The 140296-nt window shown below is 53.0% G+C and overlaps 4 protein-coding genes across 4 annotated transcripts; 2 read left to right on the top strand and 2 right to left on the bottom strand.

Annotated features, from left to right (window-relative positions):
• The first annotated feature begins 7033 nt into the window (after window positions 1-7033).
• On the top strand, window positions 7034-36121 carry POLE (DNA polymerase epsilon, catalytic subunit). The gene is made up of 48 exons (XM_086623703.1): window positions 7034-7303; window positions 7513-7593; window positions 7673-7717; window positions 7867-7959; window positions 8546-8700; window positions 9609-9750; window positions 10072-10152; window positions 10426-10533; window positions 10957-11067; window positions 11330-11415; window positions 11976-12095; window positions 12810-12942; window positions 13594-13707; window positions 14642-14854; window positions 15640-15747; window positions 16518-16646; window positions 17016-17118; window positions 17207-17353; window positions 17977-18122; window positions 19215-19363; window positions 19758-19850; window positions 20119-20263; window positions 20771-20928; window positions 22428-22623; window positions 23311-23525; window positions 23816-23918; window positions 24115-24195; window positions 24268-24390; window positions 24475-24693; window positions 25017-25226; window positions 26469-26612; window positions 26950-27090; window positions 29011-29164; window positions 29252-29358; window positions 30201-30377; window positions 30784-31007; window positions 31157-31377; window positions 31996-32200; window positions 32674-32847; window positions 33114-33239; window positions 33780-33912; window positions 34022-34211; window positions 34329-34460; window positions 34568-34761; window positions 34987-35187; window positions 35481-35606; window positions 35707-35796; window positions 36008-36121. Exons 1-48 carry the CDS (start codon window positions 7034-7036, stop codon window positions 36119-36121), a joined length of 6930 nt encoding a protein of 2309 aa, XP_086479829.1.
• A 6357-nt stretch (window positions 36122-42478) lies between these two features.
• Window positions 42479-59165, bottom strand: LOC147527379 (uncharacterized). Its single transcript, XM_086623702.1, has 13 exons — window positions 59065-59165; window positions 54691-54736; window positions 53381-53456; window positions 52664-52789; window positions 51570-51601; window positions 50303-50412; window positions 48448-48502; window positions 46905-46971; window positions 45846-45990; window positions 44926-44997; window positions 43557-43626; window positions 43247-43392; window positions 42479-42671 (listed from the first exon to the last, which is right to left on the bottom strand). The coding sequence occupies exons 1-13, from the start codon at window positions 59163-59165 to the stop codon at window positions 42479-42481; spliced, it is 1239 nt and encodes a 412-aa protein (XP_086479828.1).
• A 5620-nt stretch (window positions 59166-64785) lies between these two features.
• Window positions 64786-65841, top strand: APLNR (apelin receptor). Its single transcript, XM_086623592.1, has one exon. It carries the CDS (start codon window positions 64786-64788, stop codon window positions 65839-65841), a length of 1056 nt encoding a protein of 351 aa, XP_086479718.1.
• A 9473-nt stretch (window positions 65842-75314) lies between these two features.
• Window positions 75315-125059, bottom strand: MORC2 (MORC family CW-type zinc finger 2). The gene is given in 26 exon segments (XM_086623465.1): window positions 75315-75383; window positions 76299-76487; window positions 77732-77825; window positions 77917-78108; window positions 78348-78489; window positions 79285-79339; window positions 79445-79552; window positions 79949-80332; window positions 80454-80528; window positions 80880-81012; window positions 86201-86306; window positions 87642-87770; window positions 87906-88060; window positions 88591-88731; window positions 91953-92038; window positions 92888-92970; window positions 100487-100566; window positions 107385-107510; window positions 109933-110044; window positions 110125-110284; window positions 111579-111599; window positions 111601-111635; window positions 111638-111687; window positions 113888-113978; window positions 118652-118658; window positions 125012-125059. Coding segments are annotated over 26 exon segments (2856 nt in total). The 5' UTR covers window positions 125045-125059.
• Between the last annotated feature and the right edge of the window lie 15237 nt (window positions 125060-140296).

The raw sequence follows: 140296 nt of genomic DNA, 5'->3' as shown, positions 1-140296 counted from the left end.
GTGCCTGGCAGGTGGATGCAAGTGGGCACAAACCAGCAGGAAGAAGTTTCATAGCAAAGGCATGAAGAAGAGGGAGAGGATGAGCAGAGATGGGATACTCCTCTGGACATGACCTGGCTCCTGAGCTCTCCTCTGCTCGGTGTTGCTGTCGCAGTGAAGGTGATGATGAAGCTGTCAAACCTGAATTTTTGGGTAAGGTCATGCCCTGGTCCTCACGGACAACCTGGTGCGGTGGGGCTGGTGGAGCTGCAGGGTGGTGGGCGTAGGACCTCAACTCACTGCATGGTAGTGAGCATGTCCCTGCCATGGTTCACGGAGGAGGAGGTGGAAGTCGTGGTAGATGTGGGAGCATGAGGTGGTACACAGGGAACCAGTGAGGCTAATAGGATTGGGGAGGTTGGGTGAAGGCTGCTGGAGGATGGCTTCTTCTCCCAAACATGAGGCAAAAATGATAAGGTCTTCCTGTTGTTCCAGTCACAGACTCAGCCCTAAGGGAGCTGGTGGCACGATCTCACAAACGTCTGTTGGACGAGGCCTTGGGGAGCGCAGCGGTGAGGTCTCGCAGGACACGATGCCAGAGGCTGGGGTGCCTGAGCGAGGAGTACTGCAGGGCTGGGGAGGAAGGCACAGCCACAGCGTGCAAACTTACAGCTGGGCCTGCGGATGGAGTGTCCAGCGCTGCCCATCACCACCGCGGCACCGCGACGGGTGGCAGGAGCTGGTGGGTGCTGCTCACCCTGCCGTCAGGCCAGGCGGGCACAACGCCTGCACCAGCCTCTTTCCTCTCGCGGGAACAGGGAGCAGGGCCAGTGCTACGCCTGACGCGGGGTTGTTGCTCATGCTCTCAGAAGACCTCTGCTCCTGCCACCAGCAGGCAAGCACGGCTGGAGGGGAGAAATACAGGTTGTGAGTGCTTTCCCCTCTGTTCCCCGTCACAGGAGAGCTATCACTGGGCACCCACAGCTTCTCTGGGCAACCTGGGCTAGTGCCTCAACACCTCATTGTAAAAAATTTCATCCTTACATCTGATCTAAATGTCCCCTCTTCCAGTTTAAAGCCATCGCCCCGTGTCCTGTCACTACACGCCCGTGTCCAAAGCCCCTCTCCAGCTTTCCTGTAGCCCCTTTAGGCACTGGAAGGTGCTGGAAGGTCTCCCCGGAGCCTTTTCTTCTCCAGGCTGAACAGCCCCAACTCTCTCAGCCTGTCTCCAGAGCAGAGGTGCTCCAGCCCTCCCATCATCTTTGTGGCCTCCTCTGGACCCGCTCCAACAGCTCCGTGTCCTTCTGATGTTGGGGACCCCAGAGCTGAACACAGCACTGCAGGGGGGTCTCACAGAGCAGAGCAGAGGGGCAGAATCCCCTCCCTGGACCTGCTGCCCACGCTGCTTTGGATGCAGCCCAGGACACGGTTGGCTTTCTGGGCTGCCAGCGCACGGTGCCGGCTCATGTTGATCTTCTCACCAACCAATATCCCCAAGGCCTTCTTCTCCGTGCAGAGGAGTCCCAGTCCACTGTGCTGGGGGGCCCTGACACTGGCACTGAGTCTGCTGGCCAAGGGACTCTTCCTGGCAAATTGGTGTCCTCTTCCAAAACAGAGCACGCTGCAGACGGAGTTTCTTGTTGCATGGCTCCATCTCCCACCCAGGGCCTGACACGCACAACTGTGTTGGTCAGAAAGTGGCTCAACGGACTCTTCACTGACACAGCTGTGCCGAGCAAAATGCTGTAATTATGAGTCAGGTTAATAGCCAAGTGTGCTCCAGAGACAATCCGAGTGACGGGGCACCAGCAGAGCTCTCTGACCCAGTCACAGAATCACAGAATCGTTTAGGTTGGAAAAGGCCTTTAAGATGATCAATTCCAACCATTCACCTGGCACTGCCAAGTCCACCACTAAACCATGTCTCTAAGTACCACATCTACACATCTTTTAAATACTTTCAGGGATGGTGACTCCACCACTTCCCTGGGCAGCCTGTTCCAATGCTTGACAACCATTTTGGAGAAGGAATTTTTCCTAATATTCAATCTAAACCTCCCCTGGTGCAACTTGAAGCCATTTCCTTTTGTCCTATTGCTTGTTACTTGAGAGGAGACCAACACCCACCTCGCTCCAACCTCCTTGCAGGTAGTTGTAGAGAACGAGAAGGTCTCCCCTCAGCTTCCTTCTCTCCAGGCTGAACAACCCCAGTTTCCCCAGCTGCTCCTCATAAGACTTGTGCTTCAGACCCTTCGCCAGCTTCGTGACCCTTCTCGGGACACACTCCAGCACCTCAGTGTCTTTCTTGTAGGCAGGGTTCCAAAACTGAACACGGTATTCGAGGTGCAGCCCCACCAGTGCTGAGTACAGGGGGACGATCGCTGCCCCAGGCCTGCTGGCCACGCTATCGCTGAGACAGGCCAGGATGCCGTTGCCCACCTTGGCCACCTGGGCACACTGCTGGCTCATGTTCAGCCGGCTGTCAGCCAACACCTTTTCCACCGGGCAGGTTCCAGCCACTCTCCCCCAAGCCTGTAGCGTTGCATGGGGTTGTTGTGACCCAAGCGCAGGACCCCGCAGTCAGCCTTGGTGAAAACCTCATACAATTGGCCTCAGCCCATCAATCCAACCTGTCCAGATCCTTCTGTAGATTCTTCCTACCCTCGAGAAGATCAACACTCCCAGCCAACTTGACGTCATCTGAGGGTACATTTGATCCCCTCGTCCAGATCATTGATAAAGATATTAAACAGAACTGGCCCCAGTACTGAGCCCTGGGGAACACCACTAGTGACCAGCCACCAACTGGAACTTCACTCACCACAACTCTTTGGGATTGGCCATCTAGCTGTTTTTTTACCCAGTGAAGCGTATGCCCCTCGAAGCCATGCACAGCCAGTTTCCCCAGGAGAATGTTGAGGTAAATGGTGTCTAAAGCTTTGCTAAAGTCTAGGCAGACAACATCCACAGTCTTTCCCTCATCCACTAAGCGGGTCACCTTGTCATGGAATGAGATCAGGTTTGTGAAGCAGGACCTGTCTTTCATAAAGCCATGCTGACTGGGCCTGATCACCTGGTTGTCCTGTACGTGCTGTGTGGTGGCACGCAAGATGATCTGCTCCATAACGTTCCCTGGCACTGAGGTCTGACTGACAGGCTTGTAGTTCCCTGAATCCTCCTTCCGGCCCGTCTTGTAGATGGGGGTCACATTGCCAACCTCCAGTCAACCGGGACCTCCCCGGGTAGCCAGAACTGCTGATACATGATGAAGGTGGCTTGGTGGACACTTCCACTGGCTCCCTCAGTGCCCTTGGGTGGATCCCCTCTGGCCCCATAGACTTGTGTGTGTCTAAGTGGTGCAGCAGGTCACTAACCATTTCCCCTTGGATTAAGGGGGCTTCATTCTGCTCCGCGTCCCTGTCTTCCAGCTCAGGGGGCTGGGTGCTCTGAGAACAACTGGTCTTACTGCTGTTGAGTAAAAGGCTGAGGAGAAGAAGGCATCAGCCTTTTTCTCGTCCTTTGTCACTATGTTTTCCCCACACACCAAATAAAGGATGAAGATTCTCCTTAGCCCTCCTTTTGTTGCTAATGTATTTATAGAAACACTTTTTACTGTCTTTTGCAGCAGTATCCACATGAAGTTCTAGCTGGGCTTTGGCCTTTCTCATTTTCTGCCTGCAAAACCTCACAACATCCTTGTAGTCCTCCTGAGTTGCCTGCCCTTTCTCCCAAAGATTACAAACTCTTTTTTTTTTTCCGAGTTCCATCCGAAGCTCTCTGTTCAGCCAGGTTGGTCTTCTTCCCCACCGGCTGGTCTTTCAGCACATAGGGATGGCCTGCTCCTGCACCTCAAAGATTTTCTTCTTGACGAATGTCCAGCCTTCTTGGACTCCTCTGCCCTTCAGGACTGTTCCCAAAGGGACTCTGCCACGCAGGTTCCTAAACAGGCCAAAGTCTGCCCTCTGCTGTCCAAGGCAGCAGTTCCGCTGACCCTTCTCCAAGAATTGAAAACTCCATCGATTCATGATCTCTGTGCCCAAGAAGGCCTTCAAACATCGCATCAGCCACAAGTCCTTCTCTGTTCACCAACAACAGGTCCAGCAGGCACTCTCACCAGATGTGTCAGGAAGGTCTCCTCCACACACTCCAGGAACATCCTAGACTGTTTCCTCTCTGCCGTGTTGCATTTCCTGCAGACATCTGGTACGTTGAAGTCCCCCATGAAAACAAGGGCTGCTAGCGATTGTGAGATTTCTCCCAGCTGCATCTGCATTTCATCTGCCTCTTCATCCTGGTTGAGTGGTCTGTAACAGACTCCCACCATCAGATGTCACCTCAGGATGTTCAGGCTGCTCTGGTGGTGAAACGCTCAAGTGACTCATCAAGCAGTGACCGCCTTCCTCCCCGGTACGTGGCGGTGCAGCACTGGTACGCAGGATGCAGCACGAGAGCAGTCCGACTATTTTCATGGTCCCAGGCTGCCACCTTCAGATTTTCAGTTTTCTGAGCCCACAGGAAGACTGCCAAAGGCCCACAACTCCCTGCCAAACCCCGAGAGCCCAGGGCACACATGGGACCTAAAGCAGAGCATGTCATCGTGTGTGGGCACGTCTCCTTTCTGGAGCTAAAGCCTCAAAAAGAAGGAGGCAGCCTGAGAGGGTGCCAGGACGACTAAACAGAATCTCGTTGCCCTTGCTATCTCTTGCAGAAGACGTAAATACCAGCCTGTGCTCCATTGCCCGTTTTAAATCTGGGAAGATGGCTCCGGAGAGACCGATCAGACTGATGGCTTTCTCTGCTGTCCTGGAGAATCCTCTCACTGCTGGGGTGCTTTGGAGGACGTTGTGTTCAACCTTAAATTCACTCCCTCAGCACTCCTTGGTGCTCATCTTCCATCAGCTGCAAACACAGCTCTTCCCCTCTACCTGATTGGACATAATAAGTCTGTGAAGAAGGTAAGATGGAGGGAGCTTGACCAGGTTAAAAAAGGATAACAACTGGGGTGGCTGCAGTAGCAGGGACTGGATTTGATAAGCTGAGATGTCTCCCGGTTTTTCTGCCACCAGCCTCTGATTCACACATGGTGCTGGGCCCTCATTTGCACGTGGGTCGGGGCAATCCCAAGCACAAGGACAGGCTGGGCGGACAATGGATGGAGAGCAGCCCGGAGGAGGACTTGGGGTGCTGCTTGATGAGAAGCTCACCATGAGCTGGCACCGTGTGCTGGCAGCCCAGAAAGCCAACCATGTCCTGGGCTGCATCCAAAGCAGCGTGGGCAGCAGGTCCAGGGAGGGGATTCTGCCCCTCTGCTCTGCTCTCCTGAGACCCCCCTGCAGTGCTGCGTTCAGCTCTGGGGTCCCCAACATCAGAAGGACACGGAGGTGTTGGAGCAGGGCCAGAGGAGGCCACGGAGATGATTCGAGGGCTGGAGCACCTCTGCACCAGGGCTTTGCAACTGCTGAGTGTGTGCGGCAGGGGGACCTCGGCCACAGGCTGGGAGGGGTGCAGGAATGGACCTGTTGGGTCGGGACGGGGAACCAGGAGAAACAAAGTGAGGGGAGGCAGGAAGGGGTATGAAAGGGACCACTCAGGTACAAACCAGGGCTGGCTTGGCTGAGCTCTGTGCCTGGTCACCACGCTCTGTCCTGTCTTTTTTTATATATTTTCTTATTAAATATTTTTTTTAACTGTGTCTCTGCATCACCTCACTCTCTATCCCGTGGGAGCGTGTGCTGCAAGGACCAAGTGCCAACTACTGGTGGGCACCTCTGTGCATCAGAGGATTCAGTGTCACCTACCGGAGTGCGTGGGGTCCCAGTGCAGCTACTGGAGCGAGTGGGGGTCTTTAACCTCCAGCTACAGGGTGGGAATGGTGTCCCCGAAACTAGCTACAGGAGGGGGCTGGTGTGAGACAAATGAGGGGCTGGTGTGAGACGAATGAGGGGCTCCGTGCAGCTGGAGCTGGATCGTGTTGTAGCTGCCCCATCCCTGGCAGTGTTCCAGGCCAGGCTGGATGGGGCTTTGGGCAACCTGGTGTAGTGGCAGGTGTCCCTGCCCATGGCAGGGGGGTTGGAACTAGATGATCTTTGAGGTCCCCTCCAACCCAAACCGTTCCACGATTCCATGTGTTTCACAGCCTGTGTGCCTGGCGGGGGGCGTGCTGGGTGGCCCCCAGCTAAAAGCTGGACCAGCTGGCGGATGAGGGACCCACGGGCCGGGGCTGAGGGCTGGGGTCCAGGCAGAGGCGCTGGGGGGGCAGAGGGGCCATGCCCGTGCTCGGTGGTCCCAGCAGCGTGTGCGCGTGCCTGCACTCGTGACCGCCCGCCCCTGCCACCCCAGGGGAGGGGACGGGGCTGGTGAGCGATGCGGGTCCTGGGCGCGCGGCCGTCCGCGTGTCCCGTGTCTGCGCGTCCACGCGTGCGGCTCGGGGACACGCGCGCGGCTCCGCGGCGGGTTAAATCCACAACGGGGAAAGCGGCAGCCCCCGGCCCAGCCTGGGCACGGCCCCCGGCTCCCCGGGCACGGCCCCCGGCCCAGCCTGGGCACGGCCCCCGGCTCCCCGGGCACGGCCCCCGGCCCAGCCTGGGCACGGCCCCCGGCTCCCCGGGCCGGGCGACGGCGGCGGGGGGTGCCGGAGGCGGCCGCGCCGTTCTGTCTCCGCGCACACGCGCGCACGGTGCGCGAGTCTCCTCCTCCTCCTCCTCCTCTCGGGCTGTGGGAGGAATCCTCACCGACCGTTCAGGTCTGCCTGACGTCAGGCTGACGTCACCGCAGCCCCTCCCGCCCGGGCCGCCGGCCGGGTCCGTAACGGGCCGCCCCGGGGATGGCGGCTGGGCGGGCGGGGCCTGGCGGGAGAGGGGCGCGCCGGGGGCGGGGCGGGGCGGGGCGCGCCGGCGCGCGCCGCTCGGCATTGGCGGGAGGTGCCCGCGGGGGAGGCGGGAGCGCTCTCTGATTGGTGGGCCCGCCGCGGGGCGGGGCGTGGGGGGGCTCGCTCTCGCGGGAACCGGGCGCAGCGCGGGAAATTCCTTCGCGGCGGCGGCGGGCCGGGCCGGGGATGGTGCTGCGGGGCGGCGGGCGGCGCGCCGAGCCGGTCGGCGGGGCAGGAGAGCCCGAGGGAGCGCGGAGGGGGCGGCGGGCGGGCGGGTCCCGGGAGCCGGCGGCGGGGGCTGAGGGCGCGGCGTCCGGTCGGGACGATGGCCCCGCGCTGTCCGCTCTCAAGCGCCTGGAGCGATCGCAGCGCACGGACCGGCTGGATGCGCTGTTCGGCTTCGAGCGGCCAGCGGAGCCCGGCGAGCGGACGGGCTGGCTCATCAACATGCACCCGGTACCGACCGGCGGGGCGGGGGGCGAGCGGCCAAGCGCTGCGGCACCGGGGGATCCCACGGGCGGGCAGGCCCGGGCGGGAGTGGGTGAGCGACGGGGAGGCCCCCGGTAGGACCCGGGGTAGGGGGTCGGTGTCGCACAGGGAGACCCCTGGTAGGGCCGGAGCGGCTCCCAGAGGGACCCTGCTGAGTCCGTGGTGCCCGTGGGCAGACGGAGGTGCTGGACGAGGACCGGCGGTCGGTGAGCGCTGTGGACTACTACTTCATCCAAGAGGACGGGAGCCGCTTCAAGGTGGGTCCCCGAGGGTGCCGGGAGGGGTTCAGGGTCCCAGGAAGGGACCTGCCACCATCAACTGTCTGCTGTCTCCTAGGTGGCCCTGCCCTACAAGCCCTACTTCTACATCGCCACCCAGAAGGTGAGGAGGGGACCCTGGGAGGGCTGAGGTCCCCCAGGGAAGGGGACAGCAGGTCCTTCGGGGCTTGAGGCCTCCTGGGCATCCTGCTTTGGGATGGTCTTGTCCCAAGGGACAGAGCCATGCTGCTCAGCCCCCGCTTCTCTCGGCAGGGCTGCGAGCGAGAAGTGTCCTCATTCCTCTCCAAGAAGTTCCAAGGGAAGATTGCAAAACTGGAAACTGTCCCCAAAGAAGACTTGGACCTGGTGTGTATTCCTCTGCCCTCTGTGCTCATGAGTAGCACTTTTTTGGGGCCTGCACAGCTCTAGTGAGGTAGGAAGGGACAGAGTAGTGGAGGGAAGCAGCACACTTGGCTTCAGTCTCCTAGTGCTGCTTGTGGTGCCTGGCAGAAGTGGGTTAGTTATGGCTAATTCCTTACCCGTGGTACTTGCACTCCTCTCCTTGGGCACAGCAGGTGTTTCACAGCGTGTTCAAGATGTTTAATTGCAGGAGTTAAAGAATGATTGGAGGAGGAGAGGGTGCTGTGGGAGGGGGATGCAGCTCATGCTTGACCTGCTCCTTCTCCTGGCTGAATCCTGCTCATGGTCCTGCCTGCGTGGGCAGCAGGGCTGGCCAGGCCCTTGCTGTGGACCAGCGCAGCTCTTGTGCTCTTCCCTGACGTGCCCACCAGAGCCTCTTCTGGGTGCTTGATTCTCCCCCCACATTGGCACCTCTTTTTTGGCCAATTCTCCCGCCTGCATCAGTCTAGTCTGCCTTCCCCACCCTCTCTTACGGTGGCCGTCCCTCAGCACTCGTCCCCCCCTGAGCTGACGTTGTCTTGCTACTTTGCAGCCAAACCACTTGGTGGGCCTCAAGAGGAACTACATCAAGCTGTCCTTCAACACGGTGGATGACTTGGTGAAGGTGCGGAAGGAGATCTCTCCTGCCGTGAGGAAAAACAGAGAGCGAGACCAGGCGAGCGATGTCTACACAGCCATGCTGTCAAGGTGGGAGCTCTCCTTCGGGCGGTCCCGCACACTAAGAATTCGGCTGCCCCAGTTGCTTCTGAGCTGACCTCAGAGAGGGGTTGTCCTGCCTGGGATCTGAGCTCAGCTATGCTTCTCTGCCACCCACCTCCATGGTGGTTCTTGCAGCTCGGTGCTGCACATCAAGAGGCCTCAGAGCCTCTGGGACATGACGTGCTGTGATGGTACCTCTGCCTGCGGGTCAGATAGGTTCCCTGTGACCTGAGGAAGGATGCTGGGAGGCACTGGGCAACCTTACTTTTAGCTGTGACTGAAGGGAAAAAAAAAAAACCAACAAACATTTTCTGCCTGAATAAAAAGCCAGGCACTTGTTTACAAGATTGGAAACACATTTGCAGACAGGAAAAAAATAAAGAAACTTTGTTTTTAAAGTCAATCAGAATATAGACGAGAAAAATTCCCCCCTCCCTGGTTTCCTGGCCCTGAAGTCTGATTTCAGTTGAAACTTGAGGACAAAGAATCGAGCAAGACGAGTGCTCGCTGCGCACCTGGAAGACGTACTGTCCCTGTTCAAAGTGCGTCCCAGGTTGCCTCGTTATGCGTAGGCTCGTTACCATACTGATAAACCCAGTGCCACTGGTCGTGCAGGCGCGTGCGGGTTCTGCCTGCCTGTCCCTCTGAGCAGACAGCTCACAAACGTGACAAAAGGCAAATCAGACAGGGGCAACAGGACTGGATGTGCTGTCCATCCCGGGGACACCTCTGCAGCAGAGGGTGGTTGTGTGGCGGGGAAGCGTTTCCCATTCTCTCCTCTCCCGTCACTGACTCCTGCTGCCGGGTGTCACCGGCGCGGCGGGGCTGTCCCTCGCAGCCGAGCTCGTGGAGACGTGCGCTCGGCTAAGGCGGGTGCTTCCCTCTGCTCCTCGCAGCGCTCTGAGCGGAGGCAGCCTGAGCATGGATGAGGAAGGGGCCTCCAGAAAACTTGCCAACCAGATGGACAACATTGTGGACATGCGGGAGTACGACGTGCCCTACCACATTCGCCTCTCCATTGACCTGAAGATCCACGTGGTAAGGAACAGGGAAGCTGGAAGAGCATCACTTTCCTGCTGCTGCACTCCTGAAGTGCAGGCAGGGTGGAAACGTTTTCTCTCCAGGACCTTTGCAGAGGCGTCAGTGATGATGTGTTCACCTGTAAAGCTTAGTCCTGTGCTGCTGAGCCTTCTCCTCAGTTAATGACACGCAGAAAATTACATGATTGATGCACGGCCACAGTTTGAGCCTTTCTTCTGGGCTGCGTTTAATTCGCGCGGCTCCGTCCCCAGCAGCCAAACACGCGATGCCGGGAGCTGGCGCTGCACTAGGGCACTGCTCACCCTCCTCTCTCCGCAGGCTCACTGGTACAACGTGCGGTACCGGGGCAGCACCTACCCCCCCGAAATCACCCGGCGAGACGACCTGGTGGAGCGGCCGGTGAGCGTTGGTGGGGCAGGCGTCCGTCTGTCCCGGCGCACGGGTGGCGCGGCCGCCCCAAGGGGCTGGTTTCCAGCACGCTGGTTTCCAGTGCACAGGGGGAGAGCTCTGTTTCTGGGTTTGGGTAGTGATTTTGGGGTTGATAATAGCAGTAAAATGATTGTTGGGGAGGGTCTGGTTCACTTGCTGGGCTAGCACTGGGCTCAATGGGAATCGCTCGTTAACTTCAAGGCAGCTTTAGAATATTTTCCTAATGGATTTGTTCCTGCTCAGGACCCTGTTGTTCTCGCCTTTGACATTGAAACTACCAAACTCCCTTTAAAGTTTCCTGATGCGGAGACAGACCAGATCATGATGATCTCCTACATGATTGATGGGCAGGTAAGGGACAGCAGAGTGGTTTCCCCCAGGAATCAGGGAGCAGGCCAGCGTTACGCCTCCCACTCAGCTTGCTCCAGGCTGGCCTGGCCGCTGGCCGCTTGGTGCGTGGCTGTGGAAGTGAAATCAAAGTCCGAATGATGCCTAAGATGTTTAGTTCTGTGGTACCCAGCTCAGGTTCCTGGTCCTCCTCTGAGGGAGCAGTAATAACCTGGAGAGCACAGGGACAACTCTGCTGTCCCGTGTTGTCTCCCTGTGGCCTCTTTAGCCAATGGCCAGTGATGGTTCAGCAGATGACTCCCAAACAGTTGTTCCCCCTTGAGAGAAGCTCTGGCTTTCAAGAGGAAGATGTCCCATCATTTGGGCAGCGTTTTTGGGTCACCTGCAAGCCAAGTCCTCCTAACCGCCTCCTTGTCACCTCCCTAGGGCTACCTGATCACCAACAGGGAGATCGTCTCGGAGGATATTGAAGACTTTGAGTTTACCCCCAAGCCGGAGTACGAGGGTCCGTTTTGTGTCTTTAACGAACCAGATGAAGTAAGTCAGTTCTGCCCAGCAGACCTTGTACCTGCCTGGGGCTCTTGTTGGCCAAAGAGAGCAAATCACTGGGTAGCTGCCTCGCTGGGGAATGTGGTGTGTCCAGCTTTCGTTTCTTGGTAATAACGATAAAGTGGTCAGGTTTGGGCTAAATGGGGAGGAGAGGGGAAGAGCGGATACCCACTACCTCTCTGTGGAGGAGATGAAGTTAATTTATATTACTTTATATATGTATCTTTTCTATTCTTCTGTTTCATCGTAGGCTCATTTAATCCAGAGGTGGTTTGAACACGTCCAGGAGACCAAACCCACCATCATTGTCACATACAATGGAGATTTCTTTGACTGGTAAGATTGGGAATGAAAGCTAAGCTGGCAAGGTGTCACCTGAGCTGTGGGGCAGGGTCAGGTACCAGCGTCGACGTCCTTCCGTAGCTCACGCAGCGGTGATAGTGTGTGATCTCTGCTGACTGCCTGGCCACTTTGAGCACCTCACCAAATCCTGTGGTCATTGGCTGGGAAGTGTGAGCTTCCAGAGTCCCGTCGCTTGGCTGAGCTGCTTTAAACCCCTGTCAGTGCGGCAGTGCTGGTGTATGGATGAGCCAAGGCTTGGGAGAGAGTCAAAAGAGACCTGGAGGATGTTGAGGAGAGGGGCACAGAGAAGCCTTCGGGAAGGAAGGGGCGAGGGACCATGTACCTCCTGGTGCAGGATGTCAGCAAGCAGCTTTGCCTCTTGGGTCATGCTGCAGTTCTGTCCTGCAGGAAGTTTTCCCCATGGCCAGATATAACAGATAAATTGCAAGAAGAATTTTTTAGGAAGTTTGTAACAAAGCAGTTGTGAAACTGTTGTTTGGGATGAAGGGAAATGGCTGTTCTGTTCCTTCTCTTCACGTTGCCTCTTTCCCCAGGCCCTTTGTCGAAGCAAGAGCAGCAGCTCATGGAATTAATATGTATCAGGAAATTGGGTTTCAGAAGGACAGCCAGGGAGAGTACAAAGCATCCCAGTGCATCCACATGGACTGTCTAAGGTACCAAATACTGCCCCTCGACCATATAACTTTATCTCTTGAATTTAAATATCTGTAGTTGTGTTTGAATACTGTCTTCCTTCTGTCTGCTGGACGCAGAAGCTGCCAAGCCTGCCCCATGAAGGGCTGTCAGGGCCTTCTCTCTCCCTGCAGCCTGCTGGCGGCTGCCCTCAGGTGTTTGAGGTCTGATCTGGGGGAGCAGAGAAAGGGTTGGGATAAGATCAGGCCATTGGAGTGAGAAAAGGACCATATCCCAACCCAGCAGCCTGCTGGCACAGCCCGAAGGGGAAAGGACACGTTGTGCATGCGTGGGGGAGAGAGAGAAGTTGAGGTTTTTACATGGGTTTCCTCCACTGGAGCAGTGTCTGGACTTTGGAGAGCGGCTGGCTGTCCTTGCAGTCCTGGTGGTGTCACCTCCAGTGGTTAAATGTTGATCTTTAGGCCACTGAGGGAGTTGGAAGGTGGCAATTCTGAGCAGCAGAGATGGTATGGATAGTGGAGGCTGTCCTGGTTGGGATTTAAGTGCCCCGGTAGAGATGCAGGATATGTAAAGCTGGACAGCCTCTTACTCGGCTGCGCTTGGCTGCCAGCTCTCGGCTGTCCTCGCTGAGAGGTCCCCTTTGCAATCGAGGTCCCATGTGCAAGCCTGAGCCCCTTTTTGAAGGGCAGGGCTGGTTTCTCTGCACAAACTGGTGTTTTTGTGATTCCCTCCAGGTGGGTGAAGAGAGACAGTTACCTCCCAGTGGGAAGTCACAACCTGAAAGCAGCAGCTAAAGCAAAACTGGGTTACGATCCAGTGGAGCTGGACCCTGAGGACATGTGCCGGATGGCTACGGAGGAGCCTCAGGTATTCCTTCCCTGTGCTGTATCTCCTCTGAGCAACTGGAACGCAAGCCTAGAGCAGCTGCAGTATGATTGAATCCTTAAGTTAAAGTGTTGCAAAATGTTTTTGCTTAATGCAGTGGGTTTTGAGAAATTAACTCCATTTGTCCCCTTCAATTGCCGATGCCTTAGAAGCACTTGAGCTTGTGGGGAGAAAGAACAGGATTTCTCTGAAGTGGTTCCAGCAGTGGCACTGCGCTGTGTGTTTTCTGTATTTATTTACATCAGTGCAAGGTGGCAGGCACCACCCAAATCAGAGACACCCCAAAGAGCCATGACTTGCTGGAGGGACAAGAAATAGGCTTGGTGCTCCAGGTGTCACAGGCAGAGGATTTCTGCCGAAGCCCTGGACCAGCCTCCTGATTCCCAAACGGGGCAGCGTCCGTGCCATGAGCTCATCCTCCCCGTTTCTTCCCGTTCACAGCTGGCCTATCGCTGTGTCAGTAGAGCTAGAGCAGGATGTCCTCGGAAGCGAACGTGTTATTCTTTACGACCTAGGATATGGAGAAATACACCTTGCCCTTCTTCCCTGCGTGTCCAGCAGAAAGATTATTGTCGTTGAGCTGCTCTGCCGCGTGTGACTGGGATTAATTTGCCTCTCGCCCTCCCCTGACAGACCCTGGCCACCTACTCAGTGTCCGACGCCGTTGCTACCTATTACATGTACATGAAGTACGTCCATCCTTTCATTTTTGCCCTGTGCACCATCATTCCCATGGAGCCCGACGAGGTGGGTGCACTCCTGAAACGATGATTTCTTTGCCAGGTGAAGAGCCACGTCTCCCACGCCGCAGGGACGCTGTGGCCACAGAACTGATTCTTGCTGCCCGGGTACTTTCCCGTCTGTGTCAGGGAGGGATGGAGGGTGGGTTTGGAGGCTACTCCTTTCTCTCCACAGCCCTGGGGTGTTTTGAGAGAGGTGCCTAAGAACAAGAGACCTGAGGTTGGCAGTACAGGGCTGGAGCAAGAAAGTACGGTTCATGCTCCATGCTTAGCCAAGTTTACTTGCAGTCGTGGTCATGCAAAGCTGGATCTCCTGATGGCTGTTGTCAGCTGTAGGGAGAATGGTTAGGAAGGTGTCTGTGTTAACCATGTAAGAAACATCCCTCTGTCCCCACCTGGTTTCGCTTACAAAGGCGCTTGGCAGTGGAGTAGTGTCAGGAGTTGTTGGCAACAGAGGTCTGGAGGTCTTTGCACTGTCCGTAGCCTGCTCTCATGGCCAACACGAAGGTGTCAGTGTTGGTTTCTCACTTGCTCCCATCATCCTTGCGGTGGGCTGCAGCACTGTCCGCTGCACCATTGCATGTGTGTCACCAGCTGGGGCCATCCGGCTCACTGATGTGCCCGTAAAGCCACTCCAGTCCCACCAGCACCGGTACAGGATTTCTTGCTGAATCACAGGATGGTTTGGGTTGGAAGGGACCTTCAGAAATCATGTAGTTCCAACCCCCTTGCCATGGGCAGGGACACCCTCCACTACACCAGGTTGCTCAAAGCCCCATCCAGCCTGGCCTTGAACACTCCCAGGGTTGGGGCAGCCACAACTTCTCTGGGCAACCTGGTCCAGTGCCTCACCACCCTCAGTGTGAAAAATTTCTTCCTTATATCTAATCTAAATCTACTTTTTTTTGAGTTTAAAACTGGCTTTGATGTCTCTCCTGCAGGTGTTAAGAAAAGGATCTGGGACACTGTGCGAGGCACTGCTGATGGTTCAAGCCTATCATGCCAACATCATCTTCCCCAACAAGCAGGAGCAGGAATTCAACAAACTTACAGAAGATGGCCATGTGCTGGACTCAGAGACTTACGTGGGAGGCCACGTGGAAGCACTGGAATCTGGGGTCTTCCGCAGTGACATCCCCTGCCGCTTCAAAATGGTAAGGGGCCGTGCAGCCAGCCTCTGTCCTCGCAGAGCATGGTGGTGAGGAACAGCCCTCCGCTGATGGTAACATCTCCTGTGTGTCCCTGCTGGGCTCGGACAGCCCCTGTCATACTTCAGGAGATGTTGAGCACCTGGAGCTGGGCTGGGAAGGGATGGGGGGAGCCCTTCAAGTGGCCAGCTGTGCTTCACGGGGGGCGCACGTGCCACATGTGTCACATACCAGAAGCAAGCCAGACCTTGTTGACAGTGAGGGAGAGTGGCGAAGTGGGGACTGGGGTTTGGTTTTGAGCCAGTGGTTCTTGGAAGATATGCCTCTGTCCCCTTTGGGTCTTGTCCTCCCCCTCTGTCCTTCCCCCACCCAAAGTAAGCTTCTTCTGAACCCTTCCTGGGCGTCTTTCACCTGTCTCTGGGTCACGCTGCTGCCTCCATCACCCTCCCCTTGCCCTGCTTCACCCCTGTGCTGTGCTCATGGACTCTTGAGTTTCACTCTGCCGTGCGACGCATCGCACCCCGTGCGCCACGTTTTGGTGGATGTCGCCTGGTGAACGATCGTGGGGAGCAGCAGCTGCTGGGTGTGGAAAAGGGTCCAGACTAAGTCTAACTCTTTGGACCCTTGCACCAGCCAGCATGTGACCGTGAGAGGTCCTGCAGGGACCTGCTGCAGGGCTGTGCTTAGAGCTCCCCGAGTCAGGCAGGGCCACGGGCAGCAGGGCAGGAGCTGCCAGCCTGCAGCCGCCGGCGGCTGCCCGCAGTCCCAGCGCCGTCCCCACGCCCCCGCAGAATCCCGCCGCCTTCGCCTTCCTGGTGCAGCACGTGGAGAAGACGCTGCAGCATGCCATTGAGGAGGAGGAGGGTTTGCCATTGGATCAGGTCACCAACTTCCAGGAGGTACGTTGCCCGCGGCAGGCCTGGGCTTGGCAGGGAGGGCTGAGCTGCCAGGCTGGGGCTGCAGCTTTAAAGTGCCCATTTAGGCTCATTTTGTGCTCTACAGGGAGAGACCAAGAAGCCCACCCATGGGCACCTGCAGAGTTAGTGGTGTTAAGGGGTGTTACAAGCAGCCCCTGCCTCCAGGAGCCCCAGCCAGGACCCCCTGTGCAGCCACTGGATCCCAGCCTGGGGATCCGGGGTCTCTGACCTGGCTGAGGGACACGGTTCCTGCTTTCCCCTTAGCAGGTTGAACCAGGAGCAAAGCTCTGAGGGAGCTGGGAAGGGATTTAGTGAAAAGACAGACCCCTCAGGTATCCCAAATACTCATGTTCCTCTTGTTCCCTGCCTCTTATTGACTACAAAGTGCAGGTCACCCCTCTCCAAAGCTGAGTGTGGAGCTTCTTGGAGGGCATCATCAGTTAGTGACTGGGGACTTCTGGTCTTTGCTGTTGTCTCCATTAACCCATTTGCACTGAAAAGGTCCTTGATCGAGTAACCTTTAGGAAGTAGCTGCTCTCAGTTTCCACATACCCCTACAGGTAAAGTCTACCTTGGAGGTCCAAAACAAAACCCAAAGTACCAGTGGTTGAGGAGTCCCTTATGCTGCTCCTTTGGTCCTTTAAATCCTTCCCCAGAGTCGGTGGCAGGTGGCCCTGTGCAGGGGCAAAGGACTGAATTCAACAAGCTCACTCCTTCCTGTCTGAGGTTCACTTCTTTTTGTCTCCCCACAGGTCTGCGATGAAATCAAGGTCAAGCTGAATTCCCTGAAGGACGTTCCGAACAGAATTGAGTGTCCCCTTATCTACCATCTAGACGTGGGGGCCATGTACCCCAACATCATTCTGACCAACAGGTTGCAGGTGGGTCACATCAGCCTTGTCTCTCCTCATTTGTCTTTCAGATGACCTTGAGGGTCCCTCTAATTGGATCCCCTTAACACCAGGGGCTGAACTTTCAGCTCAGGGCAGGGCGTTCAGATAAGGCCGGGTGTGAAATTCGATCAAGCTGCTGTAGATGCCAGAGGCTGAGCTACAACTTGAGCTAGGACTTCCCAAAACCCCAGTTATTGTTTTGGGGGGTTTTGTGTTCCTGAAAGGCTCTGGAAAGAAGAACTCCTTGAGTACCCTCTCTGATGCTCACACGCTTGTGCCAGCCTGCGCCCGTTCCGGCGCGAGCCGTCGCCCGCGGAGCCGTCCCCTCTAACGCCCGCGTGTCTCGCTTGTGCGCAGCCCTCGGCCATGGTGGACGAGGCCACGTGTGCCGCCTGTGACTTCAACAAGCCCGGTGCCAACTGCCAGCGCCGCATGACTTGGCAGTGGCGAGGCGAGTTCAGTAAGTGCCGTAAGGACCGTGCAGTCCAACCCACGGAGACGAACTCCGGCTTCTCCCCCGGGAAACTGATAGCTGCCCTCCTCCGCAGTGCCCGCCAGCCGCAGTGAGTATCACCGCATCCAGCAGCAGCTGGAGTCGGAGAAGTTCCCTCCCCTGTCCCCCGAGGGAGCACCTCGCGCCTTCCACGAGCTCTCCCGGGAAGAACAGGCCAAGTACGAGAAAAAGCGGCTGGCAGGTAAAAAAAAAATTCGTAAAAAAATGAACGGCACCATCTGGAGCGGCAGTTGCAGCCTCGGCCGTGAGCGGGGCTCCCCGTGAATTACCTGTCAGGGCCGGGGGTTGGTTCAGACTGGGTCTGGTCTCACACCACGCTGTGGCAGACCTTCTCCAGGGTCCCAGCAGGCTCCTGTGTGCTTCCTGAAGAAGGGCCGGGCACCGGTGGTTTCTCCTTTAGTCTGTTGAGAGCCATGGATTCAAGCTGAAACAGGAATGGTTCCATTTTTTGGAAGGCTGCTAATTAAAGCCTGTTAATGAAAGAGAACCATAACGTTATCCCATCACCTGGAGTGATGTTGTTCAGCAGAACCATCCAGCTGGCCAGGGTCAGAGCCTGGGTTTGTGGATGGGCCATATGTGCATCATGATGAGTTTATTTCCCCCACCTGTCCATGCATCTCCTTAATGAGGTGCTGCTTCTCTCTGTGCTGGTGTCATCCTTCCCTGCCCTTCGCAGTAGGACTGTCTCCCTGCTCACCTGTGCCTGATCTTAGATGTCTCCCTGTCCACACTGTGTCCATCCCTCTGTCTGTAGCAGGGCACCCATCTCTGTGAAGCTCCCTCTGCTTCTTCCCTTGCTAGATTACTGCCGCAAGGCGTACAAGAAGATCCACGTCACCAAGGTGGAGGAACGAGTCACCACCATCTGCCAGCGAGAGAACTCTTTCTATGTGGACACGGTGCGAGCTTTCAGGGACCGCCGCTACGAGTTCAAGGGGCTGCACAAGGTACTGAGCTCAGCTGCTGGTCTAACTCGCCGGGCCAAGGCTGGGGACCTCTCGTCTCTCGCGGAGAACCTGAGCCCTAAAGGATTGCTCCATTCAGCCTTTGTATTGGAGAAGGACGCGGCGGAGCTCCTGACAGCTGTGGCTGCTCGCTGCTGAATCTTCCACGGCTGCTGCCACCGCATTTGCTGCCTCTGTGGTGCTGTGGGAAACAAAGCTGCATCTCCACTTCTCCCTGGGTTTAGCAAATCCGCAGCTAGTCCCTGTTGGGATGTATCTGATCTGGCCGGGTTCAGCCTGGCCATGCGTTCTTCCTGCATGGAAGAAAAAGAGACAGGCTGAGAAGCAAGGTCTAGACCTCGGGTTAAGGAACGGTTGATTCCAGGAGGATGTTCTCGTCCTAGGTTCATGCTAGAGGAGACCAGGGCACGTTATTCTTGGAGTGTGTTGAAGGCAATGACGAGGCCCTGGGGCTCTACCTCTGGCAGAGTTAATTAATGAGCTGTTTGCTTTACGATTACTCCTGGGTGCCTCTTCTGCCATGAATCACAGAGCTGGCCAAGAGGCTTTTTCTGCGCAGACGGTTCTGCTCTTTGTCCAGACATCGCGGACTGCTGCACGAGTGGTGCAGCACAGCTGCTGCAGACAGGCAGCGCTGCCAGCACTGGTTGGATTCTGATCGTCAACCATCAGAGTTATGGTTGGTGCTGCAGGTCCCTCCTGCCGTGTGGCAAAGTGCCTCTGGCCAACTCCTCCTTTGCTGCAAAAGAAAAGCAATGTTTAGCTCATGCTACTGATCTTTGGCAAATATAGAATCATGGAGTCATGGAATGGTTTGGGTTGGAAGGGACCTTGAAGATCATCCAGTTCCAACTTCCCTGCTGTGGGCAGGGAAACTCTCCCCTACACCAGGTTCATCAAAGCCCCATCCAACCTGGCCTTGAACACTGCCAGGGATGGGGCAGTCACAACTTCTCTGGGCAACCTGGTCCACGGTTTTAGAGTCGTAATGCTATACTGGGACTGAGAGGGAACCAGCTGGATGCCACCAGTAGTGATGTGTGGGATCCTCCTGACTCTGCCTGTGGCTTGCAGGTGTGGAAGAAGAAGCTGTCTGCAGCGGTGGAGACAGGAGACGCCTCTGAAGTGAAGCGCTGCAAGAACATGGAAATCCTGTACGACTCCCTGCAGCTGGCCCACAAGTGCATCCTCAACTCCTTCTACGGCTACGTCATGCGGAAAGGGTGAGTCTTCTCCCTGGGCGATGCCAGGGTCCTCTGGAGAGGACCCTTGGAAACCAGGATTGTCCTAGGGGGCTGTCACTTGCTTCACCTGCTTTTGAAGCACCAGGATGAAGGTAGGTGCTGCCGATAACACTCTCCTCTTGCTTCCACCAATGACTTCTCATCCTGGAGACTCCTGCCAGACATTAAGTGTTGGGCAAAAGTGACTGGAATCTTGTCTGTTAGTGGGTTTCCAGCTCTTCTGAAGCATCATAACTGGGGCAAGGAGAACAATCTACCAAGCACCAGTGTTGATATGTTTCTTGCCCTTCTTCCTCTGGAGGTCCTGCACTTTCCAGAGCTGGGTTTGGGAGGGGGCACTTCATGCTCTTCACTTTTCCTCCTGTGCTCACAGAGCTCGCTGGTACTCCATGGAAATGGCCGGCATCGTCTGCTTCACGGGAGCGAATATCATCACCCAGGCCAGGGAACTGATCGAGCAGATCGGGTGAGTGTGTGCTGAGCTGGGGAAGAAAGGTCTGTCTGCGTCTGGGACAGATGTGGGGCACGTGGAACACCTGAGCTTTCAGCTGTTCATGTGGAAGATTCAGATTCTGACACTGCTGTGGTTGTTCTCTGGTGTTATAAGGGTTTGCTTTGCAGAAGGGACCGGAGGGTGGAGGCAGCAGACTGCCTCTACCTCTATGGGGGACACAGAGCTGATCTTCACCTATCATCCGCTCTCCTCCTGACATGGACCTTCCTTCCTTCCTTAGGAGACCTCTGGAACTGGATACAGATGGGATTTGGTGTGTCCTCCCCAACAGCTTCCCAGAGAACTTTGTCATCAAGTCAACCAATGCCAAGAAGCCAAAGGTGACAATCTCCTACCCAGGTGCCATGCTGAACATCCTGGTGAAGGTGAGTCTTGCACCCATCCAGGCCAGCTCTGCACTCTGGGAAAAAGGAGGTGGAGGACTGGCAAGGGAGGAGGGCCTCTCTTCCATCTCTGCTCTCTGTGTCGCGAGCGGGATGTTGGCCCTGTGTGCTGCACAGCTGCTCGCTGCCCAGAGAGCGTCTGAGCGGAGGGAGAGGCTCCGATGTCCTGCAGCAGAGAGGGTGGCGCGTAAGAGGCCAGGGTTGGTCCACGTTCACCTGTGCAGGCTGGGAGGCCAGAGCAGAGCAAGGTCCAAACCTGTCCTCTGCTTCATGCAGCTTCTGTAAGACCCAAGACTATAATTTCAGGGTCCAAAGCATTTTTCTTCTCAACAGGCAGGTCGGATGTTTTTTGCGTTTTGCGTCCTGAATTGTGCCATAGCTTTCAGAGGGGCGGTCAGCGATCCCTTAGGGCAGGGTGTGCCTGAGGGCCACCTCCTGGTGTAACCAGCCTGGCTGTTGAGTGGAGCTGTTCTGGGGCTGTGCCCATAGGAAGGCTTCACGAATGATCAGTACCAGGAGCTGCAGGACCCAGCCTCTCTCACCTACGTCACGCGCTCGGAGAACAGCATCTTTTTTGAAGTGGATGGACCATACCTGGCCATGATCCTCCCAGCTTCCAAGGAGGAGGGCAAGAAGCTGAAGAAAAGGTGAGATTTCAAAGCTTGAAATATTATCGCTTCCCCCGGGTAACAGATTGAGGGTCTCTTTTCCGTGGTGCACGTGAGGCACGTTGGTCTGTGCCTCTGGAGCTGGCGGCACACACGATTCACTGGCCTTAAATGGCAAGTTCATTACACCAGGTCGTCTCTGAATCCAGCTACACACTTGCCTCCAGTGCCATACTACCGCAATAAATTTCAGAAGGTAACAGCAAAACAACATTTCTCCAACGTGGTGATCAGACACGATCTCCCTGTTTGGCTCTGAGGTGTGCAGGAGGACTTTGACTTTCCTTCTGAGAACTTCTATTACTGCTTATATGCAACCTAATCTCTTTAAACTCACCAGTTCCTGCCTTCCCGTCTCTCAAGAGTTCATAGACCTCCAGTAATGCTTCTCCTAGATGTTTCCCCTTCCTTCTCCATCTGGAAGAAGGAACAGGTCCTGCCATTACTGTCACGTTACAGGATAGTTGTACTCAAACTTCACTGATTTCTCTGCAGCCTCCTAAATAGGAACACGAGCCAGAGCAGTAGCAACCACTTGTCAGAGGGGCACCCACAGACCTGGGTCTGCTTCCAAGAGATGCTGTTGCTGCTCTGCAGCACCCTCCATCCTTACAGCTCTCTGCTGCCTCGTGCTTAGTGCCCCATCGGACAAGCTCCAGCACCCACCGTCCCCTGCCAGTGCCCTTCTGCAGGCAGTGAGCCCCCGCCAGAGTCGAGGTGGTGCCAAGCTCCGAGTGGGCTCTGCCTGTAGGACTCTTGCCTCAGGCCTCTTGGCTTCTCGTCATTTGGGAACGTTAGCGAGTGAATTTAGTTCGTGGTCACTCTCCGACCCAAGCAGCCTGGAGGTGACTGGCAGGCACCATCGTGGAGGAGAGAAGGCCGTGCCCGCAGCAGTGTGGTCGGGTGGGAGAAGGGCTGGCCAAGTGATGTAGGTTTGAGTATCCCCTCTCTTCTCTTAGCTGATGTTCCCATAAGTTTGTTTGTTTGTTTTCTTGAGAGATACAAGTAATTGGCAGGGCTGTGAAATGCAAAAAAGTGCAAGAGAAAAGGAGAGGGGGAGGAGTGTTCCTACCGTCGTGTCATGGCCATGTCCAGTTTTCTCTGAACCCCTTTGCCAGCGTCTGAGCTGACAGTTTCCTTCTTCTCTCTGAACCTCTTCCTAACGTCCTCCTCCATCGGCCCACCTGGGCGCTCGCCTCCTGCCCTTCACCTGTGTGCAATTGAGATCATTGTCCCAGTGGCTGTGGATGAGCTGGGGTACGTGCTGACCTGCTTTTGCAGGCCACGCTGCAACGGTTGGTAGAGCAGCTGTAGATATTCCGAGATCATCGTAGTGCCGAGCACCGCGGCTCCGCTGAATGCGCCGGATGGCGGCGTGGTGGCCTGGGGAGAAGCACCCTGGCAGGAGGGACAAGAGCAGGATCCTGGAGGACGTGTCCCGTGGCACAGGCCAGGTTTGCCCACGCTGTGTCTCCCAGGTACGCGGTATTCAACGAGGACGGGTCCCTGGCTGAGCTGAAGGGATTCGAGGTGAAGCGCCGGGGCGAGCTGCAGCTGGTGAAGATATTCCAGTCTTCTGTGTTTGAAGCCTTTCTGAAAGGCAGCACACTGGAGGAGGTCTACGCTTCCGTGGCCAAGGTGGCCGACTACTGGCTGGACGTACTCTACAGCAAGGTGAGCGCAGCTCAGCACATCTGTGCTCCTGAGGTGGAGCTGGAGAAGTGTCAGAGCTGGTTTGGCACTGTGGGGAGGGTAGACCTCGCTTGAACAGACTAGGTGGTCTGATGGGCCTCTGATGGGCACTTCCATCTTACTTCTGCTACTTCGGTTCTCTAGAGCTGCTCTTTAGCATCTTAGCGCAAGGGCTCTTCGTTCAGCTGTTGACTGTGGGTGAGTGGTGTCCTTCTCCAGTCACCTCCTTCATGGAGCTGGCCTGGTGGCCTTCATCCTCCAAGGACACTGGCTAAGGGCGTTTGCTGAGGCAGAGAATGACAAAGCCACTTGCCTGTGGAGTGTTTTGTGAGGAGCACAGAGACATCAGCTGTACAGTAACTGCAGAGAGCCGAGAAAACTCAAGAAAGTGGGGGGTGAGAGGGACCGAGAGCCCGGTTGGGTCCTTGTACAAGAAGTTCTTGGTGAGCTCAACTACTTGCTGCCCCAGCCCAGCCATGGCATAAACCGATGCAAGCCTCAAACCCATGTGCTCTCCTTCTAGTAGGTCACAGCAGCTGCAGCAGGGAGCAATTCCCAGGCTCCCCGTAAAGGGCCACACCAACTGGTGTAGGCACTCCCTGCCTCTGACAGCAGCAAGGTTTGCTCATGATGTTCTTGCTAGTTTGGGGTTTTTTTCCTCCCTTTCAGGCTGCCAACATGCCTGATTCGGAGCTGTTTGAGCTGATCTCGGAGAACCGGTCCATGTCACGCAAGCTGGAGGACTACGGAGAGCAGAAGTCCACCTCCATCAGCACTGCCAAGCGCCTGGCAGAGTTCCTGGGGGACCAGATGGTGAAGGATGCCGGGCTCAGCTGCCGGTTCATCATTTCCAAGAAACCAGAAGGGTCTCCGGTCACCGAGAGGTAACCCCATCTTGAGGGCACAGGGGTTTTGACAGTGTAGGGGCAACCAAGAGGGGAAGGGAGGAGGTGAGCAGGAGGTGGGCGAGCTGGTGTGGTGTGGCCCAGTTATCACCTGTCTGCTGGCTCAGACCGTGAGCAAGCCTAGCGATGGGTAACACCGTGCACCCGCTGCACGGTGGCCTTGCGGGGTGGGAGGAGAAGCCTGGAGGGTCTCCACAGGCTGGGAGAGGCAATCGTGCAGCTGGGACCTTGCTCTGGGTGGGGGACAAATGCTCCCCTGCCTTCCCCAGGGCCATCCCCCTCGCCATCTTCCAAGCCGAGCCCAGCGTGCGCAAACACTACCTCCGAAAATGGCTGAAGAGCCCCTCGCTGCAGGACTTCAACATCCGCGCGGTGAGTGGGGCATCCCTGCGGATGGCCCCGGCTCCGGGACAGGGGCTCGTCCCTTCGGAGGCGCGACCTGCACCGCAGCCGCCTGCGCTCGCAAAGTGGGGTGCTGGGGCCGGGGGTCCTGGGAGACGCTTGACCCTGCGTCTGGTGGCCTTCTGCTCAGTGTTCTTCGCTACCTGCTGCTCTGCTCTTTTCACAGATCCTGGACTGGGACTACTACATCGAGAGACTGGGCAGCACCATCCAGAAAATCATCACCATCCCCGCAGCCCTGCAGCAGGTACGAGGCGGTGGCGGGGCAGGAGGACTGCTTTGGTTAAGGGACTCGGTGTGATCCAGAGATGCTCTCCAGGTAAAGAACCCGGTGCCGCGGGTCCGGCACCCAGACTGGCTCCACAAGAAACTCCTGGAGAAGAACGATGTGTACAAACAGAAAAAAATCAATGAGCTCTTCGCTTCCGAAGGGAAGAGACAGGTAAAGAGAGTGAGGGAAAGGTGCCGGCTGTGCTGGTGGGGCTCTTCTCCAACCCACGTCCTCCTGCTGTCCTTGCTCCCTCAGGTCCTCGCCAACCAGCCCCCGGAGGGGACACCCAGCTCACAGATTGGTGACATAGAGGACTTTGGGGCTACCAAGACCCTTCAGCTGCCAGTTCCCATCGCAAATAAGCGGAAGCGGGTCCCTGCGGCAGAGGAAAGCCAACAGATGTCCCAGTACCTGGAGCTATCCCAGTCCTGGCGAGAGATCCTGGGTCCACCTCCACCCCTGGGGACCACCAAAGTAGGTGAAGCAGGCTGGGCAGGAGATGCCCTGGGGCTGTGCTCGTCCACCCAAGCAGCTTGGGTGCTGCCAGGAGTGAGCTGTGGGTCTCCTGAAACCCTCTGCCTGCCCATGGCTCAGGGCTACAAGGAGAAGTATGACCAGGAGATGGAGAAATATAACCACCAATGGAGAAAAGGGGGGTGGTGGTGGCTTCACAGCTGGGGCAGGAACATGATGTGCAGCTGTAGGACAGAGGGCTCCATTGTATGGCGCAGTGCTGGGGGACTGGGAATCCTCTGCTGGTTTCTGGCTCGACTCACACATGGTGTCACCCCACTCAGGAGGAGCGGCTGATCTGGCTGCGCTACCACCAGAAGAAGTGGGAGCTGCAGGCTCGGCAGCGGCGGGAGCGGCGGAAGAGGCGGCGCCTGGAGGACGGCGAGGTGACAGCGGGTGGAGGAGTGGTCCGCGATGCTCTCTCCAAAGGGCTGGGCAGCTACCTGCGCCGGACAGCACGCAGCATCCTGGACTTGCCCTGGCAGATCGTGCAGGTACCAAGGAGGGGACCTGCCATGGAGGGCAGCATGGGGCACGTTGTCACTGTCTGTGGTCCGATGATGAAGTTGATGGCCTGCTGACCCCAGCACTGCACTGGTGCCAACCCTGGGGGGGCCAGGGCGGGCTGTGGAGCCTTGGGCTCACGCACATCTGTATGGAAACAGGAGGCCATGTGGTTATCCTTGGTGGTGAATCTGGGAGGCATATGTAGATCTGCCAGCGGGGCAGCTCCAGTTCAGCCCGTTGGCAGCACTGTGCAGCAGACACAACCACAAAACCCCAGTTGAGTTTGGAGGCAGCTCTGGGGTCCATCTGGTCCCAACCCCCTGCTCAAGCAGAGCCGCCCGGAGCCAGCTGCCCAGGACAGCATCCAGATGGCTTTTGAGAATGTCCAAGGTGGGAGACTCCACAATTTCCCTGGGCAACATATGCAAGGGCTCTGTCACCCTCACAGGGAAAAAGTGTCTCCTGATGTGCAGAGCGAAACTCCTGCGTTCCAGTTTGTGCCCATGGCCTCTGGTCCTGCCACTGGGCACCACTGGGAGGAGCCAGGCTCCATCGTTTTTGCACTTCCCTTCAGATGTTTATATACACTGATGAGATCCTTCTGAACTTCCTCTGCTCCAGACTGGACAGTCCCAGCTCTCCCAGCCTTTCCTCATATGAAAAATGCTCCAGTCTCTTCTTCGTCCTCGTGACCCTTTGTTGGACTCTCTCCAGTATTTCCATGTCTCTCCTGTACTGGGGAGCCCAGCACTGTGCCTGTGATGGACACAGGATTCCAGTGATGCCTGGAAGCAACCAGCCTACAAACGTGGAAGTGGGGTGGTGCTATCCAGGCGTTTTCACAAATACTCGTTACTCATGGCCATCTGAGCCACATCACCCACTTCATCTTCCAGAAAGGCCTCCAGAGCTGCAGGCAGCCCTTGTGCACAAGCGAGCTTGGGGTGGGATGGCTGGTCCAGGATGTCAGAGTGACTTGGCTGACATCGAGGGTCAGCTTGAGTTGGTTGGCCAGCCTTAGCCAGAAAGTTTTCTCCATGGTGCTCTGGGACAGTAGCAGGATATAGGGACTCCAGCACTGGGAGCAACGACTCTTTAAGCCCCCTGCTCTCTTTGTGGTCACCAACTTGCCGTATAGATCCAGAGGGTGCTCCACAGCTTAGACATAAGCACTGATAACGTGCTGGATCTCCCTGCTCACACTACCTTTGTACCCCCGTGTCCTGCAGATCGCCGAGACCAGCCAGCCTGGGCTGTTCAGGCTGTGGGCGGTGATCGGGAGCGACCTGCACTGCATCAGGCTGAGCATCCCCCGCGTCTTCTATGTCAACCAGCGTGTCCCAAAGCCAGAGGAGGGAGCAACTTACAGGAAGGTGAGGACCTGCTCTTTCTGGCAGGGCAAACAGCAGCTTGCCTTGAGATAAGGCTCTTCACCTCCACTGCAGGCAACTATTACAAGCATCTGCCTTGCGGGGTGTCACTGTCCCACTCCATGGGTGTATCTCATCCAGTCCCCGGTCCCTCTGCTAATCCCAGCCTGCCCAGAAAGCAGGTTCTCTGTTACGTGAATTTGTAACGTGCACGAGCAAAACCCACTGATTTCCTTGGGAGAGAGGAGCACCAGGAGCTGGGCTGGCTCAGAGCCCAGTGCCTGGCAGCAGTGCCGCGTGGTGGGACGTGCCCCGCTAAGCGTGTCCCTTGCCTCGGCAGGTGAACAGGATCCTGCCGCGCTCAAACTTAGTTTACAACCTGTATGAATACTCCGTCCCTGAGGACATGTACCAAGACCACATCAATGAAATCAATGCAGACCTCTCTGCTCCGGACATCGAGGGAGTGTATGAGACGCAGGTAACTCCTCTGGACGCTCGTTTTTAATGATTGCTGAGCGGTAGCTCGTTAGTCGGAGTGCCAGGGGCACAGGAGGACACCTGGCACTTAATTCAACAGCTTGGTGAGACACCAAAAATCAAAGACCCTGCACAGCAGAGTCCTGGGGAATATACCCGCAGTCGTGTGGGCAGGGACACTGAGTGTCAGCACGGGGTTTAAGGCACGTCAGGGAAAGGGGCTTATCTGAAGTTAGGAAACTTTGGGGAAGGAAGTGTTTAAGCAGAAAAGGTGATCTTCCTCAGAACTGAACCAGAACCCGCCTGCCGGTGTTCGAACCAGAAAAGATAAGGGGTATTTAGAGTAAAGATGGGGAAAACCCAACACACGTGGAATTGTACATAGGTCAGGGTGCCCTGTCCTCTAAGACAAGGTGGTAAAAGCTTTAGAAAGAAGAATAGGATCCAACTTGAAAGTTCAGGAAAAGCGAGAACAACCTGAATGAAGTTCAGTACAAAGCAATCAAGGCAAAATTTAAGTTTGCCAGTGCTATTAATGCTGAAAGTCTGAAAATTCAGATGGGAAATGGGGATGCCTGCTTCTAATGAGGACACTGGTGTGTTCAGCAGCTCAGAACTCGGTGACAGGAATTTAATCAAGAAGACATTGTAGTGTCTGGACCTGACCTCTATGGAAGGGGCAGAGTAGGTTGCACTGTTGTAAGAGGGGAGCTATGCGTTAAAGAAAGCACAAAGGCAAATGAATTTGCTACTCAAATGCAACGTAGAATTATTGTGGATCGAAAGTCTTTGCCTAAGTAGGACAAGCTGGGTGTGAGCAGGGGTGCTGTTAGCCACAAAATGCTTTGTGAGATGTAGGAGGCTGCAAGGGCGAAGGAGCATCATAAAGTTCAGAGACTTCAGCTACGGAAGTTATTGGAATAGCCTGGAAAGGGTTACAGTGAGATGTGTATCTAATCCCAGAGCGAGCTGGGACTGTTCAACCTGGAGGAGAAGGGGCTCAGGGGACCTTCTTGGTGGGAGGAGGAAAGGAGAGGAGCCAGGCTTTTCTCAGGGGTGCCCAGGGAGAGGATGGGAGGCGGCGAGCACAAACTGAAGCATGGGAAATTCTGTGTAAACACCAGAAAAAACTTCTGCAAGAGCAGTTGAGCGAGTCGTCCAAAGGGTTGTGGAGTTTCCATCCTTGGAGATACAGAGAACCCAGCTGGACACAGTCCTGGGCAAGGAAAGGTCTGTCTTGATCTTTAAACATCTGCAGTGCGATTCTGAGCACGGACTCCAAAAAACGTAGCAGGACTAACACAGGAGGATGATGAGGAAGATGTGATGGAGGGAACGGCTTCCTTGCAGGGACAGGGTTTAAGGACACGGGAATGCTTCGGCTTGCTAAAGACATCTGAAAATGGGATGTACTAGGGGGCTGTAAAGTCAACACGGGCATGAGGGAAGTGTGATTAGGCAAGGAACGTGTATCGCTTCTCACTGGTTTGGGACTGGGTCCCACAGCAAGTCATTCAGGAGTCTTCTGCAGCTGTGGAGTTTACAGCTGTAGGGTTAACGAAACGGGGCAAATCGGTGGTGGGTCTCCCACTGTGCCCATTATCTGGTGGTTCAGATGACCAACCACAAGCTGCAGAGCTGCAAGATTGCCCATGTACTGCTCCACGTCCGCCAAAGTACCTGCTGCTTCCCTTGACGGTGGGACCCGGGGCTGGATAGGAGCACGTGTGAATTAAGAATTAAGATACCTGTTGTGTGTCTCCAGCGCTGGCAAGGGTGATGATACCAAACTCATGCTGGAGGCACCTCAGGTATGTCCTACCTGTGGTTTTTAAGGCAGGTTGTTCTAGGTCTGAAACCCCCAAGAAGAGCTTGGCAGCAGCACGTCATTCCACCACATCTCTTCTCACCATCGTTCCAGGTGCCGCTCCTCCTCCGTGCCCTGATCCAGCTGGGCTGCGTGTGCATGGTCAGCAGGCAGCTCGTCAGGCACCTCGTGGGGCGAGAGGCCGAAACCTTTGACATCGAGCACCTGGAGATGCGCTCGCTCGCCCAGTTCGCTTACCTGGAGCCAGGTGAGGCATCCCGAGAGAGAGGGGCTTGTGGGGCACCCGGGACCCGGCACGCGCGAGAACCACTGACGCTGCGCGCTGTGTCCCTAGGAAGTATTCGCCATATCTACCTCTACCACAGCTCCCAGGGCAGCAAGGCACTCCTGGGCCTCTTCATCCCCTCGCAGCGCAAAGCTGCCGTCTTCGTGCTGGACAAGGTGAGGTGGAACTTGGGAGGTGGGTGGTGCTGGTGGATCAAAAGCTGGACAGAAGCCGGCAATGTGCACTCACGGCCACCCGTGCCCTGGGCTGCACCCAGAGCAGCGTGGGCAGCAGGTCAGGGAGGGGATTCTGCCCCTCTGCTCTGCTCTCCTGAGACCCCCCTGCAGTGCTGCCTTCAGCTCTGGGGTCCCCAACAGCAGAAGGACATGGAGCTGCTGGAGCGGGTCCAGAGGAGGCCACGAAGATGATCTGAGGGCTGGAGCACCTCTGCTCTGGAGACAGGCTGAGAGAGCTGGGGCTGTTCAGCCTGGAGAAGAGAAGGCTCCGGGGAGACTTCCTTGTGGCCTTTCAGTACTTCGAGGGGGCTTCGAAGAAAGATGGGGACAGGCTTTTTAGTAGGGCCTGTAGCAACAGCACACAGGGTGATGGCTCTAAACTAAAAGAGCCGATTCAGAGCAGATTGAAGGAAGATGTTTTTTACAGTGAAGGTGGTGAAGCACTGGCACAGGTTGCCCAGAGAGGTGGTAGATGCCCCATCCCTGGAAACATTCATGGTCAGGCTGGACGGGGCTCTGAGCAAGCTGCTTTAGTTGAAGATGTCCCTGCTCATGGCAGGGGGGTTGGACTAGATGACCTTTAAAGGTCCCTTCCAACCCAAACCATTCTATGACCCTGTGATGGGAGTCAAGCAGCAGGAGGTTTCTCCACACATCCCTGCCATGTCTCAGCAGGGCTTGGTGGGAGGCATCTCATGATGCATGGAGGGGAGAGCCCCCCGAGACCACCCAGCCCAGGGTCCTTCTCCCCCCACCTCTGACCTGGTCCCCCGTGGGTGCAGGTTCGCAGCAACCAGATGCCAAATCTCACCACCCTCTTCTCGGCGGAGCGCAGCGCGCTGCTGGAGAAGGCGGGTGAAGAGCTGCTGCCCCCGGACAAGCACACCTTCGAAGTGCGTGCCGAGACCGACCCCAAGGCCGTCTACAGGGCCGTCCAGCGGCTGCTGCTGGGCTACAAGGTGAGACAAAGGCACGAGGAAGGTCCTTGCGGGACCTCGTCCGTGCAGGCAGGTGGGAAGGGGTGGGTGCTGTGGAAGGCACTGGCACAAGTTCCAACAGCGCCTGCACGTAGCTGCTGGCCCGAAGGTCAAGGGTAGAAGTGGGTGTTGCTCAAGGGCTTTGCCTTGCTTGGGGTGGCTTGCCTAGGGCAGTGCCAGCAGCGAGGCCACCTCAGTATCTGCCCCCATCCCTGCGCTCAGCTGGAGAGCTGGTCGCGTGGAGGTGGGTGCTTCAGGAGCACTGGGTGTTCGGTGTCCGCCGTGGGGACCTGCTGCGAGGACGGGGCATCCGGCACTGCCGGTTTCCTGCTGAGCAGAGGCACTTGGCTGGAGAGGTGCACCAGGACTTGTCCTCTCCATCGCGCAGGACGAGCGCCGGGGCCCCACGCTGATCGCTGTGCAGTCTAACTGGGACCTGAAACGGCTGGCGAGCGGGATCCCCATCATTGAGGAGTTCCCCTTGGTCCCCATCCAGCTGGTAGATGACATCAGCTACTCGGTCCTGGACTGGCAGCGCCATGCCGCCCGCCGCATGATCCGCCACTACCTCAACCTGGACACCTGCCTCTCCCAAGCTTTCGAGATGAGCAGGTGCCCGTGGCAGCCACGTTCCCCTGGAGCTGCTATGCCCTCGATGGGACCACGGGGGGCTGTCTCGTCCCTTGAGGGGACAGGCAGGGGTCCCTGTCTTCTCTGCAGCGGTGCTCACCCTGATGACTGTCCCTCTCCCCGTGCCCCAGGTACTACCACATCCCCATTGGGAACCTCCCCGATGACATCTCCACCTTCGGCTCTGACCTGTTCTACTCGCGCCACCTCCGTCGTCACAACCACTTGCTGTGGCTCTCGCCCACGGCCCGCCCAGACCTGGGGGGAAAGGAGGCTGATGACAACCGCCTGGTCATGGAGTTTGATGAGAGAGCCTCTGTGGAGATAAACAACCCCGGCTGCTACTCCACAGGTGAGGAGGGAGTAGGGTGGGAGCGCTGGGCAGGTGCAGAGCTGGATCCTGCTCTGCAAGCCCTGTAGAGGGATGGATGCAGTCTCCAAAGAGTCTCCGCGTTGACAGTAGTCAACAGCAGTGTTGGTGTTTCAGCAGCAGTCTGGGCAAGGTGTGTGCAAGGGACGTGTCCTGGGGCAGGGAGGTCTCACCTGCAATGTGTGCAGGCATCCAAACGCGGATTCTTTCCCAATTCATGACCACTGACAGCAGCACTCAGAAGACCACCTGTAAGTGTCAGCTCAAGGACAGGCTAGCTCAACTGGTCATCTCTGGTGACCCTAGGACAGGTCTTTCTCAGAGGCAGCAGCAGCTTGAGTGGTGGTCAGTTCTTCTGAGCTCCTCGGCTGCAGCTTCCAGAAAAACCTAGTGGTCTCCGGAGGGTTAGTAGGTCCAAGTCTTGTTGGAAGACAAGTGCTGGTCAAGACAGTCACACCTGTGAAAGCATCTCCCCGCTCGGTGCAGCAACACTCTTGTAACTGTGAAAAGCCCTCCTGGCAGAGGGTCAGAGAGGGTGTCCTGGTGTCCTTGTTGGTCCTTCACCCTGCCTGCCTGCTGAGAGGTTGTGTCTGCTGTTAGTGTGTCTGGAGCTGGACATCCAGAGCCTGGCTGTGAACACGGTGCTGCAGTCCCACCACATAAACGACATGGAAGGAGGCTCCAGCATGAGCATCAGCTTTGACGTGATTCAGCAGGCGTCCCTGGAAGACATGGTGACAGGGAACCAAGCTGCCAACATCCCAGCCAGCTACGATGAAACTGCCCTCTGCTCCAACGCTTTCAGGTATGGCTCTAGGAGCCAGCATGAGGTGGAGCATCTGGTCTCCATCCTGGCCGGTCCCCTCAGGGGTCTTACTGCCCATTCCCTCCTGGCTTTAGCCTTTCCCAGACTCGTGCCAGCAATGAGGGGCTTTTGGGGTGCTATAAATATAAATTCACGTCTCAAGAGCAGGGTAGGCACCTTCTCCTACAGACTCTTGAAGATCCTGGGCTCAGAACTGCCTGGTGGCTCAGCCAGCAGATGTATGGGATGTCAATGAAGACTTTGCCCTTTCCCGTTCTCCTTTCTTTGTGCTCCACCAGGTTATAGAGGCACGTATTTGCCCTGTGTCTTGTGCGCTGAGGGCTCGGGGGTCTCTGCTCTGGCACAGTTCCTGCTCTGAATCCTCCAGCATTTCCAAAAACATGTCCCTGTCTGGAAAGGGGAAGGGATTGCTCGTGGCTGGTGGAGTGACACTGGTCTCTGCTCCCTGGCAGGATCCTGAAGAGCATGGTGGTGAGCTGGGTGAAGGAGATCACGCAGTATCACAACGTCTACGCAGACAACCAGGTCATTCACTTTTACCGCTGGCTCCGCTCTCCTTCCTCCCTGCTCTACGACCCGGCCCTGCACCGCACGCTCCACAACATGATGAAGAAGCTTTTCCTGCAGTAAGTGGGACCTGGAGCACACCACGCTGGTAAATGGGGAAGGGACAGGCGTGGTATTAGTGACCAGGATGCTGTTGGCACCCACAGTCACTCCTCTCTGCCACAGCCTCCAGAGAGGTGGGCAGTAGGTTGGACCTGCCATATGTTTGGGTGAGCTCCCTTGCATGGCATCTCCTGGCTGTGCTGGAGCAGCACGTCCCCCGTGGGTTGCATGTGCTCCTCGGGCTTTGCCTTGCTGCCTGCTGACTCCTGCGCCCTGCCTGCAGGCTGGTGGCTGAGTTCAAGCGTCTGGGCTCCTCGGTGGTCTACGCCAACTTCAACCGGATCATTCTGTGCACCAAGAAGCGGCGCATCGAGGACGCCATCAGCTACATGGAGTACATCATCAACAGGTGGGGTGCGCTGGCCAAGCCAGGCCTGGAGATGAGGCTCCCAGATGATGGAGCTGAGGCAGGGCTTGGGGCCAGGAAGGAGGGTGCTGGTTTTTTGCCTTTTGACAAAGCCTCAGCTCTGAATTTCGGGGTTGGGGTTTTTTTTTGGCAAAGCTACTTGAAAGGACAAGGTTGCCCAGTTCTCTTGCTGTCGTGCCTGGAGTAGGGATCTGTCCCTTAGCTGTCCTCTATAGGCAATATTCCAAGAATACTTACAGGATTCAATCTAGAAGAGACCTTCAGGAGAACTTGAGGTGCCCGACACCTCATCTCCTGCCTGGCTCTCAGTATCCCAGCCATGGTACAGGCACCTTGACACAAGCATAGGGGGCCAAGACTCCTCGGTACGGCTTCTCCTGGGGTCCCACCAGTGGTTGGCTGGGAGAGGGGAACCCCCTCTCTCCTTGCCAGCAGCAGCTCCTCCCCGTGGTGTCCTATGGAGAAGGCTCTGAACTAGGGACGATGCCAATGCTGTGGGTGACTGCAGTCTCTTCCCTCCAGCATTCACTCCAAGGAAATCTTCCACTCTCTGACCATCTCCTTCTCCCGCTGCTGGGAGTTTTTGCTCTGGATGGATCCAGCAAATTATGGAGGTATCAAGGGAAAAGTGGATCCTCGCGTCCACTACGGGGAGGTAAGAGATGAGAAACGCTCAGTACCCCAGGAGCAGGTGCTGGGGGTCGAGCTGAGCAGAGGTGCTGGCTGGGCACAAGGAACCACTGTGGTATCACTCGCCCCTCCAGAAGGACACCAGCAACGTGCAAGCGTCGGAGGAGGACAACAGCGAGGAAGAGGAGGAGGCGGCAGTGGGGGAAGAAGAGGAGGAGGAAGGGGAGCCGAACATGGAGGAGCTGCTGGAGAACAGCTGGAATATCGCACAGTTCCTGCCCCAGGCCGCCTCCTGCCAGAGCTACTTCCTGATGATCGTGTCGGGTGAGTTGTCCCAGGGAGTGAACGAGTTCGCTTGTGCCTCCCTGGTGCCGGGGAGAGCCTGCAGCGGGGCGGCTGCTGGTGCCAGCTGGAGCTAGAGCCTTGCCCATGTCTCCCCAGCCTACATTGTGGCCGTGTACCACAGCATGAAGGAGGAGCTGCGGCGCAATGCCCCTGGGAGCACCCCCGTCAAGAGGAGGAGCACCAGCCAGGTGTCCCAGGAGGCGCTGGGGGAGATGGGCTCCATGCCCGGTGAGTGCCAAGCCATGGGGCAGCCCTGGTGCAGGCAGAGAGCCACCCACCTTGCTGTCCCCCTGTGCCACCATACAGCTCAAGTGCTCTCCGCTCCGCCTCTCTAGGCATGATCACCTTCTCGCAGGATTACGTGGCCAATGAGCTCACCCAGAGCTTCTTCACCATCACCCAGAAGATCCAGAAGAAGATGGCCGGTTCTCGTAACGCCACTGAGCCTTCAGACATGTTCCCAGTGCTGCCTGGCTCCTACTTGCCACTCAACAACCCGGCTCTGGAGTTTATCAAATACGTTTGCAAGGTCAGCGAGGTGGGCCACGGCCCTTTTCTGAAGGTTTGTGATTAGGGTTCAAATTCTGGTCCTTGTCTATGGCTCAGATTTGCTGCAGCTTTCCTCCAGGGGTGATCGACAACCACCAGCTTGTCTTGCCCTGCACCCACATGAGGTCGCGAGGATATGAGCTGTCCTGGTGAGGAAGCTCTCTTCTCCTCTGCTGGTAGGCTCATCTGGCTCTTATTCTTGTAGGTCCTCTCCCTGGATGCCAACGTAACCAACCAGGTGAACAAACTGCGCCGGGACCTGCTGCGCCTCATCGAGGTGGGCGAGTTCTCAGAAGCAGCCCAGTTTCGGGACCCTTGCCGCTCCTACGTGCTTCCTGAAGTCATCTGCAGGAACTGCAACTTCTGCAGGGACCTGGACCTGTGCAAGGACCCTGCCCTCTCTCAGGTGCAGCCTCTCTCCTGGGGACACCAGCGGCACCAGCACGGCACTGCTGGAGGCTGCTCTGTCGCGTTACCCACCTTTTCTCTCAACCCCTTTGCTTTGCAGCTGTGCTCGCTGCCGGTGCTCAGCCTCACCTAAAGGCCACTTTCCCCAAAGGTTCACCTCCCTTTCTAGCTGCTTGTGACAGGTCTGGGCATCCCTTGGCTTTGGCTGATGGTCCATCATCTCCAGAAACTGGTTACACCATCCCAGTGCTTGGGACTCTTGGTGCTCACCTCCCTCCTCTTTGCCCCTAGGATGGGTCGGTGCTTCCCAGCTGGGTCTGCTCCAACTGCCAGACGCAGTATGACTCCGACGCCATCGAAACAGCGCTGGTGGAAGCCCTGCAGAAGAAGCTGATGGCCTTTGTACTGCAGGACCTGGTGGGTGTGGGGATCCCCTGCCTGTCCCCAGGGCTGGCTGAGGCTGGGCACATTCACTTGGCCTCAGCTCCTGGCCCCCCTAAAACTCCTTGGCCTCCAGGTGTGCAAGAAGTGTTGTGGTGTGAAGGAGACGCACATGCCCGTGTACTGCAGCTGTGCTGGAGACTTTGCCCTCACCATCTCTGCCCAGGTATGCCTGTACCCTGCTGCCTAGCCCAGCCCCATGCCGGCAGCTCCTAGAGGGACAGCCCTGTTCCTCCTCTGCCTCTTCTCTAATGGCTTGTCCCCTGGGACCTGCTGTGCTGCCCACTGCCCCATGAGCCCTGCCCGGCCACCCCCTGGAGCCGCCTGCCACCCAGGGGTGCTGGCCCACCTCCTTTCCTCACTGCTTTTATCCCCAGACCTTCATGGAGCACATCACTGTCTTCCGGAACATCGCCCGGCACTATGGCATGACCTACCTGCTGGAAACTATCGAGTGGCTGCTGCGCACCAACCCCCAGCTCCGGCAGTGAGGTGGTGGGCAGCTCCTCCTGCCTGCACCACGCCGGTCGGGGCACCGGAGCTGTGCTCTCACACCCGCGGGAGAGCAGTCATGGACCCCCTTGGCCATGCGCTGGACCCTGGAGAAGCTGCACACCCCTCCTGCGGCGAGGGAGGGAAGGCAGGAGCCGTGCTGGGGACTGGGCTTTCATGCCCCCAGCTGCCAGGTGTTGGGGGTCTGGGGGCACCAGGGGCTGGAGCTGTGCTCTATAGGTCTGTGCTGGCCCCCAGGTGTGGTTTTAAGGTTGAATTTCTTTAAATAAATGGATTGTAGAAAGCAGATGTAGTTTTTGGGGAAGGGGGAAGGAGGGGCTGTGGCCCACAGCTCCCATCCATGGTGGATGTTTGCAGTTGGAGGGGTCGAGCTGTGTCCTTGCTGGGCAGGAAGGACCAAGGATTGTGCCTGTCTGATCCCTGCCTGCTTGTGGCCAGGAAGGCTGCAGCCTGGCAGTGTCCCCTGGCTGCCCCCCTCCAGCCCCAGGCGAAGGGGCAGTGCTGCCTTCCTGCCAGCAAGTGTGCGTCTGGCTGCAGCCTCTGGCCTGGCTCTGCCTCCTGCTCCTGCCCTCTTGGAGGTAAAGAATCACAGAATCATAGAATGGTTTGGGTTGGAAGGGACCTTAAAGACATCCAGTTCCAACCCCCCTGCCATGGGCAGGGACACCCTCCACTACACCAGGTTGCTCAAAGCCTCATCCAACCTGGCCTTGAACACTGCCAGGGATGGGGCAGCCGCAACTTCCCTGGGCAACCTGGTCCAGTGCCTCACCACCCTCAGAGGGAAGATCTAACCTAAATCTCCCCTCTCAGTTTAAAGCCATTGCCCATTGCCCCTGTCCACACCCTTGTCCAAAGCCCCTCTCCAGCTTTCTTGTAGCCCCTTTAGGCACTGGAAGGTGCTGGAAGGTCTCCCTGGAGCTTTCTCTTCTCCAGGCTGAACAGCCCCAACTCTCAGCCTGTCTCCAGAGCAGAGGTGCTCCAGCCCTCCCATCATCTTTGTGGCCTCCTCTGGACCCACTCCAACAGCTCCGTGTCCTTCTGATGTTGGGGACCCCAGAACTGAACGTAGCACTGCAGGGGGGTCTCACAAGGGCAGAGCAGAGGGACAGAATCCCCTACCTGACCTGCTGCTCATGCTGCTTTGGATGCAGCCCAGGACACGGTTGGCTCTCTGGGCTGCCAGCGCACGGTGCCGGCTCATGCTGAGCTTCTCATCAACCAGCACCCCCACGTCCTTTTCCTCAGAGCTGCTCTCAGTCCATTAAAAGAGGCCCCAGGACTGCAGCCAGAGACCCTCCTGTGCTTCCCAGGCCCTTGGCCCTGCTCTTGGGACAATGACAAGGTGCAGTCAGGGGTGACCTCTTGCAGTAGCGTCGCGACCGAAAGGTTCCGAGCTGAGCCGAGCAGTTCCGAAGCGTTCCGAGCTGCTTCCGTTCCAGGCAATGCCACCCAACTCAAGACAGGGGAGCTTAGCAGCGTGCCCATGCCTGTCCCAGCAGGCCCCTGCCTGGGTCAGGTTCTGCAGGCAGCCTGTAGGCAGGGCTGGTGGCACCACACTCCACCATGGCTGGAGGCTGTGCACACCCCTGCCATGGCACTGCAGGGCTTGAGGATGGGGACACAGCCACCAGCTGTGCCACCCACATCCCCTCCACTTCACCTGCAGTAGCCTCAAGCAGCAATGCTGGGCACTGGGATTTATTGACAAGCCAGGGGGTGGCAGTGGTGGCAGGTGGCTGTGGGACATGTCCCACCTGTCCATAAGTGCAAGTTCCCATGGGGGCAGCAGGTCACTCAGAGCTGGGGGGCACTCGTACAGTCTCAGGCAGAGTGAGCGCTATCCCACCGTGCCACTATGGCCCTTTCCAGCTCTGGCAGTACATAGGGAGAGATGATGGGATGAGATGGGATGGGATGGGATGGGATGGGATGGCTTGAGGCTAGAGCACCTCAGGGTGATGCACCCCACCAAGGAGCATCCACAGAGGAGACCAATGGGTGCTGTGGTGACAGTGGGACAAGGCTGGAGAGGACACAGGGCAGCAGGGCCACAGTGGGGACAGGGCCATCACCCATAGTTGTAGCCAGGGGAAGCCAAAGTCCTTCTGGGGTGGGGACGGCAGATGGAGTAGCAGGGGTTGCACTTGCTGTCGGACAGGTCCAGGTTGCAGTTCCAGCTGATGGTCATACTGATCACCCGCCCTGCAGAAGGGACTGGCAGAGCTTGCACAGCACAAACGCACCGTGGGCACAGCGTTGGAATGGGGACACACCACCATAGGCATGGCATCCCTGTGGGCATGACATCCAAATGAGCACAGCATCCCCACAGGCATAGCATAGCATGGCACCACCATGGTCATGGCATCTCCATGGGCACAGCATCCCCATGGGCACAGCACTGCAATGAGCATGGCATCCCTACAGGTGTAGAATATCCACAGGCATGGCACTCCCACAGACTCAGCATCCCCATGGACACAGCATCCAAACGGGCACAGCTTCCCCAAGGACATGGCACCTCCGTGGCTATGGCATCCCTGCAGGCATGGCACTTGCGGCGAGAACAGCATCCCCCACCCCAACCCACACTGCTCTCCCCCAGCCACAAGCACAGCACCAGCCTCACCCCACAAGCAGGATGGGGCTGTGTTGCCACCAGTGCTGGGCCACAAGCCCTTGCCAGGGATGCCGTCAGCACTGCCTGCTCGCCCGGGAGCACCCTGTCCCAGGAACAGGCTTCCCGAATGAGCTGGCTGGGCACCAAGGAGCGGCTCCAGAGCCGGAACGGAGGATCCCGAGGGACTGGGAGGCGCTGGGGCTGAGTAAGGGGTGCAGGCACCAGCGGCAGGATGGAGCAGCGCCAGGTTCCGCTCCTGGCGGGACTGATGTGCTCCTGGCGGGGCTCCGCGGGGACGCTTTGCTGCTCGGCCCCCGCGCCCCGTCCCCTGCAGACCCGAGAGGGGTTCCCGGGGGGGGCCGCTGCCCCGCTCCAGCTGCGCACGGCGCCCGCTCTGCTCACGGCCCGGCACCGCGCGGCTGCGGGGGCTCGGCACGGGCCGCCGGTGGGTGGGCAGGAGGTGTCCGAGCCCGCGCGGCCCCGCCGGGGCGGAGCAGGACGCGGAGCGGCAGCGCCCGGTGCGCGGGGCCGAGGGGCCGGATCCCGCCCCCCGCCACCGGCGGCTGCAGGAGCCGCACGGCGCCCGCAGGCAGCGCTGCCCGCCCGTGCTGCTGCGGCCGAACCGTCTCGGCTCGGCTCGGCTCGTTGCCGCTCGGCTCGGCTCGGCTCGGCTCGGCTCGGCTCGGCTCGGCTCGGCTCGGCTCGAGACCGTTCGGCTCGCTTGAAGTCGGATCTGCTCGGAACCTTTTGGCTCGCCTCGTGTCCGCTCGGCTCGGAAACGTTCGTCTCTGTTCGCCTCAGCTCGGAACACTTCGGAACAGCTCGGCTCAGCTCGGAACCTTTCGGTCGTGTCGCGGAGCTCAACGCCGTTCGGCTCGGCTCTGCGCCGTTCGCCTGAGCTCGGCTGACTTCGCTCGGCTCGCCTCGTCTGGAGTCGGCTCGGCTCGTTTTCGCTCGGCTCAGCTCGGAGCCGTTCGACTCGGCTCGGCTCGGCTCGGCTCGGCTCGGCTCGGCTCGGCTCGGCTCGGCTCGGCTCGGCTCGGCTGGGCTCTGCTCTGCTCGGCTCCGCTCCGCTCCGCTCGGCTCTGCTCGGAATCGCTCGTCTCCGGTGTCGGTCTGAGCTCGGCTCGGCTCGTTTCCGCTCGGCTCGGCTCGGCTCGGCTCGGTGCCGCAGCCCCCGCCCAGGCGAACCGCTCCCGACGCTGCCCGAGCATCCCGATCCCGGGATCCTGCTCAGCGCAGCCGGAGCCGCCTCGCTGGCGGCAGCGGGCGGGACAGAGGGACCCTGATGGGCGCGGGACAGAGACACGGCCGGACCGAGCCCGCCTTCCCGGGAAGGAGGTGTCGGCAACGGCTGGCCCGGGGCTGATGGCCCATGGCCACCCGTGCGCCTGCACCGAACAGGGTGGGAAAGGGACCGGGCTGCGACCCCAGCCGCTCCAGGCTCGGGACGGGGATTATTCCCCGCGGGAGACTTTTCCGCCGCCCCTGAGCCCCGCTGCTGGGGGCGGGGTGGGGAGTGTCCTGCCGGTGGCGCCCCACGTCGCGGGTGGGCAGCGCACACTGGCAGCGAGTCCGCAGCCGGACCTGGGGGGATCCCAAGGGGATTCCCTAAAGAGCTTGTCGTGTCCATCCCTTTGCTTTGCTCTCACACCAGGGCATATTCGCTTTTGTAGGGAAATCCACAATGGCTCCTGCTCTGGAGAGATGCAGCGCTGTGATACGGACAGACCTGTGTGCGGGGTCGCTTTCACTAGAGGCTGGTTTGCAACAGGCTGTAATAAAGGGGCTGCGGGCAGGGGGATGGAGCCGGGGCACGGGGATGGAGCCGGGGCAGGGGCATGGAGCCAGGGCAGGGGGATGGAGCCGGGGCAGGGGCATGGAGCCGGGGCAGGGGGATGGAGCCGGGGCAGGGGCATGGAGCCAGGGCAGGGGGATGGAGCCGGGGCAGGGGGATGGAGCCGGGGCAGGGTGATGGAGTCGGGGCAGGGGCATGGAGCCAGGGCAGGGGGACAGGTGCAGCCACACATCCCTGCTGGAGCGCCTACTGCCGCAGCCAGGCTGTGCGTGGGGCCTGGCTGGGCATGGCCATCGGGTCTTCTGCGCTTGGAGCCAGGGCAGGCATGGCTGGGGCTGATCTGCTGCCGGTGACAGAGCTCCTGCCCTGGGAGCAGAGGTGGGACAGCTGGGACCCCCTTCCCATCGGCAGGGAGGAGGAACCTGGGAGCTGGCGTGCAGGACCATGCAGGCGGTGGGCGAGCTGAGCACAGAGCTGTGTGGGCCAAGTCCTGCAGCCAGAAGCATGCTCCCGCGGGCAGCAGGGCGAAAGCAGGTCCCAGCAGAAGCAGGGAGCTCCTGGCTGCCCGGGGGTGGGGAGCATGGAGGACTTGCTCTGTGGGAGGCTGTGGAGGCAGCGGCAGGGCCTGAGGGGCACAAACACCTGGCCACCAGGTCCGTGAGTGGGTCCCCGTGGGAGCAGGCAGAGGCGCAGCCCTCGGGCATCCCCGGGCCGAGCCGCCGGGTGCTCCCGGGACTGGGTGCAGGGGGCCAGGCTGGGGTGCTGTCCCAGAGAGCAGCTTGTCTCGCTGCTGGTATCTCCCAGAGTTTTTTATCTCTCCATCAGGCAAATAAGTAGCTGAGGTGCAGCCATAGATTCCTTCAGGGAAGCTTCCTGAGATGATATTTCTTCTTTCATTGAATCTGTCTGCTCCGGGATCCAGCTGAGACTTCTTGCAGGAATCTTCCAGGGTCTTCTGTCCTCTTCCAATAGAGACCTGGTATCCCACGTAGTGGCCCCAGACTCTTTCAGAAAAGCTAGACGAGAGGATTTTTTCCTCTTTATGGAAGCTCTCTGCTCCGGGATCCACATGACACTTTGATATCTCAGGTAGGAACCTCAGACTCCTCCAGGAAAGCTACGAGAGATGATTTTTCCTCTTTGTAAAAGCTCTCTGCTCTGAGTTCCACCCAAGAGTCCTCCCAGGCATTTCCCAGTGCGTTTTGACCGCTTCTTGAGACACCCGATTTGCTGAGTAGCAGCCCCAGACTCCTCCAGGAAGCTATCAGAGATATTTTCCCCTTTGGAGGAAGCTCTATGCTCTGAGATGCACGCTACTCTCCTCTCAGGAATCTCCCAAAGGTTTTTGATCTCTGCTTTAGATGACTGATGCTCTGGGATCTACACAAGATTGCTGTCAGGCTTCTCCTAGAATCATCTGCCGTCTTCTGATTGGGACCTGAGATCCCAGGTAGCATGCCAGACTCTTCCAAGTAAGCTGATTTTTCTCCTTTGGAGGAAGCTCTCTTTTTCCAGGCTCCACCCCTGACTTCTCCCAGGCATGTACCAGGGTCTTTTCTCCTCCTCTTACATACCATAGATCCCAGTAGCAGCCCCAGACTCCTCCATGTAAAGTAGGTAAGATGTTTTTTGCCCTGGGAGGAAACTTCTCCTGCTAGAAGAAACCTTCAGGGAAACCTTCCAGCAGCCTTCCAGTACCTAAAGGGGCTACAAGAAAGCTGGAGAGGGACTTTTTGCAAGGGCATGTAGTAAGAAGACAAGGGCCAATGGCTTCGAACTGAAAGAGGCAGATTCAGATCAGATCTAAGGCGGAAATTCCTCCCTCTGAGGGTGGTGAGGCACTGGACCAGGTTGCCCAGAGAAGCTGCGCTGTGCATCGGGCGGCTGCCCTTGGTCACCGACCGCTCCGCGCCATTACAGCGCGTCGGGACCTCCCGCCATTGTCCCAGCAATGCCCGGGCCTCTGTTGTGAGAGCTGTTGGCATCTGTCGCGATAGCTGCCACCTCATGGTGGGTGTCCCCACTGCCCGTGACGCGGGAGAGCCCAGACTGCTCCACCGGAGCCCCCCGGGGCGATGGTTCTCCATTCGAGGAAGCTCTCTCTGAGCTAAAGGATGCCTCCCCCCGTTACAATTAAAAATTTATTCATTTACATTTTTAAATGCATTTAAAAATACATTTTACATTGAAGTGAACCAGCTTCTTTATGGCCTCAAATGATTTTCCAAAATGGACACCCGTCTTGCAGATACTGCCCCTAATTCCGTAGTGGCGTTTCCCACCTTGAGCAATCGAAATGTCCTTGGGCGCACCCTCTGCCCGCCTCACCGCTGGGTGCACCCTCTGCCCACCTCGCCGCTGGGTGCACCCTCTGCCCGCCTCACCGCTGGGTGCACCCTCTGCCCACCTCGCCGCTGGGCGCACCCTCTGCCCACCTCACCGCTGGGCGCACCCTCTGCCCACCTCGCCGCTGGGTGCACCCTCTGCCCACCTCACCGCTGGGTGCACCCTCTGCCCACCTCGCCGCTGGGCGCACCTTCTGCCCACCTCGCCGCTGGGCGCACCCTCTGCCCACCTCGCCGCTGGGCGCACCCTCTGCCCACCTCACCGCTCACACTGTCGTGCGGCTGGCTAACGGGTCATCAGGCGCTTGTTCTCTCTCTGCTGTCGGTCCTACCGTACCTCTGCCGGTCTGATTCTCGGCCAGATTTCCTCTCCCGATTCCTGCAGTAATTCAGGTCTATCCTCATCTCTGGGCCCACCCTCCTGTGTTCACACGTACCCATCTGCGCCCGTCTCCTGATCGTGTGTCCGCCTCCGTCATCTGGCTTATGGGTACAGTTTATGGTCAGATGAAAATGTGGAATTTTCATCTGTTTTAATACATGGCACAGCTTTGGGCTACCCCAGCTGGTAACTCCTCCTGACCCTGCCTGCAGGTGAGCTTACACCAAAGGTACTGGACGGACTTGAAGCCCTCAGGGGACGTTACCAGGCTGTGCTGGGTCCTGCTCTGCGAGGGGTTGGTGAGAGGGAAGGTCTCACAAGGCACAGCCTCGTTCCTGGTGCCTGAGCAGAAAAACAGTCAGCGCCAGGCTGCCCAGGAACACTTCCAGACGGTGTTTGAGCATCTCCAAGGTGGGAGATTTTGACCTTTTCATAGAATGATAGAATCATAGAACGGTTTGGGTTGGAAGGGACCTTAAAGATCATCCAGTTCCAACCCCCCTGCCATGGGCAGGGACACCCTCCACTACACCAGGTTGCCCAAAGCCTCATCTAACCTGGCCTTGAACACTTCCAGGGATGGGGCAGCCACAACTTCTCTGGGCAACCTGTGCCAGTGCCTCACCACCCTCAATGTAAAAAATTTCTTCCTTATATCCAATCTAAATCTCCCCTCTTTCAGTTTAAAGCTATTGCCCCATGTCCTATCACTACACACGCTTGTAAAAAGTCCCTCTCCAGCTTTTCTGGAAAGGTACTATAGGTACTGGAAAGCTGCTATAAGGTCACCCCGGAGCCTTCTCTTCTCCAGGCTGAACAGCCCCAACTCTCTCAGCCTGTCTTCACAGCAGAGGTGCTCCAGCCCTCGCATCATCTCCGTGGCCTCCTCTGGACTCGTTCCAGCAGCTCCATGTCCTTCTGATGTTGGGGACCCCAGAGCTGAACACAGTATTCCAGGTGGGGTCTCACGAGAGCAGAGCAGAGGGGCAGAATCCCCTCTCCCGACCTGCTGCCCGCACTTCTTTGGATGCAGCCCAGGACACGGTTGGCTTTCTGGGCTGCCAGCGCACATTGCCGGCTCATGTTGAGCTTCTCATCCACCAGCACTCCCAAGTCCTTTTCCTCAGGGCTGCTCTCCATCCATTCTCCACCCAGCCTGTACTTGTGCTTGGGATTGCCCCGACCCACGTGCAGGACCTTGCACTTGGCCTTGTTGAACTTCATGAAGTTCTCACAGGCCCACAGCATTTTCAGTGCTGTGAAGCACGGTCCAGGAGACCATCTGCTCCTGGGAACCTCTGCTGCTTCTTGGAGGGAAGAAGTGCTTTCTGCCAGGGTAAGGCTGATTAGAATAACACGCAGTTCCCAGTCAAAGCTTGCTTTATTAGACTCTCATAGAAGGAATTTTAAATATCAAATTCCACATTTATGACACACAAGGATCAACATCTGACAGCTTACTGCTCTTTTTCCAAAAACTCCAGGTTGGGGAGAAAAAGACATTCCAACCCAACGTCTTCAGTATGTTAATTTGAAAATGTAAACAAAGTAGAATTCCCTCTAAAGCATTTAAAAGCTGAGACAAGCAACGTCAAAAGAAACAACACAACCCGACGTTCATGCTACAGGTTTACCTTTCCACAACTATTAGTACTTGCAGGTCAGTTCTTTCCACCAAAAGATGCTGTAGCGGCAAAAAGATGATGCTGGGGAAACAACAACAAAAAGAGCACATTATGCTCGAAATACTTGTCTGAGAATTGCAGTAACAAGGTAGTTTCTGTCCACCAAAAGGACCCAACCCCAGCAAAAAATAATACAGAGGAAGACTGAAAAACAGAGGAATCAAAGCAACACTTGGGCCGTAACGGTCTGCTCTCAACACTTCAAGGGACCGGCATACACCCCGATTAACGAGGGGGTTTATTGCTTCCCAAACCGACTCACCTGTCAAACAAAGAGTTTCTGTCTCTGTTCAGCTCGTGCTGTGCAGCCAACAGGCTGCTCCTGCGGGATGTGCTCCCGCGGGATGCAGCTTCCCCAGCTCTAGCGCACTCGGTCGGGCGGCAATGCCCAGCGACTGTGTGCGTGGGAACTTGAGCTTCAGTTTGAAACGGGGCCTTTGGGAGCCCAAGTGACACAGGCCACAGTTGCCAAGCGGCCAAATAAAGGTCATATCCCCCTTAACGGGACTGAGGGTCCGTCCCAGGAAGGCCCTGTTACAAGGGGGAGTGCTTAAGGCCCTCAAAATCGGGCTGGAGATGGCACTGCTCAGCCGATAAAGGCCACGCTGCACGAGGGCTGTGGCTGAGGTCAGTCATCCTCCCGGGAGGAGGGTTTTTTTTTCCCCAAAGACAGTGCAGAAGGGGAATATTTATTGGGAATGTTGCACCTTACCCCAAGACAAGAGGACATCCCTGAATGTTCCTTTGCCTTGGGAGACTTTCGTTTGACCACAGAAAAGAGGGAGCCCTCCTTCAAGATAAGGTAGAGTCACCTGAACTGCCAGAAGGAGGCACAGCCTCTGACACGGCCAGGGCTGCTGGATTAGTACCTTCTCCAGAACTTTGAGAGACCTCTTCCTCCCGACTCCGCGTCTCCTTCCTTTGCCATTTGGCCCACCCGCTGCCGCAGCTGCGCTGCACCCTCAGCCTGAGCGGCTGCCGTTCCTTGTCCAGGGTCAGGTCGCACAGGTCTCCCTGTAAGAAACAGCAGCAAGGACAAAACCGCAAGCTCGCTCTCCCCACGCGCCCTGCTCACCCAACGGCAGACCCCGGAACTGAGAGGTGGCTCCAGACTCCGACTGACGTGGCGCCTGGGAGGTTTCAAAGCAACCACAGTGCAGACTGAGTTGGAGGTAGGCTCCTGTTGTCTGGCCGTGGAAAAGTTAAGCCTTTAAGTGAAGGATTTGCTGGAATCCACTAAGACTGAAGTTAGACATAGTCGCCTGTTTGCGTGTGCTTGGATAAGGCAAACGTGTACCTAATGTCTGAAACCAGGATGATCATCATGAGTTGCCAAGCTGTCCTTAAAAGAGGAACATCCTGGAAAAACGTGTATTGATGAAAATATGTACCAGACTTTGTTTCCTTTAAGACAGTGAGGGATAGTGGAGGAGCCTTAAAATGTACGTCAAGAGGAGGACACGCGTCCTTGTAAGTGCAAAACATCTGGCAAGTGTTAAGGACTCTGCTGGCCCTTAATCACTAAAGGAGGAGCCAAAGCAAGGACTTCGGACACTGAGAAGGAAAACTTGGTGTTACAAGAAAAGGTTATTGAGATTGGAAGAATACCACAAATACCAAGTAAGCAAGAAACAGCGGGAAAGGTAATTCTGGCAGCGGGAGATGGCGACCACTGACTCACGGACCACCTCCCCTAAGCATACCCCAGACCCAAAAGACAGGGGAGGAGGGAAAAGACTGAGCATGCTGAGAGTCTCAGCCAAAAGCGATGGTGATCCACCGCTTTACGGCGGTTCTAATTCCTGATCTCACGTGCTGGAAAATACCAAATGCCCTTTTTAAGGGAAAACTAACACCAGTGTCACCCTTGCAGCTTGTGATTTAACATGACCGATTTGAAAGAGACAAACCAGGCGTTCCTTACTTACAGAAACCCACTTGGCTACAGCCCACGGTACGGGATGCTGGGCTACACTCATTTTCTTCGGAGGCACTCTGAAAGGAAAAGGAACCCAAGAACTGTCAGACCACGTCGAATCCTACCGTACAGGAGATTTTTATTTGCTTGCTTGCTTGAAGAGCTAAGAGGCAAGGTCTCCTCTCGTGTTCGGTGATTTTATGAATTTTATGGTTTTATTTATTTTTTTAATGAATTTTATTATTTTATTTTTTCCCTGCTACTATGAGCACTTTCGTCACCAATACCTTTCCACCCTTCCCTCCTCGGGACATTCACAGGCCTACCATGAAGCTGGGATTCACTGAGCAGGCTTTACTCTGTATCAGGGAGTGAAGGAATAACAGCAGCTACTGCACAGAGAGAGATTTGGAAAAACAGCAACAGAGGTGCTGTGGGAAATAAGAGCCACCGGGCAATCCAGGCCCCTCGACATTAGCCCTGCTAAGACCTAGTCACAGGAAACAGTAGCAGGGAAAGGATAAAAGTGAAAAGTGCCAGAGGCAAGCGGCGAGCCAGGAATGCCCATTAGGAAGGCTATCAGCAATACAAAGGACCACAAACAACAAAACCAGCAGGTGAGCGACTTTAAGAGAGAGTAAAACAACTTTCTCCTGGAGAGAAGATCACAGAAGAACAGATCTACTCCCAGATGCTGTTTCTCCTGCACTAAGCTCAGGTTCACCCAAAATTCCAAACTTTAGATGACCCAAGATCTCTGCAGTTTAGTCTTAGACCATTAACTGACGGAGCAGCCTTCCAGTACCTGAAGGGGGCCTGCAGGAAAGCTGGAGAGGGACTTTTTACAAGGGTGTGTAGTGATAGGACAAGGGGTAATGGCTTTAAACTGAAAGAGGGCAGATTTAGATTGGATATAAGAAAAAAATTTCACTCAGAGGGTGGTGAGGCACTGGCACAGGTTGCCCAGAGAAGTTGTAGACGCCTGGCAGTGTTCAAGGCCAGGTTGGATGGGGCTTTGGGCAACCTGGTGTAGTGGAGGGTGTCCCTGCCCATGGCAGGGGGGTTAGAATGAGATGATCTTTGAGGTCCCTTCCAACCCAAACCATTTCATGATTCTATGATTGTATAACTAAGTCAGGAAAATTATCTGCAGTGACAGGCTGAGTGCCTCTCGGTCCTCTCTCTCTTTCTTTGACTTCTACTGGCACACTTGGTACGTGGAAAGATGCCCGGCCTCAACTCCAGTCATCCTCCCCGCACAGCCTACTGTCCAAATCGTAGGCCTAGGAGGCATTTGGACGAGAGCTGAACATGCAATCTATTTAACAGCACGTGAGTGCGGCACTTCCACGCTCTTCCTTCTGAATCCAGTGCCAATATTCTAACGCCAATCCTACATGTACTAAGCAGACAGATTTCCTTTGTGTTTCAGGAGACTCTTCCCTCTTTGAGACGCATTCTAAAACACCAGGAGGATTTGGATCCAAAGTCACACACTGCTGACGAACTGAACCAGAGCCCTGGAGGAATGATCAGAATATTCTGTAGCTTACCGTTTCCAGTCCACACTTTGCTTTACTCATATGGTGAACACACTCAGCTCCAGCTCTAAAAACAAGTCAGAGAAGTAAGAACTAAGTTTACAAAAAGTCACAAGAAGGAAGCAATCTTGTAAACCGCTACTCCAAGCATTTCATTAGGATTTTAGGGCCTCTAGCCAACAAGGTGGACAGCCTTAATCCATATTGGCACTCATGCTTCAGAGTCTCATGGAAAAATGAAAAAATATGCACTCGTGCCAAAATTGGGCTTTCTGCTTTTCTTAACAAGCAGTTAAAGAGAAAAAGAGTGTGACGTGACACAGAAAGGGAGATGAGCAGTGAGTCGCGAGAGCTTGCAAATCCTACAAGGTTATTGGCACAAAGAGAAGGGCAGGTGGCAAAGAACCATGGGAAGATCTTGCAGGACTCAGTCACGGAGCAATAAAAGGGCACAGGGAACTCTGTACGGAGCTACAAAGTGACGCACGGGGGGAAAAGCACCCCGGCTTCACACACAAATTAATGCTCCTGGGGCTCATCACTGCCACTGGCGAGTGACACCTGAATAGCTCAGCAACCAAGAGCACCCCAAAAAAACTCAAATCCAAATCCCCCATAAGGAATTATGAGCAAAAGAGCTTGTTCAAAAAGAAAAAGAGATCAAGAGGTGGTCTGATTACAGCAGACAAACTCCTTCCTGGGGCAGAACACTCAGACTGAATGAGCTCTTCAGTCTAACAGAGTAATCAGAAAAAAATGAGAGGCTTGAAGATGATGCCTCATCAAATTAATTTTGAAATCAAGAGCACATTTTAGAATTATTAACTGGTTTGGTCTTTTCTGGAATAGCGTAATTGCTGGGGGAAGACACAGGGCTAAGAGAGAACTGCCAGACTGGATCATGGAAGAGCCGTGTCTGGCCTTGTGTATTCTGGATCTACAACTCACATCCTGGGTACAAGAGATTAGAAAGCATTCTGCATCCCAGTCTCCTTCGTCGCTCATTTCCAGCAGTTCTACTGGGACTAGAAATGGATGGGGGGAGCGGGAAATGAAAGGACTACGTTTGTCTGAGCAGGAGAAGAACTGGCATCAGACTTCTCCCAGTAGAATCTCTGCATGAAATACATTTGGGAACTGGGCAGTATGTAAGGAAAAGAGGCCAAGGGCACAAGCTGCAACACAAGAGATTAAATCTGAACACAAGAAAAGCCTTTTTGGCTGCAGCTGTGCTCAAGCACTGCAACCGGCTGCCCACAGAAGCTGCGGCATCTCCACCCTTGGAGAAATCAAGGGGCCCCTCCAACCTCAACGATTCCGCCAAATTCATGGACTGAGATCTACCTCAGAATCGCCACGAGAGGTTTAGTTACCAAACAAGCCGATGGAGAAGATGGGTGACATCACCCGTGCACACACAACACGTGCAATTCCGTGAGACTTTGAAGCACTTTGGGAGCAGCAAGCTCAAGCTGAGAGGCAGCATTCAGCAGCTGACTCAGGGCAACAGGCTGGGATGCAGCTGGAAAACTGTTCCCGGTCCTTCCCTTGTCGTCCCTGGCTCAGGTGCACAAGCCAGCGCACTGCCCTGCCTAGTCGCTGAGTTCCCGTCCCGCTCAGATTCCACAGGGAATGTTAACACAAAGGAGATAAACAGGAAGACCTCTAGCTAATGGCACAGGAACCCGAAAGCGTATGACAACTTTTCTCCAAACGTGGGCTATGCTGCTCAGATTCTATCCCTAGGGAAGAGAAGGAAGAAGACAAATGGGGCAAAGGATGACACAGGAATGAAACATGAGGAAGGCACGAGAGACACTAAAAATGTTGACACGTGCACTGGAAGATTATTTTGGAGTCAACTCACCTGTCCGTACCCAGCTGTGGGAAGGAGGTCTCACCTCCGACATCCACTCTCCTCCTCTTCACCGTTTCTTCCACGGCAATGCTTGCTGACACTTCATTTCTTCTCTTGACCTTCAAAATATTGCAAACTTGGTATTGATCACGTTCGATTTTGACTTTTCTATTTCAGAACAAAATTCACAGCCAAGATACGTTCGTGTTTCACAAAAGGGTTCATGTGTAAGCAATGAAAACCAAAAAGAGGAGGCAGGAAGAAAAGATCAGCTGCTGTATTCGAACAGAAGAGAAGCACTGACAGGCCATCCAGAGAATCACGCTCCACAGATTTAAACGAGAAATACTGCTTTCCAGGACATCCAAAGTGCTCCGGTTTTAGCGGAGGGCCTCGGAATGTAATTAGCAGGAATGCCACGCTAGCACAGAGAGTGGGATTTCCTTTTGGGGAATTTGGACAGGACATCTTCATTAATTCACTCCATCTTCAGACACTCGCCCGTACTGAAAACAAACCCACCCTGAGCTCTCACTCGACAAAAACTTTCCACAGAAGCTGAACTTTGTTGTTGATGACACAGAGCACCGAGGAAACGGCCTCACTACTCAGCAGTCTTGACCTCACGCAGACTCTCCCAGGGAAGGAACCTTTGGACAGCCCGGCTCAGGCTTGCAGACAACACGTGTAACTGAAGCCAGCGGGGCTCCCAGGGCCTGAGGCAAGACTTGATCCAAAGTCCCATGGAACTGACAGAGATTCCTCTCAACTTGCATGGTTCTAGGTGAGAATTCAGGGTCACGTTGCATTGCCTGACTCACCCAGAAACAGCAGAACTATAGCATTGCCTATATATATATGTGTGTGTGTGTACCTCAAGGGGGCCTACAAGAAAGATGGGGAGAGGCTGTTCAGGAGGGCCAGTTGTGATAGGACGAGGGGTAATGGTTTTAAAATAGAGGGAGGTAGATTCAGGTTGGATATTAGGAAAAAATTTTTTACCATGAGAGTTGTAGAACACTGGAACAGGTTGCCCAGAGAGGTGGTGGATGCTCCATCCCTGGAGATGTTCAAGGCCAGGTTGGACGAGGCCCTGAGCAACCTCATCTAGTTGGAGATACCCCTGTTCCTTGCAGGGGGGTTGGACTAGATGACCTTTGAAGGTCCCTTCCAGCCCTAACCATTCTATGATTCTATGATTCTATGATATATATTCTGCTTCTCTAGACTATTTAGAATAGAACTTTTTAAAAAAAAACAAATACACAAAACTTACAAGATCACCTCTGCCCTTGTTTACTTCTTTACCTGTAACAGACATATTATAACATTTGGTGAATATTTACTGACTGAACTTCCTTTAACCAACTTGAAAGTCCATTTTGGCATTGCACCTCACTTTCTGAGCACGAGATAAAGGACTGGACTTGCAAGTGACATGTTTCTACAACGTACTTGTGTTTATACACAACTTGAAACACCAGTGCACCTTACACCGGGCACAATTAGAGACTTGAAGCGTTGTAGAACTGTATCTGGGGAGGGCAGTTAAATTCTGGAGCAAGGTGTACAGGGGAGGGAGAGAATTCTCCATGTTCTGAAGTTTTCACATCCGAACATGGTACGTTTGATCAGGGATGCCACACGTGAGCCAATGGGTGAGACTAAGAACTCACCACTGGTCCGTTTTATGAAGCGGACAGGAGGATCTGTTAGAGTCACAAGAAAAACCAGCAGCTTTTCCCAGGGACCAAAAAGCACAAAAGGAAATAGTAAGAATAAACACTTTGTTTTCACAACTGAAGAGGCTGGATGTAGAGTCCCACAGAGGTCTCAGTGGGGCCCTGAGGCTGTCCAGGGAATCCAGAGAAAAACCTGGAACGCTAGGGAGGTGACAACATTTGCTAATTATACAGAAGATATTATTACCACTATTACTATCATTACTTAAAAAAAACCCCACACATTCTTTCTTTAGGAAAATAGAAACAAAGAACATGAAGTTCAACGTCAACAAACGTAGTCAAGCACAAGGAAGACAAACATGCGTTCCATGTCCATGTGCTGGCTCAGCCTGGCTACCGACACTAAAGAATGAAGGCTGGGATCCACTGGCCACTGCTCCATACAAATACTAGCTGCGAAGTCAGCAGGGCTTGCAATGGCAAAGAAAGATTTAGGAATTCTAGAAAACACAGGACAAAAGAGAACACGCTGTTGTGCTCCATTTCGAATCCACGGCACAGCCGTACTGCTCGCAGGTTTGCTCCCTCTCATTCAAAGGCACAGCAGACAAAGGGAAAAGGGAAAAGCAAGACATGGATCACAGCTGCTCCCAGAAATTCTCCAACCATAACCGTACAGACTTACCACAAGATACGCTTGGCTGAAATGAGTTCAGCTCCAGGTACATCGTGCAAACGTAGGGATAAGGCACAAGATGGACGTTGCCGTGTTTGAACCTCATCTTCGATACTCTCTCCCACTTGCTCCAGTCTGAGAACGACGATAAGAACACAGCACTGGCATTTCAAAGGAGCAGGAGTCCTGGCCACATCCTCTTGGAAACCTTCGAAAGCCACACCGCACCAAATACATGTAAAAGGGACCAAACCCAACCTGTCGGCACGAGCTTTGTGAGAAAACACCACAGAAACCGGGCACCCAGGCGACACTCTCCCAGCAGTTGCTTCTGTTGACAGCGCTGTGTTTCCTTAACTGGATTTGGCTTCAGTCCTGACACTCTCCCACCACAAACAACATGCCAGGCTCTTCCCACGCTAGGAACAAAGCTCAGCAGCTCTCCTAACCAAAAAGTAACTCTTTTAAAAATTTTTTTAAAAAAGGCAAAAGACTGGGACTCATAGGAGTAGCATCCTTACATTAACTTCGCCGTTCAAAGCGGGAGGAATAAAGACACTTGACACAACCACCACAGTTACGGACGCTCCTCCTTGCGGGTGCAGGGGAGCTACTTTAAGAGAGAGTAAAACAACTTTCTCACGGAGAGAAGGTCATAGAAGAGCAGATGTACTCCCAAACCATTCTGTGATTCTGTGATTCATTCTTACAAGTACGAAAGGATACATGGAAAGACAGTGAAGTGGTCTGTAGAAAACGGATGTAAATCACCAAGATTTCCAAGGATTACTCGAATCGCTTCCTGGAGAGGCCAGAAAAATCAAAGGAATAAAGAGTATTAACAATACAGCCACAATCCAACTGTGAAGTACAGTTTCACGGCTTGGCAAAAAATCAACATTACCGTTTGCATGACAAGCAGGTTCCTGATATTTTTGGTTTTCCTGCTCCCCCTCCTCACCCCGCTCCCTCCCAGAGCCTCCGAGTGCGCTGCACGAAGGGACTCGGACAAACCAAAGCAAATGAATGCTTAATCTTGAATGAACATGGAAGCACCATCGCGGTGTGCTTTGAAATTTAAGACATTCGACATTTAAAAAGTCTTCTTTTTGCCACCTATACACATGTAGTACTGACCTGTTTCAAAAATAAACATATTTCTCTATTTCTGATTATCGAGCCGATTCGGTTATGAAGGAACTATAGTTCAGCCCCAACGAACTCCAGCTTTAAAAGTGGGGAACTTTTTATCCTCTCAATATTTTCAAAAGTGAAAAGGAAAAAAAAATTAAATTATAATTTTCCATACCAACTAAAGTCAGCACACTTTCTTCAATAATATTTCTAGTGCTATTACTGTACTCTAAAGACTTTTTAAAATTATGTAACGGGAGCATTTTTAAGCAGGCAGTACACTTGTCTCATTTGCTCGGGACTGGCAGGGCCTTCCTCCTGTCTCGGGAAGAAGATGACAACAACTGAGCTCATCGGCTGCCACCCAGCTTGGTCACAAAGTAATGGCACCATTAAAAGAATGGTTCTCTCTGGTTCCACGAGCGCCACGGCTACGAGGAAAGCCTGAGCAATTGAGTCATGGTCAAGCCAGCTCACCAGTTCTGCCACAGCTCCAGAAAAAGCAGGAGGGTTTGACAGCCAGTCAAGCCCGAGGAGTCAAAAGCAGTGGTCAGGTCTGAGGCTGAGAGCGAAGCCGTGGGCAAGTGTGGCTGCAGAACGAGTGTGAACGGGAGTCAGAAGGCAACGGTGCAACTGCCTTGACAAACAGGAGTCCTCATTCGCCCAGGTTTCACAGCCTGTAGCTTCTTTCAAACAAAAGCATTGCTCCTCTACGCCAGTGCTGCCTCTTGAGGACATTGCTCATTGACGTCATTTTCACCCTCATGCTCTCCAGAGAAGTTCCCCATGAACTCTCACTGGAAACGCTGCATTTGTCACAACGTCCTCAGGCCCACAACAAACAAAAAAATGGCTCAGCCTAACATTCAGCCAAGGCCCCGTGGACCTGCTTCATCTCCTACCTCTAACTCCTTGACAGCACTTCCAGTGTCGTCGAGACCAGGAGCGCTGGGAAACAAACAGAGAGTGAGTCCCATCCCGGCCAAAAACCAGCGGAGCTGCATTTGCTGAAAGGGTTAAACAACAAAACGTCGTTCCCGTTGCACAGAGAAAATACTTGGCAGGCAGATGAACCCCTCATTTATTGTTGTCGTGGGTCAGCCCCGCCGGCAGCGCAGCCACCACCAGGCGCCCACCCAGCCCTCTCCCTCCGTGAGGCGCAGAGGAGAGAAATGGAGCAAAGTGCTGCGGGCGAGACAAGGACAGAGAGGAGCCACCCACCGGCCACGGCCCCGGGCACAACAGGCTCCGTCTGGGGACAAATCCATCTAATTCCTTTACGGCTCATTCAGAGAGGATAACAAGAAACAAAACCGGATCTCAAAAACAAACACCTTCCCCACCCCTCCCTTCTTCCCGCTCTGCCTCCTGCCCCAGTGACACCGGGCACAGGGAATGGAGGGGTGGGGTGCGCGTCAGTTCATCACACGTTATTTCTGCCGCTCCTTTCTTAAAGGAGGAAGGCTCCTTACACTCTCTTCCCCTGCTCCAATGGGTCCTCTCCTCACAGGACAGTCCACAGACTTCTCCAACATGAGTCCTTCCCACAGGATCCAATCCTTACTCATTGGATTGCTCCACCGCGGGCTTCTTCCCCACAGAGTCACGGCTTCTGAGGGAGCTGCCACCTGCGCTGGCATGGGGTTCTCCATGGGCTTCAGATGCCTCTCTGCCTCGTCGTCAGACTCCAGCAGCTCACGGAGACCATTCCCTACGACTCCCTTCAGGCACAGGCATCTGCTCCAGCGTGGGGCTCTCCAGGAGCTGCAGGTGGGTCTCTGCTCCACCGTTAATCTCCAGGGGTGGCAGGGGGGCCGCTGCCATCTCTCCATGGGCTGCAGGGGAATCCCAGCTCCGGCATCTCCTCCCTTTCCATCTGCACTGTCCTGGGTGTCTGCCTGGCCGTTTCTCTCGGGTCTCAGCCCTCTCTCTGCTGCAGCCATCTCCAGTTGGCCAGCAGCGGCCCAGCGTAGGCAGTCGCCCGCCCAGGAGGCTGGGGGGCAGCCCCCCACCTCCCCTCTCTCTCCAGTGTGGGTCCAGCCTCAGCTCCGGCCCCTTTGTCCCGTTTTAACCAGGGCATTCGGGATTGACTCGGCCCTGGCCTGAGGGGATGGGGAGGGTCTCACCTGGCCAGAGGCCAGTCCCACGGGTTTTGGAGCTGGGGAAGCTTTTCACAGATACTTAGAGGGGCCGTTTCTGCAGCCCCTCCCGTAAACCCAGCACAATTGTTCTTAAAAAACATCCGTCATTCCATAAGGAATAATATTTCTTGTGAATTTTCTGCCCGTTTGTATTTTATGTGTCTGAGGATACCACAGATGGGAGATCACATCTTTTCAGCCCATCCTCAGGAACCTTTAGGACTGTTTTTTTTACAAGGTGCCCTCCAGCCAGCACCTCTGCCTTCCAGCCTATCGCCATGCCATTCTACTCCAGGGACTAAAAGAAGGAACAGGCAGGACACGTCTCCTCATCCTCTCCACGGTGCAAACCTGCAGAGGAACGGGCCTTCACAGTGTTGGAGCTACGCCCGGCGATGCTGGGGGCTGCGTACTGCCTGCATCAAACGGTCTTCCCAAATGCTAACTCCACCTTTTGTCAGACACCTGCTCACAAGCTTGCTGCTAGGCATCAGCCAACAAGGAAACGCAGAGGGAGAGAGGAGGTCTGAGAGAAAATCCAAACCCACTAAAGAGTAAACAAATCACATAACTGGTACTTGGGAGTCAGTAAATACAGTGGAGTGTGAGGAATTATGGCAGGCAGGCATTCTCTGGGACATAATTTGCTAGGCAGCCATTCTCGTCCATACTGATATGAAGACGGACTTGATGAGCCTCACTACCAGTTCCAGAAGTGATCAGGAAACACAAAAGGTGCTGCAGAAGTCTCACGTCCTGGTCCCTCGGGTGTCATAAGGAATTGAAAGAGCAGATGGTACAACGTGCACAAAGCCTGAGACACGCAGGGGCGACAACAGACTGCCATGCTCAAACCGATCCAGTGCTCTTCTGGCCATCAGGAGATCAAACACCAGCAGGCTGTCCAGACACATACGGGCACTACTGGCAGCGCCTTCCAAAGGGATTACGCTGAGGGAAAGAGCTTCATCACGGACAGGAGCAACGTTTCAAGGATCTGCTGAACACTCCACGACAGCGCAGGACAGACCAAGCACCTTCCTCTCTGAAATCAACCCAGAGAGCAAAACAAGGAGGGAGGTTAATCCTCCTGGATCTGCCACTATTCCAGCAAAATGCTAGGAAGCAAAGCTAAAGAAACACTTGCGTGTCCGTTCATCCCAAAATAAACAGAATTTCAAAGAGCCAGCCTACTTCCACAAAGGGCAAAGGAGACAAGGGTGGCACGAGATTTAATGTAGCTTCAGCCTAACTGTCATGATGCTCACAGCACATTCTCCTCATTAATTCTCATTAATATTTATGAATACTACGATGATTGATTACTTATCAGAGGCTGAGACAACAACAAATCATCACGTTTCAGAACAAGTTTCAGCTCTGCAGAACACTCCTTCAGCAGGACACAATCTATAAGCGCCTGCTTTGGAATGCAATCCTCAAAACTGAGCAGCTCCACCTCCTTTTCCCAGAGTAGCTCAAACTTTTGTGTTTACTAGAGTCTGCAGCCTCCAGGATTCCAAGTCTCCTCTCAAACGAAAAGCTCCAGAGCTCCTCCAGTGAGCTGGTCAAGGCCTTGCTCACTCACAAAAGCACTTGTCCATTATCTCTGTGTGTCTGACCAGCAGACAAAAGCAGATTCCTCCAGGGCAATACCCCCGGGGAAACTCTCTCACCTCCAAAAGATCATCCTCTTTCCTTGTTTGACATCTTCCCATCTGACCAGACGACTCAGCACTCTGGGTGTTACTGACTTTCCTGGCTACTAACTAGAATCTGAGGGTTGCCACACAACTGCCACCTCCCGCAGCCCTCCTATTCATCATCCCCGCACACCCAAAGGTGTCGGGGTCCTTTCTCTTTTTTGCCTGCCACCAGTACCACAGACTGAAGCACTCTCCCTCCACTCTCATTCCTCAGGCTTGCCACCACAGTGCCTGCTAGAAACGGACAGCAGCAGTTATCCTCAAAGTCCTGCTCAGCCCCTCTGCCTGCAGCAGACACACGCTGTTGCTTCAAAATAACAGGACAGCTTTTCACAGACACATTGGAAAGAGGAGTGGCAGTGGAAAGGGAACCTTGGGAGATAAAGTCCCCAGCACACCACAAACATCTCCTGCCAGCAGGCAGTGAGAGCTTCCAAAGGCTCTTTTTACATCAGCACTTGAGCGCCAGATTGCAAGGGCAGTGAAAGGCACGCTGCTCCCAGCAGACAGCCCAAGACACAAGCACAGACTGGGAGTGCAGAGACTGGTCCAGACTGGTCTCCGCAGCCACGCTGGTTTCCTGTCTCCTAGGGATGGACTTAATTTTCTCCACAGTAACTTGGATGGGCTTGTTCCGGATTAGTGCTGGAAACAGTGCTGATAACACAGGGATGTGCCAGTTACTGCTGAGCAGTGCTCACAGAGTCAAGGCCCTTTCTGCTCCTCACACCACCCCACCAGCGAGTAGGCTGGGGGTGCACATGAAGCTGGAGAAGACAACGCTGGGACAGCTGACCCCAGCTGGCCAAAGGGCTACCCAGACCATAGGACATCATGCTCAGCAATAAAACTGGGGGAAGGAGAAGGAAGGGGAGACGTTTGCCGTTACGGCCTTTGTCTTCCCAGGTAACCAACAGGTCTGAGGAAGCCCTGCTTTCCAGGAAGTTAAACACCTGCTGGACGATGGGAAGCAGTGAATGAATTCATGATTTTGTTTGGTTGTGTGCACAGCTTTTGCTTTACTTATTAAACTGTCTCTGTCTCAACCCTTAGAGTTGAGAAAAATCTCTGAGTTTTCTTACTCCTACCCTTCCAATTCTCTCCCTCATCCCGTCGAGGGGCAGCAAGTGAGAGGCTGCCTGGGGGTCAGGTACCGGCTGGGGTTAAACCGCTACAAAGGCTCGAGCGCTTCTCAGTTAAACACAAAGTTTCAAAATACTGTCAGCAACAACAGCCGCTTTTTCCACTGAAGCCAAAATCCACGCAGGCCAGCGAAACGAGTGTTTTTTACAGCCCAAATTCCTCTCTCGGGCCAATGCTCAGCCTGTGCAAGCCTAGTAGCAGCTTTTAAGCCACCGTTTTCACGGTCAATGAAGGTCAGGTGCCATCATCAAACTGCAGGTTGACTTTGCAGCTGTAACACGCTTACCTGTCCAATTTGCCGTACCGGATTTTAAATTTGTACACGAGCCTGCCCGCATGAACAAATCGTGTTTCAGGCAAACGATAGGTAAACGGTTTCAACGACATCTTCCTTTCTCCCTGAACGCCAGCCTAGGGAAGCAGGAGAGCCGAAGGTAAATGGCTAAATCCCTCCCCCAGCTCATCCTCTCACACGAGAAGCGATCACACGCGGCTTTTCCTCTGGAGGACGTTTGCAGAGAGAACACTCCCCGCTGCCCCCGCCAGCCGCCCGCGGGAGCCGGGCCCCCGCAGCCCCCGCAGCCCCGGGGGCGGGCGGGCGGGCGGGCCGGGCCGGGCCGGGCCTGCGGGGACGGCCGGGACCCGCCGCGGCTGCCGGCCCAGCGCCGCGGGCTGCCCGGAGGGGAGATGGCGCCGCCGCCTCCTCAGCCCCGCTGCCGGCCTGCGGGGCCCCCAGGCAGCCCCGGCGCTGGCGAGCACCGGCACCCCCCGCTCCACGGGAGGGAACGAGCCCCCGCCGCGCCCACCGGCCCCGCCGCGCCCGCCCTTGCCTCAAGCGGGGCCCGGCCGGGGCTGCGGCCGGAGCAGAACCGATCGCCGCCGAGCGGGGCCGATCCCCGCCGATTCGAGCGGAACGGAGACGAGCGGAGCCGAGCGGAGCCGATCCCAGCCGAGCGCAGACGATCCCCGCCGATTCGAGCGGAACGGAGACGAGCGCGGCCGAGCGGAGCCGAGCGGAGCCGATCCCAGCCGAACGCAGACGATCCCCGCCGATTCGAGCGGAACGGAGACGAGCGCGGCCGAGCGGAGCGAGCGGAGCCGATCCCAGCCGAGCGGCCGAGCGCAGCTGATCTCAGCCGAGCGGAGCCGATACGAGCCGAATGGAGCCGAGCGCGGCCGAGCCCAGCGCGCCGAGCGGCCGAGCGGAGCCGAGCGCAGCCGAGCCCGGCTGTCACCTCCGCCGGCTCCAGCTCCCACGTTAGCTCTGGTGCCTAATGCCAGTCCCGTGGCAGCAGCACTGTCAGCTCACCCCTTTCTCTCCCAAACTGCGATGATGTCACGTTTGCTTTTCCTGGTTCAGGCACCTTTCGTGCAAAGATTCCCAGAGATTGTTTTCATTCCTCCACTACACGCACAGAGCGTGGCTCCTAGAGGGCCACCAAAATGGAACAGCAGCAGCGTTAGTCTTGTCTGGGCTTTTGGGGAGGAAACACCCTCTTACAGAGCTGTCTGGAGCCTTTCTGGCAGCCACATTCTACTTCTAAAATAGACACAACTCCAGTCAAAAGCTCAGTGACCTAGCTGAGCAATGATCCAAAAAGAAGCCAGTTTTTATCCGCAGGAAAGGCTAACAGTGACATTGGTGTAGCCTGTCGAGGAAAACAGCAACTGCAGATCCAGTGGGCATTATGCAAGAAAATCATGCCAACACAGTTGCCCAGAAACAGGAGTGAACACTCTCCCCAAGAGTAATGTCCCGACGGTGCTCCACAGCTATAGTCCCCTCGGAAGCTGGCAGGAGCAAGCTGGGAAGATCCCAATGCCAGAACCCACGAGCTCCTGCTTGCAGCTCTAGAACAGATTCCTGTTCCTCTGGCACAGCAAAGCCAGTGTTAACTTTGCCGAGCGGGAAGCAAAGCTCACCCAAAACATGCTTAAGGGCAACATGGAGTCAAAGCACGAATCTTGACAGAAACGGGGGGACAAGGGGGGAAGCCCGGCCCAGCCCCTTGGGAGCCCCGAGTGTCCCCAGGCGGCACAACGCCTGGCAGCTGCCCTTCCTCACCTCCTGGCCAGCCCCTTGTGCCAGCTCCTCCGCTCCTCCCTGCACGAGCAGGCACCGGCAGCCTCCCACATCCCGGCAGCCTCCCACATCCCGGCAGCCGGGCTGGGAAGATGCTGCCAGGGACAGCCCGGGGCGGTGCTGCCCAGAGCCCACCCAGCCCCGCTGCCCTCCCGCGGCACCCACCCTCACCCCAGCCCACCCCTTCTCCCCCGTGCCTTTGTCCCCGCCGCAGCTGCAGCGGCACCGCGCTGCTTCCCGTCCCCAGGGCCACCCAGCAATGAAGGGGTTACAATTGTTGGGTGAGAATTTCGTGAAGGGTTTAGTAGGCGGTTTGCACACCCCTAAGGAACACAACGAGATGAGCATCCTTGAAGCTGCCAGAAGTGATCAGAAGGGAGACTCTTTATCCAGAGCCGTCTGCCCTTGGAGGGAACATCCCAGAGAACGGATCAACTTCGTTCCCATGTTTTTCTGAGCTGTGAACATGCGCAGCAGCGACTTGGGAAAAGGTTAATTCCGGCCCGGGGAGATGGGGACCACCGACTCACGGACCGCCTGCCCTGAACATACCCCAGACCCAAAAGAAAGGGGCAGAGGAGAGAACTGAGCATGCGGAGGAATTTACATGTAAAGCGAGACAAAATTAAGAGAATAACAAGGAATATGTAAACACGTTATGAATATGCATGCTCGCATGCCTGCTTTCTGCAGCTCCGAAACGAGTCTCGGGCAGTTCAATTGCACCGACTGGGAACATCCCAGAGAACGGATCAACTCTGTTAGTAACAAACGGCGGAGAAAGCATGAGGGACATATTCGTACCGAAACGCCATCAGCGCCTACAGTGAGCAGCCTCAAGACTGCAGCAGGCACTGCTGGCAGTGTAAAATTTCCCTGCCTGGCTCTAGACCCCTCTGTGGGGTGTGGGGGTCTGGGCACACACCCCTGGCTGTGCCCCCAGAAAGTGCACAAACAGGATGGTGACGGGAATCTCCCACCCTGCACAGCAGGGGTGCAGGGAGGCAATTGACCTCATTATTCCGAGTCTGAAAGAGGAAACTGTTCTGGTTTATTTTCCAGTAAAACCTGGCACTAGACATACAAAGATTCGTCAATCACCATCTGAACTAGCAAGACTGGACCAAGTCCCCGGCCGTTCTGGGGTGCCATCACAGAGGAGTGGTGCTGGTGCGAGGAGGGGCACCAGCCCATGGGACATGTTCAGGGACAAGCTGATTTCTCGCGTTGGATGAACATGGAGGCTCTTCTCTCCAGCTTGGAGTTTGCACTGAAACCCACTGAACCACCACCTGTGCAGCAACCCTGCTGAGGAGGCACCAGCTGAGTGCTCACCTAGGGGAAGGGTGCATGGGTGCTCTGGCGGCTGGAGCCCACTGGGGCCAGCAGCACAGCCTGAATCCTCCCTAGAAGCCTCATAGCCGCCACCCTGTGAGGACTCACACAGCCACAGCATGGGACAGTCACATGGCACGGCTCTGGTTCCCCCAAGTGCAATCTCAGGCCTTCTGAGAAGATGGCACATGGCCACAGGAGCAAGCAGGTGACACCACCCACCCACTCCGTGGGTCACCCAGCAGAGATGGTGGCTCTTGGGAATCACCCATCATTCTTTGAGCAGGAAAAAGCCACCCACAGTCAAGGTGGCACTTTCAGTTCAGCCACAACCAATGCAAAGGGGCACAGAGGGCTCAGCCAAGAGCCCCAGCAGTGGATCAGGGCAGGGCACTTGTTTGCAGTAGAGCTAATGCAGCAGGAGAGTCGTGCCCCCCGACCTCTGGGTGAGCCAAGCCCCTCCTCCCCCAAGCCTGGTTCCATGGAGTGCCTCAAGCCCCATCTCTGGACCTCACCTGCACCTGGGCTGGGTCGAGGACAGTGGTTAGGGCCTGGAAACAACACAGTCCTGCCCTGGGCGGTGGGGCTGGGGCAGTGTGAAACATTTCACCTCCTCAGAGTACCACCTCCCCTTCACCAGTCACAGCTCCAGGTGGTGACCAAAGACATTTCCATCTTCTCCTAGGGTCCACCACATCACTCCACAGCCATGAGGGCTCAGGGAGCCCTCTTTCATGGATGTGCAGCACAACCTCAGGATGTCCTCAGTGTCACCGACATGTCTTCACCACCCACAACACCCCAGCACAGACACCACTGCCCGCTGACAAGCTGCAGCGGGTGTGAGGCACCCATCCTGCTCCCCCACAGCCCCCTGTGACCCTGAGCTTTGGCAGCTTGGCAGCTGAGGCTGGGGAAAGGCTCTGCCACATCGGGCACACCGTACTCAGGATGAGAAAGACCCAGAAATGTCCCTGCTGCCCAGGGAGTTCCTCTTGCCTGGTTCCCAGGTACCTACTGACTGTGACCCAGGGTTCAGTTTGCCCACTTCCCACTGTGGGACAGGAACGGCTTCCCCACCCTGTGAGGGAAAAACCTCTGCTGGAGGCAAGCAGCCCACCATAGCCCAGCACTCCCGCTCTGCTCCTGGCAGTGCTGCAGCTGGCTACCCGCCACCTTGGGACCGACACAGCGGAAGTGTCTTCTGCAAGGCTCTCCTTGAACAAGGATGTTTTTATGGCATGTCTGAGAGGAGGAAAAGAAACAAAAGAAAATTTCTCTGAAATACAGAGACCGTGATCTGTAGAAAACCAGCCCATTGCAGAGAGAGCTCGCTTCCGGAGACCTCGCAGATGCTGCTGGCTCTGGGGCTCCTGACAACCTTGCCCGCTCCCCATCGTTGGTGCTGCTGGGGAAGGGGAGAGGGAGGATGCTTAGTGGGTGCAGTCTCACTGGGGAACGTGTAAACACTGGACAAGGGGCCCTGCTGCCCCTGAATGCTGTGAAGCAAGGGGTGGCCCAGCATGTCTGTCTCACCCAGCTGGGATTTCTAAAGGCAGTCCGTGCTCTCAGGCACAGTGTCAGCCTCTCCTCCCCCCATGCCTGAACTGAGCAGTGCTAAGAGCTCCTTCCCCTGCCCCAGCACAGGCTCACCCTCCTCCTATGCTGGGCACACAGAGATGGCTCTGCAGGAGGCGGCCACCTTCTTGTCACCAGGTCTAGTGGGAATGAGGACCTGATGGCTGGCCAAGACCAAACAAACTCACCTCTGCCTTTCAGAAAACACAGTAAATGTGCGGGTCTCTGCAGAAAGCAATCGGACGGACACCCTGCCACCTCTCCTCCATTCCTCTGTGCCTGAACAGGGAGGTGAGAGAAGGCTTGGTGCTGGCAGGAGTCGATGGAGGAAGGCAGGAGGTGCTGGTGGAGAGGAGGTGGATGGCGCTTCCAGAGGCCAGGATGCTCTGGAGCTTGCTTCACTTCCTTCCACCAGACCTCCAAGACTCCCTCTCCCAAGGCTGTGCTCCAGTGCAGCCACGCCAAGGAGCATCTGGTGCAAGGACGGGGTGCCGACATGCCCCGAGCAGAGACCCCACAGGTACCCCACACCGAGTGCCGCTCTGCTTCCCTGCCGTGCTCACCGGGGGGCTTTTGCACCCTCGCCTGCTCATCCTGCATGGTGCCTGGCACCCCGCTCCAGTCTCCAGCTCCGGCACTGCGTCGGGCGCGCTCGCCTCTACGGGCTGCGGGGACGTGCATCTGGGGTGCGTGGGCACCGCAACACTCCGCGGGCCACTGCATCGTGAATTTTATACCAAAAATCTCCCCGCGACCGCCGGCCGTGGCTCCTCGCCCGCCACCTTCGGCGCCCCGCGGGCAGCGAACCGCTCCCGCCGCCGCTCCGCTCCCCGCGCATCTCCGCGCGGGCGGCCGGCAGCCAGCGGGGCCGGCGGCACGGGGAGAGCGGGGCGGGGGGCTGCCGGGCGGAGAGCCGGGCCCGGGGCCGCCCCGGGGGCGGGGGCGGTCGCGGCGGCGGGGCTGCCGGCCCGCTTATAGCGGGGCGGCCGGGCGCGGGGGGCGGCGGTCGCGATGGAGTACGCCGAGGCGGAGGAGTACTTCTACAGGGAGGAGGCGGCGGGCAACGCGACGGGAGAGGCATGCGAGTGGCAGGCGGACTGGGAGGCGTCCTTCTCGCTGCTGCCGCTGCTCTACTTGCTGGTCTTCGCCCTGGGGCTGTCGGGCAACGGGCTGGTGCTGCTGACGGTGTGGCGCGACCCGCGGGCGCGCCGCCGCTCCGCCGACGCCTACATCGGCAACCTGGCGCTGGCCGACCTGGCCTTCGTGGCCACGCTGCCGCTGTGGGCCGCCTACACGGCGCTGCGCTTCCACTGGCCCTTCGGCGCGGCGCTCTGCAAGCTCAGCAGCTTCCTGGTGCTGCTCAGCGTCTTCGCCTCCGCCTTCTGCCTGGGCGGCCTGAGCGCCGAGCGCTGCCGCGCCGCCGCGCCGCCCCGCGCCGCCCCCCGCCGCCGCCGCCCCGCCGGGCCGGGCCCGCTGGCCGCGCTCTGGGCGGCGGCGGCGGCGGCGGCGCTGCCGGCGCTGCTGCTGCGGGAGGCGCGGCGGGGGCCGCGCAACCGGACGCTGTGCGAGCTGGCGGCGGGCGGCGCGGGGCGGGCGGCGGCGCTCAGCCTGGGCGCCACGGCGCTGGGCTTCGCCGCCCCGCTGCTGCTGATGGCCGTCTGCTACTGCTGCGTGGCCGCCGCCGTCCGCCGCCACCTCCGCCCGCGGCGCGCCGAGGCGGCGGCGCGGCGGCGGCTGCTGCGGCTGATCGCGGCGCTGGTGGCGGCGTTCGCCGGCTGCTGGCTGCCCTTCCACCTGCTCAAGAGCCTCTTCGCGCTGGCGGCCGCCGGGCTGCTGGAGCTGCCGTGCGCGCTGCTGGGGCTCATCGCCCGCCTGCACCCGTACGCCACCTGCCTGGCCTACCTCAACAGCTGCCTCAACCCGCTGCTCTACGCCTTCCTCGACGGCCGCTTCCGCGCCCGCTGCCGCCTGCTGCTGGCGCCGCGCCGCCCGCCCGCCGCCGCCCCCTCCGCGCTCAGCGGCCCCACGCAGCGCTCCGAGCTGCCCTCGGCCGGCTCCAAGCTGTAGCGCCCGCGGCCCCAATAAAACGCCCTTTTCCGCCGCCGGAGCCCGCTGCCTCCTTCCTCCGGCCCCGCTCGGCGCGGCGGCAGAGAGCGGGGGGCGGTGGGTCGGGGCCCGGCACCCGCGGCCTCGGGTCACCGCGGGGCGCCGCCGGCCTCGTCCCGCTCCCCCCGCGCCGGGGCCGACCCCGGCCTCGCCCGCCGCCCGTGCGCCGCCAGGACCGGGCGCTGCTCCCCGCGGGCTTGCGGCCGGGAGCGCCCGTTTGCCAGCGCGGGGGCGGACCCTGTGCCGGCGGCCCCCGGGCCCGTCCCTCCCTCACTGCTGCCCGCCGACGTGCCACCTCTCCAGCGGCGACTCCCTGCAGCGAGGGGGCTGTGGCACGGCCCGCTGGCACCTTTGCAAGCCACCGTTCTCATGGTTGTCCAGGCAGTGTCCCTCCTGCCCTGCTTGCCGTCGGGCCCCCCCACCCTGTGTACAGCCCTGTCCGGCGGCTGCTCAGCTCCTCGCAGGCGGAAGCTCCTTACGGGTGGTCCAAGACAGCTGGGTGAGGACACGGGCGTGCTGCCATCCTCTGGGCATGGTTGTCCCAGAGGGGCCCTGCTGTCCACTGAACCCAGCGTGCTGGGAGCTGGGTGCGTTTCCCTTGAGCTCGGGTGAGCCTGCCTTTCCCCCAGGCACAGCCTGGTGTCAGAGGGGTCCTCTGGGAAAACCCTGCCCATATTCAAGGGGTGACCCCCGGGGCCTCTGCGTGTCTGCCCACTGAGCTGACACCAGGCAGGCAGTGCAGGGTCTCTGGAGCATTGCGCTGAGCAGCAGTTACCCATCGCTTGCTGCCATCAGCGTGAGGCTGTCCTACTTCGGGCTGTGATGGAATCCCATTTTTGGAACGCCACAGACACATCGCCCCTTCCCAGCTGGCAACAGGCAGCCTTCCCGTGGACTCTAATGGCCATGGCTGAGGACTGAGCTCTCAGAGAGCACAGGAGCTGGGACAGGGCCAGCTGAGACTTGTGGTGGGGACGCTGCCCCGCCAGAGAAGTTGTGCTGGGGAAAGCTGGGTCTGAGCTGAGCAGATGCCTCGCTTAGCAGTGCTGCACGTGCAGGTGGATGTGCTTTCCTCTTCCCCTAGCTCTACGAATCCCGCTGAGGTTTTGCTGTCTTGCCTCGGCACCCACACATCCCTCTTGTGGTCACCACCTGCCGAGCCCAGACCGAAGCGACACCTGCGTGGCGTGCCAGGCTGTGCCCCTCGGAGCTGTGTTTGGGGGGACAGAGGGGCTTCACGCAGCACAGATGGAGATGGGAGGTGCTAGGGCCCACTGGTTATGGGATGTCTGGACAGCACATCAGGGCAGTGTAGTAACGTGCTGTAAGCACTGTCCCCCCCCAGGCACCTAGTGCAGAGTCCCTCCCTGTAGTAGTCCCTGCTGCTGCTCTCCCGGGATACTGCTGGGGAAAGCTTCCATCTCTCCATGTCCATGGCAGCCCAGGGTGCCAGCACCAAACTGGGACAGACTCCATAGTCTCCTGTTGCTCCTCCTTCCTCTTCAGCTTAGCTGGGCAGCTCTACTTAGCAAATAGCATGTTAAAAAACCCCAGATCCTGCCCCTCCCTCCTTCCAGGCAGTGCTTCCAGCCCAAGCCTTGCTTCTGTAGGTCTGTGGACTTTTCATGTGAAATGTTTGAACCAGAACGTTTGGGATACTTGCAAGGGCAGCCACGGACGTGGCTCCAGGCTGTGTGAGAGTAACATGAATCCCCTTCGTGTAAGCGCAAGGAGGGCCTGTGAGGAAGGGCTGAGGGTGCAGGAGGATCCCAGGAGGAGCAGGCACCAACCTGTGGAAGCGCAGCAGAGAGGAGATGGCGACCATGGGGCTGGCAGGTGGGAGCTGTCCCATCGTGGGCACTGCTTTTCCTGGAGGGAAGGCTGGGAAGAAGGGAAGGGTTCACTGCCCTGCTGCCCTCAGGGTGGCCCTGCACACTTGCGTCCATGTTAGTCACCCACTATGTCCCCAGCCCCTCCCTGGATCCCTGGAAGCCCCGCTGTCTATGTCCCACTCCTGCAACAAGATGTGCTCACTGTCCTCCAGCCCCGGCCCCGAGGCACCTGCCCCGCAGCACCCCAGGGACAGAGCAGGCTTTGCCAGCCTCTCATCGCACTCTGGGGGGGAAAGGTTTGGCATGATGCTCAGGCCAGAGCCTGTGCAGAGGTGACTGGGGCCAGGCCCGCCGCACTCCCGCAGCCATCACGGCCCCTGTCCTGGGTGAAGCTGTGAGACCCATCTGACCTCCAGTCTGGTGGCCACACAGACCCTGAGCGTCAGCTGGCCAGGCGTGGGACGAGCATGGGAACAGGCTGGGGCCATGTGAGGAGTAACCACCCCAGCCAGGGCACGTGCCTTGCCTGCTCTGGGGTGCAAGCCCTGCGCAGAGGAGGAGCAGAGACAGCTCTGCATCCTTCCAGGGTTTCTGCTCCGTATGTATCCACTGCTTTGCATTTGGAAGATGCATCCAGAGTATCCATGCTCCTGCTGCCTGTGGGCGCTGCATCCAGCTTCAAAACCAGCTCTCAAAGTTCAGGCTATCTGGGCAACAGCTGGATTGGACCTGCAGCCCACTGCAGGATGGTTTTGGTGGGAACTGGGAGGTGGGAGGCTGGTCCTGCCGGCGCCGTGGGACAGAGCAGCTCTCTGCTCTACCTACCACCGTGTCTGAAGGCGGCGAGCAGCTCGGAGCAGCGGAGGGCGGCTCGGAGCAGGCAGTGCTGAGCCCGTGGCCCCGCCTGAGCCAAAGCACAGCAAGGCAAGAGCAGGATCGGGGAGCGGCAGTTGGGAGCTGGACCCCAAGATGCCTGGGGAGCCCCGGGGTGGCTGCACGAGCAGGAACAGGGCTCCCTCCCCAGCACTGCTCCCTACACTGAATGCTCAGTCACGTCTTCTCCATCCCGCTGCAGCCGCCTCCCTCTGCATCCCAGAGGGACACACTTGTGCCACCGCACTCGGGGGGGTGGGGGGGTGGGGGGGGTGCGGTGTGGGCTGACGGTGGGGGCAAAGGGGATGTGAGAAACCTCCAGTGGTGGCACTGAGGTGTGGCAGGGTGGAAAAGGATTTAAAACCAAACAACCCAGCCTGCTCCAGCCATCCCCTGGCTTGGTGCGTCAGGGCAGTGGCATGTGGCAGGCAGGCAGAGCTGGGGCGCTCAGGAGGGGCAGAGGCAAGAGAGGGGAAACGAGGGCACGTGAAAGTCCTAATGGCCCAGAGCCAGAACCCGCACCCCGACACCCACAGTGCTGCACCCAGGGCAAAGCAGCACCAGCGTCACCATCACCACTGTGCCCCGGCGGCTCCTCCTTCCCAGGCTGGAGCAGCTGGGCTGGGCAGAGGACGCCCAGCTGCCTGCAGGGCCCAGGACAAGGAGCTGCCAGTGGCTCTCGGTGCTCTGACAAGGGCCCCACTGTGCGCTCAGGCGCGGGCAGCCCCGGGCGCTGCCGCACCTTGGCCCGGCGCTGGCTCCGACGCTGAGTGCCTGCCTTCACTGCTCCGGGGAGATGCCAGCTGACCCTTTCAGGGCGAGGAGAGCCACTTCCAGGCAGCTGCAGCAGGAGCTGGCGGCTGGCAGGAAAAGGAAGACTTCATCTCCTTGTCTCCCAAAGAAACGCAGCGGAGCCAACAAAGGCAGGGTGGGGGTACCCTGGCAGGGGATGGGGATGCCTGTCCTGCCGGGGGATGTTTCCCTGGAGACAGGGCAGCACCAGGGGCTGATGCTTCCACGTGTGTCCTGTGTTCCCAGGCGCTGGCAGCTCCTGCACGAACAAAGAGGCACTTGATGAGCCGGTGGCAGTGCCCTCACTCGAGGGGTCCTGCCATGCAGCCCATGCCTGGCAGCTGGGCAGGCAGCTTCACCTTAGCTGGGATGAATGTGTCCCTGGTGCCAGAGCCACACTGGGCGAGGAGGGCATGAGGCCACCAGACCTGCAGCACCACAGCTGCCTGTGCCTGTCGTGGTGCGCAAACCCAAAGCCATGTACTCTGAGACCAGGCAGGGATGCAGGCAGCAGGAGCCAGCGGGGTGGCACTGGCCCCAGCCTGGCTCCTCAGCAGCTGTTTGCAGAGCCCAGCCAGACCAGAGCCCACCCCATCACCTGCACATGCAGCACAGGCTCATCTGGGATCCAACCCCAGCCACGGCTGCGCTGCTTGCTGCGGGTGGCACGGCTTCTCAGAAAGAAGGGACAGGGAACAGAAGGGCTGTGGGCTCAGTGCACTGTGCAAACACTCTGGACTGGTACCCACTCTCCCTTCTTCCAGGCCGAGCCAAGGCTTCTGGGTTTTTTTCTTCCAGTCTCAGCTGTCCATGACACCGGGAGTCGGGTTCGTCCTTCGCAAGGACAGCGACGGGCTCCGCAGCACCACGCTCCTGCTGCGCTTCTGTAACTCACCACATCCCTCCCTGCTCAGAGGCTTTGCTCAGCGTGTTCAACAGCAGCCTCAGAAGGGCCCTACCACCCCCAGCCCCGTCCCCTGCCCTCTCCTGGGGCAGCGGAGTGGCGGCACCCCGCAGCGAGGGGCTCCCGGCGGGACGAGGGGATGGTGGATTTATGGTTTGTTCTGCTCAATGGGCTGCAGCTGAGGGAGGAGAGGGAACGTTCAAGGGCTGGAGTGGTTCAAAGCACCTGGTTTCTGCACACACTGAAACCACAGGGCAGGGACTCCTGGACATGGAGCCTGAGGCCCCAGAGGTCCCCACGAGCCTGGTCTCTCATTCTACTAATGTGGCAGGTGCCCAGAGTCCTCTAGGCCTCCTAAGGGGTGCTGAAGAGCTTTCTTGGAGCCTTCCCTCCAGTGCAGGCTTGGAGGAAGGTCTCCTCTGCTCCCTCTGTGCAGCTGCAGCTCTGCAGAGGAGTAAAGCAAGATCATCTGAGAGTTTCTGTCTGGTCACATCCCACACAGCTGGCGCTGGTCAAGGTAGGTCACGTATGACCAGGACTCTGAGACCACAAGCAAACTGAGATGCTGCTAAGAGGGATTTCAAGATAACTGGTGCTTTCCAGAGCAGATCAAGACACCCTGGGGCCTGCAGACCAGCAGACTTTCTTGGCAAAGTTTGCCGTGCCTTTCAGGTAAGGCAGCGGCAGGAGACTGAGTGTGCCCCACGCGTGAGAAAGAACAGCAAGTGGCACTGCAAAGCCCAGCCGGTCCTCGCTATGGGCTGCAGGAATGACTTGCAAAAAAAAAGAAACATCGATCCTGTTGCCATAAAATCAAACCCTGGATCTGATGCTGCCTCCGCTTAAGGAACAGCAGCAACGCATGAGCCTTCAAAGCCGCGCCGGCAGGGCTGCCCCCTCACACCGGGGAGGGATCGGCTGCCGTACGCTTAGACGTTCGTGTTCCACTCCGCAAGAGAAACTGGGCAAATCCATACAAGGTAGAGGATCAATGACAGACACCTCAGGTGCCAGGGTGAGGCTGGCACTTCAGCCAGGGAAGCAGCAAGGACAGCCATGGTCCTGCTGACGAGAGCGCCAAGGCTGCGTGGGCAAGAGGCTGAGGCAAAGGTGGGCTGGAACAATAGTCATCACTGTGCTGGTTCTGGCTGGGACAGAGTTAATTTTCTTCATAGCAGCCAGAGTGAGGCTGTGGCTTTGATTTGTGCTGAGAATAACGTTGGGAGCGCCGGGATGTTTCGTCGTTTCCAAGCAATGCTTACATGAAGCCAAAGACTTTTTCGCCTTCTCATACTGCCCCTGCCCTTCCAGCTGCTTCTCCACAAGAAGCTGGGAGGAGACACAGCCAGGACAGCTGACCCAAACTGGCCAAAGGGGTATTCCATATCATGCTCGGGACATAAGCCGGGGGGAGTTGGCCGGGAGCAGCGATTGCTGCCCGGGGCCTGGCTGGGCATCAGTCAGCAGGTGGCATCAGTGGTTGCACCCCTTGTTTTTCATGGGTTTTGTCTCTCTCTTTTTTTGTTGTTTTCTTTTCATTACAATTTAGTAGTAGTAGTATTTTATTTTGTTTTATTCCAATCATTCAACTGTTCCTATCTCAACCCATGAGTTTTCTTGCCCTTTTTCCCCAGTCCTCTCCCTCATCCCACTGGAGAGGGTGGCGAGCGAGCAGCTACATGGTGCTTAGTTGCTGTCTGGGATTAAACTATGACAATCCCAAGACCCAGAAGTTCGTGTTACAAAAGTTATTTTCCTGTCTCGTTATTAAATACATAAATCAGCAGCCTCGCCAATAGAAACATGCATGAGACGAAGCATCAGGGTGACAGCTTGACACTTGGGAGTATCAATATTATTATATCCCAAATTCCTCCTTGTGGGAGGAATTTCCAAAATGGATGACTGTAATGATGGGCATAAAGGAGGGACTGAAGGTGCTCTTACAGAGGGGATGTTGCACAACACGCAATGGTGTGCTGCTTAGGATTTCGGTAGTGAGAACCAGCTGGAAGCGAAGAGGACGCGCGGACACGGGATCAAGAGCCAGGGCTGCAGCAGGCGAGGCGTTTCCAACCGGCAGCTGCAGCCGCCTCCAAAGCTGCAGCAGGGACACCCTTGTGAGATGCAAAGCAGGAACAGCCTCACTGGGCAGCTGCGCAAGGCAGAGAAGGGGTGCAGCCTCCACCCTTGAAGAGTGTGAGAACCCACCTGGAAAAGGCCTTGAACAATGTGACACAGCTTTTGACCACACCTTGCTTGGAGCAGGGTAGTTAGATGACCTCCAGAGGTCACTTTGTTCCCAAGTTTTTTAAAGGCATTACTAAAATCTGGTGTTACACATAGGTCTACTTAACAAGGTTACAAAAAAACCCCCAAACAAATTGAAGCAGCTGCAGGGAAGGACTACCAGAAAGGTTTTGTGAATGAAAAACTTGCTTTATTGGCACTTAAAAGTTCTTGGCTTGCTTTTCCTAGCAAAATGGAAGTTTAGAGAGGACACATCAATTGTACTGATGAAAGTAACTCCAGAGTTACTGGAGTAACAATCAAAAAATACTTGGTACAAGATCAAAAAAATGAAATGCCATTAAAAAAAAAGTTAAAACTGGAAATGAGAAGTTTCCAGAGAACAAAAAACACGAGTAACACCTTCCTAACAGGAGAGCAGGAGCAGGGGATCGAACTGCTAGGAAGCTCAAGAAATGTGTAAGAGCTGCTTGTCCCACCTGGGTATAATCCAGGGGTTGGGAACTGAAGCTTGCAAGCAGCAGCATCTCGGAACGGTGTTTTAATGAAATCTGGGGCTTTACATTCTGCTGGCCACCTGGAGAGGATAAAGATTTCTTCTTTCACCTTCACATAAAACTCAGCTTCTACAGAAGGATCATCTTAACCCAAAGCACTGGTGTTCCACCACAATTAACAGAACCTCCAATGTGTGTAAGGAAACAGAAAAGACTGGTGGAGCTTGCTCCGGCATTTAAGGAACACTGCCCCTCTGGCCAGGGAGGCACACAGGGCTGGGGATGATGCTCCTTACCTTCATTTCCACCAAGATGTCCAGGCCCAGAAGCTGAATGACAGCAATCAGTCCCACTGTGTGCTGTTACAAGGACCTGGAATTCAGGTAAAAAGCAAAAGCCTTCTTTCTCTCCCATGGTATGGATAACTTGGGAGTTGTCCAGGACTACAAACCATTAGTGCTTAAGATTTTCTGTGCAAAAGATGTTTAATTTGGAAGTTTTTTTCAAAACATTTATTACACATTCAGCTGTCCAAAGAACCCCAGATGCTCCTGGAGGTGGGCACCTTTCAGTCATGCTATGTTTCTTCAGACCGCCAGGCTGCAGGGGGTTTCAGTTTTCTGGGCACCAAGTTCATGAACACCTTGCCCGAGCAGACCTGAGAAGCTGGCCAGCCAGTGACCTCAAACCCAGTCACCTTGGCCACAAGTGGTCTGCTGGGAGCTGAAGCCTCCAGCTGGGAGGGCAGCTAAAACCACACCCCATTCGGTCACTACTCCCTGCAGAGGGATGGGGGAGAGAATGGGAAAAGAGAGAGAACTCGTGGGTCGAGATAAAGACAGTTTAATAGGACAGAAAAGGAAGGGAAAAGAATAATAATAATGATGATAAAAGAACATACAAATCGTGTGATGCACAATGCATCACCCACCCACTGAGCGATGCCCAGGCCATCCTTGAGCGGCGGCTGCCACCCCCCGGCCAACTCCCCCCAGTTTTACTCAGCATGACGTCATATGGTATGGAATATCCCTTTGTCCAGTTGGGGTCAGCTGTCCCAGCTGTGTCCCCTCCCAGCTTCTAGTGCACCTCCAGCCAACTCACTGGCAGAGCAGTACGAGAAGGTGAAAAGTCCTTGTCTTAGTGCAGGCACCGCTCAGCAACAGCCAAACCATCCGTGTGTTATCGGCATTACTCTCACCCTGGATCTCAAACAGCGCTACACCAGCTCCTAGGACGAAAATTAACTCTATCCCAGCTGAAACCAGGACAGAGGGAAAGGCAGTGTCCTTGCTGCTGACCCAGGACCATATGTGACTCAGCGATGCAGGGCTCCAAAGGTTCCAAATTCCAGCACTCTGATAAAATTACCTGGAAGAGCAAGTTGATCAAAGCAACACAAACCTGAGGGAGTGACAACAGAACAGAGGGTCGCTTTATTTTCAGCTGGTTGAGGAGATCTTCTGCCGTTGCAATTGTGTCTCACAGAAACAGCAGCAGAAGTGTGCAAGAAGGTGACTGCTAGAGAAGAACGTGAACTCCAGCTTTCTCCCTCTGATGATCACAGTCTAGAAGAAGCCTAAGAGGCCATCCTCTTCTACAAGGTCCTCAGCCTCTGACTGTTAGCGTGGTGACAACTCCACCCGGTTACGGAGACCTCATATTCAGGAACCTCCTGCACTGGCAAGCACCAATCCCTGGCCCCCAGCACCCTCAGACCCACCCAGATTTCATCCCCTCCACTCGTGCTCACACATGGACTGTGTTTTGATCTCCTCTGTGAGGCTCAAATTCCTGACATGGCCTTCTCCAGCCCCAGTTCAGTGCCTTTGAAGTCTAAGTCCAGACCTCCTCTTCCATAACTCAAGGCTTGTTTTTCGCTGCTGCCAGGTTCTTCCTTGAGGCAACCTGCTAGGCAGGATGTTCTCCTCTTCCACGTTTAGCATATAAATATAACCCAGATGCAAAAAGGGTACTCGCACTTCTACCTCACTAAAACCACACAGCAACCCTCCCATCATAGCAGGCACAGTTCCTATTTCTTTTAAAAATAAATATTTATAAACAAAGGAATAGATTCAGAGAACTACAATGTTAAAAATTTTCCTGCCAACGGCACAAGTGTCTTTTTCATGTAAAGTCACAAGAACAAGCTGTACACCAACACGAGTACTGTCTACAAACTGTCTCCCCAGCAGCTGCCATAGACCTCCACTGCAGGAATCCACATCTCCCATCGCAGCAGCCAGCTCCTCTGCACATCTCTAGGGCTTGTACTGGAGCTGCTCAATCTCCTTTTGTGATCAAGTCCTCGATATATGCATCCAGTTCATCATCTGTGTTAATATCAATGTCCTGAAACCAAATGCACAAGAAATACCAGTGAAAAGTGAATCCTGAAGAACAGTGCAAGAACGGACAAGACAGAGCAGCACAGCATCCTCTGCAACATCTCCCCTGGTCAGCCTTTATGCCCTGATTCCAGCACCCTCCAGATGCTGAGATCTGCTCTGAAAGCACCACCAGCTTTCCCTGTCAGAGCCTGACAGGTAACACCTGAAAACTAGCCAGCACATGATGCTCAGACAATGCACTCAAACAATAGATTTGCTGTGCTGATCAGGGTCAAGTTAGTTGGCATTTTTAAATTTTTTAAATTTTTTAAATTTTTTTTAGCTTTAACACACACTTTACTAATAGGGAGCAACTGCTTCCCTCTGCTTTCAGTGGCTTTTCCATTGGATGGTCTTAATTTTATTTAATGTAGGGTTTTTTAATTTTATTTATTTAAAGCTATTATTTAAATATGTATTTGCATTTTAATTTAATAGTATAATTAAGAAATAGATTTCATCATAAAAGTTCTTGTATTATTTGTTTAAAGGTTTGCATTTCTATACACGGGATTCGGAATCTAGCATCACCTTTCCACCCAAGAATGGGGCAGAAATTCCTTGCACAACACTGCCTACGCCCAGGGAAATTCTCCTGCAGACACATGTTCCACAGCAGAAAGCCAAAAAAACAAATGGAAGCTATGCATTGTGTACATGCCATGAAAAATCCACCTGGGAAGATTACCACTTCTCAGGACGCCCAAGGCCTGGATCCCAAAAGGTGGGCAGCGACAGCAGCTGTGCACCCAGCTGCCTCTGATGGTCCCAGCCCAAGCGGCGCCGACTGAGCGCGCTGACGCCCAGCTGAACGCTGTTCTGAGCCACCCCAAGTGCCTGGGGAAAGCTGAAAGACGTGCACCCCTTCCTCACCCACCTCCTGTACTTTCTGCAGAAGGGCCACAATGTTAGTCCTCAGCTTCTGCAGCTTCTCCTCCGTGTCCTTCAGCTTCCTCTCCGAGGCGCGGAGGCTTTCTTCACAGGCTTTGGCCCGGGCATCAGCACGCGTCTGGTACGAATTGCACAGGTTCTGCAGACCTACCTCGTACTCTTTGAAATATTCTTTCTGTAGAAGACAAAACACAACAGATGATACATGAAGAAGAAGCACTGAGCACCACGACGCCCCCAGCACTCGCAGCTCGTAGGACAGTCTAGCTACCAGCACCCTGGGGCCAACACCACCAGCCTGGCTCCGCGCCCCTGCGCGCCCTGCCTGCGGTCCTTCCCACGCTCACGTTTGCATTCCTGCTTTGCCTGCTGCAGGGAGCTCACAAATCACACGGCTTTTCCCATTCCTCAGAGACCAAAACTGCCACCGAAGCTGCCTGGATTCAGACAAGCACGCAGCCTGCTTCCAACAGCCCAAGGGCACCGTTGTGCCGGGGGAAGATCCGACAGCCTCTGCGTGCACTGAGCTTCCTTCGTGCCGGCCGCTCAGACAACACAGCTTACTGCGGTGACGTAAGGGCCATCCACGCCTGCAGGAAACTCCAGACAAGACCAACGCGTCCTGCAGAAGCAGCACGACCGGTAACGCAAGCAGACGCCTGAATTGGCAGAGAGAAAAGAGGAAGAGGCAGGAGAGGCTGCCAATGCTGCGAGAGGGAGTGGGGCGCTTTGAAGACCACCAAATAAGCAGTGGCTTTTGTCACGTGGCCATCTGCAGGTGCCTTTTGCCACCTACACAGGCCTCCTGCAAAGGTCTCCCTTTGCCGTACGTCGGAGAAGCCAGTGTCGTTTCTCCGCACATCAGCCTGCACATGCGTACCAGTACGTGGATGCTGGTGCGGGCTCGGCCACCTCTGCTCCTCGCTCAGACAACCAGAAGCTGCCCCAAACCCCTTTAGATGTACAGCTGACCCACAGGCAATCAGCCTGCTCCCGGAGAAGCCTGAGGGGACTGGCTTCTGTGTTCTCTCCCATTTTGCAGACTGCCTCTGCACGAGTTAGGATTTGTAGGGCCGGGGGCAAACCCAGGTACACCTACATCCCCTTCCTGCCAACCTCCGACCTGGCCGCTCGTTTGTCAAAGCTTCACAGCAATGCACGAGAAGTCAGGGCAGCAGCAGCCAACAGCTCCTGCGCAGGGGTATGGTAACGAAAAAATCCCCAGGCAACAACCACCAAAAGACCTAAGGCACGTCGCAGAGGCCCTCGTGCTTCTTCTCAGCCACGTTAGTCTGCTAAGGATCCAAGTAACCCTTTGAAGAGCACAATCTTGTATCAACAGGATGCACGCCTGGCGTAAAAATGGAATGCGTGCCAGGCAAAACCCCAAACTTACTTTTCTAGAAATACAGAACTCACCAAGGGAAACGCCAACAATCCTTCTGAGCTCATGGAACTCAGCTCCTTCTTGGAGATAGGAAAATTCGGAGGTAGGAAGTACCGCAAACAATTTCTATGCAGGAAAGAAAAACAGAGAGCCAGAATTGGGAGTTTGAAAGACTAAAGGAGACTGCAGCAGCTCACAAGAACTGCAGGGAACCCACCGAAGCATCTGGACTAGTAAGTCAACTGTTTCGTGGCTGCTGCTGGGACCAGTGGTGTCTGGCTCAATTCTGACACAGTCTGAGGTAGAAGGTTCAGCCACAACAACCTCCTCTTCCTGCTGCGTATCTGGAGCCTGGTGCTCCGGTGAGGGAGGCTTCATCAACCGCACATCCTCACTGCCCTTCTCCACCCTGAAAACAAATATTACGGGAAAGTCAGATATCGTGTTCTGCATTGGCCACACCTGGAACACCAGTACCCAGCTGTCACTCTGAGACCTCTAGATCACACAAGAGCTGCCTCTCTTGTGTGAGACATGCTCCCTGACATGACAGCAACATATTTGTCTTCAGCATCTATGGAAGTAAAATAGAGTCTTCCTCCTGAAAGCGAAAGAAGCCTCCAAAATCCAGCAGCTAGAGATAGTTACCAGCGATCCCTTGGTGTGGTGTCTGTAGGAACATAATCAAACTTCACCTTCCAGCGCACGGCATGCTTGCCCATTTCCACAGCTGTGACACGGCCTGTGAACCACTCCTTGTTCACACGCACCTCCACGTGCAGCCCTTTATCTGCAGGGAGGACAGGAAAGATGTTTGCAAACATTCAGATGCTGGAGGGCACATTCTGCAGGAGCTCTAGAGAAGACAGCCACCCTAGGCAGGGAGCAAACCTAACCCTGTGACAATTCCTTCAAAAGGTGCGGAAACCACAAAAACACTACTGTCATGCAGTTCAACTCCTACTGGGAAACATTAAGATGGAAGGAAATGATATGGCATTTGCAGACAGAAGTTTTCTCCTGTCCTCTGGGCTGCCTGACATGGGCTTTCCAGGCTTGTGTTGGCCACTAGGACAATTTCCCACGTGTTCCCAGTGGGTCACTTTCCAGACAGCTCCTTGGGAACACGCTGAAGAAACGCCCCGCTCTGGCAGAAGGTGCAATACCATCCTGGCTATCATCTTTCCTGGGGGTCTCTCGGCCCCTCTCCTCTCACAGCGGTGCAGCTGGTCTGGGTACAGTCCTCAGCGCTTCCCAGCTAACGGAGCCCCACAATCCGTTCGGTTGGGAAGGATGAGCACGGCATCAGCCTGCACCACGCAGCCAAGCATCACGTCCGTTAACGTAACGCAGCCCTCAGATCACAGATCTTCCCACACCACAGCTGCCTCTCCTCTGATCTTCCTTGTCAAAATGTTTCATGTGAGTTAGAGTCATCTCGGGGTTTGGGACTCAAATTTACACTAATTCTGATTTTAAAAAGCTCATTAATGAAATCATTATGTTTAACCAGCAAGTCTAGTTCTGCAACAGTTCTTTTCCAGAGTGTTGGATACCGGAGGCAGTTCAAGGGTTCGTTTCTCACCTTTCTGAGCTTTCTTCAGTTCTTCCAGTTCTTCCTCCCCAGCACTGTCTGTGAGCTGTAAGCAGAGCGAGCTCAGGTTAGCTGCCTCCCAGCAAGATTATAAACACTTGACAAATACCTGCTGCTGGGGAAACCAGTCCGCTCTCACCTCTACCACCACCTCACTGGAATCCTCTTCTTTCACTGCCAGAAATTTGCCCCGTTTTGTCTTCTCCTCCTCAGAACCATCCTCTGTGGTGTTCAGGATCCTCTTCCGAGTGGCGGAGGCCTGTAGGAAGCAAACAAGCTCCAGCTATAATTCCAGCAGGATACCAACCAAAACCTTTCAGTCAAAAAAACATGCTCAAATAAAATAGTGTCCAGTATTTCATTTGATAGTTAATTAGCTTTTCCAGAAGGTTTTAGCAGGTGCTACATGACCATGCAAACACCCGCCCCACCACTCCACATTCTTTTTTTTCTGGGAAAACAGTCTGGTCTAGCAGGAAAGAGATGAAACAAGCCTGCAGGAGGGGTGTAGAATGGCACCCTAACTCAAGAGTGGAGTAAAAGTTATCTTGTCCTGCGCAGGGACGACGGTGCAAATCCCATGCGATGGTGCAAATCCCAAGCTGTGCAGAACAGCAGGTAAGGAGCCGACAGTTTTCATCCCATTGAGTCTCACCTGTGGGAATTTGACAGTGGTAGATTTCTTTAGTGCTGGCAGCTTGGCAGCTTTTGGACTGGGTGTCTCACGTGAGCTTTTGGGGCTCTGCAGGACAGCAGATGGTGGTTTCGTTGTTGTACCTGGTTTGGCTGGAGCTTTTAAAGCGCTGTTAGACTTTCCAGCTGTCACAGTGTGCTGGTGTGTCTTGGAAGTGCTGGCCTCCTCCTTGGAGAGCATGTTTGCCAGTTTGGGAGTACTGGTATTTGGACAAGCTGAAGAGCTCTTTTTCAGCTGACTGATGGACTTGTGAACAGGTGTAGGTGGTGGTGGTGGTCTGCTGGGAGCATTCTTGATTACATCAGGTAAAGGAGGAGATCGCGGGCGCTGAGGCCGGGTCTGTGACTGGGTGTTCTGAAACAAATGAGAGTTCAGAAGGAGAAAGGATGGAAGAATCAGGCACTGCTTTTCCAAGCAGCTAAGGAGAACACAGAAGAGTACAAAGCCTACAGCTGTATCCATTTACCTCTCCTGCAGGCCGTGCAGTCACTTCCAGAGGCAGTTTCTTTAAGTCAGCTTGAGATCGAATCGGAGTGGTTTTCTATTAAAAATAAAAAATAAAAAATCAATCAGAAAGGCCATCTTTAAAAGATGTCAGGGCCTGCCTGAACCCAGTCCAGCAAACAGTCTTCCAGTTTAAAATCAGCAATTACAGGAAGGTGTGTTCTGTGTCCTTCAAGAGACATCCCTTCATCCAAACACCAGCAGACACTCCAATTTTCCTAGCAGAAAATGAAACACAAGCCAAGATGCTCATTTTTGTTACTAAAACAAGGCCTACCCCATGAAGGAGCACCGGTGGCATTAGAGGCTGAGACAGACATGGCATCAGCCGTTTGCACTAGGAGGTCCCTCAAACCTGCTGCGCGTAGCGGGAGACTTCTAGATTCACCTGCAGAGCTTCCAGCTTTTCCTGCTGCTGGCGGATTTTCTCTGTCAGTTGTTTCTGCTTTTCCTCCTGTGATTTCAAGTCTTTCTTCAGAGTTCCCAGTGGTACCTTCTGCTTCTGCTCCGCAGCTTCACATCTAGCACAAAGGGAAGGCACGGCAACCTCAGCTGCGACAGCAGGACTTGCACTGTCCCCACACCCCATCCCAAACGCAGCAGTAAATCCATCTCCCTTTCCACAGTAGCCACAATCTCAAGAACAGTGGCTTTCTTCTTGGGAAACACATATACAATTTAAGGATCAAAAGCACAGTTGTTAAAAACCAAGCCATTTATGACAGGAATTCCCAATTCAGAGCCAGGAGCTGAACAAAGCTTAGGAACAGCTGCGAGGGGTTCTCTATACCGTTTCTGTACTCTGGACTTCTACAGCAATTTTCCTTCCATCAACTTATGCTTTCATATCAATTCCTCTTTTTACAGACTTCCTTTCCATCTAGAAAGGAAACCTTATCACCAGTAACCCGTGATTAAGACGTCGTTTACAGGAGCCTTCCAACAGAAGATGCACTTTGCCTTGCTGCTCAAGGCCAGAAAGTTTTCCTTTGCAACATCCTTTAACTATTTGTTTTTCCCATCCTGTTCAGCCTATGGCCTACAAAACAGTGGCAAGGATTCTGCTCCCCCAGGTCCTCTCAGCTGCAGAATCCTGGAAGAAAGAGGAGGAAAAAGCAGGTAGGAAATAGATGAAAGTGGACTGGCACCACCTTCAAACTTCTGGCTGAGCAGCTGGCCACCTGGAGCACTGCTAGAGGAAGAAGAGGGGTCTGAGGAGTTCCCAGGCTCATCTCCTGTCACAGAACTGAGTCATGGACAGACACACCAGGATCGATCCCTTCGGGGCAAAGTCCTGCAGGGATGCTGTGAGATAGCAGCAGCACCAAGACAACTCTGGCACAACACGAGAGATACAGCTGACTCCTACACTGCCTTGGAGCCAAGCGCTAAAAATTCCCACGAGTGTGAGTCTCACAGATAAGAGGAAGACTCTGCTCTTGTCGTGATCGCACAGAGCTCTAGGAGAGGTGATTTTATCAAGATGTCTCATTCTGAACCTGCCAACTGATGGGATATCCCCTAGTCTGCAAGACACATACTGTGATCAGCTTTTTCAGTGGAAAGGAGCACAAGCAGCAGTTTCTCCATCAGCCTCTTCTCAGCTGAAGCACTGCAGGGGAGCTTTTCAGAGTGATATTTCCTCAGCTAAGAAAGTATCTGTCACCACTGCGAAATCACTGCCTGACACCAAAGCTGCAACTCCCAAAGATAAAGCTGAACAAGTGGCAACACACACAAGTTTCCCGGCAGAGAAACGCCATCTCCTGCGCCGTTGCACGGACTGCGGCTGAAAACATGGTCAAGCTGTGTCTTACAGCACAAGGAAGCACGCAAGCACTGGTTAGTTCTGCGACAGGAAAAAATTAAGACTGCTCACGACATTCAAAACCACAGATTCCATCACTAGAGGGAGCAGGTCAGAAAAAAGGAATTATCTTTGGAGTCAGAACAGTCTGCAACTCAACACCAAGACTCTGGTGGCACTCCAGGAGCTTTGAGCCAGAGTGTCATATTCAGCTGGTGTTTCAAGCCACGGTCCAAATGGCATTTAGGACGCAACTAGATTTTAGGCAGGAAAAGGGAGGAGAGCAAGCTGACACAGAAGACACGCTGCCTTCTCTATGACAAAGTGAGCAATGGTGCCAATTAGTGCTGACCCCAACACAGACCGTGGCATCAGAAGAGGTGACTGCGTTACATGACAGAGATGGAGAAGGGCATTCGGCTCCCATGATCCCGGACAATGTACCACCTGCAGAAACTGAGGTGTAGGTGGACAAATCAGAAGGGTGGGGAACAGCTCAGTGCCAATAGTGGACACGGCGCAGGCAGACAACACCGAGGCAGCCAAAACCACCACGTGGTCTTCTGACACCAGGAGAGAGGCTGAACATCAACTCTGACAGCGCTTCATCTTCAGCTTGGCTGGATGAGATTCTGCACAAACCCTCACGGCACACAAGCTTGAGGCCTCTCATCCATGGTGGCAACAGCATTGCTTCCCAAATCCTCAGTCCTCCCTCAGACAGTACAAATACCTGGAACGGAACAGCTCGGGTAGATGGTAAAGGCACAGAAGTGAAGGTGTCCAAACCCATGGCACAAGGACACAGCAGGAAACATCAGGTAGTGGAGCACTAGGAAGTTCAGAAGCAACAAAGCCCTGCTTTCTACTGGCACCAAGCCAGAGGAGTGCTGGTGCAACTTCTGTAGAAAACCTTCTGCAGAAAACCTTCTGCCTCGCGTAAAAGGACACAACTGCACTCACTGCACGTGAGCCTACTCGTTCCAAAAATATTCTAGATTTATCCTCCCAGGGTAAGACTCCTGAGATCCGTTTTGAAGAAGCTGAAACGACCAGAAGTTTGGATTACTTGTCCAAAGCACCCCACCTGCCCTTTCCCACCTCCCTGCAAGGGGAATGTGGGACACCACCATGCACGTGCATGCTGTACACAACGTCCCAACGTGTTCTCATGTGAAACACAGCTAAATCCCTCCCAATTTCCCAGGTATTGCAAACACAAATTTTAAATTCTTTCATTGGTAAATCAAGTTCCTGTTAGGTTACATGATTGCACACTCGTCTGCACATACACCAAAGGGCATAAAGACAACGGCAGGTAGGGGAGCCTCAGTGACACCCTTCCCTGGCTACTCCCAGGCCATCCCAGGCGCCACCGGACCATCCAAGCCCAGAGGCCCAAAGGCAGCTCAGGGAATGCAAATTCTGTACTTAGAGGAACAGACACCCCGTTTGTCAGGGCTGTCCCAGGGCAGCCTCGGCCCCCGTGTCCTGTGAATGGGAGTGGCCCTCCAAAGCATCTTTTGGACTGATGGGAGGAACCAAAAGCAGGTAAGGGAAGGGACTGACATGATTTAGGGAGGAACAAACATGGAAAACAGAGAAATAAAAAGTTAGAAAGGGCCAGTTGTACATAAACAGCTGGCCAGTCACTTGGCTTTACACTGAACCCTATTTCTATCTTCCTGGGCAAGGGGCTCTGTTCCGCGTGTGCGGATGGGGGTCTGAGTGCCAGCAGCTGGTGAGACCACTGGTCGCAGTGGCCCGTGTGCCTGGGCCCCACCAGCTGCAGCAGCTGCAGGCGGCGCATGGACATGCGATTCACAGCAAACGTCGGGCCAGACAAGCCAGCGAGGGGGTGGCCTGGAGCAAGATGAGGAAGGGTCTAAGGGCAAGCTCGCAGTAGCTGACCACTGAAGTGACTGGGGAGCTCTGCCTGACTGCTGGGGACAGGCATGGGGGTGCAGGCAGAGCTGTGGGCACCTCTAGGCAGGAGGCACCTGGGAAGAGCAAGGATCCAGAGCCACTTTGGGATGGAGAGCGTGCCCGAGGTGGAACACTGGGAGGTCTGCAGCGTGCATGTGTTACCTGTGTCCATGTGAGGAGGTCTGTACTCCTCATGCCCTGGCGCTGCAGGCCTCAGGGCTCATCTGTCCCAGTGCAAGTAACCAGAGGGATAGGATCCAGGGGCAGATAAGGACATATTTCCACTAGTGGTCCTTCATCCCGATCAGCCAAGAGGGAAAAAGATCAGGCTGCTGGTGCTGTTTGTGCGATTGCTGCGCGTCTGCTGGTGTTGATCTGTGTGGCCGGACATGCATACATGCATGGTCTATCCATGTTTGTGTGTGTCTACCAGCAACACATTCCCAGCCTCACCACTGCTTCCACCTGAGGGGCTGAAGATGAGGCAGGCTCCTCCCAGGCTTGCAGATTTGCCCCCCCAGCAGTTTAGTCGGAGGACATCGCAGCACAACCACACTCCTCGCAGCTCCACAGCAGAGCACAAATACATGGAGCAACAGGAAGTTAGCATCGGTATTCTACCAGTTACAGGTGCCAAAAGGAAGAAGCCAGAAGATCAACACTTCCCAGATGTCAACATCAACACTTCTTTGTTGCCTTTTTAGCCACGGACGTTAAAATTTTTATTCCAATTAAAAGTTACCAGTGGGATTCATTCCCTTTGTCTTTAAGCACTGAGCCAAGGCACGTGAACGACAGCTGAGCAGCTTCCATCATTACACAACGCAGACAAGAATCAGCTTCCAGCAGTGTGTGTCTCCACAGAGAAGCAGCAGCCTGGAGCAATCATCTTCTTCCTTCAAATAAATGACTAGATTCTACCTAAACTTCATAACTGTGGAACATGGCGCTGGTAAACGAATCGACGTGTCGCTCCCTCGAGTGTGCAAAATGTCATTCCTGGGCTCACTGCAGCTCAGGTGTTGCTGCAGTTTGTGTGTCTAATGGGTTGGAGCTACAGGAGCAATGAAGACATTGCAAAGACCACAGAGCACTCCCAGCCTCCGCCTAGGACTCTTCTTCAATCGCTGTCGGTGCTACCCACATTAAAATTAACATGCATAAACTTAAGGCTGCAATCATATTTCCAGTGGCAGTGCAGAAAAACCATAAAGGAACTTAATTTCATCAAGGTTGGAGGGGCCTCTGGAGGTCCAACCCCCTGCTCAGGCAGGGCCGCTTGGAACTGGTCACCCAGGACTGTGTCCTGGGATATCTCCAAGGAAGGAGACTCCATAGCCTTCCTAGGCAACCTGTGCCAGCGCTTGGTCACCCTCACAGGGAAAAAGTGTTTCCTGATGTTCAGAAGGAATCTCCTGTGTAATCTCCTGTGTTCTGGTTTGTGCCCGCTGCCTCTGGTCCTGTCACCAGGCACCACTGAGAAGAGCGAGGCTCCGTCCTCTTTGCAGCCTGCCTTCAGGTATTTACATCCATTGATGAGATCCCCTCAAGCCTTCTCTGCTCCAGGCTCAACAGCATCCACTGGTGCTGGGCTTGTTCCTCCCCAGGGCTAGGACTTTGCACTTCTCCTTTGCACCTTCTTCACGAGGTTCCTGTTGGCCCACTTCTCCAGCCTGCCCAGCTCCCTCTGGATGGACGAACGACCGTGGCGTAGCAGCCACTCCTCTGAGTTTGGCATCATCTACAGACTTGCTGAGGGTGCCCTCTGCAACGTGTATGTTGTACAAACGCCCACCACCGTGTCGGCTCCGAACACCGCCATCATCACCACTTTTTCACAGGCTGTGAGCACAGCTTAAAGGTGCAGAATTACTGCCTATGCCTCCAACTGTTCTCCAAGTACAGACGGCCAGAAAAAACCCCAACGTGCAGATAAGGCATGCTGCAGAAAAGTCTCTGCATGAACTGATTCTTACCTGTCTTGCTCAGGATCAGGGTTCATAGAGCATACCCAGCTATCAGGATAATTCTTCTCCACTGAATTCAGCTGGAATGGGAGAGTCCGCCATTTCAGACACACATCTGTTAGACAAACACTTTGCAAGTCAGAAATAGACAGCCTCAGCCACAAAATCATTTCTTTCTGTAGCACTTCTCAAGCCCATTTAACACCCAAGGACCACACCGGTTTCCAAAGTATATCCAACAAGACCAGTGGCCAAAAAAGAAAAAAGTGAGACAGCCACAGGATATACTGAGTCTATTCCTGCTTCATGCTCACAGGGTGCTTGGAGGAAGACCTCAAATCTCGTACAAGGCATCTATAACAGGACTCGATGAAGCCTGGTATCAAGCGACACCAGAGGACCTCATGCTCCCTGCTGCACTGGCAGCATGTGCAAACCCAACCGAACCGCCAGCCCTGAAATCACGGCTCATCTCAGAAGTCAGGCTGTCTCTCACGGATATCAACACAAAACAAGTCTGAGATTTATCCACAAAACAAAAAATCTATAATAATCTAATAAATATTAGAAGAACCAGGAACACGGACTTGGCTTCCAGAGCATTACTGGCCTGCCAGGAATTCAACAGCTTAAAAAAAATAAAGTTTTGGCAAGAAAATGCAAATGTTCTTAAATTAGGCTCCGGAAGGAAGTCAACAGCAGAGGACAGGAAGAATGGCAGGAAGAATGGCAGGAAAGCCCCTCCTCTTCGGGAGGAATTTGTAAAGGTCTGAGAAAACCATCAAGACAGCAGAGCTTAAATAATTCCACAAGACTGGCCTCACATTCCTTGTGACATCCTCATCCCCAAGCCCTGTGGGGAAAATGAGGTTGATGTAGTTTGGTGTCCTTCTACTAAGAGACAAAGTGGTTGTGTTGAGATCTCCCTTACCCCAGTAAGGCCTGAGCCAGCATTGTTTAGAGGTGCACAGAAGAGAACTTGTATGAAATTTGAAAGTTGACTGTAAATGGTCCCCTTCTGTGCTCACACCTAGTACCAATCAGCAGGCCTGTGCACCAGAATTCAAAGTACTTGACCGCTTTCCATTGCCTAGAGGGGAGTTTCAGATCTTACTCTTGTGCTGGGGTCGGTGGCTGTGGCCAGTTCCAGTTCATATGACGCTTCTAGCCCATTCTCAAACGGCTACTGGCCACACCTGCCCCACTCTGTAAGGGCACCTGAAGAACTTCACAGTCAGGAAACTGTGCAGGAAAGAAACCTTACGCCAAGACATCTAAGTGTACGATCAAAGGCAACTCCCAGAAGGAGACAAGCTCTAGAATGGGACAATGATAGCGAAGCTCATCTCGAAACTCCTACCCATGTAGCTGCTCCCCAGCTGCAGCCAGGAGTCCCTCCCCACTTCCCCAGGGAGGACCAGCCTCCTAATCACAGCCTGGTCAGGCGTACCGCACTGAATCGTGGTCGGGATCTCCATGGCTCTCCGACGTTTGTAGCGCAGTTCACTAGATGGAGGCTGGTTCCAGTTTGCTGATAAATAACCGAATTCATCCCAGAACTTGATGATACCTCTCTGGGCTGGAAAACAAACAAGTCCCTGCTCAGTATGAAGCCATCACCACAAAATTCACCACCTGCACTCCTGGCTGCCCTTAGCTGCCTTCCAGCCAAAGTCTCCCCTCCCAGCCCCTCGCAGTTGTGAAGCCTCATTACCTATAGCAACATCCTTCCAATACTGAGCCAAATGCTCTCCCATGGCCTTCAGCAAGTGTCGATACTCTTTGGCATCGGCGAAGTCTTGTTTATTATGGGTTGGCTCCAGAACCAAATAGGGCACATCCACCACACCTACCACTCCACCACACGCCCTGCAAGAGGGACACACAGTCACAAACACCATCAAACTACCAGGCTGTTGTTCAGAGAAGCAATATTGAAAACGGCAGGTTACGCATACGCTCACTCGCTCATTCCTGCAGCAGTACTGGTTTTAATTTAGCAGCTTTCTGAATCAGACTCCAGCCAGCATGCAGAAAGCAAGGTCGGCTCAAATGTTTTCATTTGCTTTCAAGACCTATTCTCCCTGTCCCTAGAGTGCGACACTATTGCTGCCAGTATTTGTCAACCCCAAGCGCCAGCACTGAGCACAAAAGCCTCATACTGCTGCAGGCATGACCAAAATCTGTGTAGAGAACTCTCTACCAAGAAATCAAGGAAATACTGGGCAATATTAAATATAATTTATTTGTCAGAATCAAAACAAAATGCTGACAAAATGAGTAAGCCTCATGCTCATGAAGAGTGATTAATGCAGAATAGGGTTATTGCACAGCCTAAGTTAGATGTAGGAACATGTCAGGCTTCAGCAAAAAGTGCTTAAAAATCTCCAGGAACTCACATGCCACCCTCCAGCTGCGGGCCCACCTTCTCATACATCTTTATCAGTCGACTGCAGTTGTAAATGAACATGCCATCCAATTCACGCTGCTCAATATTCACACCAAAGATAAAGTTCAGTTCTTTGGGTTCCTTCAGCGCCCTGTAAGAGAATGAAACAGAGCCTCAGAGATGTTGAGAACAAAACTGGTTATTTACTGTCACTAGGCAGAGGGTATGGAAATTCTGCACCTTTGAGTATTATGGGTTTACTAATGTCTGTCCTGTAGTCTGCTATTTCTAAAAAACATGAAGCATTTGTTGAATGTGCATTGCAACTAAGCATGAACAAAATACAAAAAACTTTGCAATAGAGCCACCAACTCAGGCTGGACAGTTCTGCTCATCTAATTACTCATTTGGGTATGTTTTCTTCTTCAGGAATGGATTCTGGTTTTTATTTCAGATCTGCTTGTTCAAAAAAATTACAGTTACCTACTTTTATGAAAGTACTGTTAGGTACAGACTACTCTGCTCCAATGCTATTTTGGGTTGTATTTTCCAGATGTAGATCTCTATGCTAGATAAGGCACAGGAATTTGATTTTGAAAGATTTTGAAACAAAACTACAGTCTTGATATTCAGATTCTGGGTAAGTTCTTGTAATTACAAGTTTTACAGTGCTATTACTCTAACTCCGAAAGCTGGAAGACACAACGCACAGCCCAAGCAACGCTTTTTTTCCTGGAAACGACAGGATAGCAATTTGCATGAATTCTACTTTATCTGTGCAGCAGATGACTTCAACAGAAGTTGTCCTCAAGCATGTTTGTAAGCACAAATGGATTTCTGAATTTGAACCTTTGGTTATCAGGAGCTGTATCTCCTGCAGTGCAGAAAGCCTCAGGAGATTCAGATCTCTCTGTGTTATAAATCAAACAAAATCTCTGTGCCGCACAAACAGAACTATTGCCCTTTAACACCGTAATTAAGTGGGTTCCCACAGCTTCCATGAGCACCTTGCTGAGGACTTTTCATAATGAGGATCCTCAGTTTCAGGCTGAAGGTATCATGAAACGTGAGGTCCAAACTTTTAACTATTGCAAGGCGTAGTCTATACCACCATCCGACCCATCCCTCTCATTTTTGACCTCTCATTTTTCCCCCCACATCAAATCCTTAGCACTTACATGCTTTATCCCAATTTGGAATTTGATGTCTCCTTAAGTGAGTAAGTCTGTCTTGCACATCAAAACAGATCTCTGAAATAGATTCATTTCATGTTCATTTTCTGTTTAAGGCTGTCCGCTTCCCCACACAGATATACAGGTACCCCGTAACACACCTTCCTTGAAACCAGGTAACTCCAAAATAAGTTACCAGGAAAACGCCCCAAACAGCAGCTTTCAGTAATTTCAAACCTAAACCTTTGCCAAGAGGTGTTGGGAGCACTTCCAACACAGAATCTAGGCTGGACCCTTCTGCTCTCAGCTCATCCAGGTGGACAACCATGATTTGAGAGCATGAGTAGGTGTGGCAAAACACTCATCTCGGGGATTAATTTTCTTTTTCTAACTTCTGGAAAAGGTGTAGAGCTTTGAATTTCAAGACAATGTGCACTCACATAGAAAACCAGAAGGGTATCTCCTCATTTTTATCACTGAGGAAAGGAAATCAAATTATCATCCAAACCATGGAAAATTAAGCAGTAGCTGACCAAAAGCCCAGGATTTTACTACTAGGACTTTAGTATCTGCCCTGTCTGCTGGATTTATAACCTGACCTCACACAGACTTTGGAAACCAGAGAGTATTTCTTTCATTGATGCACCCAGCACCAGCAGAAAACTGTCCCAGGACAGTCTCTGTAACTCAAGAGTTCTCTGAGAGGCTACAGAAACTGCTTCATACAGAAGGTTTCCTATTATACATGTTTTTCAGGAATTTCTTCTGTTTTCTGTATAAAGTCCAAGATTATGGAAAAGCCTGACCCTCTGAGCTGTCTCTGATCACCGGTGACGAATGCAGACACAGGGAAAGTGCCATGCCTGCCCAGAGCTGGCTGAGCACCCGGCAAGCTCTCGCCCCAGAAGACACATGGTCCAGTCTGTACAGAAATCCGGACAAAAGGCCTTTCCCTGCTGTTGGTGAGCTGTCACATACAGCTGTTTTCCTCATCCTCACGTATTTGAAATCTGACTAGAGATAAAACTTTTGACGTATCGACAACTGGAGTATTCTTCCAAACCAGCTGGTTTACACTTTGTGGACTACAAACCCTCTTAGTTTTAAACAGAAAGAACTGCTGAAGAAAACTCGGAATCTCATTTCCAACTAGTCAGTAAAGGGCAGAGAGAAGCTATTTTGAAACAACTTGTATTGTCCAAGTTCTTTGTTTGTTGTTCAGCTTTTTTTAAAAGGAAAAAGTGTTTTGCCCATTGGCAGGAAGGCCAGAAGACCATCCACAAAATTTTACTTTGTGCACTAATGTCATCAAACCCAAGAATTAAAAGACAAGTTGTACATGGAAAAGTACACGGAAGCTGAAGAAAACAGCTTATCGCAAGAGTTTCTGCATTCTTCATTCTTCACACCACAGCTCTAGCACTTTTAAATTAAAGCTGTCTTTTTTGATTTATTTTATCTTCTCAGGATGCATTAAATCTACCTCTGGCAACAACTCTGAGATAGTTCTGACCTCAGCAGCCATGCAAACTAGCATGCAAAACAATGAGGTGGGAACGTAGGCTTGGTAGGTACAAATCAGGTGGGAACGCAGACTTGGTGTATACAAATCCCTAACTTCCTCAGACTCGGAATTTGGTTTAAGAGCATTTGTTTCTTGGTACGTCTTAATTTGTGAAATGTGTATGACAAATTTGAAAAAAAAACCCATAAAAAGTGAAAGATTCCTGTGGGTACATTGACAGCAAAGCTAATTGCAACCACAGCTGAGTTAGAAAAATGTCTTGGGATTTCACAGCACTGAGTGTAACAGAACTTAGCAAGTTTTTAGGGAACATCTCTACAACTCTAAAAGCCATTTCACTGTAACTTGCTAACACTTGTTTGCTTCCCTGAATCTTAACTACAGATGAAAAAGCAAGAGAGTGAAAAAAGCTGACATGAAAGCCAGGTAAACATCTACAGAAAACAAGCCAAATACCAAAACATCTTTCGGCAAGTGAGAGGAGAACAGCAGAAGCAACCAGAACAGCAAACTCAGTCGCCTTGGTTTAACAGCCGGGGCATACGGGATGCCCACAGATACTCGAGCTTTGAGCTGAACTGCTCCCTCCAGCACATAAGCAAAGCAGGAGAGACATCTGAGCACGTGGGGTGAGCAGCCTGGGAAAACCAGAGCTTTGAGCCACCTTGCACTCACCGCTGCTTCGCCTCCTTGATCCTTTTCTTGACATCCGCCTCCTGGCGCATGGTCGCTGCCGAGTTTTGGACTTGACGCAGCATCACCTGCAAACAGGCATCGCACAGTAAAGCTGCTGCTGTGAAACTCAGGACATTAACTCACTCCTATTATTTTTTTCCCCCTTAGAGAAGATCTCAGAAATGTTTTAAATGTGAAGAACCCGTGAACAGTGAAGGGTCACAATCAGCGTGCCCTTACCTCAGGGCAGCACCTGCTGGGTTGTTTAAGCAGCTACACAGTGGCTTGGAAGAAAACGCCTAAATGTAACTAAATGTCTAAGGTAGCTGAAACCAGAGAGCAACGGAGGCACAGGGCAACATCCAGGGCACTTGGATACTGGTGTTTCCATGAGATGCCAACAGGGCTAAGCTGGTGTCACCTGCTGACCACCTGGCATCCCCGCAAGCCCTGCTCCCACCCCGTGGCAGGCTGCGGCTCAGCCTGGCCCCCCTCAAGAGGGAGCGAACAGCCCCCTGCCCAAATGCTTCAGAGCCAGCTGCACAGGCAGGGTGGGGGAACAATGGAAGAGCATCTAATTTCACTTCTGTTCAAATACCCCGTGTTCCCCTGGCCTCTTCTGCAGAGGCTGACACCAAAACCAGTGCCTGAGGGCGGGGACTGCCTTCTCACTTGGGATATACTGGAGGCTGTGGGCAGGGGAATGCCAGCACGCTCCCCGCTTGGGCTGGACACCACATGTGTGTGCCAAAGCCTGTCCCGTGGTGCTGAGACCACAGCGCTGCCCGAAGGCCGCTGGCAGCTCCCTGCCGATGGACGTCACCCGCGTGCCGGGCGCTGCCGCCGCGTGCTGGCCAGCCAGCGCTGCTCCAGGTCCCCACTCCCAAGTGTCCCTCAGCCTCGACCGTGTTGTGCTGCCCAAGCACAAGGCTCACCCTGGACTCCCGCGTGAAATCCCCTCCGAGGCGCAGCTCAAGGGCACGGGCTTTACTCTCTGCCTCGCGAGCCTTCTCCTCCGCTGAAACGCAAGGGGAGAAGGACGATGTCAGCCATTCAGCACAGACAGCGTATCGTAAGCATTCGCCTGAGGGGACTGATTTCCAGGAGCCTTTGCTGGACTGACGTACCAGGGTGCAAAGGTCACACAAAAAGGCACAAAATAAAACCTTACGTGTGGGAGGGCAGCACCGACATGTCATCTCAAACTCGGAGGTTGCAGGCAACACCAGCGTAAGAGCAGGGCTAAGCTCTGCAGGAGCATGTTTACAGAAAGGATCCGTGAGGAAGTTAGCGAGGAGCTGGAAAGAGTTAGGATGCAAGTGGCCCTGCTTGCTCTGCCCACAATTATGAAGGTGAAGAAAGGCTCTCACAAAACAAAGATTTGAGTTCAGGCTTGAAAAGGAGTTACAAAGAGGGCATCTTCCTGCAGAGATGAAGGGAAAGGACTACTCTCAGAAATGCTTTTATCTTTGATAATTGCTAAATTTTGTCTGGAAAAAGACAAATCTGTGCTACACACAAAATAGGATGCAAGGTTCTGAAAACCTACCACTACACCTGATCTTTGCACGCACAAAGTTTACCACTTCAGAAACTCCACTTTTCACTTCTCTCCCAGACTGCCAACAAGGCAATAGGTACGCACCACCCTTGTAGTGCTGAAGATTCATTCCATAAATGTCATTTTTATAGGCTGCCCAGGGAGGTGGTTGAGTCCCCGTCCCTGGATGTGTTTAAGAATAGGGTGGATGATCTACTTAGCGATATGGTTTAATGGGGATTAGGGACGGTTGGACTCGATGATCTCTAAGGTCTTTTCCAACCTAGAAATCTATGAATCTATGAATTTTCAGCCAGGAGATCCCTTCCTAAAACTGAGATACAAGGTGCTCTGGTAAATAAGCACCATGTACCTGGCATCTGCATGCCCTCCATCCAAAAGCACATTGGCTACAACCCTCTCAAGCTCCCTTTCAGGTCAGAAGCCTGATCTGCTCACAGCTGTACAAGAACCAGTTGAGTGAGTAATCTTCCTCCATCCCACAGGCTATGAGGAGCACAGGGGTAGGCACGGACTAGCAAGTAATGCCCTGCTTAGGCAGGGAAAGTCAGAGCTGCAGCTGCCACCTGCAAGCACTCAACTCAGGCACGCGTGCTGTGGATGCAGCACTGACCTCGCCGCATTGCTCCTCGTGCTCGATTCCAAGCATGGAAATTTCTGAAAGAGGATGCAGCGACACTGCAGTCTTCATGAACTGTAGAGGTTTCTAACAGAAATGGACCAGTATAAATAAAGTATGAATGGAAATGTCAATGTGCATGACGACTACTTCTAGTCATTTATCATCTCTTCAAATGAATAAAGCACAGGTTAGAAGAGTGGCACAGACACGATGTGCAAACACAACCAGTACGTGCTGAGGGGTGGTGTGGCTGACACCAAGGCGACCAGCAGGCCCACACCCCTGCAGCAGGAGGGCAGCAGCATGGTTGCAGCACATCCCCATGAGCCATCTCCCTCCCTGCTCTCCCAACAGGGAGAGACAAACTGGCTGCGAGACACCCAAAAGAAGGGAACGCAACCGTGCAGGAGTGGCCTTGCCTAGGATTTACAGAGGGCAAGGTAAGCAAGAAGACGACAGGATAGCAATTGGCTCCCAGAGATTATCAAGCACCTCTCCAAAAAGCAGCACCCAGTTGCCAGTCAGAAGGAATCCAGATCCTGCAGCCAGCGTTTGATAACCAGTATCCACCGTCCTCCATGCCATGGTCAGTATTACTTGGGAAATACATATTTTTGGTGTGTGCCAGTAAGGGACTGCAAATGGGCACGGTCAACTTACTTCGACCATTACCACAGCAATCATCTCTCCTTCCCATGCAGTGTCACATTCGAGTTTTGTCCCACCGACCCCCACAGCAGCCCGCTCCGAGGTTCACAGCAGCTTATCAAGCAAGTCACTGCAGAGCTGCACTGTGCAACCGACTTCCTCATCGAGAGGCAGCTGAAGGTGAACACACAGGAGTCTGGAGCCTGCTGAAAAAACTCGGTCCATTTAAATCAAAGCTTCTACCATGGAAGCCGGTAGGCTAAACACAACTGTGTCTGGAGGGAAGAACACAGCGGTGACCCATAAGGGCTCCACCAATGCAATGACAACCCAGAAGGCTGAGTTACCAGTCTGAGCCTTGAGGCCCTAATGGGCAGACACATGCCCTAAGTGAGACCAGCAGGATACAGCAGTTAGAACGTGCAGTCGTGTCCTGTCAGGGGACAACAGGCATGGGATACCCATGGTACTGCCAAGCAAGTCACTGGACACACTAAAATACTCCAGACTAATACCCAGTGCAGAAGATAGCTGTTAATGACTTTCAGTACTGGACACCCACGCAACTCCTCACCTTCTCTGTTTGCCTTTGTCCTGGTTTTAGCTGGGACAGAGTCAGCTCTTCTTCTTAGCAGCTAGAAGAGCTCCGTGTTTTGGTTTTGCTCAGAGGCTCACTCTGAGAAGAATGCTGATAGCAAGCTGATGTTTGTGGTTGGCACTGAGTTCTCAAGGACTTTTCAGCTTGCCATGTTCTTGCCAGTGTGCAGGAGCACAACAGGATAAGGAGGAGCATGGCTGGGACGGGGAGTCCACGACTCTCCTTACGATTTGTACTTGGATTTAGGATTGAGGCCAAACTGGGCAATTAGTATTCCACACCATGCAGCGTCATGCCCAGTATAAAAGTGAGGGTCAGCTGGAAAGAAGGGCTTTTGCCCTTCCAGGACTCTCACTCTCGGACTCTGAGTGCTCTCTCTCTCTCGGGGCCTCGCGTTCATCCGGGATTGCAGCTCCGGGACGAGAGGGGCTTTGGATACGAGGGGGTGGTGAGCATCTACCCTGTGTATTAAATCATCTGTATTAAATTGTTCTTATTTCAACCCACGGGTTTCCCGTTTTCTCCTTTAATTCTCTCCCTCATCCCTGGGGTGGGGGAGGGCGAGTGAGCGACTGTGTAGGGTTTGGTTGCCGGAGCGGCCTAACCCATGACAGCTTTTCAAACTTTGTATGAAGATTTCTGGAAACAAGGCAGTGGCAATACTGAGACGCCTCGGTGCACTAATCAGTCTTGGTTCACAAATACACAGAAAGCAGTTGATGGTCCTTCACAGCTACCTTGCCCAGGAATGGTCCTTTTTTTCCTGGTTCCATACACTCACTCAGGGATGTGGATGCTACAGCTTATTGCATGAGGCAGGAAATCAGTTCCCAGGGAATTAAGAGTGGTTTTTCCTCATCTTAGATATATGTATGCCTTCACTCCTGAGCCATGGCTCTTTTTGGGTATGCCAAAGCCATATCACTGTGGTGGTTTAGCCCAGCTGGCAGCTAAGCTACCACGCAGCTGCTTGCTCACTCCTCCTCCCCAGTGGGGTGGACAGGAGAAAAACGTAACAAAAGGCTTGAGGGTCTCGATAAGAACAGGGAGAGATCACCCACCAACCATGGCCATGGGCAGAACAGACTCAGCTTGGGGAAAAATCAATTTAATGAGTTACCAGTTCATTCAGAGATCATAACGAGAAACAAAGCCAGATCTCAAAAACACACCTTCCCCCCACCCCTCCCTTCCTCCCAGCTCTATCTCCTCCTTCCAGCAGTGCTGGGGGACAGGGAATGGTGGTTGGGGTCAGTCTGTCACAAGTTGTTGCTGCTGCTCCTCCCTCTTCAGGGGAAGGACTCCTCACACTCTTTCCCTGCTCCAGCGTGGGGTCCCTTCTCATGGGAGGCAGCTTTCCACAAACTTTTCCAACATGACTCCTTCCCATGGAATCTATTCCCTGGATTCAGACTCTTCCAGCACGGGCTTTTTGCACAGTCATGGCTTCTCAAGGCAGCCACCCATGCCAGTGTGGGGTCTGCCACAGACTGCAGATGCACGGCTGCTCCACTGGTAATCTCCAGCTGTGTGGGGCCCTTTCCCACAGAGACAATCCGCTACGAACTCCTTCGGGCACAGGCATCTCTGCTCCGGCATGGGGTCCTCCACGGGCTGGGAGCAGATCTCTGCTCCATCAATAATCTCCGTGGGCTGCAGGGAGACAGCCTGCTGTCTCTCCAGGGGCTGCAGCGGAATCTCAGCTCCGGCACACCTCCTCCCGCTCCATCTTCCCTGCACAGACACTGTCCTTGGTGTCTGCGTGGCCATTTCTCTCGGACCTTGGCCCTCTCTGCTGCAGCGGCACTGGGCCCAACTGGCCCCACGAAGGCACTTCCGAGCGCTCCGAGCCGCACCGCCGCAGCCACCCCCAGCCAAGTGGCCGGAGCAAGGTCCAGCCCCCCCCCCCCACTCCTCTCTTCACCGCAGTCCTGCATTGCCGGGGGTCTCTTCGTCCCCTTCTTAAATATGTTATTCACAGAGGTGCTGATGGACTCGGCCCCAGCCAGAGGCTGGTCCAGCCAGGCCAGAGGCACGTCTGACGACTTTTGGAGCCAGGGAAGCTTCTCACAGCTCCTTACTGGGGCTATCCCTGTAGCCCCTCTCCTGCTACCAAAACCCCACCACGGTCACCAATAGTCACAGCTGCCCATACGACTTTATTTTTTTCTTTTTTTCCCCTCCTACAGCTATGTTTTGGTTATGGTAAATTTTGGTTCAACAAGCTCATAAGCTGCTTCCAGAGACTCATCAATCCCTCAGCAGAGTTCTACAGTGTGACGGATTCCAAGCCATCCCTGGCAGGCAGCCACGGCGTAACGAAACTGCGGCTGGCTCAGCTGAGACCCACAGTTCCTCACACCTCTATTGGGCTTGTGTGGCAAGGTTTTGGTAGCGGGGGGGCTACAGGGGTGGCTTCTGTGAGGAGCTGCTGGAAGCTGCCCCTATGTCTGGCAGAGCCAATGCCAGCTGGCTCCAAGATGGTCCCGCTGCTGGCCAAGGCCAAGCCCATCAGTGACGGTGGTAGCATCTCTGTGATAATGTACTGAAGAAGGGAAGAAACCACCTGTGCAACAGCAACTGCAGCCAGAGAGAGGAGTGAGAATGTGTGAGAGAAACAGCCCTGCAGACACCATGGTCAGTGAGGAAGGGGAGGGAGGAGGTGCTCCAAGCACCAGAGCAGAGATTTCCATGCAGCCCATGGTGAAGACCATGGTGAGGCAGGCTGTCCCCCTGCAGCTCACGGAGGTCCATGGTGGAGCAGATATCTACTTGCAGCCCATGGAGGACGCCACGCTGGAGCAGGTTGATGCCCAAAGGAGGCTGTGACCCCATGGGAAGCCTGTGCTAGAGCAGGCTCCTGGCAGGATCTGTTGACCTATGGAAAGAGGAGCCCACACTGGAGCAGGTTTGCTGGCAGGACTTGTGACCCTGTGGGACACCCGCACTGGAGCAGCCTGTTTCCTGAAGGACAGCACCCTGTGGAAGGGACCCACCCTGGAGCAGTTAATGAGGAACTGTAGTGTATGGGAAGGACTCACGTCAGAGAAGTTTGTGGAGGACTGTCTCCTGTGGGAGGGACCCCATGCTGGAGCAGGGAAAGAGTGAGGAGTCCTTCCTCTGAGGAGGAAGGTGCAGCAGAAACACCATGGGATGAACTGACCTCATTTCCCAACTGCTGCGCCACTGAGCGGGAGAAGGTCAAGAATTTGGGAGTAAAGTTGAGCCAGTAAGAAAGAAGCAGTGGGGGAAAGGTGTTTTTAAGATCTGGCTTTATTTCTCATTATCCTACTCTGATTTGACTGGTAATAAATTAAACTGATTTCCCCAAGGTGAGACTGTCTTGCCCGTGGCAGTAACTGCTGAGTGATCTCTCCCTGTCCTGACCTCGATACACTTTCACTCCTCTGTCCAGTTGCGGAGGGGCAGCGATAGAGCGGCTTTGGTGGGCACCCGGCACCCAGTCAGGGTCAACCCACCACAACGACGCATCCCTAGTTTTGAAAGAGAAAGCTGCAAATCATTCCCCAGTGAAGATCCCTCCGAAGAGCAGTGTGTGCCCTCAAGAGAAAACGTATGTTGGAGATAATGAGAAACCAATTTTTTCTATCAACAGCAGAACAAGAGAAATTGGTTGTTACAGATTAAATTCATTTTCCCAGAAGCAAAGAGATGGGATCTATGACATTGAAGCTGAGGTTAATGCTACAAGAATGTTCTAGTCCTGGAGGCTTCACGTGATCAAATCTTGCACAAAAGTCTGAGGTCTGCTGCGAGTTTTCACCACCGTGTTCAAAGCCCTTTGCTCAGCACCTACTTCATCACCAGAGGCAGTGGGCTAGCTTTGGTGATGAAAAGGAGTTTATGTTTCCGTGCCAATGGTATCTGTTCTTAGCACTGGGACACCCAGCAGCAGCATTCTTCAACGTCAAGGCACTAAAGCTCACTTTTTAAACATCATGAAGGCCTCATGGACTGCTGCAAGAAAGAAGCCTCTCTAAATCATGTGATTTGCACCTTCTTGAAGGCAATGCCAGTGTGTGTTGAACACCTGCTTTGGCTATAGGACTCAATCTGACAAATAAACTCATCTACGAGGATTGAGGCACAGGACAAAATCTGCTTAAACTCCATAGTTTCAAGTCTATCTTCTTAGGTTGCACTTCATAAAGGAGGAACAGAGAACACAGAAATTTACACACTTTCATTTTGCTGCTTTGCTTTGGACAGGATCAAAAACACGCCGCCCTTAATGACTCTGCACAGGCTGAACGTGGCACCGTCACTGGTGCATCTGACCCATGCACGGACACGTGCCTAGAGCAGCTCCTACACAGGGAGAGAGGACACAAGCCTCTGATTTACGAAGTGGACTTATGAAACCCACCAGAAAATAAAGGTCAATATGTCTTACAACTTCCCAGATTCCTCCTTCACTACAGCATTTTCCCATCAGGGGGGTAAGCGAGACTACTTTGTATGTTAAATTTGTGCAAATTTAATGAAGTTATATGCCACATTTATATGCTTATGTCATTTCCCTTTGCTGAATACCCAATAATGTCAAATTGGGTTTCTCCTGAGGACTTACAGGACTTAGCAGGGAGGGAAGACTAGATGGAGAAAAGGTATGCCCAGAAGGGGAAAAAATTCCCAAGAAACAAACCAGGACTCTCTTGTACACCCAGATCAATCACTTTACATCAAGTGACAGAATAAATATCTATTTTTTGAACAATTGCCTCAACAGGGAAGGAGCAGAAGGAGAACAGTACCAAAAGCTAAAGATATGCAAAAAGTGAGAGCAGAGGTGCAGGGTAACAGCTTAGCCAGGCCTCAGATGGAGCAACAGCAGACAGCTGTGACTCTAAGGGTTACTCTGTACACGTATTCCCCAGAAGAAGCGGTCTTAGGGAACAATGTACATTGCTTCCATTGCATGGAAGTAAGTCTGGGTCATCCACAGTCGCCGTAATAACTAATTTCCTGAGCAACCACAATGATCACAGAAGCAAGCAATTTCAGGCCATATCCAGCAAGGCAGCCTCTTTCAGTTCTTTCTGTGCTACAGCAAAGCAGGATGCATGTGCACCGCGAAGACTCACCTATCTTTGCCATGTGCTCTGCTTTCTTCACCTCTTGCTCTGCACGGGTCTTGAAACGGTTTGAAGTATATTTGTACATCCTGCAGTGATCAAAACTTATTAATCAGCAAACTCAGCAGCAAGGTCAAACCAAGATTTCATCACTGTATGTGAGAATAAGGTCTCTACATGTACTCTACTCTTCTCAATAGATTCAACAAATGGAGGAGGAGGTCTACATATCAGGAACTGGGCATTTTTGGACGCGGTTAGGCAAAAACTTAAGTCACAGATGCTTTAGTAGCAGATGCAACCACACTATCCCCTTCTGCTTTAGCTGGTGGGGGCGAAATACACCCATATTCTTGGAGGAAATCCCAAGGTTCAGAGGAGTAAATTCTTCAGAAGCAGAAAGGAGGTGTTAACATACACATGGAAAGCTTCTCAAAAACCAAACCTCCCACTACGGATAAATAATCCTTCCTTTCTCCCGCCAACAGCTGTGCACAAGCGCGGTCTGACCACGCAGGCTCCACGCAGGGCTAGCTCAAAGCCTCTAAGTGGCAGAGCAGCTCCCTGAATGGAGCTCCAAGTTCCAGGACATTTCTGTACGCTGCACGTCTGACTCACGACCTTGCAAAGTGCTGGAGCTGCAGTGGCTCGTTTCACCTTCCCTGAATCACAGCACAGCAAAGGCAGACGACAGCGTGACTGCCTACTGCAGAGGGAAAGAGGCAAGCATGTACAAGAGGCAGAAGCTCTTGAGAATGCATCGTGTCTGTGCAAAGGCACGCAATTGGGGAAGAGGAGATGACACCAAGAAGGATTATCAGAGCCTGCAGGAACTCAAACTGCCTTAAGACACAAGGTTTTGGAGGTATCAAGAGGAAAATCCCATCTCAAATAACTTTTTATGAAAAAAATAAGCCTCTCCAGCATTCAGCCAAAGCCACTAGAAACGCTGTTTTTACAGAGAGAGGCAGAAACACCTAACAACCGAAGGCCTGACTGACCAACTCATTAATGCAGGAGGGACCACGTTTAGATCCCAACGAGAGACAAGATTCCCCCAGATGGCAGATCATTTCTCATGGATCCTGATAGATTACCTTGCACTGATGGAAAATTTCATTTAGCTTTATTTCTCTGGGCAAGCACACACGGATGTCGATACCGATGTCAGAAATAGTCTCACCAACAGAAATCTCTTGTTCCCAAATCCAGAAAATTCACACTAAAAAGCACAGTCCACTTCAATACATTTCTGCATTTACTAAACTCATTTTCTGCTATTCATAAGGATCTCCTCACTGGGAAAAAGCAGGCAGGTGCTAACTCTTCCACAAGTCACCCAATAACCATGTTAGGAGATGCAGAGTCAGGTTTTTGGTGGGGCTGTCTCCTCAAATTTACTTAAGGGTGATTAAAGCTACCTGGGGCCAAGAGACAGAACACATTCTGAAAACCAGACTGCTTTCAACATGTTGGCATAATTAAATTACCTCATCCACATCCCACCTGACTTTCCTGAGGGGGGAAAAAAAAAAGAAAAAAAAAAGAGAAGCAGGGTGAAGCTGAACTATCTCAACATGCCGAGCTCCTGAGGCAGGGCAGTACACGATGGGGACCTTACAGGCAGCACCTCCTTTGCAACAGGGTGCAGTGCAAGCAACTGCAGGGTGTCCCAGATAGGCACCGTGAGCCATCACCATGCCCACCCTGCTGCTTCACTTTCTTTTCCAACACTAAATGACTCCAGTCTCAGCCAGGAAAGCCTCTCCAGTAAAGGTGAACGGAAACAGGTCAGACAGACAAAAAGTCTGCAGGACACAATAGTAAAACTCTCTCCCAGCTTCCAGATGTTCATTACGACTGCCTCGGAGCGCCCTTGTGAAGGGGCACCTTGCACATGGCCTGGCTGCTTCTATCTGCACGGCCCGTGCTGCTTAACGAGCCCAAGCAGTTGCTGTGGGAGGGACCAGACGGAAGCAATCCTCCAAGAAACACCAGCCATTCCCAGGAGGCTGCTGCCGTGGTATCATGCCTGCGAACACTGGCGAAGGATCTGCACAAACACAGCCTGCCTCAGCCACCAGGACTTTACAGGCTCCAGAAAGGTACGGAGAAGCCTCTACCCACAAAAACATGGCTTCCAGAAAAGGCAGAGGACAAAAGAGAAAGTAGTGCCCCGCTCAGGAGACGAGCTGTTATTCCTGACAAAGAGCAGTGCAATGGCAGCAAATCCTCAATTTTCAGTAAAGGCACTTAAATACCTTAAAGCCCAGGACAGATTTCCCTTCTTTGGTCTGGAACACTGACCCACTAGCCTGCAGACAAGCCACTGCACAAGCTTTTCCTTCAGAGGTGAAGGCAATCTGACCTACAGCCCTACTGCAGGAGCAGAGCCACCACCTCCTGAAGGCAATCCTCCTGAGCAGACCCTGAAAGCAGACCCGAGGGCAAAGAGAGAAGCTGATGGCCAAACCTACCAATGCCCAACTAAGGCACGAAAGCATCACTTCAGACAGAGACATCTGGCCCAAAGCTCACCGAGAAGCATGTAAAAAGACCGCAATCAGGAGCCTTTTGTCAGCTGACCATCAGGGAATGACGTGCCCTTTGCATGCCAGGAACAGACCTTCGTATAAAACCAATGACATGGATGGACAGAGGTATCTCCATACTGACGGATGGATGGCGTTCCCTTACTGCACCGTTCCCTGGCCTTTATCAGCAGGATATGAATAAAGTAACACCTGTTGAGGCTCAGGCATCACGACACTTCCCCAAAGACTGGCAAAGAGCCCTCGAGCACATACTACACACAGCACACTGTCTACTTGGGCTGTACGACAGGAGAACCTTCCCTGCCTGTCACCCATCCCTTTGCTGGACCAGGAAAGTTCAGCAGTCACCTGGCCTAGGCTACTGAGGCTCTGCAAAAACCAGTCATGCTAAAGAGCTGAGCATCGCTGCCGCATCAGCTGTGTTCTCTAAAGGAACACCTTCGTGGTCCCACACTTCCCCTGTGCGCTGCCATACGGATCAGAGCCCCTACACAGGTGCCGGGGAGGAGCAGTGACCTGCAGAGTACTCAAAGCCCAGCACCTAAATGGGGATTCACGAGCTCTGGCTCCAACTCTAAAGGGAAAAATCCATAAGCAAAGCAATTCCAAAGCATAATCTTTTCAGCAAGTTCAAGGAGAAAAAAAAGAAAAAAAATCACCTACAGCTGTAAAAGCAGAGTAACCCCCCTCTCAGAATGGTCTGATTTACTGGTTTTCCCTCAGGAAAGAGTGGCTGAGGGCAGACTAAGCTCTGCTCAGGTGTCTAAGAACAAAAGACTGAATTTTGACAACCTGTCCCAAGCACGGGGTAGGCACCTACCCCAGGGGCTGTGCTGGCTCTCAGAACCCACGATAAAGGCTTTGATGGCTCGTCCTGATGGCCACGCAGCTTCTGGAGCCCAAACCTGGCGTCAGGACCCTGAGACCAGAAGGAAGCAGTGGAGACTCTCTCCAGAAAGACCCGGTAAGGCTATGATAATTGCCCCAAGTCCAAGATCTACACTGGGCTCTACAGGAAGGCCTTGTTTGCACAGTCTTTACTACTTTGCTGCAGGAGTGGGGATTTTAAATGACAACATCTGTAGTGCTGGGGAATTTTTACTGGCCTCCCACCATACGCCGTTCTACAAGGAGTCTGCAAAGATGTGGCAAAAGCAGACTGGTATTCTGAGCGGCAGGTACTGGGGCCGGTGCTGTTTAACATCTTTATCAGTGATGTGGACAATGGGATGGCATGCACCCTCAGCAAGTTTGCTAAGTTCAACAAGGCCAAGTGCAAGGTCCTGCGTGTGAGTTGGGGCAACCTCAAGCACAAGTACAGGCTGGGAGGAGAATGGATTGAGAGCAGCCCTGAGGAGAAGGACTTGGGGGTGTTGGTGGATGAGAAGCTCACCATGAGCTGGCAATGTGCATTTGCAGCTCAGAAAGCCAACCGTGTCCTGGGCTGCATCCAAAGCAGCGTGGGCAGCAGGTTGAGGGAAGTGATTCTGCCCCTCTGCTCTGCTCTCCTGAGAGACCCCACCTGGAACACCTGAGGAAGTGTGGTCTGGATGATCAGATAGCGAGGTGGATTGTGAACTGGCTGAAGGATAGAAGCCAGAGAGTAGCGGTCAATGGGACAGAGTCCAGTTGGAGGCCTGTATCCAGTGGAGTCCCTCAAGGGTCAGTACTGGGACCTGTATTGTTCAACATATTCATTGATGATTTGGATGAGGGAATAGAGTGCATGGTCAGCAAGTTTGCTGATGACACTAAACTGGGAAGAGTGGCTGACACACCAGAAGGCTGTGCTGCCATTCAGAGAGACCTGCGCAGGCTGGAGAGTTGGGCGGGGAGAAATTTAATGAAATACAACAAGGGCAAGTGTAGAGTCTTGCATCTGGGTAAGAACAACCCCATGTACCAGTACAAGTTGGGGACTGAACTGCTGGGGAACAGCACAGGGGAAAGGGACCTGGGGGTCCTGGTGGACAGCAGGATGACCATGAGCCAGCAATGTGCCCTTGTGGCCAAGAAGGCCAGTGGCATCCTGGGGTGTATTAGAAGGGGTGTGGTTAGTAGGTCGAGAGAGGTTCTCCTCCCCCTCTACTCTGCCCTGGTGAGGCCGCATCTGGAATATTGTGTCCAGTTCTGGGCCCCTCAGTTCAAGGACAAGGAACTGCTGGAGAGAGTCCAGCGCAGGGCCACAAAGATGATTAAGGGAGTGGAGCATCTCCCTGATGAGGAAAGGCTGAGGGAGCTGGGTCTCTTTAGCTTGGAGGAGACTGAGGGGAGACCTCATTAATGTTTATAAATATGGAAAGGGTGACTGTCATGAGGATGGAGCCAGGCTCTTCTCACTGGCATCCAATGACACAACAAGGGGAAATGGATATAAGCTGGAACATAGGAGGTTCCGCTTAAACATGAGGAAGAACTTCTTCCCAGTAAGGATAGCAGAACACTGGAACAGGCTGCCCAGAGACATTGTGGAGTCTCCTTCTGTGGAGATGTTCCAAACCCGCCTGGATATGTTCTTGTGTGATCTGATGTAGGTGGTCCTGCTCCGGCAGGGGGATTGGACTAGATGATCCTTTGAGGTCCCTTCCAATCCCTGACATTCTGTGATTCTGTGTGATTTTACGATTTATTAGATACAGCTGCACCAGCACTGATCCCGTAAGCATCAGCATGGGGCACCTAAACCCAGCACCGGGTTCATCCCTCAGCAGCAGCTCTGTTTACCGTAACTGGCCCCTGAGCACTTGGCATTACACCACTGTTATGAGACAACACCACAGCATTTCTTATCTCATCAGCCAGTGTAACCCATTCTGTGGTTGGGCCTTCTTGCCCTCCATGCCACATCATTCCCTGGTCACAAATCACCATTGCTGAGCAGTTACAATTTGAATTTCCCCTTCTACGGCTGCAACAATTCCCCAGAAAAAATGAAAAATAGATACAGAACAGGTGGTAGGGACCCAGAAGAGCTGCTAAGTTGTCTAAAACCAATTTTCTTTTCAACAGAAAACAGTCCTATGATATACAACAAGATTCTCATATTATTCCTCCCCAGACATTGACTACTGATGACTTGGAAAAGGAGATTCTGAGGCAGATGAACATCTGGGGTAGCCTGGTCCACACTAAATTCTCATGACAATGCTAGCACCATCCCATAGAAATGGCATCTGTCTGAGTCTCGCAAGTAGCTGGTCTCTGATGAGATAAAAACCTGTGCCCTCCTCTGCTTTCTTTCCATAGTGCTTTAGCTGGACTGCAGCACAAGAGGAAGCAGCACATGGCACTCACATGTAGGCAAAATGCAGTCAGAATTCAGGGATTCTCCACCCAGCGTATCAGGATTTACGGTGGCGAGCAAGCACCTGCTGACTGCCTTCTACAACGAAACAGCCGGCTTGCTCCACAAGCGGGGAGCAGAGGATGCAACATCCCTTGGCGTCGGTCAAGTTTCTGACACCATTTCACACGTTTCCATTTAAGAAGCTGGGGAAGCACGAGCTTGACAGACAGACAGACCATGCTGCAAGTCAAAACCAGCTGGGCTCACAGGGCAGCACTCGGCAGCTCGACATCAGATCGCCGTTAGCAGAAGTACCTGACGGGCTGACAGCAGGGCTGTTCTACTGAACCCCTACTGCAACCGAAACGTTGAACTAAGCCCACTGCAGATACTCTACACAATTACTACTATTTTAATACGACACATCATGTTACGGTATCTAGAATGCAGCCTGTGTGCTCCCAGGGACAGAAGAACATTATTGTCTCAGGCAGACTTAAATACACGTTTTCCTCTCCTCTCCCATCATAACCTTTTCCAGTTCCTGTTAAGCCAACTGGCAGCACACAGCTCGCTTCCAGATTTTTTGTTTAAGGGAATTTAAAAGGAAGACAGGAAAAGGGACTTCCCAATCTCTTTTCAAACTCAGATTAGCTACATATAAAAGTTAATTTTCAAAGCAACCGTTTCAAAGTGCTCAGTCAAGTTTCTTTTCAGTAATAATTCTAACACCCATCGTCTGTATTTCCTTGTCCTACTTAAAAAAGGTGACCCAAGTTTTGTATGGATATGGCACTTGAACAACCAGTATCGTCATTTCTTTGTTTGCTCTGAAAGGGAGCCAAATCGCACAAATTACTCACGCAGTTTTCAAAGGCGTCAGATCTGCCGCTATCTGCCTCGTTCTCCATTATGTCAACACCACACCCCCTCCTCTTACAAACTGTTCCCGTGGTTTTAACACGGAATTATGCAGGATACACCTGGAGAGCAAAATGCTAAGCCTTTTCTGTAAGGAAACTCCAAAAGGTCCCGCGTGTCTGCAGACTCTGGGTCCCAACCTTACCTTGGCTTGTACAGGCAGCACGAAAGTCGTTTGGTTTGCACTTTGTGTCCGTTGATGAAGATCCTCATTCTGGGATCGATATAAAGCACGGCAGCATAGGCACGGAAGGAGCGGCGCTCAGGCTTTCTGCAAGAGAGGGGTGCTTACAGACACTGAGCACTTTCATCAGCTTTTCCTGGTAGGACCACCAGCAGACATTCTCCCAGTCTGACCCAGGTAGCCCAAAGATGACGCCATCGATTCACTCCCTGAGTAATCAGCGTCTCTTCAGCCAGAGCGCTCATCTTGGAGTCTCTTTCAGTCTGCATTCCACTTCTCTCCTTCACAGTTTTCTCCCCTTCATTCCCCTCCAATTAAGAAAAGCCATGACATCCTACTGTCACAGAGCCTCCTCCTCTATCCAAACCAGTTTCTCAGGGACAAAACCAGTAAGATTCTCATTTACCAATACACTACCACCCAGGAGCCAAGTGACCAGCAGAAGCACCTCCCCATGCTGCTCTGCACCACCTTTGATGTATTTTAAGCCACCTATGGCAGGATTCACACCTCATGCAAGTGCAACCGTTACCATCTCAGCTCACAGCCATCTACCTCAAAACATGCCAAAGAGACCACCTTCAGCAAGAAAGCTAGGTTAAAAAAAAGGCCTATTTGTCCTGGTTTTGCTGGGATAGCATCATAGAATCAGTTTTCTGTTCAGAAAAGCTGCATTTCTAAAGCAAGCCGCGTTTTTAAGAAGGCTGCAGCCCCAATTCGGTCAGAACAAAGCTGATAAGGCACTGGGGTTCAGTTTGTAGGCAGCCGTGGTTCGCTGGCTACGTAGTGGTCAAGGACTTTTCACCTTGCCTTTGCTAGCGACCGGATGTCCAGGAACCTGGGGGGAGCGTGGCCAGGGCGACTGACACCTAAACTGGCACAGGGGCATTCCGTACCATGTAATGTCACGCTCACTATGAATCAGGAAGTTTGCTGGGGACGGCCTCTCTCTCTCTCAATGGTTGCTGCCCCCGAGGGTCTTACCTGCCATTCTGCCCCCAAGGCCTACTCTCTCTCTCCCCCTCGGGACTGGGGTTTCAGGCTTTTCCTGCTCTAGGATCACTAGCTGGGAATGGGCTGGACACTGGTCAGCAGGTGGTGAGCAACTGCACCATACATCACTCATCTGTATATATTATTATTAATTTAATTTTATTTCAATTATTAAATAGTTCTTATCTCAACCCATGGGTCCTTCTTCCTTCTCCCTGATTCCCCTTCTCGAGTGGGGAGGGGTCACTGGGTAACAGAACAGCTGGATACTGTTTAGCCCCAGATACGGGCTAAACACAGACACTACTTTAATTACCACACAGCTACGTTAAGGGAGGCTTTCCTTTTAAACTTTTTTCTACTGAGATTCTCTATTGAGCTGTACATTTTAAATACTGTTACAAAACACGGACGCACATTTTACTGTAGCTTGAAAAGGCCGTTTTGAATACAGCTGGATAATCAAGGTCAAACCTATAAACTGGACCACTGAACACTGAGCACGTGCCCTACTTGCCAGTGTGCTCTCTTAGCCTTCAGTTAGCCAGGAGCATGCTCCAACAGAAACCACTCTGACCACACAGAAACGGGATCACACAAGGTCAGAAGGAAGAAGCTCCTCCCAGCGATCAGTGGTAATCATGAAAGCTCACCAGCAGGCATTAAAGAGGCTGAGCAGCATATTGGATCCCTGGAGGTCCCCAAGGAGTTTGGTGCACCTGTGTACTCAGCAGCAAGCTAATACATACAGAAATAGTTAGGTTTCCAGCCTTTGAAACTCTGTCTATGGGAAGTTCAGGCACTTCAGGGAAGAAGTGTGTAATCTCAAAAAAGGTAAAGCTTCCTAGTTGTGCCCATGGAGCTCCGGGATTAAACAAGCGTTTGGTTCGGCTCAGCTCAGTTTTTCCTTTTCAGGCTACAAGTCGACAACTCAGCACACACTTGGCTTTCCCGGAACAGGGTCCTCCGCTCCTCCAGCTGCCCTCTGAGCACATCCTTCTTCCTCCCCTGCAGGGAAGCCCAGGAGCTGCCCCTGTTCCCAGAAAGATGATGCAACCCACCTGCACTCGCAACCACACCATTCGCTGGTGGAGGCTGACCTGCGCAGCGCCTCGCGTTTTCCCGGGGTTCGTTCAATCACAAAACTGAACATCAGTTCGAGAGCAGCACAGACTCACAACCAGCTGTTATTCTGATGAAAACATCTTTGATGAGTGTAGAAAGTTAAACCTATAGCTTAGGGCTCCTTTGTTTAAGGTGCCTAAAGGGCATCCAGTCGGCCATGACCAAGCTGAGACGAGCCAATGCAGGCATTCACACCAAACACACCACCATAACACGCGTGGGCCATGTACACGCATGAACTCCAAACTGCTGAAGAACAAACTAAACATCTTCTAAATTCTCCAATTCCCACAGAAAGATAAGCTTTTAGAAACAGAGGCACACAGCATACAGCCAAACCCTACACATAATCCCATCAGAGCTAAGGGCCTGTAACACCCGTCACACTCACGTTCCCTCTGGGGGCGTTTCTGCCATCTGAATGTCTCGGGGGTCAGAAGTCACATCCAGCTCTGGCTCTCCGTTATCCATTAGTTTGAGGTTAAAGATGATCACCAGCGTACCTGAGCAAGTAACAAGGTGATCAGGTGAATCCCAGCCGAACCCCAAATACCTTGCCGTGACCAGCACTGTCCATACGTACCTTTCTCACCACAGATCTTACTAAACTGCTCCATCACTTCCTGTTCTGATTTGAAAGGGGAATACTTGTAAATTAGCTCTGTCTCAATAGCAAACTTCTCCATGTTGTCAGTCACAGGCTCCCAGCTTCGGGCATTCCAGGTGGGCAGAGGAACGATGACCTGCAAATCGCAATCACACCAAGAGCAACTCAGGCCCACCTACTCCAGCCAGCCCCTTCTGCAGATGACAGCTGAGCGACTCACCCCTTCCGACAGCCCCCTACGTCACTGCAAGAGCTTTTCAGTGGTTTGCATGTCTGCCAAGTGCTCGAAGACCCCTCTCTTTGCCAGGCTCTGAGTTGCCTTCCTACAACACCTAATCTTAGACCGAACCGTTCCCAAGTCACCTGTATGGTACTGGCTAATCACACACTCAATGTCTTTTTTCCTCTCCTCTTGTAACAACTTTCATAATACTAAAAACACATCCAAATTTGCTTCTTAAAATTGTCAATCTCAGTCCTTAACTTCTCTCTTAAACTCAAATATTCTTCACTCATATTTATCCTGATCTCGCTCTATTATTTTTATAGGATTCTAGCAAGGTTATTGGTGTTTTCTGTTTGCTTACAACAAAACACAAGTAGAATTATAGACTGCAGTTGCCTATTAAGGACAGCAAATCCTGTTGTCACTTTAGAATTGAGGTCAAGCCAAAATGTCTGGCTCCAGAGGTACTGTGGGAACTACATCACTGTTCCCAACTTGCTTCAGCCATCAGCTGGCTGCTTGCAAGCGCTGCTCCCTCAACAGCCTCTTTGTAGCACTCCCCCCACTATCACAGGGAAAATGCTTTCTTACTTACTATCCCAGCAACAAATTTAAAAGTTTTCATATCAGCCTTGCCTGGAAAATACTTGTGCTTGAGCACAAAAATACTTCCATGTTAAGAGTCTGGACACAGGACAATGCTGATTATCTACAAAGATATGCAAGTTTTCGATAACTAGAAACACACTGGGTTTTTTAATTAAAAAAAAAAATCCGAAAGAGGAGACATGTCTGGAGTTTATAACCTGAAGGTAGCAACTCCAATCACACCTTTAAATCTCTACAGGAAATCAAATCAGAGTAATAAATTTAAATACATCTCAAACTAAAATTTTGTGGGGAAATGAAAATGAAAGAAGTCTGGGCATGTCCTGAACTCAGCATAAGCAACTTAAGTGATTGGAACAAGCCCCTCAAATGTGCAGTAGCTTAGAGAGACCTCTGATACAGACCGAAAACCAAAGGAAAAAATTTTTGATGACTTTGCAGAACTGCTACAAGTGTATCACCACGAGAAAACCATACACTGATCCAACCAGAGTGGCACCCAACACTGACAGAGCCTCTCCTGCTGTGAGAGCCGGGAAGTTCAGACCAGACAGCATGCACCACACTACTGCACTACCACAAAGTACATGCCAACCTCATCGATGCCTTCTTCCTCAATGGAACGTCCGTGACAAGAGGAGGCAAGTCATGGGTTGTCTTTCTTTGTGAACAGGATAAAATCCTTCCCAATCCGCATGGAACCCCTGGAGAGAGATTTCAGGCTGATGCACAACACTCTCTAGAAAGCAGACCGCATTACTGAGTTTTCCTCCCATCATGTTTCAATTATGAGATGCCAAAAACAGGTGAGGCAGAAAAAGAGCTTAAACAGCAGCTATCATTTCTCTTCAAACGTCTCATTCCTTCAAAAGGCATCTCACTCTGGACATTTTCATAACATTTGAACATTTAACACTAGTCACAATTAAAGGTGCAGAAGTACAGCGTGGCGTTCCAGGCTCACGCTATGCAGAAAGTTTAAAAAAATATATATTTTTTTTTCAAATCAAGAAAGATTACTAAGGTGAGATGTGACAAAACCTTCAAATTATGTGAGGCAGAAATTAAGTGAGAAAGCGAACACACGCTTCATTTTGGCTGTACACAGAATGAACAGCAGCAGACAAGTTTCTGGGAGACAGAGAATTTATTCCCTAATGTCTAACCCGCAGACACCCTGACACTTCAGTGAATGCAACTGAGCAGCCAGTTGTCATGAAAAGGGACAGTCCCATACCCTCCTCCCCACCTCTCCTATCCCTAATAATGCCTTCCCCCCCCTCTTCTCCCTCACTCACCCAATTTGTCCAAAAACCCTAAACAGGGAAAAAAATTAACATAGTCTCAAAGAGAATGAGTTTCCTGTCAGTTCAGTTCTCTTAGGACGGGCTTAAGGCCATACCACAGCTCACCTTTTGCATTTTAGATTTCAGTCGGCAGTTCTCAGCTGCAATATGGCATGTCTCTTGCTCAAGTTTAAGAACAGGACAGACATCTGTCTTGGAAGTGCACAGGCAGCATCTGGGATCTGTCCCTGCACTGCAGCTGGATTAATAGCATCTCAACATCCCTTAAATCCCCTTTTTTCTTTTTCTCAGATTAGTCCCACAAGATTTCCCACAGAAGGATGCACATAAATAATGAAGCCACATGGAACAGCATAAGCAGAGCAGCTGAGCAGAGTAAGCCACAAAGCCCTCTAACTTTCCCAAGGCATTAGTTCACTGCAGCAAAACCTTTATCTTTTCTAGCAAATCCCCTCCAACCAGTAAGATTTCCTTCCTGCCCCTGTTCCTCTGCCAACTTAATCTCACTCCTCTCATTCCTTCCATCATTCTCGTTCTTCTCCATGCATTTGTTTGATTCACTAAAAAAAGAAAAGGTCTAAGTCCATCTGACTTGCATCAGAAACTTTCCCAGCGAGAAGCTGCAGCACTATTTTACTCCATTTTACCACCTGTCTGCCACAGGCATATTAAGGTTTTGTTTCCTGCTCTTTTTCTTTCCTTTTTTTTTTTTCTTCCCAGCTCTGCCTCATGCAAACATAAACGCAAAACACTGTGTCCTGGTTTCAGCTGGGACAAGAGTCAGCTCTTCTTTTTAGCAGCCAGCAGAGCTCCGGTGTTTTGGTTTCACTCAGAGGCTCGCTCTGAGAAGAATGCTGATAGCAAGCTGATGTTTGTGGTTGGACGTGAGACTCCAAGGGCTTTTCAGTGTGCCGGAGTGCAGAGGCACGGTGGGACAAGGGGGACACGATTCCCCTTGTGATTTGTGGTGGAACTTAAGACTGAGGCCAAACGGCCAATCAGTATTCCATATCATGCAGCGTCATGCCCAGTATAAAAGTGAGGGGCAGCTGGACAGACGGGCTTTTGCGCTTTGGCTCTTTTGCTCTATTGTTTTTCTTTCCTTTTCTCTCTCTCCCAGCACTCCCCACTCTCGGAGTACCTCTCTCTCTCTCTGCCCCTCTCTATTTTGGGGCCTTCGCGTTCGTCCGGATTGCGCTTCGGGACGAGACGGGCTTCGCATACGAGGGGGTGGTGAGCACCTACCCTGGTATTAATCATCTGTAGTAAATTGTTTCTATCTCAACCCACGGGTTTCCCGTTTCTTCTTTAATTCTCTCCCTCATCCCTGGGGTGAGGGAGGGTGAGTGACCGGCTGTGTGGGAGGGTCAGCCTAACCACGACACAGTCATCAGCTTTGAACAGACTTCTCTGCCACTCAGGAACTACAGCAGATGTTCACAGAGCTCCGTATACTAAACCATGGTATCTTTGTTTAGATTTCATCTGCTTTTTTTTTTTTTCTTGGGAAAAAAGATGACACCTCCAGCAAAAAATACATTTACCATCTCCACTCTAACCTCCATAATCTCAGGAGGCTGGCTTTTGTTATACCTACGATTTCAAGCCATTCCCATACTGCCCAATTTGAGTCGACTCAGGCGATCGCTTGGCTGATTTACCGAATTGAATAACACTGGCAGCTTCATCTGAAATGAGAGACAAGGAACAAAAAAATGTTTCTTTTAATATACAGACCACACACACATCTTTTAGATAAACGTACTCATCCTCATGCTGAAGCTCTACCATACAGCCCTGTAAGATAACACGTTGCTCAACGGCATCTGCATCGCCAAAAGCTTTGTACAGATGCCATCGTGCTGACAAGAGAGTTTTAAGTCGCAGACTAGGCCAGTGCCCCCCTCCCAACTGCACAGAGACATTTCTTTCACAAGAAAACGTCCACCAGACCATCTGTTGTGTCCACGACCATTATCAGCACACTTATAAACCAAACCACAACGCCGGGACACTGCAGCTCTGCTGTACTTGCTGACGCCACAGACTCGGAACCGCTGGCACTACAGCAAAAGGCAGTACTATAAAAAAAGGTCTTGAATTTGGGAAAAAACATTACGTTTTCATCATGGCGTGGAACCGAACACTCTGAGTAATTAATGCTCTAGGTAAGAACACAGCTCCACTTCAGCAGCAGAGCGCTGCACGACTGCCAGCAGGACAGCTATAGGTGAACAGGCAGCCCCAGCACGGACCGCGGCCATCAACGGGCGTCGGATCAGCGCAGGGCAAAAACGAAAGGATGGGATGGCTTTACAGCTGAGAGGCTCTGTCGTTTCTAGCACAAGCCTTTCCATTATTGAGCCTTCAACGCCATCCATAGCAGCAGAACAATCCCTCTCCTTCCCCCAAGGCACTGCAATCATTTCACCATAGTTTACCGGAGAAATGAAGCGCATTCCAGAGACAAGGAACACAAAGTGCCTTCCCAGGAAGGCTACAACGACGACAGCCCCAAACGCGTACCCAAGCTGTGATGGAGCACAGGACATCGCTGGCTCCAACCGGCCAGGCAGCACAGAGGCTGAGCCCAATGGATAAACGGGATTTTCAGCACACAGGAGACTTACTCAGGCCCACTAGTACCGGCAGCGAGTTTCCACGGGAAGACGTTTTCGTACGAACACCATCGGTCTAACACAAAACCACTGAGCTGAAAACGCCATTTTCCATAAAATGACGTCCAGATTTAAAGCCACGAATCACCATGGTGAAAATTAAGGGGACAAGTGTGCAAGCACCTTGCTGCCTCAATTCAGTACGTTCACAACAGAGGCCAACGGCTATCCCAAAACCAACTTTTGGCTGGATGAAAGTACCTCTTCCTTTCCTTCAGCCTACACAAGCATTTTCCAGGCCGAAGACAGACATCAGAGTATCTCGTACTGAGGTCTAGTAAGGATATCCATGATATTCACATTGTTATCGTACTATTACAGAGTGTCGTGGGTCAGCCCCGCCGGCAGCGCAGCCACCACCAGGCGCCCACCCAGCCTCTCCCGCCGTGAGGCGCAGAGGAGAGAAATGGAGCAAAGTGTGCTAGCGGGCGAGACAAGGACAGCGAGGAGCCACCCAACCGGCCACGGCCCCGTGCACAACAGGCTCCGTCTGGGGACAAATCCATCTAATTCCTTTACGCTCATTCAGAGAGGATAACAAGAACAAAACCGGATCTCAAAAACAAACAACACCTTTCCCACCCCTCCCTTCTTCCCGCTCTGCCTCTAGCCCCAGTGACACCGGGCACAGGGAATGGAGGGGTGGGGGTGCACGTCAGTTCATCACACGTTATTGTCTGGCCGCTCCTTTCTTAAAGGAGGAAGGCTCCTTACACTCTCTTTCCCCTGCGCCAATGGATCCCCTCCTACAGGACAGTCCACAGACGTCTCCAACATGAGTCCTTCCCACAGGATCCATCCTTACTCATTGGATTGCTCCACCGCGGGCTTCTTCCCCACAGAGTCACGGCTTCTGAGGGAGCTGCCACCTGCGCTGGCATGGGGTTCCTCCAATGGGCTTCAGATGCCTCTCTGCCTCATCGTCAGACTCCAGCACGCTCACCGGCGAACCATCTCCCTACGACTCCTTCAGGCACAGAGCATCTGCTCCAGCGTGGGGCTCTCCAGGAGCTGCAGGTGGGTCTCTGCTCCACAGTTATCTCCAGGGTTTGGCAGGGGGGCCGCTGCCATCTCTCCATGGTCTGCAGGGGAATCCCAGCTCCGGCATCTCCTCCTCAGTTCCTCTTCACTGTCCTGGGTGTCTGCCTGGCCGTTTCTCTCGGGTCTCAGCCCTCTCTCTGCTGCAGCCATCTCCAGTTTGGCCAGCAGCGGCCCAGCGTAGGCAGCGCACCGCCCAGGAGCGTGGGGGGCAGCCCCCCACCTCCCCTCTCTCTCCAGTGTGGCTTCCAGCCTCAGCTCAGACCCTTTGTCCCTTTTAACCAGGGCATTCGGGATTGACTCGGCCCTGGCCTGAGGGGGAGGGGAGGGTCTCACCTGGCCAGAGGCCAGTCCACGGGTTTTGGAGCTGGGGAAGCTTTTCACAGATACTTAGAGGGGCCCTTTCCAGCAGCCCCCTCCGTGCTGCCAAAACCCCATCACACAAACTCAGCACATTAAGCTTTTTCACAACTACTTACAGGGCCATTTCTGCAGCCCCTCCTGTAAAACCCCAGCACATTGTGTTAGTTTTAAAGCCTGGTCAGAAAAGGGGATAGGGGATACTCTAAGAAGAGAAGGCTACTGGAACCCTTTTGCTATACAAAAAGTTGTATCAACAACTATTTCTAAGAAAACTGAGAAGCCTAAAACTGGTAAAAGTAACTGTTCTGAAGCATTTCCTCTCTAAGAAAGGCAGACCATATGGTTATCACTAAATACTGGATGCCCAAAACCACTCTATAAAGATTCTTCTTTCTGGGCAGAGGGGTGAAAATGATGCCAAGCAGAGGGGACTACTCAAGGAGGGAGCATCTCTCTCTGCTCCAGGTTTGCTGTCTTTGGGAGAGATTAATCTTTACCCTCCTCCCAAGAATGAAGGTACAAACGAATTTTTTTCCAGCTTTTTTGAGTTAAGGCTCTGGAGGGAGTTTCACTTAAGCCTATTTTAGACACACTGTTTTCATTTCATCATGTCTCAAGAGTTACTGGATTTTACAAAAAAGAAACAAAAAAACAAACTCCAGGCAACAAAAAGGGAGATGATGCCATTTATGCCAAATGGAGGAGACAAAAAACAATCCTCTTAAAAAGTATTAGAAACCAAATGAAGCAGGTGATTGGGATAAGCCAGCACAGACTTACCAGAGGCAAGTCACGTCTGACTGATCTGGTCACCTTCTACAACAAGGCAGCGCTTCTGCCCACGAGAGGAGCAGTAGATGGGCTTCAGCAAGTGCTGGACATTGTTTCCCACAGCCTTCTCCTGGACAAACCGCCAAGACACTGACCGGAATGAGTGGCATGAAAGACCAGTAGGGAACTGGCTCACAGGTTGCGCTCAGCAAGTGATCATCAATGGTTTTCAGTCTGGCTGGCACCCTTCACAAGCGGGGTGCCCCATGGAATCGATGCTGTGCCCCACGCACACATCTTCATAAGGGATCTGGACAATGGGATCAAAAAGCTCCTCACCAGGTTTGCTGATGGTGGTGAGCTGGACACCTCAGAAGGAGAGCCTCCTTGGGGAGAAATCTGGAGAGGCTGGAAGAGTGGGCAAGCAAGACTCTTATGAATGGAAAGGCAAGGTCCTGCATCTGGGATGAAATAACCAAAGAGCCCAGTACAGGCTAGGATCTGTGTGACTGGGGAGCAGCTCTGCTGAAAGGGACCTGAGGTCCTGGTGGACAAGCTGAACGTGAGTCAGCAGTGCTCTGACTGCAGCAACAACGGTAAATGGGATCCTGGGGCTGCGTCTGCAGAGGCGTGACTACAGAGAAAAAGATGGGGATCATTCCACTCTACACAGTGCTTGTCAGGCCGCACCTGAGTACTGTGTCCAGTTCTAGTCTCCTCAATTCCAGAAAGATGCAAACAGACTGGACAGGGTCCAAAGGAGATGATTCAAAGGGCTGGAGAACCTGCCCTATGAGAACAGACTGAAGGAGCTAGGTCTTTTCTTACTGGAGAAGAGACGGCTCAGGGGGAATCTCATCACAGTATTCCAGTACTTAAAGGGTGGCTACAAAGAAGATGAAGGTGCTCTCTTCACAAGGAGTCACATGAAAAAGACAAGGGGCAACAGGTACAAGTTGCACTGGGAGAGGTTTTGTCTCAAGATAAAAACAGACATTTTTAGAATACGAACAATCAATCACTGAAACAACATCCCCAGGGATGTGATGGAGTCCCCATGGCTGGAGTTTCAAGACCCAACGGGACAGGGTGCTAAATCATCTCTAGGCTCCCTTTCCCATGAAGGATTGGACCAGATGGATCTTTGAGGTCCCTTCCCTATGGTTCTATGATTCCAAAATGCAAGTTAAATAGTTATTTTCTTCAATCCTTTAAGCATACATTATAGATCACTTCTTAAACCAGTCGTTACACCTTTCAACCTACAAGTTGCTTCACTGAGTCATCCAACCTACATTTTTAATTCATTACCATCCCTGCCCAAACAGCAGGTAAAATTCTCAAGCCTAAGTTTCCTCAGTGGTGATGCCCCTGACAATCCGGGAAATCCCGACCTAAGATGTGCTGCATGAGATCTACTGTTTGGTTTCCTAACTGACTCCTATTTAGTCCCTTATGAAAAAGCCAAACTTTTGGACCAGTACTATTATTCTAATATCTCCCTGTGGGACGCGAATCCTCGGATCTTTTGATGACTCATGACTCCACAAGATAAGATGTTTGCAGCTTGAGCACAAATGATTTTGATCTGCAGACCACACAATCCAGTGCGATCACTAAGAGAGCCAACGCAGCAAGTTCTGAACACAACTGTAGTAGCAGCCACTTGACAAACACACCTAGTTTTCAGAAATGCTCATCACACCTTCCCCTAATTTTGGTTGAGGAGTTGCATTTGGCTTGACAAACAGGAGCTATCAGGCAGAGCACTCGGATTTGGCCTATTGCCTCGCCACCCCCTTCCCAGTTTTCCCAGCCTGCCAGACAAACGCAGAACTGTTGGGCTGTTGTGGTTTAACCAGCAGGCAGCCAAACACCACACACCCATTTGCTCACCATCTTCTGCAGTGGGACAGGAGAGAGAATCAGAAAAAAGGTAAAACTCGTGGTTTGAGTTAAAGACAGTTTAATAGGACAGAAAAGGAAGGGAAAACAATAACAATAATGATAAAAGAATATACAAAACGTGATGCACAATGCATCACCCACCCACTGAGCGATGCCCAGGCCATCCCTGAGTGGTGGCTGCCACCCCCCGGCCAACTCCCCCCAGTTTTACTCAGCATGACGTCATATGGTATGGAATATCCCTTTGTCCAGTTGGGGTCAGCTGTCCCCGCTGTGCCCCTCCCAGCTTCTAGTGCACCTCCAGCCAACTCACTGGCAGAGCAGTACGAGAAGGTGAAAAGTCCTTGTCTTAGTGCAGTGCACCGCTCAGCAACAGTCAAAACCATACCGTGTGTTATCTGCATTACTCTCACCCTAGATCTCAAACAGCGCTACACCAGCTCCTAGAACGAAAATTAACTCTATCCCAGCTGAAACCAGGACACCACACAAAGAACAAGACCAATGGACGGAACAGCAACAGGACCAAGTAACGCAGAGAACGTGTTAATGGAACGGCTCACTTGAGCCACTCAGCTCTTCTTCCCATGTGGAAGCATCCAGAGGTACCTGGGTTCATGTACTCATTCTCCCAGACATGGTCCAGCAGCATACTCGGGAAGATCACATGCTAGTGTGGGCTCCAACAGCACTACAGCAAGTCATGTAGTTATTCTTCTTAACGCATCAGCTTTACATACCATAAAAATAATCCGTGATTAAAATATCCGGTGGAAAAATAAAACACTCACAACTCTATGATTTCTGTTGAAGGAGGTCTGTATAGATGTTGATGCTATTTCCAAAATAAGAAGGGAGAAAAGTCTAGCAAAAGGTTTTCTGCTGACATCTCCTAAATCAGCTTTCAGATGAGAGATCTTCGAGACAGAATCATAAAACACAGAATGGTTTGGGTTGATGTGACCTCAAAGATCATCTAGTTCCAGCCCCCTGCCATAGGCAGGGACACCTTCCACTAAACAGGTTGCCCAAGCCTCATCCAACCTGGCCTTGAACACTGCCAGGGATGGGGCATGTAAGACTTCTCTGGGCAACCTGGTCCAGTGCCTCAACACCCTTGGAGAGAAGAGTTTTCTTCCTTATCTCTAATCTAAATCTCCCCTCTTTCAGTTTAAAAATCCATTGTCCCTTTGTCCTGTCACTATCAAGCCCTCGGTAAAAAGCCCCTCTCCAGCTTTCCTGCAGGCCCCCCTTTAGGTACTGGAAGGCTGCAATAAGATCACCCCTCAGCCTTCCTCTTCTCCAGGCTGAACAGCCCCAACTCTCTCAGCCTGTCTCCATAGCAGAGGTGCTCCAGCCCTCAGATCATCTCCGTGGCGTCCTCTGGACCCGCTCCAGCAGCTCCACGTCCTATTTGTGCCAGGGACTCCGAGAGCTGAACACAGTATTCTAGGTGGGGTTCTCATGAGAGCAGAACAGAGGGGCAGAATCCCCTCCCTCGACCTGCTGGCCACGCTCGTTTGATACAGTTGGCTTTCTGGGCTGCCAGCGCACATTGCCAGGCTCATGTTGAGCTTCTCATCCACCAGCACTCCCAAGTCCTTCTCTTCAGGGCTGCTCTCCATCCATTCCCCACCCAGCCTCTACTTGTGCTCGGGATTGCCCCGACCCACGTGCAGGACCTTGCACTTGGCCTTGGTGAACTTCATGAGGATCTCACAGGCCCATCTCTCCAGTCTGTCAAGGTCCCTCTGGATGGCATCCCTTCCCTCCAGCGGTCCACAACACCACACAACTTGGTGTCATCTGCAAACTTGTTGAGGGTGCACTCGATCCCACTGTTCATGTCAACAACAAAGATGTTAAATAGCACTGGTCCCAGTACAGACCCCTGAGGAACACCACTCGTCACAGGTCTCCACTTGGACATTGAACTGTTGACTGCAACTCTGGAGTGCGATGATCCAGCCAATTCCTTATCCACCGAGTGGTCCATCCATCAAATCCATGTCTTTCCAGTTTAGAGACAAGGATGTCATGTGGGACACTATCAAATGCTTTGGATAAGTCCAGGTAGATGATGTCAGTTGTTCCTCCCCTACCCATCAATGCCGTAACCTCATCATAGAAGGCCACCAAATTAGTCAGGCAGGATTTGCCCTTAGTGAAGCCATGTTGACTGTCACCAATCACCTACTTATTTTCCATGTGCCTTAGCATAGTTGCCAGGAGGATCTGCCATACCATGATCTTGCAGGCACAGAGGTGAGACTGACTGGCCTGTTAGTTTCCCTGGGTCTTCTTGTTTCCCCTTTTAAAGATGAGGCCTATGTTTCCCCTTTTCCAGTCATTGGGAACTGTCACCAGACTGCCACGACTTCTGAAATATGATGGATAGTGGCTTAGCAACTTCATCTGCCAGTTCCTCAGGGACCACGGATGCACCTCATCAGGTCCCATGGACTTGTCCACCTTCAGGTTCTTCACACCTGATCTCCTACAGCGGGGTTCTTCATTCTCCCAGTCCATGCCTTTGCCGTCTGTGACTTGGGCTGTGCAGCTGAAGCTCTTGCCAGTGAAGACTGAGGCAAAGAAGTCACTGAGAACCTCAGCCTTCTCCATATGCCTGGGTAGCCAGGTCCCCCTGTTTCCTTCCAGAGAGGGCCTCACGTTTTCCTAGATCTTTTTTAGCACTGACATATCTATAGAAGTTTTTCTTGTTGCCCTTGATGGCCCTGGCCAGATTTAACTCTATCAGGGCTTTAGCTTTCCTAACTGATCCCTGGTTGCTCAGGGACAATTTCTTTGTATTCTTCCAGGCTACCTGTCTTGCTTCCACCCTCTGTAGGCCTTCTTTTTAGTGTCCGAGTTGGTCCAGGAGCTCCTTGTTCATTCATGCAGGCTTCCTGGTGTTCCTACCTTGACTTCCTCTTTGTTGGGATGCACCGCTCCTGAGCTTGGAGGAGGTGATCTTGAATATTAGCCAGCTTTCTTGTGCCCCTCTTCCCACCAGGGCTTCATCCATTGTACTCTACCAAGGAGATCCCTGAAGAGGCCAAAGTCTGCTCTCCTGAAATCCAGGGTAGTGAGCTTGCTGAGCAACCTCCTTGCTCAGAATCTTGAGCTTCACCATTTCATGGTCACTGCAGCCAAGGCTGCTCCTTGAGCGTCACATTCCCCACCAGCCCCTCTTTGTTAGTGAGAACAAGGTCCAGCAAAGCACCTCTCCTCGTAGGTTCCTCTACCACTTGGAGAAAGGAAGTTTCATCCATGTATTCCAGGAACCTCCTGGATTGCTTCTGCCGCTGCTGTGTTGTCCCTCCAACAGATATCGAGGTGCATTGAAGCCCCCCATGAGGACCAGGGCTCGTGAACATGAGGCTGCTCCTATCTGTCTGTAGAGGGCCTCATCCACTAGGTCATCCTGGTCAGGTGGCCTGTAGCAGACCCCCACTACTATGTCCCCTGTCCCTGCTCTCCTTTAATGCTGACTCATAAGCTCTCAGTTAGGACCTCATCCATCCCACAGGTGCAGCTCCATGCACTACAGCTGGTCTTTGACATAGAGGGCAACACCTCCTCCTTGTCTCCACTGCCTGTCCTTCCTAAAGAGCCTGTATCCTTTCTGACACTCCAGTCACAAGGATTCATCCCACCACATCTCCGTGACGCCAGTAAGATCATATTCCAACAGACACAATACACCTCTAACGCCTCTTGTTTATTCCCCATGCTGCTGCGCCATTAGCGTAGAGGCATTTAAGTTGGACCCCAGATGAATCTGACTTCCTGGCTGGAGCGGCTGGAATTCCTTGCTGCTGCTTCCTCAGGTGCTTCCAGCATATCTTTATCCATCTGGTATTTACCGCCTCCCTCTTCGAATCCAGTTTAAGCCCTGTCCATGAGCCCATCAGCTGTTGTGCTAAGACCTTTGTCCCCCTCTGAGAAAGGCAAGTCCCATCCGTGCCAGCAAGCCCGGTGCCATGTGGCCCATCCCACTGTTGAAACGCCAAACTGCGTTGACGACACCAGCCACAGAGCCACATATTCATTGACTGGATGCATCTGTTTCTTCCAGCATCACTGCTCGCAACTGGAAGGATGGAAGAAACAGATAACCTGTGCCCCAGTCTTTACAACTCGTGTATCCTGCATTATGAGAAGGTACAACTCAGACTACCTACAGCCAGGGACAGAAACACAGACAGGCCATGGAGGGGAGTGAGAGTAACAGACTCTCCCCAGCCGCTTTGTCCATGTTGACAGGCAAACAGTGCAACAAAAGGAGTTTCTACTTGGCTGCCCTTGGTGAAGTGACTTTCAAACACCTATCAAGCTTACTATGACCATCCAGCGTTGAAGCCATGATTGCTACAGCTCGACTCTGCATCCAAACAATATACTGAAAATTAAGAAGCGCTTTTTCGAAGGTGCTAAACAAAGCACACACCATCTTTATGTTCTGAAAAGCAACGTCCTGGAAAGGCGGAAAGATAACTTCACAGGTGATTTAAAATTTAAAATAAATAAATAAGTTTTCAGACACAGAATGAACCACGCTTTGATGCAAGCATCCAAGACAGTCAAAGGACAGAAATTACACAGTATATGCTGTACATGATGTATAGTGCTGTGAAATACCATTACAACCCACAGTACTTGCCAATCTCCTTTACAGAGTATCTCAGACTACCAAAGCCAAGATAAAATCCTTCAAGATTTAGCAGAAAGATCAGTTAAAGAAGCCAATACTTAAATCCCACCGTGTCACAAAATCAGCAATATGGGTGCAACAACAGCATAAAAGCTGCTGTTAGACTGCGGTCACTGTCCTTTGTCACCTTCTACTCTCGATCCAGAGACAAACACGTGGTTTTCCAGACACGCAGAAAAGGTTGTACTACTTCTCCCTGATCCAAAGGCTTGTGAGAAGGCCACAGTTAAGTCTCTGAACTTGTTTTATGGATGGCGCTTAATTGCTTTCTTCGATCCATTGGTGACAGAAAAGTTCTCTCACAAGACCTGTTTAGCACCCTTAATTGTGTTTCAGAGAATACCCAGGAGATATTTAGAATTCAAACTAAACTTCATGCAGGTCACAAATTTGCCTATCAAAGATGTAACGTATTTTATAAGCATTAATAAACAACTAAATGCTTCACATCACAACAGGATCTTAAAGTACTGAGGGATCAGAATAAAAACGTTAGTCGGTACTTATTTACCCATCTCCCCCACCTCCTCCAAAACCTTCCAATTTAGCCCAACTTCTCTGACCAGTAGAGAGCTCCTCACAGGAGGATTTGTCTGTCTTCAAGACACAAAGAAGATGGCATGGGTTGACAGTGCTGTTCATTGATGCTAAGGCAAAGCAAGAAGGTTTTCCTCCTGCTAGATACAACAGGAATTTACTTCAATTGTTAGGATGAGGCAGAAGTACATTTGTTATGTTCCTCTCATGCTTCTAAGATTTCATTATCAAGTATTGATCTCAATCAAAATGCCAATGATGAAACAATGGCAAAATGCTTTCAAAGCTAAGCTTTCAATTTCTGCCATGGCACACCTTCTTCTCAGAGCTGAGACACACAAACCACTTGGCAGCCTCTAATAGGCAAAAGGCTTATGCCCATCAAAGCTTGTGCTTGTTCCCTTTTCTGGCTACACTATACTCCCTCCAGCCCCAAAGCCAACTTTGTGTGCTGGCAAACCCCAGGCCAGGCTGACTCAACTCTGTAATGCATCAAACCAATTTTCTTCTGGCCAGATTAGTTTTCTGCAACTGAAGAGGTGAATAGTTTGATATATGATACAGTGCGACAGAGCCAGTGCAGAGGCAGGAACACACATCCAGGCATGGAACATCCCCTTTTCAACAGAATCAAGCTGTTAATTCAGCTTAAGCCATAACATGAAACCTCGGCTTGAAAATGCAAGTGTAACTCCCTGTCACTTACTTGAACCATTCCTGTTCCATCATCCAAAAAACACAGCATGAATCCACCTCGTAGGTCTTCCCGTTGCTCTACAAGAGAAGAGCCGTTCACTACCCCACAAGCAAAAGTTAAAAGTTCCATAAAATGGAATCAGTGTTCAAGACAGAAGTAACACAAGACCTTCACAACCCCAATATGGCTTTTCTTACAGGAAAGAGCACCAGATTTTTGGTACAGAAGGAATAAGAACTTCCCCTGCACTTTAAACTGTACGTAAAATATGCTGCAAGAGTATATTGTAAGACCAGGTTGCTGAAGCATTTGCTTTACCTGACCTCAGCTGAAAGCTATTTAAATGCTTGCCAAATTAGTTGTAAAGATACTACTTTTTGAAAGACAAGAGGCACAGCACAAACAGCAGAACCATAGAATTATTTAGGTTGGAAAAGACTCTTAAGATCATGAGTCCAACCACTAACCTGGCACTGCCAAGTCCACCACTACACCATATCCCTCAGCACATCTACACATCTTTTAAATACCTCCAGGGACAGCGACTCAACCCCTTCCCTGGGCAGCCTGTTCCAATGCTTCACAATCCTTTCGGTGAAGAAAATTTTTCCTAATATCCATCTAAACCTCCCCTGGCACAACTGAGGACATTCCTCTTGTCCTATTGTTGGGAAAAGAGGACCAACACCCACCTCGCTCCAACCTCCTTCAGGTAGCTGTAGACAGCAAGGAGGTCTCCCCTCAGCCTCTTTTCCTCCAAGCTGAACACCCCAGTTCCCCCAGCTACTCCTCATAAGACTTGTGCTCCAGACCCTTCGCCAGTCACTGCCCTTCTTTGGACACGCTCCAGCACCTCCATGTCTTTCTTGCAGTGAGGGGCCCAAAAACTGAACACAGTATTGGGCATAAACACCTCACTCTTACTCTACCAGGTACAACACACATTTGTAGCATAAACCCAAGCTAACTATGGACTTAACTGTTGACACGCAAGGAAGCGGCAGGAGCGACTTACCAGTATAAATGTCTATTCTTGTGGCATCTGCATCTCTACAAAGCAATAAAAACACAATCAGTATTCAAACGACAAACAGAAATGAAGCTAAAATCCAGGCACACGTAATTACTTCCCAAATGAACTGGCTGCACAGATGAAAGCCCACAAAGCCCCCCCCCCCCCCCCCCCCCCCCCCCCCCCCCCCCCCCCCCCCCCCCCCCCCCCCCCCCCCCCCCCCCCCCCCCCCCCACCCCCCCCCCCCCCCCCCCCCCCCCCCCCCCCCCCCCACCCCCCCCCCCCCCCCCCCCCCCCCCCCCCCACCCCCCCCCCCCCCCCCCCCCCCCCCCCCCCCCACTCCCCCCCCACCCCCCCCCCACATCAGCACTAACAGGCAACTTAAAAGACACATCGTGCTACTTTTTGCCTGCTTGAAGCCAAACTCCAGCACACGACATTGCTGCCACACAACTAAACCCAGTTACAGTGGGTATCACCAGATTTTCAACAGAGGTCATACTGGAGCAGGGAGGGATCAAATAAGCACACCCTTCTGAGCTCCCTCCTCTACGAAATAAACATTACCTACTTTTTTCTGTCAAGCTATGAAAAGTTTAGTAACTCCATATAAAACTCCACCCAAATACATTCAAGGTTGTCATAGGAACCTGTGTCATTACAAGATCATTTAAGTAAAGCCCTTCATACACTGTGCATCCTCCTCTGTATTTGAAAAAGCAGCATATACAGCACTACTACCCTCTTATCAAAACAATTTTTCTTTTTTTTCCCCATGTACACCATCACATACCCTTGGTTTGCTGACCAGAAGAGTGCTTTTGTAGTGCTATAATAAAACCCCACTTCCCAAATGCCAAAGTCATTTTGTCTTGCCTTTATGTTTCCGTTCAAGTACAGCTACCTCTTCCCAGAGGCCAACCTCTCTTTTGCCAGAGGAGGAACCAAGAGGTTGAAGAGAAAACCACTCAATCTCAAAGACTCTACGTTTAACTATGTTGTAGCAAAAGTGAAAACAGCAACAGTGTGCACACACACACGGCTCATTACTACACAGCATTTTTCCTACACAAAATCTTCCAGTTTCAGCTCCTTACTGCATAGCGTGACAATTCCCTCTTCATAGAAAATGATCTCAAAATATTTCCGTAATGCCACATCACAATATTTGTGAAGCTCGAGATAAGTATGTGAGGCTTGGGACGCAGCTATAGCCTGGATTCCTGAGCACAAACATGAGAAACGTGGCCTAAACCTGTGATTTCCAAATACCAAGTCTCCTCTTAACTGTCACAACTGTTCTACCTGTTCTTGCTCTATTTCTCAGCATTCCGCTTCTCATTTTCATCCTATCACCATGCTTGATACTAAAAGTCAAGGATTATCTAAATATCTTAAGGGTCTCTCCAGTAATTACTATTTTACCTATTTCTTTAAACAAAAAAGGCAGAGTTGTTTCTTCCTTAAATCTATCTTGTGTCTTCTAACAATTTCCTTCCAGTCTGAGTTGTTCTAGGATTTATTCAAACTTACTATTTCAGGAATAATACTACCTTTTTTTTAGGGGGTAGATGTGGCTGTATAAGAGGACCAGAGGAAATATCGATACTAAACTACAGCAAAGTCTTCTATTTTGTATTTTTCATAAAGAGTACTAGAAGTGAAAACTGCTCAAGATCAACAAGCAGACAGGCTAATTAAATCTCGAGTGAAGTTACCTGGGGAATTCGGCAGTCTCAGGTACATACCTGGCATTATCTACAAGTTCAGCAAGGGCACCAAACAAGAACTCATGGGTAGTTCTGCAACGAAACACAGAATGAGGAGGGTTATGCTGACACTTAAAAAGAGAGACCTTTAAACAAACAAGAATCTCAACCGTATTTTAAACAAATCCAATAGTACATCTACAATACCAACGTCTGCTGCTGACAGCAGACTAGAAACGAGCACTGTACTGTCTACCAGAGGCAGACATGCAGCAGGCAAGCTGCCCCGTGGAGAGTCTGATCCAACAAACTGCTGTTCACTGTGGTCTAAAAACCATCACACGGTAAGCAGACCCAACAGAGAAAACTATTGGCCTAAGAAACCAGTCAACAATTCATGTAAATCCTCAATTATTCACCACATTGACAGGTCTCTTTGTGGCAACTAAACACTGTATGTAAAACACGGACAGATGAGGATTACGCATAAGCTCCATCTCCCTCATGCACATATTCACTTTGCAGAAGTTACTTCTGACAGGAAGAAGCTTCCAGATCCTGGGAGACTTCCAATAGCTGCAACTGCTCCTAATCCTGAGAGTATTCTGCCACCACTGTATCACACCATCTCGCAAACACAATGCTAAAATCATCTAGCCGGGTGCTACTTCAGCACAATCTCAAGTCATTAGTTTCCAGCCTCTTAACTGCCACCTTTGACAAGCAGCACTCGCTTGAAAACTGTTAGTTACGTGCCTCAACCTTGAAAGAAGGTACGTGTTGAGGAAACCCTAAAGAGCTAATAAAATCATTACAATATATTGTCTGCCAACACAAAGGTAATACCTCCACCAACGCTCAACTTGGCGACCTGTCCTCAAAACTCAACAATTATTTCAAATGGGAATGAGCCACATCAACTCCAATATTAACAGCAGCTACAAGACCTGGAGAAACTGTTGCTGGACTTTGTTGCTCCCCCAGGACGCTCGACGAAGAGACTGTGCCTTCAGAAACTTTTTATGAACGTGTTTCAGTTTGCATGAAACCTCTACACATACAACCCACTTCCACTACTGCACAAAAGACCAACAGGTAACCAAACAGAAAGCAACACTTAATCAGATTTCCAGCTTTTGGAGAAGAGATACATAGGTACTTCCCATACATAAAATATATAGCTGTCCATAGCACTAATAATCACAAAAATGAACTTGCATATCCATCTCCATGTCATCAGACCTAACACATCAACGCAGCTCTGATTGGAGGTAAGACACCTCAGCTTCCAAAGTTATCACTAGAACCAAGAGAACGGAGATTTCCACCCCTGCAAGCTCTCACTTGCCCACGCAGAGACAAGGGGCAAAAGGGAACAGTGTTTTGAAGACCATCTTCCCAATCAGAACACTTCCACAGAAGCTCAAACCTGGTATTCTTTCCTTTGAGTACGATTTCCTGCGCACAGAGTTCACGTGCTCCCTCGAGCTTACCAGCACCCATTCAGCCCCTCAAATCAACAACCCAGAAACGCATTTAGGAAGTAACACGTCGGGGAAAAAACCCATAAGCAAATGGATGCTTTAGCACTAGAAACTATACTTCGTTAGCAGCTTTTACTCTACAATTCAAAGAATGCTTCAAACTAAGGAAAAGATGCAAAAAAGGTACAAATAGGGATTTCTAACGAAAGATGGAAAAAGCAGCTGAAAACGTAGCTGCAGATGGTAAGAAAGAGGCAAGAGAAAACACGATTCCCACATAGCCTGACACCACGCTCAACCTGAACACCCACCAAAACTGGAACTTCTTGTGCTGACACAGGCAAAGTGAAACCTCGCTACAGGCAAACGAAACCCACGCCAGCTATTTATAACTAACAAAAACATAATAGATACACTATAAATATCTTCTATATATTAATATTCTATATTAATCTCGACACTTACACTCATCTTGTCAATATCTAATTAAAGTCACATGAAGTACTTTGGCCTGATTCAATCAGCTCAGCTTTAACAAAAACCATGGTCTTGCCTTACATCCAAAACTGCCTGAAATATTTAACATCCACCATTATCAACTGGTGACAGTTCTCCTCCACCTGCCAAAGCTTGGGATTATTTTATTTGCAACATAAGTTTAAAACACACGAGGCAAGCTGTTTGCAAAATGGAGTCCATCAGAGCTGCGCACAGCCTAGTGTGATCAGAGGCAACAGCAGGTCTATCAGCCAAAGCCTCTGAAATACAATTATTACCGGTCATACCACTGAAGAAACGACACACGGAATGGGGGAAGCGATATCAGAATCTGTAGTCTCAGCAAAACTCATCTTAGCAGAAGCAGACTGGCTTGGGCCTTCCTACAACTTCCAGCTTTCATTCGAGACAGCTCCAGGCAGGAGTGCAGGCTTGACGAGGAACAGAACAGGGAAGCCCAATGCCACCAATCTCTTGAAATCTGGGTTACAAATGGTCACATCAGATGACTCTGCAGAACATGACGGATTTCAAACACCTCTACAACCAACCATTTGGAGTAACATCCCAAGAGAAGAATGCTTATTTGTGAGCAGTTCTTGAGGATCACTCCTGTTTGAACCCAGCTGGACAGGATCCTGCATAGCCAGACAAGTACCTAATTACTAATGAAAGACATAAGACTTCATTCTTGCTCTGAAGGAGGTCACATCTGGGAAAATGTTTAACTTTGGCATCTGTGTCAGGAACAAGAGCCATCCTCTCAGGACTGCATGTCGTTTCAGGCCAGAACAGAAAACATGCGCAAGAAGAAATGGGAGAGCTTGAAGGGTGGGGAGATGTTGTCAAGTCTGTTTTACTAGTACTCCCCAAGTCCACCATTTGGTCACACTTTCTATTTGAGTGATGTTCTTCCACTCCAGCTGTATTCAACAAGACAATTCTAGTTACAGAAAAAAAAATCAAGTTCAATCACAAACCAAATTCTGTCCACTGTTAGAAGACAACTTCAGCTGTTCAACTTTTAACAAACTCCTTCAATTTTGCGTTACAAATATTCAAAATATGCAAAAACAACTTGGTTGGGTTCAGGTGTGTTTTTGTGATCATCTCAATGAATGGCTTTGGACGTATCTTAAAGTAGCAGCATTTAATTTTTAAGGAAAACCAATGTGAAGGCCATCAGGTGGCTCTGGGAAGCCATAAAAACAACGAAAGGGAAATTTTCACATGTGCACACAGCGATTTCCATTCCAGGATCCAAAATAACTTTCATATCAAATCATAGACTAGTTTGGGATGGAAGAGACCTTTAAAAGGTCATCTAGTTCAACTCCCCTGCAACAAGCAGAGACATGTTCAACTAGACTAGGTTGCTCAGAGCCCTGTCCAGCCTGACTTCAAATGTTTCCGGGAATGGGGCATCTACCACTTCTCTGGGCAACCTGTGCCAGTGTCTCACCACACTCATCATAAAAATTCCTTCCTTATATTTAGTCTGAATCTACCTTATTTTTGTGTAAAACCATTACCTCTCGCTCTGTTGCTACAGGTCCTACTAAGAAGTCTGTCCCCACTCAACTATTCATCAAGAAAAGCACTTGGAAAGCTTGGAAAAGCACAGTGGCATTTTTCTTTCAAAAAATATGGCAACTGAAGTGATTCAGGTACATGCTGTGAAATTTGCCATCAGACACGGAAGCATTAAGAAGTTATTGAAAAGATCTGCTGCAAGTCCTCAAGTTCAGGGACCAGACAAACTGGCTTCTGTAAAGCACTCCAGACTGAGTACTTTGCATTAGACACACTAAAACATTTCCTAAAGAAAGTCTCAAAAAAGGAGGGGAAAAAAAATCATGGTTTTCTTCTGCACCTCAACAGCTAGAAGGCTGATTTTTAACTGCAATTGAAAGAACTTCTATCTCCATGACTACGAGAGCATCTTCAGCACTGAAATGAAGTTTGTCCAAGATGGTACGGCCTTCCTCAGCAAGAGAGGATGGTCCAAAAGACAAGAGTCTCCATGATCAAAAGCCCTATGCTGTGCTTGGGTTAGTTTTGGGTTGATTTTTTTCTTGCTTGTTTTTCCATGAGGGGAGCAGCGGGGTTGTTTGTTTGTCCTGGGTTGTTTTGGCTTTTTTTTTTTTTAATTATTTTATTTGCTTTTAAAACTGACTTCCATTGTTTCCATTCCCATTCTTAGGGAAGCATTTGGCTTATGCACTGATCCCCATAATCTCAAAAGGCTCTTCACTTGTAGTGGACGAAAAGCCCCGATTTTGGCTTATCCATACACATTAGCTTCCAGCTCCTCCCGACGATTTTGTAATGCAGTTATGCATTGCAGACATGTAGCACAGCAGCAGAACAGAAAGTATGGCGGCGACATGAAGTAGCTTTAATATTTAATACTTTGTGGCAGCAACAACATATCAGCCTGTTGCACAGCACAAACATTATCTTCTTACGAAGACAACCAGAGTTCTGGTGTTCTGCAGGCAAGCACAAGTTCCTGACACAGCTCCGCCATATGGTCTTCCAGTCCATAAAAACACTTGTTTTCTGCAGCTGGACACGAGAATTTCACAAATCGGCAGCAGCACCAGGAACATGACTCAGTATTGTCCATCATCTTCAGGCACTAGACTGTTCACTCCACACGTAATCGCTACCAGCCAAGCTGGAAAGCGAAGCCACAGGACCATCTGGTTATTACTACGTTTCTTCTCCTGCGCAAAACCCTTTACTTGCTGATCGTGACAAGAAATGGATCAGAATGCTCTTGGCATACGCGAGTGAGATTCGTTTGAGTTGGTCCCGCAGACTTGACTTACGTTACCAACAAAACCAGTCGGATCCACTTTGAAATCAAGTTGCCCACATTTCTGTGCATCAGAAGTCTTTAGACTGCTGCAGGCCACCGTGGTCCTTCACTCTAGGCTTGCCTTCACCCACTGAAGAGGGAAAGCAAAAAGAAGCCTGCACTTCATTTCTTCTGCTGCTGACGGTAACAGTAAGAGCCACTCTTCCACAAAACATTAGAAGACAATCTTCCACCAGTGACTAGCTGGTCAAAATGAAGAAATGCCAAGTGTTGTTCACATTGTTCTTCCAGGGCAGCTTGGGCAGAACAAGCTCTTTCTTCACACTCTCCTGTACGCAGCACCCACGGGCTTACAGCCTGCGGGCCTCCGAGCCCTGCTGAGCCCGGCCAAGCCTGCTTCCCGGCAGCACTGCCCAGCTTTTCGACACGCACCCAGGAGTAACCAGCCCGTTTTAAAGAACTTTGCCTCATCCAGATTCTATCTGGGATTCACCAGTGACACGCAAAACCCCCAGCGCGTCAAAAGCTGATCAGAAGAACGTAACACTCCTGCTTGACACACACCTGCACGGAACACACGGGCACAAGTGAGACACGACGCCAGGGAGGACGACGGCCCCTGCAGCCAGCACGGCACCTCCTCGAGAGTCGCGGCCATGAGGGCACGGCCCGCCAAGAGGCTGCACCCCCCCCCCCCCCCCGCGAGCCCCGCCCCCGGGGCTCGTCCCCTGCGGCACCGCTCCCGCCGGTAACGGCGGCCCCGCGGCGGCGCGCCGGGCGCGGCTCACGAGGCACCGCGGGCAGCGCTGCCCCGCCGGGCCGGCGCGGCCTCGGCCGGGCGCATCCATACTCACCTGCCGCCCGGGCACACCGGGGGCTGCCCCGGGGCACGGGCCGCGCCACCGCCCCGCCGCAGCCCTACCCGGCGGCCGCGGCGCGGTACTCACGAGTTGGTGTGCAGGTACTCGAAGGTGAGCTGCGCGCGGTTCAGCTGCTGTAATTGGCCATGGCCGCGGCGGCCCGCCGCAGGCCCGGGCCCGGGCCCGGGCCCGACTCCGCGTGCGCCGGCGGCCCCGCGCGCCTCGAGGCCCCCCACCCGCCGCCCGCCGCCGCCCCTGCCGGAAGGCCGGCGCCGCGCGCGGGGCCCCCGCCGGGCCTGGGCCGCGGCCGCCGGCGGCTCCTGCCGAGCGCGCCCCGCCTGCCCACCGGCCCCGCTTTGTCTGCGCCGCGACTGCGATCGCGCCCCGCGGCCGCCCCCGCCCGGGCGGGGCGGGGCGGGACCGGCCCGCGCTCACCGCCCCATTGGGCGCGCGGCGGCACGTGACGGCGGAGCCGCGGCGCGCGCCGCCGCCACCGCCGCTCCCGGCGGCCGCGCGACGGGAGCGCTGGGCCGGCGAGCGGCGGGCGGGAGCGGTGAGTGCGGCGCGCGCAGGCACCGCAGCGCGCGGGGGCCCCGCGGCCGCCCGCGAGACACCCCCCCCCCCTTCCCCCGCCCCCCCGCCGCCCCTCCTCGCGCTGCCGCCCCGCCGCGAGCCGAGCCCCGCCGCGGCCTCTGCGGCGGACGGCGGGGGGGGAGGGGGAGGGGAGGGGAGGGCCGCGCCGCGCCGCCCGGGAGCGGCGCCAGCCCGCGCGTGCTGAGGAAATCCCGGCGGAGTGGCGGGGCCCGATCGCCGCGGGGGCCGGCGGGGAGCGGCGGGGCGGGGGCCCGCGCGGGCGGGGGCCGCGACTGCGGCGGGTCCGGCTGGCGGAAAACGGTGGGGGCGGGGCGGGAGAAGCCTCCCCGGAGCCGCGGCGGCTCCGCGCACCGAGTGCGGGTGCGGCGGCGGCGGCTCCGTCGGAGGGACGCAGCCGGGCGGAGACCCCCCCGCCGCGGAGAGCCGTCGGGCTCTGCCTGCGAGAGCGGCGGTCCGGTCCCTGCGGCCGGCCCCGCGCGGCTGGCGAAGGCGCTGGGAAGTCACGAAGAAGCGGCCGAACGTGCCCGTGTTTGTTAAATGCATGGCCAGAGAGGGCGCGTAGCATCGTGACTGTGCTGGCTCCGGTCTGTGCCCGTGATGCATCTGTAAATCTGGCGGGACTGGGAAAGCGGGGGGCTGTCCTCCTCCTGTCCCTGCACGCCGTGTTCCCTCTGAACCGCCCTGAACCCGGGAATCCCGAAGGCCAGAAATGCTTTGCTGGACACTAGAGCTGCACAGCTGAAAAACGTACCGAATTCTCCTTCCGAAATGGAATTTAAAACAGGATGCCTGCATCTCCTGTGTCTCGGATAATGGGAATCTGAGCTAAAGATCTGAAGGAATTCAGTCTGTGCAGAAAATTGTGTGTTGTATCCAGGCTATGCAGTGAACAGTTAAATGTCGTGATCTGTTAATCGTGACTGGTGAACGGCTGAAATCCGAGCTTGATATTCCAGCTTCTTGCCTCCCATTTTGTTTGCAGTACCTTGTGGTCTGTGTTTGTGTGAAATGGCTCCCCAGGGCTTTGGCCTGAGAACCTCACTTCCCAGCACAGCATTTAGTTCCGCTCATCCTCAGTTCGAGCGGCTCAGACGTACAGATTCCGTCAGGGCAGCTGGTGATGCCCTTCCTGCTGGTGGGGCTGGCCCTGCGTGTGCGTACGCGGCCACCAGGGAGTCACTGCGTGCGTGCGTGCGGTGACTCTTCTAGGCCTGTGCACAGCAGAACGTCAAAGCTGCATGAAAGAATTAGGAAAATCACTGGCAACATGAAGTTTATGACGATGTAACAGATCTACTACAGCCTTGTAAAGATTATAGCGTCGTCTGTTGCGCTCAGGTTTTGTTTCATCGTGTTGCAGTCAGTATCAGAAGCAGATGTTCCAAAGCGATATAAATCCCACCAGTGTAGGGGCAGAGTAACTACCCAGATACATGTTCCTAAGGAGCACGAACCTGAACTTGTGGGTCTTGTCAGCCTTGCGCTCTTTGGTACTCTGGGCATCTCCTCTTTTTCTGACAGGAGCTTTGCCTCATCATCTTACCTTTGGGGAGAAAGCAGTGTTCCTTTCCTACGTTGGAGAGGTTGACAACGTCAGCAGAGTACTGCAGCACTCTGAAGCAGAGCAGTTGGACACCTTCCTGCTGCTCCTGTGGGATCTGACCTGCTCCTAGGACTGACTGGCTGGATGCCAGTCCTTTCCATCTGGCCCTTGGGAGAAGACCAGTACGTTGCAGTTCCATTTTATTCGGCCAGTCCCAGGCAGGAAATTACTCTTTTCCATCCCACCATTTGGTGGTGTTGAATTCCACGTATTTTCGTTTTCTTCGACAAAAGTGAGATGAAAATTTTATTCTTGCACTTTCTGTAGCCGTTCTGAAGTAGCTTCAGACATGTTTCTGACTTCTGCTCTTTGGTCTGTCTTGCCCAAGTCTTGAAAAGATTATAGCATTGTTCACTGGCCCTTTCAGCTGCCAGACGTTAACCTAAGGAGTAATGAAATGAATTTACCTTTTGCAAAACCCAGCATTTGGGTCACACCACAGCTCTACCTTGGCCACAGCAGAGCTATTCTTTGGTGGGGAACCTGTCTGTCAGTGGATGGAGAGATGACGTGCTCTTTGTGCCCATGTTGGCCCATGTGCCACTGCTGCCAGCTGCCGAGTTCCTCAGTGCTTTGAGATGGAAATCTTGCTGCAAATTCACATTTATCCTCTTTTGGGGCAACTGTTTTATCTTGGAAACTCTTCTCTCCAAACTTTGTTTAAATAGTTCTAGGTCTCTCTGCCATACTGATTACGACAGGCAACTTCCCTTTTTTTTCCATCTGCTACCAGCACCATTTCCCTGAGTTCCTGTTCACCACCAGCATCTCTGCAGCCATCTTACGTGAACAGGCAGAACAAGCCTGGCTTCCGAAGCGTCTCGGGCCGTACCCTCTCGCCCTTAAGGGGCTCTGGTTGCAGCAAGAAAGCAGCAGTGCGCTCCGGTGCACGTAACTTCCCTGATATATAAAACCTGTGGGTTGGTGGTTTGTCCGGCCTGTACGTATGGAGCTTGAGGGCAAACTGTACTGCTCTTCTTTAACCCATGGCTGTTTCTTGCTCTGAAATAATCCCCAAATCCCTTTGTAAAACTAGTCTTTTGATTCCACGCTGCTCAAATTTGGTGGTTCTGGGTTGGGGGAGTGAGAGTTCCCCTGCAGTCCTGTGTAGGGCTTGCTGAGCCCTCAGTCTGACATACTGTTTTGCTAAAAGCCTTTTTCCACTGAGTCTGGGGCCGTAGCCTGAGGTTGTTGAACGGTTTTATTTACGTGGCCCTTGTTCTGAAAATTGTAGATAACTGCTTCTGACACCTGTGTGGGCCTTCAATCAACAGTTATCTTTGTCTCCCCTAATTTTTAAGAAACTAGACTTCCAAACCAGTACTTAATGGGTGGGTCACCATAGTGGTAAGTACTATATTCTTCACCAGACAAGTGCCATGAGCGTAGCAAAGTGTCTTTTCCACGTCCCTGTGAGGTATCCTGAGTTAACCGTTAGTGGCTTTATCTGTGTTTATGCACATGAAGAAATCAAACTTTTGCATTGTAGAAACAAGGTTTCACTGTCAGAGTGAAATAATCACTGCAGGCAGTGGAAAATAAATCTGAGACCACCACCAGTAATCCTCAGGGATGTACTGGTCCTTCCTTTATATCCTTTTTTCTGGAAGGGAAAAAATAGCATCCAACACTATCGCTGGTACAAGGTGCTCTGTATACATTGTGACAGAAGTTGCTGAGGTTCTAGTCCTGTGCTGGTTTTTCTACTGCGCTCACTTTCAAGATACTTCTCTTAAGAAGTTGGGGTGCAGTTACATGCCCCAGTAACCTGAGTGGCATGGATCTTTCTTCCATTGCCCTGAATTTATGGAAGGAATTTCAAGTACCCTCCCTTAATGGGCTGTGAAATTATCGTGTTGGCTCACAGCTTTTTTTGTTCTTTCTTTGTGTTTGTGCCACTCACTGGCTCTGCTGTGTGATTGCTCACATTATCTCCCTGTACCGAGTGGAAATTTCCTGCCATGAAACAAGCTGCTCCGTCGGAACAGCGTGAGGTATTCTTTAAATGGAGCATGCCTGTCTCGCTTACAGAGAAGAGCTGCGTTATTTCTCAAAACGTTCTGCCACTTCTTGCTCAGAGTTGAATCTCAAGGTCGACTCAAGACAATACAAGCCATGAAGTCAAGAATTTAGAAGAAGGGAGTGTTTTTTTCCCTGGCTTTTCCTAGTAAGGAGTTCTGCCTTATGCGACCTGAGGTAGACCTGTTTCTTGTGTTCTTAGTCACATCTGTCCAGCCTCTCTGTCATTCTAGTCAAGTAGAAGAACAATTTGCTGGCTGAATGCAAAGGAGTCATGAAGTGAGACCTCTCTTCATGGAGTATCTTTTTCTTCTATGTTGGGAGACCTAAATCCTGCCTTTCTTCTCTCTGAAGCAGTCATTTAATGATCACTCAGTGAGACAATCCTTACAAGACATGCAGACCAAGATGTAAAAATGCGAGTACCAATGTGTGTGGGAGGCACGGGCATAGAAGTGACCTTTTCCGTACTGCCAAGTGTCAGGCCTCTCTCTTCTTATCTCCAGGGAAAATCTCACCATGGATTTCGATTCATTATTTCGGTCTAGGTACCATTCTCAGTGAGGACACTTTCAGAAGTGACTTAGTGAATGAGTTTGCAGGAGAATGGAAAGGGTAAGGATAGATGAGAGCAGGAGACATCTTGAAGTGAGAACCAGGAAACCGTCAGCAAAATGGTGGATGATGAGGATCCTCCACTACCAATCAAGCTCCCCCTGTCCCGAGTCTTGCTTTGATTAATGAACTAAGCAAAGAATAGAATTACAGACATGAAAAAAATTGTAAAACGTCAGTATAGCATTACTTCACCTCCTCGGGCCCAAGACAGAAAATACTCTGTATCTTTTTGAGAATGGTGTGCAGCAGAGCCCACAAGAAGCTAGTAGAAGAGGAGCAGTGGTGGCATCTTAAAATAATTTAACTGACAAACTTGGAAAAGTTGCAAATGGCATGAACAGATAGTTTGTCAGAGATATACAGTTTGGCCTAGGTTTTCCACAGGGATGCTGAAAAGAACCCAGCCTGGAGATGTCCTTCTTTCTAAGCTGTGATTGCGTGATGTTTTTAGTGGCCTCTACTAACATGAGAAGGTGTGCAGGCTTCTTAACAAGGTGATTTGCAGAATTATTTTTTTCATGAGTAAGTAGTTTTCCGTCTCATTATTTGAAATGTGTGGATTATGTTCAGTTCAGAGTGTCTTTTTAAACCAGCCTGATGGATGTGCCTGACACGGGCAGCTCAAGTAATTTGAGTTTGGCAAGCTCGCAAGCACTGAAAACATCGTCTTGTAGTGAAGAGCGTGTGGAAATCTCATGTGCGGAGTAGTGTCTGAGTAGATTGAGCTGCGATACGACTGAAAAGATGAACGGCTGTGTGACCACATCTGGTACAGGATACCCTTGGGGATATGCTGGGGTGGAAGCAAGGCTCTACAGGTTCTTCCCACTAAAACATCGCTCGGTGATGACTGACGATGGATAACGGCTCAGCTGATATGTGCTGTGAATGCTACTGTGTGTTAAATGCCTTTCATCATCTCCGAAGGTATTCATCTCCCCTAACTTTAGATGTAGACAGGTACAAGGTGCACCAGAACCCTGGACTGCCCTACTGCCTTCTGTGTTATGTGACATTGATGTCAAAGAAGACAGGCTTGACTGCCTTGATGGGAGAGAATGAGGAGAACTTTACAGATGCGTAGTATCATCTCCGGCAGATGACGGTTTGCAGGAAGCTGCTCGGTGTGACAGTTTGCAAAACATGAAGGCAAGAGGCGGTGTGTGAGGAACAAAAGTACCATAGCCAGACCATAACAACAAGCTGTCAGTACAGGACTGTGTCAGTACACAGCTCCAGAGACTGTCCTTAGCTTGAGCAGAGCCTGTCAGAAAGCCTGGAGGTCCCTGAGGAGAACAAAAAAAAAAAAGAAGCTGTGGGGCAATGGCATTTTTTTTCAGCAACCTTACCCTAAAGTTACTTGTTCCTCAGATCTTTCATCCAGACATGGTTATTTTCATGAAGAGAAAGCAACTCAGAAAAGTTGGATCATCTCATGGGGTGGTTTTGACTGGTCCTCAGCAATCCTGTAATCCCATTGGTGTCCAGTTTGGAGGGTGTGTGGAGATGTCACCATGCTAGTTCAGTACATCCTGAGTTCCCCTTCTTCATGGCATCTGGCTTTGTCCTGTGCTAATGATCTGGAGAGTACGTGTTCTTTTCTCACTTGAGCCTAAATATTTTAAAAAGACAAAGACCTTTGCTTTGTGAAGGTGGCTTTGCCTCTGTGCCTCTCCCAAACTATTTCTCTTCCCCCTCCCCACCTAACCGGACCTGACAAGGAAGAGCAAAGTGTCCATAGGCTCACAAGGGGCATGGTAATGCATGTGGGATATGGGATAACCCGTATGTGAAAGCCAGTGAAAAGACACTGCCCCAGCCTGCGCCGAAGGTCAGCCTGGGTGCTGCAGCAGCTGTGGCAGGAGCTGAAATGTAAGAAGATCCATCAATACATTCGTGCAAAGGTGCAGGCAGATGCTGGCCCTGGGCTGCGGGTAAAACGGAGGGGTGACTGCAGAGCCGGGAGGCTGCGGGGGGGCAGCCCTCACCCGGGGTGAGCAGCAGTCAGACCAGGGGGTGAGGGGTAGGTTGGACCTGCCCTGGATGGAGAGTGCCTAAGGGCAGTGCCACCAAGGCTGT

Source organism: Tauraco erythrolophus, chromosome 19 (genome assembly GCF_009769465.1).
Source record: "Tauraco erythrolophus isolate bTauEry1 chromosome 19, bTauEry1.pri, whole genome shotgun sequence".
Lineage (NCBI taxonomy): Eukaryota > Metazoa > Chordata > Aves > Musophagiformes > Musophagidae > Tauraco > Tauraco erythrolophus.
The sequence above is the reverse complement of the archived record's forward strand: the minus strand, read 5'-3'. Positions and strand labels throughout refer to the sequence as shown.

Excerpts from the sequence above, each read along its gene's own strand:
- POLE (XM_086623703.1), top strand. The coding sequence starts at position 7,034 with ATGGTGCTGCGGGGCGGCGGGCGGCGCGCCGAGCCGGTCGGCGGGGCA. Across the intron at positions 10,153-10,425 it reads ACGACCTGGTGGAGCGGCCG|GACCCTGTTGTTCTCGCCTT; the intron begins GTGAGCGTTGGT and ends GTTCCTGCTCAG. Across the intron at positions 23,526-23,815 it reads GGGTCTCCGGTCACCGAGAG|GGCCATCCCCCTCGCCATCT; the intron begins GTAACCCCATCT and ends TGCCTTCCCCAG.
- LOC147527379 (XM_086623702.1), bottom strand. The coding sequence starts at position 59,165 with ATGTCGTTGAAACCGTTTACCTATCGTTTGCCTGAAACACGATTTGTT. Across the intron at positions 46,972-48,447 it reads CAAAGTGTGGACTGGAAACG|AGTGCCTCCGAAGAAAATGA; the intron begins GTAAGCTACAGA and ends TTTTCCTTTCAG. Across the intron at positions 43,393-43,556 it reads GCAGGACCCAGCACAGCCTG|CCAGATGACGGAGGCGGACA; the intron begins GTAACGTCCCCT and ends TGTACCCATAAG.
- APLNR (XM_086623592.1), top strand. The coding sequence starts at position 64,786 with ATGGAGTACGCCGAGGCGGAGGAGTACTTCTACAGGGAGGAGGCGGCG.